Source organism: Lithobates pipiens, unplaced genomic scaffold (genome assembly GCF_037356315.1).
Source record: "Lithobates pipiens isolate NorthernLeopardFrog02 unplaced genomic scaffold, aLitPip1_a1.2 Scaffold_28, whole genome shotgun sequence".
Lineage (NCBI taxonomy): Eukaryota > Metazoa > Chordata > Amphibia > Anura > Ranidae > Lithobates > Lithobates pipiens.
Window position 1 is genome coordinate 81582100 of NW_027507789.1, and position 142352 is coordinate 81724451.

Sequence of the window (142352 nt, forward strand, 5' to 3'; positions counted from 1 at the left end):
CTGTTTTTCTTTCGCTTGTTTCCCAAGGTGACCATTTTAGCATCAGTCAAGAGTTTTGAGTATGTCCCAAAGCGTTCGCCTGAGGTCACATCACCCTGAAAGCGCCCGATCTCAGAGGCTAAGCAGGGTCTGGGTCAGATGGGAGACCGCCAGGGTCTATGTTGTTGGCGTTGACCTTTTTTTTTCACTTGTTTCCCAAGATAACCATCTTGGTATTTGTCAAGAGGGTTGAGAGTGTCTAAATAGAACACCTATGGCCACATCACCCTGAAAGTGCACAATCTCATCTGATCTCGGAGGCCTAGCAGTGTACGGCCTGGTTAATACCTGTATGGGAGACCATCTGTGAATCCCAGGTGCCGTAGGCTTCTTTTTATGTTGTTGGCATTTACCTGTTTATTTTCGCTTGTTTCCCAAGGTGACCATCTTGGTGTTTAACAAGAGGGTTGAGAGTGCCCAAAGAGATCACCTACGGCCCCATCACCCTGAAAGCGCCCAATCTCATCTGATCTCAGAGGCTAAACAGTGTCGGGCCTGGTTAGTACCTGAATGGGAGACCGCCTGGAAATACCAGGTGCCATAGACTTCTTTTTTTGTTGTTGGCTTTGAACTGTTTTTTTCGCTTGTTTCTCAAGGCGACCATCTTGGCGTTTGTCAAGAGGGTTGGCCGTGTCTTGAAGAGAACGCTTACGGCCACATCACACTGAAAGCACCCGATCTCGTCTGATTTCAGAGGCTTAGCAGCATCAGGCCTGGTTAGTACCTGGATGGGAGACTGCCTGGGAAGACCAGGTTACATAGAAGGATCTGGTCTGGTAGAGTCTTGATTGGGAGATCGCTTGGGAATACCGGATGCCGTAGGATTCTTTTTATGTTGTTGGCTTTGACCTGTTTTTTTTCCCTTTTTTCCCAAGGTGACCATCTTGGCATTTGTCAAGAGGGTTAAGAGTGCACAAAGAAATTGCCTACGGGCACAACACCCTGAAAGCGCCCAATCTCGTTTGGTCTCAGAGGCTAAGCAGGGTTGGGCCTGGTTTGTACCTGGATGGGAGACCGCCTGGGTTTTCCAAATGCTGCAGGCTTCTTTTTATGTTGTTGGCATTGACTTGTTTTTTTTTGTTTGTTTCCCAAGGTGACCATCTTGGCGTTTGTCAAGAGGGTTGAGCGTGCATTTGATCTCAGAGGCTAAGCAGGGTTGGGACCTGGTTAGTACCGGGATGGGAGACCGCCTGGGATTTCTCGATGCCATAGGCTTTTTTTTTAAGTTGTTGGCATTGACTTATTTTTTTTTTTTGTTTTATTCTTTTATTAAGTATAAGTAGAACAATATAAATATAACAGTCAACCATACAGCATGACCCAGGGTCACAATTACATGCTAACAAAAAATAGGCAGCCAAATAACTCTGGGTTCTCAGAGGGGAGTCCTACAGTTTCATGCAGAAAATAGAGAAACCCCACCTCCGACATGTAGTACAGTATAACTAGTGCAGCTCAGTTCGGACAAATGTAATCATGGAGAACAACTGGGACCACAGCGAGCCAGCTTATCATGACCTACGTGAACCAGAGCAAAATATGAGCCGGTCATGTCCAGAACCCTGGGGTTCTTCTGGGTCCCGAAGGCTAGTAAGGAGACAAGGCATAGTCAAAAGGGAGGACGGGGGAAGAAGAGAGTGCAAAGACGGAGAGAGAGGAGGTGGGGGGATGGCGACGGGGAAAAAAAGAAAAATAAAGACAAAAAGGAGGGGGGGAATGCCACCCAGGGCAGACATGGCCTACGTAGGTAAACGTTAGATGTTCAGTCGTTTTCTGGGACGGAGGCACTGCTCACCTCCCGAATGTAGTCTCGAGTACCAGTAAAATACGTCCAGGGCCTCCATGTAACACTAAATGCCTCTTCAGTGTTGTGAAGGGTGGCGGTCAATTCTTCCATCCGGAGAATATGATTGACTTTGGAATACCACAGCACCTTGGATGGGGGCTGAGGCTGCCTCCACAGTGCGGGAATGCAGGCCCGGGCGGCATTCAGGAGTTGCATCGTGAGGGTTTTTTTGTATTTTCAAACAGGCTGTTCGGTCAAGTGTAGAAGGCACGCTACTGGGAACCCAAAAGTTCCTCAAGGTCGGGCATGCCCAGAAAAGGTGTCCCATGGTCCCCATATCTGAATTTCACCTCCAACAAACATCCGGGATCGATCTATCCATTTTATTCAGAAGGTATGGGACTCTATACCAGCGTGAGACTATCTTGTATCTTGATATTGGTTTGCGATGGAAGCTTTATGTACTAAGGTCAGGATCTTCCCTATCTGTTGTGGGGTAAATGTGATGCCTAAGTCCCTCTCCCATTTGTGGATAAATGGTGGGGGTCGACTCCTCCTCCTGACTACTCAATAGGTTGTACAGGAGGGAGAGGGTGTGTCGCACAGGTTCCCTTTTGTGACAGATGGATTTATAGGGTGTCAGGTCTCTAGGAGTGTAGGGGGCCCTTTGTATGGCCAGAAGAAAGTGACGAAGTTGATAAGCACTAAACAAGTCAAGCGGAGGGTCAGAAAGCTCGGCGACAGTTTACGTGGTCGGGAGCCCTCCCGTGGGCCACACCTCTCCCAGACGCTGTTTCCCCACCACTGTCAACTGTCGCAGTTTCTTGTTGGTAAATCCCGATGGGAAGTCTGGATTACCTATAACCGGAGTCATTGGTGATGGCAGGGGAGCAATGTGTGTGCAGCGGAACAACCTCTGCACAACAGCCAACGTAGCTCCCACTACGGGGTGACCTCTGAGGTCTTTTGGTAGGGAGGACAGGAGCCACGGGGAGGTCAATAGGGGAATGGATCCATCCTCAATCTCCATCTCCACCCACTGCTTGTGTGGGCCATTACAATGCCAATCAACGACTCTCGCTAGCAGAGTCACTCTGTAGTATTGTCTGAGATCTGGGAGACCCAGACCCCCCTTATCCTTTGGTCTGGCAAGCAATTGCAAACGGGCTCTGGGCGGTTTGCGCGCCCAAATAAAGTCCCGGAGCAGCACCTGCAGTTGTCTGAAAAAAATTGGGGGTAACCGGATCGGTAATGTCTGGAACATGTATAAGATCCGAGGGAGGGCCATCATTTTGAATGCATTACAGCGCCCGAACCAGGTCAGTGTTAAAGCATTCCAGTTTCCCAAATCAGATTTCAGTCTATCCAGGAGAGGGACAAAATTAAGCAGGTACAATTGCGCTAAATCCGCTGCGATGTCAACGCCCAGTTAACGTATAGATTTTTCAGCCCAGTAGAATGGAAAAGAGGAGCGGAGCCTCTTGGCCTCACCATCCAGAACCGATATATTCAATACATATAGGCTGCCGTGTCGCTGTAGAGATGCAAGTATTTTGGGAAGCAAAATGTGTGGATTGGAGACGGAAAAAATTAGATCGTCAGCGTACGCCGCAATTTTGTGGTGTGCCGAGGGTTTGGATATGCCAGTAATATTCTGGTCATTCCGAACGTGACACATAAGTGGTTCCAGTGTCAGAATTAAAATGAGGGGAGACAGAGGGCACCCCTGCCTCGTCCCATTAGTGATGGGGAAAGAGTCCGAGCACCACTCGGTCACCCGTACCGCTGCCGATGGCGTGGAGTAAAGCGACATTACCTAGCTCATCATGTTGGGGCCAAGACCTATATGTTCCAGGGTGGCCTGCATAAAGTGCCAGGCCACCCTGTCAAAGGCCTTCTCCGTGTCCGTTGACAACATAAGCAAGGGCCTTCCCTGTACATGCGCCGCATGGATTAAATTGAGGACTCGGGCCGTATTGTCTCTAGCTTCCGACTTATTTTTATTTTTTTGCTTGTTTCCCAAGGTGACCATCTTGGCGTTTGTCAAGAGGGTTGAAAGTGCCTGAAGAGATTGCCTACGGGCACATCACCCTGAAAGCACCCGATCTCGTTTGATGTTGGAGGCTAATAGAGTCGGGCCTTGTTAGTACCTGGATGGGAGACCGCCTGGGAATACCAGGTGTCGTAGACTTCTTTTTATGTTGTTGGCGTTGACCTGTTTTTTTTTCGCTTATTTCCCAAAGTGACCATCTTGGTGTTTGTCAAGAGGGTTGAGAGTGCCTGAAGAGATTGCCTATGGCCACATCACTCTGAAAGCACCCAATCTCGTCTGATCTTGGAGGCTAAGAAGAGTCGGGCCTGGTTAGTACCTGGATGGGAGACCACCTGGGATTACCAGTTATTGTAGGCTTCTTTTTATGTTGTTGGCGTTGATTCGTTTTTTTTTTTTTGCTTGTTTCCCAAGGTGACCATCTTGGCATTTGTCAAGAGGGTTGAGAGTGCCCAAAGAGATCGCTTACAGCAGCATCACCCTGAAAGAGCCCTATCTCTTCTCTTTTCTGAGGCTAAGAAGGGTTGGGCCTTGTTAGTACCTGGATGGGAGATGGCGTTGGAATACCAGGTGCCGTATTCTTCTTTTTATGTTGTTGACATTGACCTGTTTTTTTTTCACTTGTTTCCCAAGGTGACCATCTTGGCATTTGTCAAGAGGGTTGAGAGTGCCCGAAGAGATCACCTACGGCCCCATCACCCTGAAAGCGCCCAATCTCGTCTGATCTCGGATGCTAAACAGTGTCGGGCCTGGTTAGTACCTGGATGGGAGACCGCCTGGGAATACCAGGTGCCATAGGCTTCTGTTTTTTTTGTTTTTTTATTTAGTAGTATGCGACATACAATGCAAAGGCAACTTCACAGAATGTGTGATACAAATAGTTACAAACGATCATATTGCATGGATATCAGAGCCAATGGTAAGAAGTCTGAGGAGAATAGCACGTGTACAGCTTTACGGTCATATCAAGATGAGATTAAAGCTCCATCTCGTTGGGATCCTCTACCACTTAAAATATTATTGATACTAGCCCTGCTACCCTCGAAGAGTTTAGATATCCATAGATAGGGGAAGAGTATTGTGTAGTAGTCAAATGGGGTCGGAACATACCATTTTCTTTTCCCTTTTTTGAGTTAAGAAGGGAAATAGTAGAACTGAAAGGAGGGAGAAGGGGAAAGAGAAGATTGGGGAAGGGAATGGCAGAAAAGGAAAAGAAGGGGTAAGGGGGTGTCGTGGGTAGAGTGGATAGCGTGGGGTCCCCTCCCAGGGAGCAAGAGACGCCCTCGGCTCACCAGCTCATCAGCTGTCCAACGTTTGGAACAGCGATCTCCAACGATCACCATGAGCTTACTATGTCTCGCGGAGGTATTCTTACGAAAAGCGAAACTGGGTCCAGTAGAACCATCTGTTCCCATGCTCCTCCGTTTTATCCCTCATTGTGGCAGTCAGGTCTTCCATTCGTTCAATATCATTTACCCTTGCGAACCACTGGGTCACCATTGGAGCAGATTGCTCTTTCCACTGACTTGGGATGCAGGCCCTAGCTGCATTGAGGAGATGTTTAAGTAAGGACTTATGATAACGCTTTCTCGACATAGGAGTTAGATTGAGAAGAACTGCTGCGGGATCATTGGCTAAGGAAATGTCTGTGAACTTGTGGATGAGTCTCAGGACAGGCTGCCAGAATGTTTGTAATTTAGGGCATTCCCAGAAAATGTGGAGAATGGTGCCAGTCTGTTGCCCACAGTGACAGCAGCGGTCAGATTGACCGGGGAATATTTTGGCCAACACCACCGGTGTACGATACCAGCGTGTGATCAGCTTATATGAGATCTCCTGATATTTACTGCAGAGTGACGACTTATGGGCGAAAAAGAGTATTCTGTCCTTCTGTGGTTTGGAGAATGTAGTTTGTAAGTCCCTTTTCCATTTAGCTAGGAAGGGTGGATCCGTTGAGGATTGTGCGTCTGTCAGGATTTGGTAGGACCTAGAGAGGGAAGCACGAATTGGGCCATCATCCAGGCAAAGTTCCTCGAAGGGGTGGAATTGTCTAGAGAAGAACGAATGGTTAGGTAGTGATCCGAGGAAATGGATTAGCTGTCTAGCACTCCAGCTATCCAATGCAACAGGTACTTGCTCTAGCAGTATGGTCCCCACGGGAATCAAGCCCGTGGGTCCAAGAAATAGGGCTGCTCTCAGAAGCCCTTTCGAGTCTTGCCTGGTAAAGGCCTGGTCAGACAGGCCCGGAGGGAATCTAGGATGTCCAATAATTGGGGTCATAGGAGAAGGGAAGTTAGTCAGGTGGGAAAGGTGAAAAAAACTATCCATCTCGGCGAGCGAGGGGCCAATTAACGGGTGAGTAGTCACACAGGGCTCCAATGGCCTCCCCGCCCAAGGCAGACCAGCCAGTGGAACCCGCGCCATCTCCTGCTCTAGCTTGACCCATAGCTTCAGTTCCCCATGCCGGTGTCTTATCACATATGGTCCCCCATCGGATAGTGTCCGCTGTGTACTGCGCATGCGCAGTACACAGCAACACAGATTCCGAAAATTGCGGAGCATGAACGGCGCCTGCGCACTGAGTCCAGGTTCTATCCCCACTATCCAAGTGGACATAGAGTAAGAATATAAAAGAGGCGAGCGCAGCGAGACCGAGCCCGAAGCGTGGCGAGCAAAGCTCGCCTGCGAGGGACCCTCTAATATTCACAACCCTATGTCCGCTTGGATGGTGGGGCTACCACCTCCACTCACCGCGCAGGCGCCGTTCAGCTTCGGAGATTTTCCGAAGCTTCGTCTGCTCCGTACTGCGTATGCGCAGTACTGCGCGGACACTATATCATGGCCGGACAGTATATGGCAGAACACCGGCACCAGTCAACCACCGGTGTCATGTGCGTCGCTGTGTAATATAGAGCAGGGTCCGGGAAGCCATTACCTCCCCGCAATTTCGGTCGCAATAGCATTGTCCTACCAATACGCTTATGTTTTCCGCGCCAGAGGAACTTGATAAAGATTGAGCGAACCGCATGAAAGAAAGTCTGGGGTATTTTGATAGGTAAGGCTTGTAGTAGATACAGAAGTCGTGGCATCGCGTTCATCTTCAACACATTACAGCGTCCGAACCATGACAGAGCTAGTGGGTCCCATCTTTTAAGGTCCGCTGTAAGCCCATAGGCTTCTTTTTATGTTGTTTTTTGCTTGTTTCTCAAGGCGACCATCTTGGCGTTTGTCAAGAGGGTTGGGCGTGTCTTGAAGAGAACGCTTACGGCCACATCAACCTGAAAGCACCCGATGTCGTCTGATTTCAGAGGCTAAGCAGCGTCAGGCCTGGTTAGTACCTGGATGGGAGACTCCCTGGGAAGACCAGGTGCCATAGAAGGATCTGGTCTGGTCTGGTTAGTGTCTTTTTTTTTTTTTTATTCTTTATTTACGGATTGCAGGTAATACAGAGACAAACTTTAAAAGACATAGATCCCTCAGTTTTCCAGGTTAACAAAAATACATAGTTAATACTTCGTGGGGGACCGGGGGAAACCTAACAACTTATGTCAGCAGCAGCCCCAGCCGTGGCTAGGCCACCACATTATCCCACTCTAATGATCTGGCACCCCAGTGTCTACTTATAAACCAGGGCAGTCCGCGGGGCGATCCCCCTCAAGGCCCAGATTGAGGGGCCTCTAACATCGGTCACCTTCATTCTATTGGTCAAAGAGCTCAGCCGGGACCACCCCGAGGGCCGCCAACCCCTGGCTGGGAAATCGAGGGAACAAAACGAAAAGATCCTTGCAATCACCATGTATTTTAATTATACTTGGGAGTTAGGGGGTAGGGAAAGAGGGGGGAGCAAATGGGCAGGAGAAGGGGATGGGGGGCTCCAAGACAACCAACGACAACCAACGAGCAGTGTGCTCTTCCTCCCTGTCGCCTAACGCTGATGTGAGCTGTTCCATACGGTAGATGTCGCAAACTCTTGCAAACCAGTGAGACACCAGTGGAGCGGCCTGCTGTTTCCACATGCTAGGTATACATGCCCTGGCCCCACTCAGAAGATGTTTTAAGAGAGATTTATGGTACTTCTTGCTCGAGAGTGGGGTCAGATTGAGGAAGATTGCAGCTGGGTTGTTCTGGAGATCAATAGCCGTGAGGTCATAAATGATATTGAGAACCTGTCTCCAGAAATGGGCCAGTTGAGGGCATTCCCAGAAGATATGTAGTAACGTGCCGGCTTGTTCACCGCATCTCCAGCACAAAGGGCTGTGACCGGGAAACATAGCCGCCAGGACAGTGGGGGTCCTGTACCATCGGGTCAAAATTTTATAAGCTATTTCCTGGTATTTACTACATAGGGATGACTTGTGCGCAAAAAGAAGCGCGCGGTTCTTCTGGTCTGGCGAGAGCCGGATATGCAGGTCTCGCTCCCATTTTTCCACGAACACCAGGTTACCCTGGGAGAGTTGGTCAAGTAGGATGCGATATGACAGGGAAAGAGACCCTCGGGTCGGTCCCTCTCCTGAGCATACCTCCTCAAACGATGTTAGGGGTCTGCGGAATTCGCCACTGTTTGGCAAAGATTTCAAGAAGTGGGAGAGTTGGGCAAGCTTCCACTGTCCCAGGGCAGTGGTTGCTAACGCCTCGTACATAGTGGAGACCGCTGTCCACGTCCTAGGGCCAAGAAAAGAAGAGGCCCGCACAAGGTCCCGGTCAGGGTCGAGGCGGAAAGACTTTTCCGTCATGCCGGGTTCAAAGCGTGGGTGTCCAATAATAGGAGTCATGGGCGAAGGGAAACTGGGCACGCCCATCAGGGTAAAATATCTGTCTAGCTCTTGTAACATTGGCTCAATGAGTGGGTGTGCCTGCGTCGCTCCCGACCAGCCCGGTCCACTCCAGGGCAAACCTGGAAATGGTACGGATTCACGCTCCAGACGAACCCACAGCTTATCCTTCAGGTGTCTGCACCAGTCAACTACTCTGTTCATGTGCACCGCCGTATAGTACCATGCCGGATCTGGGAGGCCAATCCCTCCCTTGTCTTTTGATCTGAGCAGTAATGTTCGGCTGAGTCTTGGAGGCCTGCCCTGCCATACGTATCGAATAAAGATGGAGCGCATGGCTTTAAAAAATGATTGGGGGATTTTTATCGGTAAGGCTTGTAATAGGTACAAGAGTCTGGGCATTACATTCATTTTGAGCATATTGCATCTCCCAAACCAAGAGGTCGCCAACTTTGACCACCTCTCTAGATCTACGGCAAAATTTTTTAGAAGCGGCTGGAAATTCAATTGGAAAATCAGATGTGGGTCCGGGGGAACCTTGGTACCCAGATATTGTATAGCCCCAGTTGCCCAACGAAAGGGAAAATTAGTGCTTAGACTCGTCTGGGCGTTGGTAGACAGGGAGACGTTGAGTGCTTCCGATTTCTGTAAGTTAATTTTAAAATTTGACAGGGTGCCATATCGTCTTATTTCCGCTAAGAGATTCGGCAATGTAATGTGAGGCTCCGAGACATAGAACAAGAGGTCATCTGCAAAGGCTGCGACCTTATGGTGGTGTGAGGGGGTGTCCAGTCCCTTGATGTCTATGTTCTGCCTGATGTGGTGCAGCAAGGGTTCAAGCGATAGGACAAACAAAAGGGGGGACAACGGGCATCCCTGCCTCGTTCCATTGCCAATAGTGAAACGCGACGAGGCAAACCCATTGACCCTAACCATCGCCGTCGGTGACGAGTAAAGAGCTGTAACCCATGAAAGCATGGGGGGGTACACCCAAGCTTCGCAGGGTGGCTAGCAAAAAAGGCCAGCTCACCCTGTCAAACGCTTTTTCTGCGTCCACAGAGAGCAACATAATCGGTAGTTTAAGGCGTCTGACGCGTTCTATAACATTGATTGTCCTGGTAGTGTTGTCTCGGGCTTCCCTGTTACGAATAAACCCCACCTGATCCAGAGGTATCAGGCGTTGGAGAATGGGTGCCAACCGCTCCGCCAGTATCTTAGTGAAGAGCTTAAGGTCGCTGTTTAATAAGGAGATGGGCCTGTAGTTCGCACAGAGAAGTGGATCCTTCTCCGGCTTGAGTATGACCGAGATGCTTGCCTGCAACAGCTCCGGTGGAAAGGTCTGGCCCTCCAATAGGGCGTTAAAAGCTGACACAAACGGCGTGGACAACAGGGAGAGGAAGGCCTTATAATAAGGGACCGTAAACCCATCTGGGCCTAGTGCCTTGCCCTTGGGTGAGTCTCTTAACGCTGCCGACAATTCCTCCGGGGAGATAGGTTGCGAGAGAAGCTCTATCTCTTCCTGTGTCAGCGACGGGAGGTTTGCCGAAGCTAGGTACTCGTCAATGGCCGCTGTGCCGGCCTGGAGGGCGTCTCCTGAGTCCCGGGGGTGCAAGTTATAAAGGGCTTCATAGAAAGATCAGAAACACTCCGCTATCTCCCGTGAATCATGAAGCTTGGCACCCGAAGGGGAGGTTATGGTTGGAATGAAGGACGCGTTGCGTTGGGCACGCAGGGAGTTCGCTAGGGACCTACTACACCTGTCTCCATATTCATAATACGTCCTGCGAACCCACATGAGTCTGGTTCTAGCCTGAAAGAGAGAGAAATCTCTGATTTGTTCTCTAAGATCTCTCACCTCCAGCGCAGCAGTCGGCTGGGATTTGTGTCGTTGTTCACACGCATGCAACTTGGCAATAAGTTTGGAGAGAGCCTCAGTTTTGGCCACTTTGAGTCTATGACCATGTTTAATAAGAATGCCCCTAATGTAGCATTTATGAGCCGCCCATAACATGAGGGGGTTGGAAACAGAATCACGGTTATGATCAAAGTAACTTTCTAATTCCCTAAGCAGGTCTGCGTGGGTCTCAGGGTCCTTCAGGAGAGACTCGTTCAGTCTCCACCAGGACTGACCACGCGACTCCTGTTGTAGCTTCAGCATCAAAGAAATCGGGGCATGGTCAGACAGGGCTATGTGGCCTATCTGAGCGTCTGTGACCGCCGGGATAGCATTGTGGGTGACTAAAAACATATCTATACGTGAGTAAGAACCATGAGCGGTGAAAAAGAATGTATAGTCCCTATCCTGTGGGTGAAGCGTACGCCACACATCGATCAGTCGGTGGGAGTGTAGCAGGTCTCTTATGTGTGAACGCGTTCTCGCAGAAATCGCAGAGGTGCCCGATGATGAGTCTCTGCGGGGGTCCAAGGTGAGGTTAAAGTCCCCCCCAACGATCAAAGTACCCTCCGAGAATGCAGCCAGGGCATCCAAGCATGCTTCTAAGGCCGGCAGCTAGTCCACATTCGGCATGTATAGGTTGGCAAGAGTAAAAGTTTGCGAGTGGAGAGTTCCCTTAATGAAGAGATATCTCCCTTCACTATCGGCTTGGACAGCTAACAGGCGCCACGGCAAGTTTTTAGCAAGAAGAACACACACTCCTCTCGATTTGGAAGTAGGGGACGTGCTGTGGTGGGCCAGGGGGAAGTGCTTACTATAAAGCCGTGGTATTTGGTCTGTCCTGAAATGGGTCTCCTGGAGGAAAACTATTTGGGGCTTCATCCGCCACAATTCTGTTAGGCAGCTGGACCTTTTTTCAGGTACATTCAGCCCTTTCACATTCCAGGAAACCAGCTTCAGGGCCATGGCGGCAGTGGTACCCGGCCGGCGGTCTCCACCAGAGTCAGTAGTAGATATAGAGTTCAAGCACAGAGGAAGAGGAGGAGAAAAAGGAAAAGCAGTAACGAAGCGGAGAAGGTCCGGAGTTAGTAGGGAGGAGGAGGGTAGGAGGGGTGGGGATAGATCGGGGAATTGCTAAAGCTCCTATCAGAGAGAACCTGCCGGTTAGGGCAGAGGGGCCTAGTGGGGGAAGAGGTAAGGCACTGCAGAGGGAGGAACTCATCGGTGCAGTACCCCTCCAGCATCCCATGGTCCATGCAGTCGCAATCGGGCATGCACGGAGCTTCTTTGGCATCTTAACTACGACATCAAACGCATTATAGAACATCACTGCAGCAGGTATCGGGCAGTTAACAACAGTAGAACAGTGCATAATTAGACCAACATATTAAACTTTTCAACACAGAGTATAGATAACTTTATACCACCCAGGCACCCGCCCCTCCCCCCCCCCCCCAAAAAAAAAATGGAAAAAAGGGGGGGGGGGGAGGAGAGGGGGAGGGAGCGGGAACGCCGCCCAGGGGCACCCGGGGGGCACCACCAGGTAGTCCAAAAACACAAAGAGCGCCGAGACTAGGGCAAGTGTAGATAAACAGTAACGAGAATGGTGAACAGTACCGCCAATAACTCAGGGCTTCGTCCAGGAAGTGCAGTGTCCAACTCTGTTCTTCCAATGTCCTTCCTCTCCCCTAGCGGGGGCGCTGGGAACAATGGCCCGTGGCATGGTAAACAACACAAAGCTGGATACTCCAGCCGTCTATGTTGGTAGAGAAAAAGAAAACAAAAAAAAAAAGGGTATAACACAGGAATAACGGAAAATTACTGTACTCTCTCAGGGTTCACGATCTTGAGGGGCCTGCGATCTCTGACGTTGGGATCGATGGTGGCGTCTCACTCTCTGTGGCCTGGTTGAGGGGTTGTTCGTCGGGGCCACTGCTCCCTGGGGGACAACAGGAGCCAACCAGTCGGGGACCTGAACCGAGGGCAGGCCCAAAGCCTCCAGAAAGGACGGGACCTCCGAAGGGTGTCGTAGCGCAAGGGGCCTCCCATTTTTGCGCACTATAAGGTGAAACGGATGGCCCCACTTGTATGGAATCCTCCGTTCAGTTAGGTGTTCCAGAAGGGGTCGCAGACAGCGTCTCATCTGGAAGGTCTTGCGGGATACATCTGGCAGAAGGGTGACTTGGGCCCCGTCAAAATCAATGCTGCCTTTGCGCCACGACGCTTGCAGGACATCCTCCCTAACTGAGTAATTGTGGAGACAGCATAAAACGTCACGTGGCCGGTTCTCTGTGGGGCTCCTGGGGCCCAGGGTCCTGTGGACTCTATCAATGGCTATTACTGTGTCAGCAGCGCGGTCCAGACAGGCGTTAAATATAGCTGTAACTGTGGCTTTGAGGTCTGCCTGGCCAGTGGCTTCGGGCAAGTCTCTGATCCTGATGTTGCGTCTGCGGTTGCGATTCTCAAGGTCATCCACTAGAAGTTGCAACTGTGCCACTCTGTCAGCAAGGGTATCATGTGCGGCTTGCAGGCCAGAAACATCAGTGGTCAGGGAGGTCACATCCGATGCCAGGGTGGTCACCCGCTCGTTCGTAGCCGACACGTCACGTTTGACCCCTGCGATTTCATGTCGCAAGGTCGTTTCAATCCTGGCTGCCATACAGCTAAAGTCTGCTTTAGTGGGAAGGTTTTGGAGTAAAGCTAGGATGGCCTTGTCCCCCAATAATGCCGGTGCTGGTGGCAGCGGTGGGTCCCCCTGTGTGTCTGAGGCGAGAGCAGCCTGGCCATTCGGTCCTGGGATGAGGCTTCCACTGCGGGAGGGTCTCTGGGACAGTTGGGAGTTGTGAGGGAACCAGGGTGGCAGGCCGCTATGGTCCGGGCTGTCAAGCGAGGCCATGGACAGTGAGCGTGGGAGACACGGGGACAAGTCACTAGGCGGGGAGAACGGGGGCATGTCGTGTCCCTGCATAGCAGTCTGCTCACCTTCCCTCTGTGCCTGGAGCGCCGGAGGCCGCGGGCGCCATCTTGGCTGGATCCGGCGTGGAGGCCGGAGGCTGCAGCGGGACCAAGTACCTGTCCATGGCAGCAGCGGCGGACCCCGCTCGGCTGGCTGTGTTCCGCCGAAGCGCGGGGATGTCGGCGATGCCGAAATATGCAACCAGACTGTGGTAAAGGGGTGCGGAGGGGTCACGGACCGGGAGCTCCAGAAAAGAGCGTCCTCACTCCTTCATGCCTAGGCCACGCCCCCCCTGGTTAGTGTCTTGATTGGGAGATCGCCTGGGAATACTGGATGCCGTAGGCTTCTTTTTATGTTGTTGGCTTTGACCTGTTTTTTTTAGCTTGTTTCCCAAGGTGACCATCTTGGCCTTTGTCAAGAGGCTTCAGAGTGCCCGAAGAGAGTGCCTACGGCCAAATCACCTATATAGTATCTTATATATAATAACTAAAAATATTATTTATTATTATAGATATAGATATATAGTATAGTGATTTGGTCGTAGGCACTCTCTTTGGGCACTCTGAAGCCTCTTGACAAAGGCCAAGATGGTCACCTTGGGAAGCAAGCTAAAAAAAACAGGTCAAAGCCAACAACTTAAAAAGAAGCCTACGGCATCCAGTATTCCCAGGCGATCTCCCAATCAAGACACTAACCAGACCAGATCCTTCTATGGCACCTGGTCTTCCCAGGGAGTCTCCCATCCAGGTACTAACCAGGCCTGACGCTGCTTAGCCTCTGAAATCAGACGAGATCGGGTGCTTTCAGGTTGATGTGGCCGTAAGCGTTCTCCTCAAGACACGCCCAACCCTCTTGACAAACGCCAAGATGCTCACCTTGAGAAACAATCAAAAAAAAAACAGGTCAAAGCCAACAACATAAAAAGAAGCCTATGGGCTTACAGCGGACCTTAAAAGATGGGACCCACTAGCTCTGTCATGGTTCGGACGCTGTAATGTGTTGAAGATGAACGCGATTCCACGACTTCTGTATCTACTACAAGCCTTACCTATCAAAATACCCCAGACTTTCTTTCATGCGGTTCGCTCAATCTTTATCAAGTTCCTCTGGCGCGGAAAACATATGCGTATTGGTAGGGCAATGCTATTGCGACCGAAATTGCGGGGAGGTATTGGCTTCCCGGACCCTGCTCTATATTACACAGCGACGCACATGACACCGGTGGTTGACTGGTGCCGGTGTTCTGCCATATACTGTCCGGCCATGATATAGTGTCCGCGCCGTACTGCGCATGCGCAGTACGGAGCAGACGAAGCTTCGGAAAATCTCCGAAGCTGAACGGTGCCTGCGCGGTGAGTGGAGGTGGTAGCCCCACCATCCAAGCGGACATAGGGTTGTGAATATTAGAGGGCCCCTCGCAGGTGAGCTTCGCTCGCCACGCTTCGGGCTCGGCCTCGCTGCGCTCGGCTCTTTTATATTCTTACTCTATGTCCACTTGGATAGTGGGGATAGAACCTGGACTCAGTGCGCAGGCGCCGTTCATGCTCGGCAATTTTCGGAATCTGTGTTGCTGTGTACTGCGCATGCGCAGTACACAGCGGACACTATCCGATGGGGGACCATATGTGATAAGACACCGGCATGGGGAACTGAAGCTATGGGTCAAGCTAGAGCAGGAGATGGCACGGGTTCCACTGGCTGGTCTGCCTTGGGCGGGGAGGCCATTGGAGCCCTGTGTGACTACTCACCCGTTAATTGGCCCCTCGCTCGCCGAGATGGATAGTTTTTTTCACCTTTCCCACCTGACTAACTTCCCTTCTCCTATGACCCCAATTATTGGACATCCTAGATTCCCTCCGGGCCTGTCTGACCAGGCCTTTACCAGGCAAGCCCCGAAAGGGCTTCTGAGAGCAGCCCTATTTCTTGGACCCACGGGCTTGATTCCCACGGGGACCATACTGCTAGAGCAAGTACCTGTTGCATTGGATAGCTGGAGAGCTAGACAGCTAATCCATTTCCTCAGATCACTACCTAACCATTCGTTCTTCTCTAGACAATTCCACCCCTTCAAGGAACTTTGCCTGGATGATGGCCCAATTCGTGGTTCCCTCTCTAGGTCCTACCAAATCCTGACAGACGCACAATCCGCCACGGATCCACCCTTCCTAGCTAAATGGAAAAGGGACTTACAAACTACATTCTCCAAACCACAGAAGGACAGAATACTCTTTTTCGCCCATAAGTCGTCACTCTGCAGTAAATATCAGGAGATCTCATATAAGCTGATCACACGCTGGTATCGTACACCGGTGGTGTTGGCCAAAATATTCCCCGTTCAATCTGACCTCTGCTGTCACTGTGGGCAACAGACTGGCACCATTCTCCACATTTTCTGGGAATGCCCTAAATTACAAACATTCTGGCAGCCTGTCCTGAGACTCATCCACAAGTTCACAGACATTTCCTTAGCCAATGATCCCGCAGCAGTTCTTCTCAATCTAACTCCTATGTCGAGAAAGCGTTATCATAAGCGTTATCATAAACATCTCCTCAATGCAGCTAGGGCCTGCATCCCAAGTCGTGGAAAGAGCGATCTGCTCCAATGGTGACCCAGTGGTTCGCAAGGGTAAATGATATTGAACGAATGGAAGACCTGACTGCCACAATGAGGGATAAAACGGAGGAGCATGGGAACAGATGGTTCTACTGGACCCAGTTTCGCTTTTCGGAGGAATACCTCCGCGAGACATAGTAAGCTCATGGTGATCGTTGGAGATCGCTGTTCCAAACGTTGGACAGCTGATGAGCTGGTGAGCCGAGGGCGTCTCTTGCTCCCTGGGAGGGGACCCTACCCAGCCGAGGGCGTCTCTTGCTCCCTGGGAGGGGACCCCACCCTATCCACTCTACCCCCTTACCCCTTCTTTTCCTTTTCTGCCATTTCCTTCCCCAATCTTCTCTTTCCCCTTCTCCCTCCTTTCAGTTCTACTATTTCCCTTCTTAACTCAAAAAAGGGAAAAGAAAATGGTATGTTCCGACCCCATTTGACTACTACACAATACTCTTCCCCTATCTATGGATATCTAAACTCTTCGAGGGTAGCAGGGCTAGTATCAATAATATTTTAAGTGGTAGAGGATCCCAACGAGATGGAGCTTTAATCTCATCTTGATATGACCGCAAAGCTGTACACGTGCTATTCTCCTCAGACTTCTTACCATTGGCTCTGATATCCATGCAATATGATCATTTGTTTGTAACTATTTGTATCACACATTCTGTGAAGTTGCCTTTGCATTGTATGTCGCATACTACTAAATAAAAAAAAAAAAAAACAGAAGCCTATGGCACCTGGTATTCCCAGGCGGTCGCCCATCCAGGTACTAACCAGGCCCGACACTGTTTAGCATCCGAGATCAGACGAGATTGGGCGTTTTCAGGGTGATGGGGCCATAGGTGATCTCTTTGGGCACTCTCAACCCTCTTGACAAATGCCAAGATGGTCACCTTGGGAAACAAGTGAAAAAAAAAACAGGTCAATGTCAACAACATAAAAAGAAGAATACGGCACCTGGTATTCCAACGCCATCTCCCATCCAGGTACTAACTAGGCCCAACCCTTCTTAGCCTCAGAGAAGAGAAGAGATAGGGCTCTTTCAGGGTGATGCTGCTGTAAGCGATCACTTTGGGCACTCTCAACCCTCTTGACAAATGCCAAGATGGTCACCTTGGGAAACAAGCAAAAAAAGAAAACGAATCAACGCCAACAACATAAAAAGAAGCCTACAATAACTGGTAATCCCAGGTGGTCTCCCATCCAGGTACTAACCAGGCCCGACTCTTCTTAGCCTCCAAGATCAGACGAGATTGGGTGCTTTCAGAGTGATGTGGCCATAGGCAATCTCTTCAGGCACTCTCAACCCTCTTGACAAACACCAAGATGGTCACTTTGGGAAATAAGCGAAAAAAAAACAGGTCAACGCCAACAACATAAAAAGAAGTCTACGACACCTGGTATTCCCAGGCGGTCTCCCATCCAGGTACTAACAAGGCCCGACTCTATTAGCCTCCAACATCAAACGAGATCGGGTGCTTTCAGGGTGATGTGCCCGCAGGCAATCTCTTCAGGCACTTTCAACCCTCTTGACAAACGCCAAGATGGTCACCTTGGGAAACAAGCAAAAAAATATAAATAAGTCGGAAGCTAGAGACAATACGGCCCGAGTCCTCAATTTAATCCATGCGGCGCATGTACAGGGAAGGCCCTTGCTTATGTTGTCAACGGACGCGGAGAAGGCCTTTGACAGGGTGGCCTGGCACTTTATGCAGGCCACCCTGGAACATATAGGTCTTAGCCCCAACATGATGAGCTGGGTAATGTCGCTTTACTCCACGCCGTCGGTAGCGGTACGGGTGACCGAGGGGTGCTCGGACTCTTTCCCCATCACTAATGGGACAAGGCAGGGGTGCCCTCTGTCTCCCCTAATTTTAATTCTGACACTGGAACCACTTATGTGTCACGTTCGGAATGACCCGAATATTACTGGCATATCCAAACCCTCGGCACACCACAAAATTGCGGCGTACGCTGACGATCTAATTTTTTCCGTCTCCAATCCACACATTTTGCTTCCCAAAATACTTGCGTCTCTACAGCGACACGGCAGCCTATCAAACTATAAAAACAATTGCGCCAAGTCGGCTGTATTGAATATATCGGTCCCGGATGGTGAGGCCAAGAGGCTCCGGTCCGCTTTTCCATTCTACTGGGCTGAAAAATCTATACGTTAACTGGGCGTTGACATCGCAGCGGATTTAGCGCAATTGTACCTGCTTAATTTTGTCCCTCTCCTGGATAGACTGAAATCTGATTTGGGAAACTGGCATGCTTTAACACTGACCTGGTTCGGGCGCTGTAATGCATTCAAAATGATGGCCCTCCCTCGGATCTTATACATGTTCCAGACATTACCGATCCGGTTACCCCCAATTTTTTTCAGACAACTGCAGGTGCTGCTCCGGGACTTTATTTGGGCGCGCAAACCGCCCAGAGCCCATTTGCAATTGCTTGCCAGACCAAAGGACAAGGGGGGTCTGGGTCTCCCAGATCTCAGACAATACTACAGAGTGACTCTGCTAGCGAGAGTCGTTGATTGGCATTGTAATGACCCACACAAGCAGTGGGTGGAGATGGAGATTGAGGATGGTTCCATTCTCCTATTGACCTCCCCGTGGCTCCTGTCCTCCCTACCAAAAGACCTCAGAGGTCACCCCGTAGTGGGAGCTACGTTGGCTGTTGTGCGGAGGTTGTTCCGCTGCACACACATTGCTCCCCTGCCATCACCAATGACTCCGGTTATAGGTAATCCAGACTTCCCATCGGGATTTACCAACAAGAAACTGCGACAGTTGACAGTGGTGGGGAAACAGCGTCTGGGAGAGGTGTGGCCCACGGGAGGGCTCCCGACCACGCAAACTGTCGCCGAGCTTTCTGACCCTCCGCTTGACTTGTTTAGTCCTTATCAACTTCGTCACTTTCTTCTGGCCATACAAAGGGCCCCCTACACTCCTAGAGACCTGACACCCTATAAATCCATCTGTCACAAAAGGGAACCTGTGCGACACACCCTCTCCCTCCTGTACAACCTATTGAGTAGTCAGGAGGAGGAGTCGACCCCACCATTTATCCACAAATGGGAGAGGGACTTAGGCATCACATTTACCCCACAACAGATAGGGAAGATCCTGACCTTAGTACATAAAGCTTCCATCGCAAACCAATATCAAGATACAAGATAGTCTCACGCTGGTATAGAGTCCCATACCTTCTGAATAAAATGGATAGATCGATCCCGGATGTTTGTTGGAGGTGAAATTCAGATATGGGGACCATGGGACACCTTTTCTGGGCATCCCCGACCTTGAGGAACTTTTGGGTTCCCAGTAGCGTGCCTTCTACACTTGACCGAACAGCCTGTTCGAAAATACAAAAAAAAACCTCACGATGCAACTCCTGAATGCCGCCCGGGCCTGCATTCCCGCACTGTGGAGGCAGCCTCAGCCCCCATCCAAGGTGCTGTGGTATTCCAAAGTCAATCATATTCTCCGGATGGAAGAATTGACCGCCACCCCTCACAACACTGAAGAGGCATTTAGTGTTACATGGAGGCCCTGGAGGTATTTTACTGGTACTCGAGACTACATTCGGGAGGTGAGCAGTGCCCCCGTCCCAGAAAACGACTGAACATCTAACGTTTACCTACGTAGGCCATGTCTGCCCTGGGTGGCATTCCCCCCTCCCTTTTTGTCTTTATTTTTCTTTTTTTCCCCGCCGCCATCCCCCCACCTCCTCTCTCTCCGTCTTTGCACTCTCTTCTTCCCCCGTCCTCCCTTTAACTATGCCTTGTCTCCTTACTAGCCTTCAGGACCCAGAAGAACCCCAGGGTTCTGGACATGACCGGCTCATATTTTACTCTGGTTCACGTAGGTCATGATAAGCTGGCTCGCTGTGGTCCCAGTTGTTCTCCATGATTACATTTGTCCGAACGGAGCTGCACTAGTTATACTGTACTACATGTCGGAGGTGGGGTTTCTCTATTTTCTGCATGAAACTGTAGGACTCCCCTCTGAGAACCCAGAGTTATTTGGCTGCCTATTTTTTGTTAGCATGTAATTGTGACCCTGGGTCATGCTGTATGGTTGACTGTTATATTTATGTTGTTCTACTTAATAAAAGAATAATAAAAATAAAAAAAATAAGTCAATGCCAACAGCTTAAAACTAAAGCCTATGGCATTGAGAAATCCCAGGCGGTCTCCCATACAGGTACTAACCATGTCCCAACCCTGCTTAGCCTCTGAGATCAAATGCACGCTCAACCCTCTTGACAAACGCCAAGATGGTCACCTTGGGAAACAAACAAAAAAAACAAGTCAACGCCAACAACATAAAAAGAAGCCTGCGGCATCTGGAAAACCCAGGCGGTCTCCCATCCAGGTACAAACCAGGCCCAACCCTGCTTAGCCTCTGAGACCAAACGAGATTGGGCGCTTTCAGGGTGTTGTGCCCATAGGCAATTTCTTTGTGCACTCTCAACCCTCTTGACAAATGCCAAGATGGTCACCTTGGGAAACAAGGGAAAAAAAACAGGTCAAAGCCAACAACAAAAAAAGAAGCCTATGGCACCTGGTATTTCCAGGCGGTCTCCCATCCAGGTACTAACCAGGCCCGACACTGTTTAGCCTCTGAGATCAGATGAGATTGGGCGCTTTCAGGGTGATGGGGCCGTAGGTGATCTCTTTGGGCACTCTCAACCCTCTTGTTAAGCGCCAAGATGGTCACCTTGGGAAACAAGCGAAAATAAACAGGTAAACGCCAACAACATAAAAAGAAGCCTACGGCACCTGGTATTCAAAGATGGTCTCCCATACAGGTATTAACCAGGCCGTACACTGCTAGGCCTCCGAGATCAATGAGATTGTGCGCTTTCAGGGTGATGTGGCCATATGTGTTCTATTTAGACACTCTCAACCCTCTTGACAAATACCAAGATGGTTATCTTGGGAAACAAGTGAAAAAAAAAAGGTCAACGCCAACAACATAGACCCTGCCGGTCTCCCATCTGACCCAGACCCTGCTTAGCCTCTGAGATTGGGCGCTTTCAGGGTGCTGTGACCTCAGGCGAACGCTTTGGGACATACTCAAAACTCTTGACTGATGCTAAAATGGTCACCTTGGGAAACAAGCGAAAGAAAAACAGGTCAAAGCCATTAATATAAAAAGATTCCTACGGCACCTTTAATTAGGTACTATCCAGGCCGGACCCTGCTTAGCCTCTGAGATCAGATGAGATCGGGCGCTTTCAGGGGGATGTGGCCGTAGGAGATCTCTTTGGGCTCTCTCAGCCCTCTTGACAAATGCCAAGATGATCACCTTGGGAAACAAGCGGAAAAAATAAACCATGTCAACGCCAACAACATAAAAAGAATCCTACGGCACCTGGTATTCCCAGTTGGTCTCCCATCCAGTTACTAATCAGGCCCGACAATGCTTAGCCTCCGAGATCAGACAAGATCAGGCACTTTCAACGTGATGGGGCCATAGGCGATCTCTTCGGGCACTCTCAACCATCTTGACAAACGCCAACATGGTCATCTTGGGAAACAAGCGAAAAAAACCAAGTCATTGCCAACATTGGAGGCTAAGCAGGGTTGAGCAATCAGTTTCCTTGCCTGAAATAGGCATCTCAGAACTGCCATCTGGCTACTTCCCGGGTTTCCAACTCCTTCAACTAATCCCAGGAGACAATACTTCGCCTCCATCCTGGTGGAGGTTCCAACCACCCGATCAATGGTTCCTGTCACCTCTGTCCAGTAACGGATCAACTTCGGGCATCTCCAAAACATGTGCATCATGTCTCCCCCCATGTTCCCACACCGGGGGCAACTTGCGTCCGGCCGTTCGGCCAAACTGAAAAAGTTTACGAGGAGCATAATAGGTTCTATATAATAAGAACAGATGTGACATCCTCTGTGAAGAGAGCCACAATTCACCACAGGCAGGATTCCTGTGGCCAATTATAGCTCAGGGGGGTTTAGTACACACCCCACACTATATAAGGCCGCCACAGAGAGTCTAGTGGGTACAGAAGACAGGCTGGTGTATTCTAGCTAGTTTTTACAGTCTAGTGTATACAGAAGACAGGCTGTGGTATACAGAGAGTTTAGTGTATTCAGAGAGTCTAGTGTATACAGTCGGCGAGTGTATACATAAGACTGGCTAGTTTACACAGTGTTTACAGAGATGCAAGAGTGTACAGAGAAGCTGGTATATATAGAAGACTACAGCATACAGAAGAAAGGCTAGTTAATACACAATACAGAAGACTCGTGTATGTAGATAGGCTTGAGTATACAGAGATGCTAGAGTAAACAGTGAGGCTGGGGTACACAGAGAGGCTAATTTAAAGAGAGGCTAGTATATACAAAGATGTTAGTGTATATAGAGAGGTTAATGTATAGAGAGGGTCGAGAGTATACAGAAAGGACAGTGCATATAGAGAAACTAGTGTATACAGAAGACAGGCTTGGGTATACATCAAAGCTGACAGTGTATACAGAAGACTGAGTAGTGCATACAGAGAGTCTATTGGGTAAAGAAGACAGGCTGGTGTATTCTAGCTAGTTTTTACAGTCTAATGTATACAGAAGACAGGCTGTGGTATACTGAGGGTTTAGTGTATTCAGAGAGTCTAGTGTACAGAGATGCAAGGGTGTACAGAGAAGCGAGAAGCTAGTATATATAAGGCTAGTGAATACAGGCTAGTGAATACAGAATACAGACTCGTGTAAGCAGATAGGCTTGAGTATACAGAGATGCTAGAGTAAACAATGAGGCTGGGGTACACAGAGAGGCTAATTTAAAGAGAGGCTAGTATATACAAAGATGTTAGTGTATATAGAGAGGTTAGTGTATAGAGAGAGTCGAGTGTATACAGATAGGACCGTGCATCTAGAGAGACTAGTGTATACAGAAGACAGGCTTGGGTATACATCCAAGCTGACAGTGTATACAGAAGACTGGGTAGTGTATACAGAGATTCTAGTGGGTACAGAAGACAGGCTGGTGTATTCTAGCTAGTGTTTACAGTCTAGTGTATACAGAAGACAGGCTGTGGTATACAGAGGGTTTAGTGTATTACAGAGATGCAAGGGTGTACAGAGAAGCTAGTATATATAGAAGACTACAGCATACAGAAGAAAGGCTAGTGAATACAGAATAAAGGCTGGCTTCTACGGAGAGGCTACCACTACGGAGATGCAGAACACTATCTAGGGTATATAGAGAGGCTAGATTATACAGAGAGGCTAGTGCATAGAGTGAAGCTATTGTATATAGAAGCCTGGTTAGTGTATACAGAGAAGCTAGTGTGTACAGAAGAAAGGCTAGGCAGGCTATAAAGAGAGACACGTTTTTACAGAAGACAGTTTGGGGTATACAGAGATGCTAGTTTATACAGAGAGACTAATGTATACAGAAGACAGGCTAGGGCATACAGAAGACAGAAGACGGGCTAGTGTATTCAGAACATAGGCTAGTGTATATCGAAGACAGGCTATTGTATGCAGAAGACCGGCTAGTGTAAACATACTGGTGTATATAGAGAGGCTAGTGAATTTAGAGGGTAGGCTAAGTGATAACAGAAGACAATCTGGGCTATACAGAGACATCTCATTATTTCATCTAACTCACATCTCTAATGGAGTTTGTCTCATTGCCAGGTTATGCCTTTTCATTCTTATGCTAAATATAGATCACTACACGATTTTAATCATTCACATCAAGCATGCAATAAAACTATCATACATCAAAATAAACCATGTACTCTTTTGCTCTATTTTGCATATTTGTACCGGAACTGTGAGTATGTGACAGTCCTGACACACCATCCTGACTTATTTTTCTTTATTTCTTATTAGAAATGGAGAGTACTATCTCAAAATCCGCTTAAATCTATTCACTTCCATGAGTTCTACCGCTAATTGTACCTTAATGCAAAATGTTCACAAAACCATCCATTTGCTACCAGACATGCTGCACATACTAAGAGTAATGTAACTATCGCTCTCTAACGATGTAAACAGTTTTATTGCTTTTCTGACATTGACCGAGTATCTCTGACATTAACTGAGTATCTCTCTGCACTATGATCTTATTAATAATAATAATAATAATAATAATAATAATAATAATAGGATTGTGTAATGCAAAGATCAACTAGTCTAATATAAGCTTTCTCATTGGTACCGGCATATCCTTTAAATTTAGACTAACGCAACTATTTCTCGGCCATTTTCAAGCTAAGCTTTCAATCTCTTACCTTTGACCTGCGATACTTCCTCCCTACAATATTAAGCCATTTAAATGTCCTATTGGTCGCCTATATTATACAACTCTCTGAAAAGCCTATATGTAGAGAATAAAACTAGTCTTACATCTTAATAAAACAGTTTTATTACTCAACCAGTATCAGCTGTCATGTACTGTATTACTTCTTTTTCTCCACCTTATCTGTCACAGTTAAAACACAGTGACAAAACATTTCTTTTTACCGCAGCAAAATGTGAGAAAAGCAGTGTAAGCCGTCTTTCTGCCATATGCAACCATCTCTCGCTACCTCTATGCAATAGGATTCTCTTTCCAGTGGAAACGGAAAACAGTCAGTGTAAGCCGTCTTCGTGCGTAACAAAATTAATGGAACGATTTACACGTTAGAATTTGCAAGCTACGTCAATTTACTATTAAATAGAGTACCTTTGCATTTATCCCTTGACTTTGCAACTATCCCTTGATCCCTTTTGTGTATTCACTTTATCTCGACCTATCTATGCTGCCTCAATATTTTTCCTAATTTGTTTTGCTATACTTATTATTATTATATTATAGAGATTACTAACTCTAAATCTTTGTAAACCTAACCATATTTATAATGTCTACAGCTAATTTTACGTTAAAGCAAAATTCACACAAAACCATCTTTTTAAAACCTTTTACACACTGAACATTAAGATTAATGCAACCATCTCTCGCTACCTCTATGCAATAGGATTCTCTTTCCAGTGGAAACGGAAAACAGTCAGTGTAAGCCGTCTTCGTGCGCAGCAAAATTAATGGAACGATTTACACGTTGAAATTTGCAAGCTACGTCAATTTACTGTTAAATAGAGTACCTTTGCATTTATCCCTTGACTTTGCTACTATCCCTTGATCCCTTTTGTGTATTCACTATATCTCGACCTATACATACTGCCTCAAAATTTTCCTAATTTGTTTTGCTATACTTATTATTATTATTTTATAGAGATTACTATCTCTAAATCATTGTAACAAGTTATAATGTCTACAGCTAATTTTACGTTAAAGCAAAAGTCACACAAAACCATCTTTTTAAAACCTTTTACACACTGCACATTAAGATTAATGCAACCATCTCTCGCTACCTCTATGCAATAGGATTCTCTTTCTGACTCTATTTTGTGTATTACTTCTTCTCCACATTAACTGTCACACTGATAACCATTTGTAACACATAACACTTGCAACACATTTTTTAACAGCGGCAAGAAGTGGTTGCAGTAGCAAAGCAAAGCAATACAGTTTGGTTACATTAATAACACATAATGCAACTATTTTACATTCATTTTACATTGACATCATGCATACATCCTAATGTAAGCTGTCTATCACTATTAATGTTCATGGTTACTGATACATTATGCCGATGACCAGTGGAAACGGAAAACAGTCAGTGTAAGCCGTCTTCGTGCGTAGCATAATTAATGGAACGATTTACACGTTGGAATTTTCAAGCTACGTCAATTTACTCTTAAATACCCTTTAGCTGCTTAGCTCACACTTTGCTGTATGTAGCCGCGTTTACATGCAATTTGTCTCTTTGCCATGTCATACTTTGCCAGTTATTATACTTTCTCATCCGATAGAAACCTAGTCGTTGCTGATATTTCATGATTACAGCAATCATCTCATCTAATTGCTATTCCGACATTTTGCCTTGGTATTAATTTGCAACGCTCTATTGAACAATGTAAAGGTAAGCTAGATATTTTGTGTATTTCCACTTAAACTCTACCTGTATATACTGTCTCAATATTATCCTTTCTAATTTTGCTAAATTAGATTATAGAGTTTGCTATGTCTAAATCCAGGTTACCTACTCACCTTTATTACGTATACTGCTAATTTTAGGATAATACAAAACCATCTTATTGCTTCTTTACACGCTGCACATGTTAAGAGTAATGCAATGCTACCGTGAACAGTTTAATTACTCGTCTCACAGTAACTGGTATCTCTCTGCTATAGGAAACTGAATTTGTACTAGAACGATCACTCATCTAATATCAGTCCACTCAGTGCTACCGGGATAACTTTTAAATTTAGAGTAATGAAATGATTTCTCAGTCATTTTGGAGCTACTGCAACTAACGCTTCCGATCTCATTTCGACTGCAATACTTAATCTCTGCTATTGCAGAATATTTTGCTGCTGACACGTAATTAACTTGATTGATAAAAACCTACACACGTTGTTGCTGTTATTTCGTGTATTTCCACTTAAACCCGTTATAGTTATTTTGCTATATTTATTACTAGTATAAACAGATTACTATCTCTAAATCCTGGTAAACCAGCTCACACTAAACCATCTAATTTCTACCTTACACGCAGCACATATTAACATATTAACATTTAGCCGGTATAGTGAAATAGTAAACGAAATGTGTAGATCACTCATCTAATATCGTCTTTTCAGTGCTACCGGAACAACTTTTAAATTTAGAGTAATGCAACGATATCTCAGTTTTATGAAGCTACTGCAACTAACGCTTTGGATCTCTTTCCTGATAAATTACGCTCTGCAATATTAAGCCATGTAAATTGTCCTATTGGTCTGCTAACAATGCTATGTATAATAATACAAATCTTTTAAAAGCAATATCGTCTCACTGCAATACTTACACTCTGCATAATATATATGAATAATGCGAATAATGCTAATAATAAAGTCGTCTAAAACTCGGCTATAAGTAGAGAATAAAACTATCTTACATCAAAATAAACCATGTACTGCCAAACCAATAACGGCCAATTACTTAACGTCTATCAGTCAATGACTTAACAAAATAAACTTAGCACTCTTTTGCTCTATTTTGAATAGTTGTAGTTCTCCACATTAACTGTCACATTGATATCACCACTGACAACACACCACTTTTTAACAGCACCAAAATATGAAAAAAGCACTTTATATGTTTCAAAAGTAGTTGCATTAGCAAAAAATAAAGTCCTGTCTTCTTTACACGCTAGCTTTTCTGTATACATTAATCTCTCTGTGTACACCAGCCACTCAATATAGACTAGCCTCTCTGTCTTCTGTATACAGGTGCCCGTAATCTATATACACTAGCCTGCCTTCTTTTTACAATAGTCTCGGTGTCCCAGCCTCTCTGCATACACTAGCCTCACTGAATTCCCCAGACTGTCTTCTGTATACACAAGCCTATCTGTAAAAAAAAATAGCCGGTCTTCTGCATACTCTAGCCTCTCTGTGTAACACAGTCTCTCTCTGGATTCCCTAGCCTACATCTCTGCATACCCAGGACCTTCCTCTGTATAATCTAGCCTATCTGTATACACTAGCCTGTCTTTTGCACAAATTAGCTTCTCTGTAGCCGGTCTTCTGTATACACGAGCCTCACTGTCTACTCTTGGTTGTCTTTTGTATACACTAGCATCTCTTTATACATGAGCTCTCTGTATACCCAAGCCTCTCTGTATACACTAGTCCACCGGTATACATTAGCAAGTCTGCATACACTAGCCTCTCTTTGTAACTCAACTTCTCTCTCTGTATACCTTAGCCTCCATCTCTGCATACCCAGGACGTTCTTCTCTATAATCTAGCCTATGTGTATACACTAGCCGGTCTTCTGTAGACATTAGCCTCTCTGTATAAACTAACCGGTCTTCTGTATACACTAGTCCGCCTGTATACACTAGCAAGTATGCATACTCTAGCCTCTCTCTCTGTATACCCTAGCCTCCATCTCTGCATACCCAGGACGTTCTTCTGTATAATCTAGCCTATCTGTATACACTAGCCTGTCTTTTGTACACATTAGCCTCTCTGTGTAAACTAGCCCGGTCTACTGTATACACTAGTCCATCAGTATACACTAGCAAGTCTGCATACTCCTGCCTCTCTGTGTAACCCAGCCTCGCTCTCCCTCTCTGTATACCCTAGCCTCCATCTCTGCATACCCAGGACGTTCTTCTGTATAATCTAGCCTATCTGTATAAACTATCCTGTCTTTTTTACACATCAACCTCTCTGTATAAACTAGCCGGTCCTCTGTATACACTAGTCCGTCGGTATACACTAGCATCTCTTTATACATTAGCTCTCTGTATACCCAAGCCTCTCTGTATACACTAGTCCACCGGTATACACTAGCAAGTCTGCATACACTAGCCTCTCTTTGTAACCCAACTTCTCTCTCTGCATACCCAGGACGTTCTTCTCTATAATATAGCCTATTTGTATACACTAGCCTGTCTTTTGTACACATTAGCCTCTCTGTATAAACTAGCCGGTCCTCTGTATACACTAGTCCATCTGTATACACTAGCAAGTATGCGTACTCTAGCCTCTCTCTCTGTATACCTTAGCCTCCATCTCTGCATACCCAGGACGTTCTTCTGTATAATCTAGCCTATCTGTATAATCTAGCCTATCTGTATACACTAGCCATCCATCTCTGCATACCCAGGACGTTCTTCTCTATAATCTAGCCTATTTGTATACACTAGCCTGTCTTTTGTACACATTTGCCTCTCTGTATAAACTAACCGGTCTTCTGTATACACTAGTCCACCTGTATACACTAGCAAGTATGCATACTCTAGCCTCGCTCTCTGTATACCCTAGCAAGTCTGCATACTCCTGCCTCTCTGTGTAACCCAGCCTCACTCTCTCTCTGTATACCCTAGCCTCCATCTCTGCATACCCAGGACGTTCTTCTGTATAATCTAGCCTGTGTTTTGTACACTTTAGCCTCTCTGTATAAACTAGCCGGTCTTCTGCATACACGAGTCTCTCTGTATACCCTTGGATGTCTTTTGTATACACTAGCTGCTCTTTATACATTAGCTCTCTGTATACCCAAGCCTCTCTGTATACACTAGTCCGTCTGTATACACTAGCAAGTCTGCATACAGCAGCCTCTCTGTGTAACCCAGCCGCTCTCTCTGCATACCCAAGATGTTCTTCTCTATAATCTAGCCTATTTGTATACACTAGCCTGTCTTTTGCACACATTAGCCTCCCTATATAAACTAGCCGGTCTTCTGTATACACTAGTCCGTCTGTATACACTAGCAAGTATGCATACTCTAGCCTCTCTCTCTGTATACCCTAGCCTCCATCTCTGCATACCCAGGACGTTCTTCTGTATAATCTAGCCTATCTATATACACTAGTGTATATATGACAGACTAGTGTATACAGAGGACCGACTAATGTGTACAGATAGGCTAGATTATACAGAAGAACGTCCTGGGTATGCAGAGCGCTCAGCTTTGAGGTATGGCCAACGTGAGTAATATGAGGGACACTCCTCACCCCCGCCCCCACCTACCAGATATGACTTTCATCCCCTTGCCCTCTCTGCCCCGGTCATCTGGTGGCAGTTTTATGCACTCCCTGGCCCCCACCCATTCATAATCCTTACCGACCTTTCTTTCCGCTGCTCACAGAAACACACTGGATGACTTGTCTAATTAACCAACTTGTACAAGACACCGCTATCCTCCTGTCTGACACCGGTCCCCCTTGGAGGCTTTACCCCTCACTGTTTGGGTGGTCCCTGCCTCTCCCTGGATGCTCCACATATACCACAACGACATTGTCAGAGGGGCACCACTTGACAGGACACGGGGCTGTCATGCCGGTGGCATCTCCCATTGGAGGAAGGGATGATGGCCCCAACCCCTTGGCAGCAGGTTCTTTCATGTACAGACCAGGGCGGCTCATCTTCCCTTCTGGAGTCTTGACCTTAGATGGGGGATTTGCACTTTGGGGGGTCTGAGTGATACCTAATGCGCTGTACTGGAAGGGCTTGACATTCCCGCATATGTGTCCCCTCCCCCTGGTTGCACCCCTCGTCCCCCCCTCTGGCTCCCATCTACTCTTTGCCGACATTGCCTTCTGCAGCTTTCGGGGACCCTGGATGACTTATTTATTGAGCCTATTGGTACGAGACACTGCTTCCCTCCAGGGTGACTCTGGACCCCCCTGGAGGATTTACCCCTTACTGTTTGGGCGGTCCCAGCCTCCCTCTGGATGCTTTACACAGCCCCCGATGGCGATGCAGGAGAGACACTAATTGGCGGGCCCCAGGACTGCTCCCGCTGGATGACTTGTCTAATTAACCAACTTGTACAAGACACCGCTATCCTCCTGTCTGACACCGGTCCCCCTTGGAGGCTTTACCCCTCACTGTGTCTGACACCGGTCTCCCGTTGGATGGAGGGATGGTGGCCCCAGCCCCTTGCCTGCCGGATTTTCCATGCACCGATCAGGGCTGCTCCTCTTTCATCTTGATGTGGTGACCATGGAGGGGAGGAGTTGAAATTTATGGGGTCCGGGTGTTTGCTGGTGGGAGTGCGCTAAAGGACTTGACATGTCCGCATGTTTGTCCCCTCTCCCCTTTTTCCCCCCTCCCTTCCCCCCCTTCCCTTCCCTCCTTTCCCTCCCCCTTTCCCCCCTTCCACTCCCCCTTTCCCCCCTTCCTGCCCCTTTTCCCCCCGGGGCGTTGACAGGGGAGAGGGGGTAAGGAGAGGACAATCTGCCAAAGGGAGAAATGCATTTGTTCGGGGACTGCATGTACTTTAGGGGTATGGGACGGGGGGTGGTGGATCCCATTCTGTGATGCCTTTTCTGTTGTGACGGGCTCCCTCGTGCATGCCTACGTTTAGGGCGAGCCGAGGAGACCCCTCAGTGCTAACAGTTATATGCTCTACCTCTGTTTTGGTTATACTATTGTTTTTTGTTTCTTTGATGTTACTGATTGTCTTTTATTTGCATACCGGTATCAGACGTGACATTTACCACTGCCGGGGCTGGGGGGACTAGGATTCGGGGGCTCCCTCTCCAACCTCTCTACCCAATTACCCAAGTAGGACAGCGCGTTAAACCCAGTGTACATCTGGTAAGCGCTATAGCATAATTGTGCTGTTTTAGTATACCCTTCCTGTACTGTTGAGTGCGGACAACCCTTAATTTCCCTCTCCCCCTGGGGTTGAGGTGCCCGGCCTCTTTTTCCCTTTACCTTTCCTTCCATTTGCCCTTCCTTTCTCCCCCTTAGTTCCCGCCATGCATTACCTACCCAAAACCTACCTTGGTTCAACTTTCTTTGCTTTTCTCTGATGTCCCCCTCCCCCTCCCCGAGGAGCGATGGCAGACTCAGTCAAGGTCACCTCTCTAAACGTTAAGGGACTGAACTCCCCTGAAAAATGGTGGATCCTCCTTTGAGAACTGAACACATCCTGTACTGATGTGGCCTTTATACAAGAAACACATTTTAAAAATACTAGCCTCCCCTTTCTATGGTCGAGATCCTTCCCTAAGGTCTACCACTCTACTAACCCCTCCTCTCCATTCTGATCTCTAGCAGGCTCCCCTGGGTTCTCCAGGTTTCTCTGGTGGACCCTGGGGGCCAATATCTTTTTCTTAGGGGCCACATTGGAGAGCGCCTTTTTACATTTGCCACTGTGTACGCTCCCAATGATCACCAAGACACGTTCCTCAGAACTACCCTGCACAGATTATGTGACTTTCGGGAGGGCCAATTGATATTAGGTGGGGACTTTAATGTCCCCTTTCGCCATCGGTTGACACTTCTGCCTCTTGCTCCTCGCTCCCTACCCCTCACCTAGGTCTCTATTCTGGCACCTTAATGAGAGCCTGCTCCAGATACCGGAAGTTTTAGCAGATGTGACCAGGGAATTGGACCTTTATTTCCAAGAAAACTAAAGCAGGACTGTGATCCGGGGATAATTTGGGAGGCTCACAAGTCAGTACTCCGCAGGGTACTTATCAGGCACGGGGCGCGCATCAAACGAACACGGAAGGAACAGCTTGCTAATCTGTTTCGTGAACTTGCCTCTGTGGAAGCGAAACATAAACATACCCCCTTACGGACCTTAGAGATTGAATTGGGGACACTCCATACCCATATTGCTGTCCTACTCCATTATAAAGCGAAAGCGGCACTCCAGTTTTGTCGTAAACTGACGTAGGAGTCAGAGGACAAATGCAGAAAAATCTTAGCCAGGTCGGTAAAGGAGTTGAAATCTGGCTCTTACATACCACAGTTGATAGATGAGAATGGCCAGAGGGCTCTACCCCAACCCAAATAGTCGAAGTCTTTGAAAAATGTTACTCTGTTTTCTACAACCTGCCCGATTCAGGGTCTGGACAGGACAATATAGACAGATATGTAACCGGTTCTGGTCTACCAACCCTCTCATCGGAATCACGGGAGTACTTGGAGGACCCGATCACACTGGAAGAAGTCCAGACGGCCGTGGGACCTCCGAAGGTGGGTAAGGCTCCGGGCCCTGACGGATATACCGCACAATACTTTAAGACCTTCCTCCCTATTCTCGGCCCGCGCTTGGTGAATTTATTTAATACTCTGAGCTCGAATGGGGATTTTCCTGAGGATACCCTTAGAGCCCACATCTCGTTGATACCTAAGGAGGGCAAAGACCCAGGCCTATGTGGGAGCTACAGACCCATTTCCCTCCAAAATTCGGTCCTAAAACTATTCTCTAACTCCTCGCCACGTGATTGGCACATCACTTGTAGTCCCTTATACATATTGACCAGTTAGGTTTTATTCCCACCAGGGAAGATAGGGACAACACCACTAAGGTGCTTACCCTGATCCGTAAAGCAAAGTCATCTGGGACCCCTTGTCTTTTCATGAGTACTGATATTGACCAGTTAGGTTTTATTCCCACCAGGGAAGATAGGGACAACACCACTAAGGTGCTTACCCTGATCCGTAAAGCAAAGTCATCTGGGACCCCTTGTCTTTTCATGAGTACTGATGCCGAGAAGGCTTTTGATCGGGTCAAATGGACATTAATGTTCTCGGTCCTTCGCCATATAGGTCTGAGTGAACGGATGCTGGCATGGATAAGTAAGATATACTCACGTACTTACATTCCACCGGACATCGCGCGTACGTTTATGTTGAACTTCCCCCCACCCCTTGTCACTAAGATCCGCAGTTTGCTTCACGGGTGGCATTCTGGCCTCCATTCCTGGTTCAGCAGATGAAATCTCATTAAAATGAACATACTCCCTAAATTTACTTATCTTTTCCAAGCTCTCCCGATCCAGATTCCAGTCCTGTTTTTTAAGCAAGCTCAATCCTTGCTCACTCAATTTAACTGGGCCCACAAAAATCCCAGACTTAAGCGGTCACAGCTGACATTGTCTAAACAACAGGGAGGGTTGGTTCTCCCTAACTTGCGACGCTACTACCTGGCCTCCCATCTGGGGCGTGTATTGGACTGGAATCGAAACAAATTTTCTAAGCTCACTCCCGAATCCCGCTAAGAAGCGCCATGTGGTGCTATAAGTATTTACCCACAGAATTTATGTCACATCCCACTATAGGGGCTTAGTTGAAAGTCAGTCACCTGATTGCTACCCAAAACACACTCACGTCTTTGACTTCCCCCCTATTCCCTATACGTGGCCATCCAACCTTTGAACTGGGGACCCACTTAGAAATTCCAACCTAGACAATGCGTCTAAATTCGTCATTGATGGAAAATGGCCTTCTTTCTCAACCCTAACAGATCCGACAGGGCTTTTCCAACTGCCTTTTTGGAGAGCGGCGCAACGACATCATTTTCTCCATTCCATCCCCAATCCTCAAACGTTCGCCCGCCCTCAGACGGAGTTTGAGACTCTATGCAGGAGCGAAGGCCCTTTGGCCCACATTCTCTCTCAAACAGATTACCCACACTTAACCTGTCTGGCCAACTGGGAAAAGGACCTTAATTGCTAATTTTCCCCAGCACAGAGACAACGCATTATCACTTTGGCTCTCAAAATGTCGCTGTGCACGAAGATACAGGAGACGAATTTTAAACTTCTCACCAGGTGGTATTTGACACCATCAAAGCTGCAGAAATGTTTCCCCTCTTCCTCGAACATATGCTGGAGGTGTGGAGAAGAAGAGGGCACGTTGCTGCACATTTTTTGGTCCTGCCTCAGCTTGGTGGACTTCTGGACAGAGATCCGATGCATGACACAAAAATTCACAGACTTCTCCATCCAGGAAGAGGCTGCATTCTTTCTCTTGTACCATTCACAGATTCCCATTAAGAAGTACAAAAAAATCTATTTTACGGCATGTGATTAATGCGGCGAAATCCTGCATCCCTCTCTATTGGAAAAAATGTTCCCCCCCTTTCATTACTCACTGGCTTAGGAAAATAGAGGACATTAAAAAAAATGGAGGACTTGATCCTCACATCACAAGGTAAACAAGAATTTTTTAAACAAACCTGAGACATCTGGAATACCTTTATATTCTCGCTAGAAGGATGTCGCCTGCTATCGCCTTAGTGCTCTGAGCTTTCCTTGACTGGCCCCTTGGACAGTGGCTGCCATCGTGTCTCGTCCCCTCTTCTCCTTTTCTGATCTTTCAACCCTTCTCTTTTCGGCCTTCCTCCCCTATCTCTCACCCCCTCCACCCCCTCTCTCTTTTGGAAAGAGTGGAAAATTGGGAATGACGGCCCCACACCCCCCTCTGGATGGATTATGCCGGAGGGACCTGGGGTTTGTGTGACCCTGGATCTTGGTACAGTACTTTATCCGTGCCTCGAATCATTGTGATTGATGGAAGGCAGACTCACAGTTGCGAATATACCTGTATCAAGTATTGTTCAGCTGCTTTTTGCTCTGTATTTCTCTGTTGCATTATGTACTTGGGGGACCGTCTTCCCCTATTTGGAGAAAAAATTATATTTGAAAAAAAAAGAAGCCTACGACACCTGGTATTCCCAGGCGGTCTCCCATCCAGGCATTAACCAGGCCAGACCCTGCTTAGCCTCCAAGATCAGATGAGATGGAACAGATTCAGTGTGATGTGGCCGTAGCCAATATCTTCAGGCACTCTCAACTCTCTTGACAAACACCAAGATGGTCACCTTGGAAACAAGCGGAAAAAAATAGGTCAATGGCCACAACATAAAAAGAAGCCTACGGCATCTGGAAATCCCAGGCGGTCTCCCATCCAGGTACTAAACTGGTCCCAACCCTGCTTAGCCTCTGAGATCAGATAAGATTGGGCTCTTTCAGGGTGGTGTGGCCGTAGGAGATTTCTTCAGGCACTCTCAACCTTGACTAACGCCAATATGGTCACCTTGGGAAACAAACAAAAAAATCAAGTCAACGCCAACAACATGAGAAGAAGTCTACAGCACCTAGTATTCCCAGGTGGTCTCCCATCCAGGTATTAACAAGGCCCGACCCTGTTTAGTCTCTGAGAACAGACGAGATCTGGTGCTTTCAGGGTTATGTGGCCATAGGCGAGCTCTTCAAGCACTCTCAACCCTCTTGACAGACACCAAGATGGTCACCTTGGTAAACAAAAAAACAAAAAAACAAGTCAACGCCAACAACATAAAAATAAGCCTCCAGCACCTAGTATTCCCAGGTGGTCTCCAATCCAGGTACTAGCAAGGCCCGACCCTGTTTAGCCTCTGAGATCAGAGGAGATCGGGCGCTTTCAGGCTTATGTGCCCATAGGCAATCTCTTTGGGCACTCTCAACCCTCTTGACAAATGCCAAGATAGTCACCTTGGGAAACAAGCGAAAAAAAAACAGGTCAATGTCAACAACATAAAAAGAAGACTACGGCACCTGGTATTCCAAAGCCATCTCCCATCCAGGGACTAACTAGGCCCAACCCTTCTTAGCCTCAGAGATGAGAAGAGATAGGGCTCTTTCAGGGTGATGCTGCTGTAAGCGAACTCTTTGGGCACTCTCAACCCTCTTGACAAATGCCAAGATGGTCACCTTGGGAAACAAGTGAAAAAAAAAAAAAAAACGAATCAAGGCCAACAACATAAAAAGAAGCCTACAATAACTGGTATTCCCAGGTGGTCTCCCATCCAGGTACTAACCAGGCCTGACTCTTCTTAGCCTCCAAGATCAGACGAGATTGGGTGCTTTCAGAGTGCTCGGACTCTTTCCCCATCACTAATGGGATGAGGCAGGGGTGCCCTCTGTCTCCCCTAATTTTTATTCTGACACTGGAACCACTTATGTGTCACGTTCGGAATGACCCGAATATTACTGGCATATCCAAACCCTCGGCACACCACAAAATTGCGGCGTACGCTAACGATCTAATTTCTTTTGTCTCCAATCCACACATTTCGCTTCCCAATATACTCGCGGCTCTCCGGCGATACGGCAGCCTATCAAACTATAAAATCAATTGCACCTTTGGCTGTATTGAATATATCGGTCCCGGATGGTGAGGCCAAGAGGCTACGCTCCGCTTTTCCATTCTACTGAGCTGAAAAATCTATACGTTACCTGGGCGTTGACATCGCAGCGGATTTGGCGCAATTGTACCCCGCTTAATTTTGTCCCTCTCCTGAATAGACTGAAATCTGATTTGGGAAACTGGCATGCTTTAACACTGACCTGGTTCAGGCGCTGTAATGCATTCAAAATGACGGCCCTCCCGCGGATTTTATACTTGTTCCAGACATTACCGATCCGGTTACCCCCAATTTTTTTCAGACAACTGCAGGTGCTGCTCCGGGACTTTATTTGGCCGCGCAAACCGCCCAGAGCCCGTTTGCAATTGCTTGCCAGACCAAAGGACAAGGGGGGTCTGGGTCTCCCAGATCTGAGACAATACTACAGAGTGACTCTGCTAGCGAGAGTCGTTGATTGGCATTGTAATGGCCCACACAAGCAGTGGGTGGAGATGGAGATTGAGGATGGATCCATTCCCCTATTGACCTCCCCGTGGCTCCTGTCCTCCCTACCAAAAGACCTCAGAGATCACGCCGTAGTGGGAGCTACGTTGGCTGTTGTGCGGAGGTTGTTCTGCTGCACACACATTGCTCCCCTGCCGTCACCAATGACTCCGGTTATAGGTAATCCAGACTTCCCACCGGGATTTACCAACAAGAAACTGCGACAGTTGACAGTGGTGGGGAAACAGCGTCTGGGAGAGGTGTGGCCCTCGGGAGGGCTCCCGACCACGCAAACTGTCGCCAAGCTTTCTGACCCTCCGCTTGACTTGTTTAGTGCTTATCAACTTCATCACTTTCTTCTGGCCATACAAAGGGCCCCCTACACTCCTAGAGACCTGACACCCTATGAATCCATCTGTCACAAAAAGGAACCTGTGCGACACACCCTCTCCCTCCTGTACAACCTATTAAGTAGTCAGGAGGAGGAGTCGACCCCACCATTTATCCACAAATGGGAGAGGGACTTTGGCATCACATTTACCCCACAACAGATAGGCAAGATCCTGACATTAGTACATAAAGCTTCCATCGCAAACCAATATCAAGAATCAGGATACAAGATAGTCTCACGCTGGTATAGAGTCCCATACCTTCTGAATAAAATGAATAGATCGATCCCGGATGTTTGTTGGAGGTGCAATTCAGATACGGGGACCATGGGACACATTTTCTGGGCATGCCTGGCCTTGAGGAACTTTTGGGTGGAGGTGACCGAGACGATAAAAACTCTCAGAAATGTAGATATCGCAGACAACCCAGCAGCGTGCCTTCTACACTTGACCGAACAGCCTGTTCGAAAATACAAAAAAACCCTCCCGATGCAACTCCTGAACGCCGCCCGGGCCTGCATTCCCACACTGTGGAGGCAGCCTCAGCCCCCCATCCAAAGTGCTGTGGTATTCCAAAGTCAATCATATTCTCCGGATGGAAGAATTGACCGCCACCCTTCACAACACTGAAGAGGCATTTAGTGTTACATGGAGGCCCTGGAGGTATTTTTCTGGTACTTGAGACTACATTCGGGAGGTGAGCAGCGCCCCTGTCCCAGAAAAAGACTGAACATCTAACGTTTACCTACGTAGGCCATGTCTGCCCTCGGTGGCATCCCCCCCCCCTCCCTTTTCGTCTTTATTTTTCTATTTTTCCCCGCCGCCATCCCCCCCCCTCCTCTCTCTCCGTCTTTGCACTCTCTTCTTCCCCCGTCCTCCCTTTTGACTATGCCTTGTCTCCTTACTAGCCTTTGGGACCCAGAAGAGCCCCAGGGTTCTGGACACGACCGGCTCATATTTTACTCTGGTTCACATAGGTCATGATAAGCTGGCTCGCTGTGGTCCCAGTTGCTCTCCATGATTACATTTGTCCGAACAGGGCTGCATTAGTTATACTGTACTACATGTCCGAGGTGGGGTTTCTCTCATTTCTGCATGAAACTCTAGGACTCCCCTCTGAGAACCCAGAGTTATTTGGCTGCCTATTTTTTGTTACCATGTAATTGTGACCCTGGGTCATGCTGTATGGTTGACTGTTATATTTATGTTGTTCTACTTATACTTAATAAAAGAATAAAACAAAAAAAAAAAAAATAAGTCAATGCCAACAACTTAAAAAAAGCCTATGGCATCGAGAAATCCCAGGCGTTCTCCCATCCAGGTACTAACCAGGTCCCAACCCTGCTTAGCCTCTGAGATCAAATGAGGTTTGGCTCTTTCAGGATGATGCAGCCATAGTAGATTTTTTCAGGCACGCTCAACCCTCTTGACAAACGCCAAGATGGTCACCTTGGGAAACAAACAAAAAAAAACAAGTCAACGCCAACAACATAAAAAGAAGCCTAGTATTTCCAGACGGTCTCCCATCCAGGTATTAACAAGGCGCGACCCTTTCTAGCCTCTGAGATCAGCGGAGATTGGGCACTTTCAGGGTGATGTGCCCATAGGCAATCTCTTTGAGCACTCTCATCCCTCTTGAAAAATGCCAAGATAGTCACCCTGGGAAACAAGCGAAAAAAAACAGGTCAACGCCAACAACATAAAAAGAAGACTACGGCACCTAGTGCCGTCTCCCATTCAAGTACTAACTAGGCCCAACCCTTCTTAGCCTCTGAGATCAGAAGAGATAGGGTGCTTTCAGGGTGATGCGGCTGTAAGCGATCTCTTTAGGCACTCTCAACCCTCTTGACAAATGCCAAGATGATCACTTTGGGAAACAAGCGAAAAAAACAGGTCAATACCAACAACATAAAAATAAGCCTGCGGCATCTGGAAAACCCAGGCGGTCTCCCATCCAGGTACAAACCAGGCCCAACCCTGCTTAGCTTCTGAGACCAAACGAGATTGGGCGCTTTCAGGGTGTTGTGCTCATAGGCAATTTCTTTGTGCACTCTCAACCCTCTTGACACATGCCAAGATGGTCACCTTGGGAAACAAGGGAAAATAAAACAGGTCAACGCCGACAACATAATGAGAAGCCTACGGCACCTGGTATTCCCAAGCTGTCTCCCATCCAGGTACTAACCAGGCCCATTGCTGCTTAGCCTCCGAGATCAGATGAGATTGGGCTCTTTCAGGGTGATTTGGCCGTAGGCACTCTCTTTGGGCACTCTGAAGCCTCTTGACAAAGGCCAAGATGGCACTTTGGGAAACAAGCTAAAAAAAACAGGTCAAAGCCAACAACATAAAAAGAAGCCTACGGCATCCAGTATTCCCAGGCGATCTCCCAATCAAGACACTAACCAGACCAGATCCTTCTATGGCACCTGGTCTTCCCAGGCAGTCTCCCATCCAGGTACAAACCAGGCCTGACGCTGCTTAGCCTCTGAAATCAGACGAGATCGGGTGCTTTCAGGTTGATGTGGCCGTAAGCATTCTCTTCAAGACACACCCAACCCTCTTGACAAACGCCAAGATGGTCGCCTTGAGAAACAAGCAAAAAAAACAGGTCAAAGCCAACAACATAAAAAGAAGCCTATGGGCTTACAGCGGACCCTAAGAGATGGGACCCACTAGCTCTGTCATGGTTCGGACGCTGTAATATGAACGCAATGCCACGACTTCTGTATCTACTACAAGCCTTACCTATCAAAATACCCCAGACTTTCTTTCATGCGGTTCGCTCAACCTTTATCAAGTTCCTCTGGCACGGAAAACATATGCGTATTGGTAGGGCAATGCTGTTGCGACCGAAATTGCGGGGAGGTATTGGCTTCCCGGACCCTGCTCTATATTACACAGCGACGCACATGACACCGGTGGTTGACTGGGGCTGGTGTTCTGCCATATACTGTCCGGCCATGATAAAGTGTCTGCGCCGTACTGCGCATGCGCAGTACGGAGCAGACGAAGCTTCGGAAAATCTCCGAAGCCGAACGGCGCCTGCGCGGTGAGTGGAGGTGGTAGCCCCACCATCCAAGCGGACATAGGGTTGTGAATATTAGAGGGCCCCTCGCAGGCGAGCTTAGCTCGCCACGCTTCGGGCTCGGCTCTTTTATATTCTTACTCTATCTCCACTTGGATAGTGGGGATAGAAACTGGACTCAGTGCGCAGGCGCCGTTCATGCTCGGCAATTTTCGGAATCTGTGTTGCTGTGTACTGCGCATGCGCAGCACACAGCGGACACTATCCGATGGGGGACCATATGTGATAGGACACCGGCATGGGGAACTGAAGCTATGGGTCAAGCTAGAGCAGGAGATGGTGCGGGTTCCACTGACTGGTCTGCCTTGGGCGGGGAGGCCATTGGAGCCCTGTGTGACTACTCACCCGTTAATTGGCCCCTCGCTCGCCGAGATGGATAGTTTTTTTCACCTTTCCCACCTGACTAACTTCCCTTCTCCTATGACCCCAATTATTGGACATCCTAGATTCCCTCCGGGCCTGTCTGACCAGGCCTTTACCAGGCAAGCCCCGAAAGGGCTTCTGAGAGCAGCCCTATTTCTTGGACCCACGGGCTTGATTCCCATGGGGACCATACTGCTAGAGCAAGTACCTGTTGCATTGGATAGCTGGAGAGCTAGACAGCTAATCCATTTCCTCTGATCACTACCTAACAATTCGTTCTTCTCTAGACAATTCCACCCCTTCGAGGAACTTTGCCTGGATGATGGCCCAGTTCGTGGTTTCCTCTCTAGGTCCTACCAAATCCTGACAGACGCACAATCCTCCACGGATCCACCCTTCCTAGCTAAATGGAAAAGGGACTTACAAACTACATTCTCCAAACCACAGAAGGACAGAATACTCTTTTTCGCCCATAAGTCTTCACTCTGCAGTAAATATCAGGAGATCTCATATAAGCTGATCACACGCTGGTATCGTACACCGGTGGTGTTGGCCAAAATATTCCCCGGTCAATCTGACCGCTGCTGTCGCTGCGGGCAACAGGCTGGCACCATTCTCCACATTTTCTGGGAATGCCCTAAATTACAAACATTCTGGCAGCCTGTCCTGAGACTCATCCACAAGTTCACAGACATTTCCTTAGCCAATGATCCCACAGCAGTTCTTCTCAATCTAACTCCTATGTCGAGAAAGCGTTATCATAAGTCCTTACTTAAACATCTCCTCAATGCAGCTAGGGCCTGTATCCCAAGTCAGTGGAAAGAGCAATCTGCTCCAATGGTGACCCAGTGGTTCGCAAGGGTAAATGATATTGAACGAATGGAAGACCTGACTGCCACAATGAGGGATAAAACGGAGGAGCGTGGGAACAGATGGTTCTACTGGACCCAGTTTCGCTTTTCGGAAGAATACCTCCGCGAGACATAGTAAGCTCATGGTGATCGTTGGAGATCGCTGTTCCAAACGTTGGACAGCTGATGAGCTGGTGAGCCGAGGGCGTCTCTTGCTCCCTGGGAGGGGACCCCATCCTATCCACTCTACCCACGACACCCCCTTACCCCTTCTTTTCCTTTTCTGCCATTTCCTTCCCCAATCTTCTCTTTCCCCTTCTCCCTCCTTTCAGTTCTACTATTTCCCTTCTTAACTCAAAAAAGGGAAAAGAAAATGGTATGTTCCGACCCCATTTGACTACTACACAATACTCTTCCCCTATCTATGGATATCTAAACTCTTCGAGGACAGCAGGGCTAGTATCAATAATATTTTAAGTGGTAGAGGATCCCAACGAGATGGAGCTTTAATCTCATCTTGATATGACCGCAAAGCTGTACACATGCTATTCTCCTCGGACTTCTTACCATTGGCTCTGATATCCATACAATATGATCGTTTGTTTGTAACTATTTGTATCACACATTCTGTGAAGTTGCCTTTGCATTGTATGTTGCATACTACTAAATAAAAAAAAATTAAAAAAAGAAGCCTATGGCACCTGGTATTCCCAGGCGGTCTCCCATCCAGGTACTAACCAGGCCCGACACTGTTTAGCATCCGAGATCAGACGAGATTGGGTGCTTTCAGGGTGATGGGGCCATAGGTAATCTCTTCAGGCACTCTCAACCCTCTTGACATACGCCAAGATGGTCACCTTGGGAAACAAGTGAAAAAAAAAACAGGTCAAGGCCAACAACATAAAAAGAAGCCTACAGCACCTAGTATTCCCAGGTGGTCTCCAATCCAGGTACTAGCAAGGCCCAACCCTGTTTAGCTTCTGAGATCAGAGGAGATCGGGTGCTTTCAGGGTTATGTGCCCATAGGCAATCTCTTTGGGCATTCTCAACCCTCTTGACAAATGCCAAGATAGTCACCTTGAGATACAAGTGATAAAAAACAGGTCAATGTCAACAACATAAAAAGAAGAATACGGCACCTGGTATTCCAACGCCATCTCCCATCCAGGTACTAACTAGGCCCAACCCTTCTTAGCCTCAGAAAAGAGAAGAGATAGGGCTCTTTCAGGGTGATGCTGCTGTAAGCGATCTCTTTGGGCACTCTCAACCCTCTTGACAAATGCCAAGATGGTCATCTTGGGAAACAAGCAAAAAAAAGAAAACGAATCAACGCCAACAACATAAAAAGAAGCCTACAATAACTGGTAATCCCAGGTGGTCTCCCATTCAGGTACTAACCAGGCCCGACTCTTCTTAGCCTCCAAGATCAGATGAGATTGGGTGCTTTCAGAGTGATGTGGCCATAGGCAATCTCTTCAGGCACTCTCAACCCTCTTGACAAACACCAAGATGGTCACTTTGGGAAATAAGCGAAAAAAAAACAGGTCAACGCCAACAACATAAAAAGAAGTCTACGACACCTGGTTTTCCCAGGCGGTCTCCCATCCAGGTACTAACAAGGCCCGACTCTATTAGCCTCCAACATCAAACGAGATCGGGTGCTTTCAGGGTGATGTGCCCGTAGGCAATCTCTTCAGGCACTTTCAACCCTCTTGACAAACGCCAAGATGGTCACCTTGGGAAACAAGCAAAAAAATAAAAATAAGTCGGAAGCTAGAGACAATACGGCCCGAGTCCTCAATTTAATCCATGCGGCGCATGTACAGGGAAGGCCCTTGCTTATGTTGTCAACGGATGCGGAGAAGGCCTTTGACAAGGTGGCCTGGCACTTTATGCAGGCCACCCTGGAACATATAGGTCTTGGCCCCAACATGATGAGCAGGGTAATGTCGCTTTACTCCACGCCATCGGCAGCGGTACGGGTGACCGAGTGGTGCTCGGACTCTTTCCCCATCACTAATGGGACGAGGCAGGGGTGCTCTCTGTCTCCCCTAATTTTAATTCTGACACTGGAACCACTTATGTGTCACGTTCGGAATGACCCGAATATTACTGGCATATCCAAACCCTCGGCACACCACAAAATTGCGGCGTACGCTGACGATCTAATTTTTTCCGTCTCCAATCCACACATTTTGCTTCCCAAAATACTTGCGTCTCTACAGCGACACGGCAGCCTATCAAACTATAAAAACAATTGCGCCAAGTCGGCTGTATTGAATATATCGGTCCCGGATGGTGAGGCCAGAGGCTCCGCTCCTCTTTTCCATTCTACTGGGCTGAAAAATCTATACGTTAACTGGGCGTTGACATCGCAGCGGATTTAGCGCAATTGTACCTGCTTAATTTTGTCCCTCTCCTGGATAGACTGAAATCTGATTTGGGAAACTGGCATGCTTTAACACTGACCTGGTTCGGGCGCTGTAATGCATTCAAAATGATGGCCCTCCCTCGGATCTTATACATGTTCCAGACATTACCGATCCGGTTACCCCCAATTGTTTTTCAGACAACTGCAGGTGCTGCTCCGGGACTTTATTTGGGTGCGTGAAGGGTGGCGGTCAATTCTTCCATCCGGAGAATATGATTGACTTTGGAATACCACAGCACCTTGGATGGGGGCTGAGGCTGCCTCCACAGTGCGGGAATGCAGGCCCGGGCGGCATTCAGGAGTTGCATCGTGAGGGTTTTTTTGTATTTTCGAACAGGCTGTTCGGTCAAGTGTAGAAGGCACGCTACTGGAAACCCAAAAGTTCCTCAAGGTCGGGCATGCCCAGAAAAGGTGTCCCATGGTCCCCATATCTGAATTTCACCTCCAACAAACATCCGGGATCGATCTATCCATTTTATTCAGAAGGTATGGGACTCTATACCAGCGTGAGACTATCTTGTATCTTGATATTGGTTTGCGATGGAAGCTTTATGTACTAAGGTCAGGATCTTCCCTATCTGTTGTGGGGTAAATGTGATGCCTAAGTCCCTCTCCCATTTGTGGATAAATGGTGGGGGTCGACTCCTCCTCCTGACTACTCAATAGGTTGTACAGGAGGGAGAGGGTTTGTCGCACAGGTTCCCTTTTGTGACAGATGGATTCATAGAGTGTCAGGTCTCTAGGAGTGTAGGGGGCCCTTTGTATGGCCAGAAGAAAGTGACAAAGTTGATAAGCACTAAACAAGTCAAGCGGAGGGTCAGAAAGCTCGGCGACAGTTTGCGTGGTCGGGAGCCCTCCCGTGGGCCACACCTCTCCCAGACGCTGTTTCCCCACCACTGTCAACTGTCGCAGTTTCTTGTTGGTAAATCCCGGTGGGAAGTCTGGATTAGCTATAACCGGAGTCATTGGTGATGGCAGGGGAGCAATGTGTGTGCAGCGGAACAACCTCCGCACAACAGCCAACGTAGCTCCCACTACGGGGTGACCTCTGAGGTCTTTTGGTAGGGAGGACAGGAGCCACGGGGAGGTCAATAGGGGAATGGATCCATCCTCAATCTCCATCTCCACCCACTGCTTGTGTGGGCCATTACAATGCCAATCAACGACTCTCGCTAGCACAGTCACTCTGTAGTATTGTCTGAGATCTGGGAGACCCAGACCCCCCTTGTCCTTTGGTCTGGCAAGCAATTGCAAACGGGCTTTGGGCAGTTTGCGCGCCCAAATAAAGTCCCGGAGCAGCACCTGCAGTTGTCTGAAAAAAATTGGGGGTAACTGGATCGGTAATGTCTGGAACATGTATAAGATCCGAGGGAGGGCCATCATTTTGAATGCATTACAGCGCCCAAACCAGGTCAGTGTTAAAGCATGCCAGTTTCCCAAATTAGATTTCAGTCTATCCAGGAGAGGGACAAAATTAAGCAGGTACAATTGCGATAAATCGGCTGCGATGTCAACGCCCAGTTAACGTATAGATTTTTCAGCCCAGTAGAATGGAAAAGAGGAGCGGAGCCTCTTGGCCTCACCATCCGGGACCGATATATTCAATACAGCCGACTTGGCGCAATTGTTTTTATAGTTTGATAGGCTGCCGTGTCGCTGTAGAGACGCAAGTATTTTGGGAAGCAAAATGTGTGGATTGGAGACGGAAAAAATTAGATCGTCAGCGTACGCCGCAATTTTGTGGTGTGCCGAGGGTTTGGATATGCCAGTAATATTCGGGTCATTCCGAACGTGACACATAAGTGGTTCCAGTGTCAGAATTAAAATTAGGGGAGACAGAGAGCACCCCTGCCTCGTCCCATTAGTGATGGGGAAAGAGTCCGAGCACCACTCGGTCTCCCGTACCGCTGCCGATGGCGTGGAGTAAAGCGACATTACCCAGCTCATCATGTTGGGGCCAAGACCTATATGTTCCAGGGTGGCCTGCATAAAGTGCCAGGCCACCTTGTCAAAGGCCTTCTCCGCATCCGTTGACAACATAAGCAAGGGCCTTCCCTGTACATGTGCCGCATGGATTAAATGGAGAACTCGGGCCGTATTGTCTCTAGCTTCCGACTTATTTTTATTTTTTTGCTTGTTTCCCAAGGTGACCATCTTGGCGTTTGTCAAGAGGGTTGAAAGTGCCTGAAGAGATTGCCTAAGGGCACATCACCCTGAAAGCACCCGATCTCGTTTGATGTTGGAGGCTAATAGAGTCGGGCCTTGTTAGTACCTGGATGGGAGACCGCCTGGGAATACCAGGTGTCGTAGACTTTTTTTTATGTTGTTGACGTTGACCTGTTTTTTTTTTCGCTTATTTCCCAAAGTGACCATCTTGGTGTTTGTCAAGAGGGTTGAGAGTGCCTGAAGAGATTGCCTATGGCCACATCACTCTGAAAGCACCCAATCTCGTCTGATCTTGGAGGCTAAGAAGAGTCGGGCCTGGTTAGTACCTGGATGGGAGACCACCTGGGATTACCAGTTATTGTAGGCTTCTTTTTATGTTGTTGGCGTTGATTCGTTTTCTTTTTTTTTGCTTGTTTCCCAAGGTGACCATCTTGGCATTTGTCAAGAGGGTTGAGAGTGCCCAAAGAGATCACTTACAGCAGCATCACCCTGAAAGAGCCCTATCTATTCTCTTTTCTGAGGCTAAGAAGGGTTGGGCCTAGTTAGTACCTGGATGGGAGATGGCGTTGGAATACCAGGTGCCGTATTCTTCTTTTTATGTTGTTGACATTGACCTGTTTTTTATCGCTTGTATCTCAAGGTGACTATCTTGGCATTTGTCAAGAGGGTTGAGAATGCCCAAAGAGATTGCCTATGGGCACATAACCCTGAAAGCACCCGATCTCCTCTGATCTCAGAAGCTAAACAGGGTTGGGCCTTGCTAGTACCTGGATTGGAGACCACCTGGGAATACTAGGTGCTGTAGGCTTCTTTTTATGTTGTTGGCCTTGACCTGTTTTTTTTTTTCACTTGTTTCCCAAGGTGACCATCTTGGCGTATGTCAAGAGGGTTGAGAGTGCCCGAAGAGATTACCTACGGCCCCATCACCCTGAAAGCACCCAATCTCGTCTGATCTCGGATGCTAAACAGTGTCGGGCCTGGTTAGTACCTGGATGGGAGACCGCCTGGGAATACCAGGTGCCATAGGCTTCTTTTTTTTATTTTATTTTATTTAGTAGTATGCAACATACAATGCAAAGGCAACTTCACAGAATGTGTGATACAAATAGTTACAAACAAACGATCATATTGCATGGATATCAGAGCCAATGGTAAGAAGTCCGAGGAGAATAGCATGTGTACAGCTTTGCGGTCATATCAAGATGAGATTAAAGCTCCATCTCGTTGGGATCCTCTACCACGTAAAATATTATTGATACTAGCCCTGCTATCCTCGAAGAGTTTAGATATCCATAGATAGGGGAAGAGTATTGTGTAGTAGTCAAATGGGGTCGGAACATACCATTTTCTTTTCCCTTTTTTGAGTTAAGAAGGGAAATAGTAGAACTGAAAGGAGGGAGAAGGGGAAAGAGAAGATTGGGGAAGGAAATGGCAGAAAAGGAAAAGAAGGGGTAAGGGGGTGTCGTGGGTAGAGTGGATAGGATGGGGTCCCCTCCCAGGGAGCAAGAGACGCCCTCGGCTCACCAGCTCATCAGCTGTCCAACGTTTGGAACAGCGATCTCCAACGATCACCATGAGCTTACTATGTCTCGCGGAGGTATTCTTCCGAAAAGCGAAACTGGGTCCAGTAGAACCATCTGTTCCCATGCTCCTCCGTTTTATCCCTCATTGTGGCAGTCAGGTCTTCCATTCGTTCAATATCATTTACCCTTGCGAACCACTGGGTCACCATTGGAGCAGATTGCTCTTTCCACTGACTTGGGATACAGGCCCTAGCTGCATTGAGGAGATGTTTAAGTAAGGACTTATGATAACGCTTTCTCGACATAGGAGTTAGATTGAGAAGAACTGCTGTGGGATCATTGGCTAAGGAAATGTCTGTGAACTTGTGGATGAGTCTCAGGACAGGCTGCCAGAATGTTTGTAATTTAGGGCATTCCCAGAAAATGTGGAGAATGGTGCCAGCCTGTTGCCCGCAGCGACAGCAGCGGTCAGATTGACCGGGGAATATTTTGGCCAACACCACCGGTGTACGATACCAGCGTGTGATCATCTTATATGAGATCTCCTGATATTTACTGCAGAGTGACGACTTATGGGCGAAAAAGAGTATTCTGTCCTTCTGTGGTTTGGAGAATGTAGTTTGTAAGTCCCTTTTCCATTTAGCTAGGAAGGGTGGATCCGTGGAGGATTGTGCGTCTGTCAGGATTTGGTAGGACCTAGAGAGGAAACCACGAACTGGGCCATCATCCAGGCAAAGTTCCTCGAAGGGGTGGAATTGTCTAGAGAAGAACGAATGGTTAGGTAGTGATCAGAGGAAATGGATTAGCTGTCTAGCTCTCCAGCTATCCAATGCAACAGGTACTTGCTCTAGCAGTATGGTCCCCATGGGAATCAAGCCCGTGGGTCCAAGAAATAGGGCTGCTCTCAGAAGCCCTTTCGGGGCTTGCCTGGTAAAGGCCTGGTCAGACAGGCCCGGAGGGAATCTAGGATGTCCAATAATTGGGGTCATAGGAGAAGGGAAGTTAGTCAGGTGGGAAAGGTGAAAAAAACTATCCATCTCGGCGAGCGAGAGGCCAATTAACGGGTGAGTAGTCACACAGGGCTCCAATGGCCTCCCCGCCCAAGGCAGACCAGTCAGTGGAACCCGCACCATCTCGTGCTCTAGCTTGACCCATAGCTTCAGTTCCCCATGCCGGTGTCCTATCACATATGGTCCCCCATCGGATAGTGTCCGCTGTGTGCTGCGCATGCGCAGTACACAGCAACACAGATTCCGAAAATTGCCGAGCATGAACGGCGCCTGCGCACTGAGTCCAGTTTCTATCCCCACTATCCAAGTGGACATAGAGTAAGAATATAAAAGAGCCGAGCGCAGCGAGGCCGAGCCCGAAGCGTGGCGAGCTAAGCTCGCCTGCGAGGGGCCCTCTAATATTCACAACCCTATGTCCGCTTGGATGGTGGGGCTACCACCTCCACTCACCGCGCAGGCGCCGTTCGGCTTCGGAGATTTTCCGAAGCTTCGTCTGCTCCGTACTGCGCATGCGCAGTACGGCGCAGACACTTTATCATGGCCGGACAGTATATGGCAGAACACCAGCACCAGTCAACCACCGGTGTCATGTGCGTCGCTGTGTAATATAGAGCAGGGTCCGGGAAGCCAATACCTCCCCGCAATTTCGGTCGCAACAGCATTGCCCTACCAATACGCATATGTTTTCCGCGCCAGAGGAACTTGATAAAGGTTGAGCGAACCGCATGAAAGAAAGTCTGGGGTATTTTGATAGGTAAGGCTTGTAGTAGATACAGAAGTCGTGGCATTGCGTTCATATTACAGCGTCCGAACCATGACAGAGCTAGTGGGTCCCATCTCTTAGGGTCCGCTGTAAGCCCATAGGCTTCTTTTTATGTTGTTGGCTTTGACCTGTTTTTTTTGCTTGTTTCTCAAGGCGACCATCTTGGCGTTTGTCAAGAGGGTTGGGTGTGTCTTGAAGAGAATGCTTACGGCCACATCAACCTGAAAGCACCCGATCTCGTCTGATTTCAGAGGCTAAGCAGCGTCAGGCCTGGTTTGTACCTGGATGGGAGACTGCCTGGGAAGACCAGGTGCCATAGAAGGATCTGGTCTGGTTAGTGTCTTGATTGGGAGATCGCCTGGGAATACTGGATGCCGTAGGCTTCTTTTTATGTTGTTGGCTTTGACCTGTTTTTTTTAGCTTGTTTCCCAAGGTGACCATCTTGGCCTTTGTCAAGAGGCTTCAGAGTGCCCAAAGAGAGTGCCTACGGCCAAATCACCCTGAAAGAGCCCAATCTCATCTGATCTCGGAGGCTAAGCAGCAATGGGCCTGGTTAGTACCTGGATGGGAGACAGCTTGGGAATACCAGGTGCCGTAGGCTTCTCATTATGTTGTCGGCGTTGACCTGTTTTATTTTCCCTTGTTTCCCAAGGTGACCATCTTGGCATGTGTCAAGAGGGTTGAGAGTGCACAAAGAAATTGCCTACGAGCACAACACCCTGAAAGCGCCCAATCTCGTTTGGTCTCAGAAGCTAAGCAGGGTTGGGCCTGGTTTGTACCTGGATGGGAGACCGCCTGGGTTTTCCAGATGCCGCAGGCTTATTTTTATGTTGTTGGTGTTGACCTGTTTTTTTCGCTTGTTTCCCAAAGTGATCATCTTGGCATTTGTCAAGAGGGTTGAGAGTGCCTAAAGAGATCGCTTACAGCCGCATCACCCTGAAAGCACCCTATCTCTTCTGATCTCAGAGGCTAAGAAGGGTTGGGCCTAGTTAGTACTTGAATGGGAGATGGCACTAGGTGCCGTAGTCTTCTTTTTATGTTGTTGGCGTTGACCTGTTTTTTTTCGCTTGTTTCCCAGGGTGACTATCTTGGCATTTTTCAAGAGGGATGAGAGTGCTCAAAGAGATTGCCTATGGGCACATCACCCTGAAAGCGCCCAATCTCCGCTGATCTCAGAGGCTAGAAAGGGTCGCGCCTTGTTAATACCTGGATGGGAGACCGTCTGGAAATACTAGGTGCGGTAGGCTTCTTTTTATGTTGTTGGCGTTGACTTGTTTTTTTTTGTTTGTTTCCCAAGGTGACCATCTTGGCGTTTGTCAAGAGGGTTGAGCGTGCCTGAAAAAATCTACTATGGCTGCATCATCCTGAAAGAGCCAAATCTCATTTGATCTCAGAGGCTAAGCAGGGTTGGGACCTGGTTAGTACCTGGATGGGAGAACGCCTGGGATTTCTCGATGCCATAGGCTTTTTTTAAGTTGTTGGCATTGACTTATTTTTATTTTTTTTGTTTTATTCTTTTATTAAGTATAAGTAGAACAACATAAATATAACAGTCAACCATACAGCATGACCCAGGGTCACAATTACATGGTAACAAAAAATAGGCAGCCAAATAACTCTGGGTTCTCAGAGGGGAGTCCTAGAGTTTCATGCAGAAATGAGAGAAACCCCACCTCGGACATGTAGTACAGTATAACTAATGCAGCCCTGTTCGGACAAATGTAATCATGGAGAGCAACTGGGACCACAGCGAGCCAGCTTATCATGACCTATGTGAACCAGAGTAAAATATGAGCCGGTCGTGTCCAGAACCCTGGGGCTCTTCTGGGTCCCAAAGGCTAGTAAGGAGACAAGGCATAGTCAAAATGGAGGACGGGGGAAGAAGAGAGTGCAAAGACGGAGAGAGAGGAGGGGGGGGATGGCGGCGGGGAAAAATAGAAAAATAAAGACGAAAAGGGAGGGGGGGGGGATGCCACCGAGGGCAGACATGGCCTACGTAGGTAAACGTTAGATGTTCAGTCTTTTTCTGGGACAGGGGCGCTGCTCACCTCCCGAATGTAGTCTCAAGTACCAGAAAAATACCTCCAGGGCCTCCATGTAACACTAAATGCCTCTTCAGTGTTGTGAAGGGTGGCGGTCAATTCTTCCATCCGGAGAATATGATTGACTTTGGAATACCACAGCACTTTGGATGGGGGGCTGAGGCTGCCTCCACAGTGTGGGAATGCAGGCCCGGGCGGCGTTCAGGAGTTGCATCGGGAGGGTTTTTTTGTATTTTCGAACAGGCTGTTCGGTCAAGTGTAGAAGGCACGCTGCTGGGTTGTCTGCGATATCTACATTTCTGAGAGTTTTTATCGTCTCGGTCACCTCCACCCAAAAGTTCCTCAAGGCCAGGCATGCCCAGAAAATGTGTCCCATGGTCCCCGTATCTGAATTGCACCTCCAACAAACATCCGGGATCGATCTATTCATTTTATTCAGAAGGTATGGGACTCTATACCAGCGTGAGACTATCTTGTATCCTGATTCTTGATATTGGTTTGCGATGGAAGCTTTATGTACTAATGTCAGGATCTTGCCTATCTGTTGTGGGGTAAATGTGATGCCAAAGTCCCTCTCCCATTTGTGGATAAATGGTGGGGTCGACTCCTCCTCCTGACTACTTAATAGGTTGTACAGGAGGGAGAGGGTGTGTCGCACAGGTTCCTTTTTGTGACAGATGGATTCATAGGGTGTCAGGTCTCTAGGAGTGTAGGGGGCCCTTTGTATGGCCAGAAGAAAGTGATGAAGTTGATAAGCACTAAACAAGTCAAGCGGAGGGTCAGAAAGCTTGGCGACAGTTTGCGTGGTCGGGAGCCCTCCCGAGGGCCACACCTCTCCCAGACGCTGTTTCCCCACCACTGTCAACTGTCGCAGTTTCTTGTTGGTAAATCCCGGTGGGAAGTCTGGATTACCTATAACCGGAGTCATTGGTGACGGCAGGGGAGCAATGTGTGTGCAGCGGAACAACCTCCGCACAACAGCCAACGTAGCTCCCACTACGGGGTGATCTCTGAGGTCTTTTGGTAGGGAGGACAGGAGCCACGGGGAGGTCAATAGGGGAATGGATCCATCCTCAATCTCCATCTCCACCCACTGCTTGTGTGGGCCATTACAATGCCAATCAACGACTCTCGCTAGCAGAGTCACTCTGTAGTATTGTCTCAGATCTGGGAGACCCAGACCCCCCTTGTCCTTTGGTCTAGCAAGCAATTGCAAACGGGCTCTGGGCGGTTTGCGCGCCCAAATAAAGTCCCGGAGCAGCACCTGCAGTTGTCTGAAAAAAATTGGGGGTAACCGGATCGGTAATGTCTGGAACAAGTATAAAATCCGCGGGAGGGCCGTCATTTTGAATGCATTACAGCGCCTGAACCAGGTCAGTGTTAAAGCATGCCAGTTTCCCAAATCAGATTTCAGTCTATTCAGGAGAGGGACAAAATTAAGCGGGTACAATTGCGCCAAATCCGCTGCGATGTCAACGCCCAGGTAACGTATAGATTTTTCAGCTCAGTAGAATGGAAAAGCGGAGCGTAGCCTCTTGGCCTCACCATCCGGGACCGATATATTCAATACAGCCAAAGGTGCAATTGATTTTATAGTTTGATAGGCTGCCGTATCGCCGGAGAGCCGCGAGTATATTGGGAAGCGAAATGTGCGGATTGGAGACAAAAGAAATTAGATCGTTAGCGTACGCCGCAATTTTGTGGTGTGCCGAGGGTTTGGATATGCCAGTAATATTCGGGTCATTCCGAACGTGACACATAAGTGGTTCCAGTGTCAGAATAAAAATTAGGGGAGACAGAGGGCACCCCTGCCTCATCCCATTAGTGATGGGGAAAGAGTCCGAGCACTCTGAAAGCACCCAATCTCGTCTGATCTTGGAGGCTAAGAAGAGTCAGGCCTGGTTAGTACCTGGATGGGAGACCACCTGGGAATACCAGTTATTGTAGGCTTCTTTTTATGTTGTTGGCCTTGATTCGTTTTTTTTTTTTTTTCGCTTGTTTCCCAAGGTGACCATCTTGGCATTTGTCAAGAGGGTTGAGAGTGCCCAAAGAGTTCGCTTACAGCAGCATCACCCTGAAAGAGCCCTATCTCTTCTCATCTCTGAGGCTAAGAAGGGTTGGGCCTAGTTAGTCCCTGGATGGGAGATGGCTTTGGAATACCAGGTGCCGTAGTCTTCTTTTTATGTTGTTGACATTGACCTGTTTTTTTTTCGCTTGTTTCCCAAGGTGACTATCTTGGCATTTGTCAAGAGGGTTGAGAGTGCCCAAAGAGATTGCCTATGGGCACATAAGCCTGAAAGCGCCCGATCTCCTCTGATCTCAGAGGCTAAACAGGGTCGGGCCTTGCTAGTACCTGGATTGGAGACCACCTGGGAATACTAGGTGCTGGAGGCTTATTTTTATGTTGTTGGCGTTGACTTGTTTTTTTGTTTTTTTGTTTACCAAGGTGACCATCTTGGTGTTTGTCAAGAGGGTTGAGAGTGCTTGAAGAGCTCGCCTATGGCCACATAACCCTGAAAGCACCAGATCTCGTCTGTTCTCAGAGACTAAACAGGGTCGGGCCTTGTTAATACCTGGATGGGACACCACCTGGGAATACTAGGTGCTGTAGACTTCTTCTCATGTTGTTGGCATTGACTTGATTTTTTTGTTTGTTTCCCAAGGTGACCATATTGGCGTTAGTCAAGGTTGAGAGTGCCTGAAGAAATCTCCTACGGCCACACCACCCTGAAAGAGCCCAATCTTATCTGATCTCAGAGGCTAAGCAGGGTTGGGACCAGTTTAGTACCTGGATGGGAGACCGCCTGGGATTTCCAGATGCCGTAGGCTTCTTTTTATGTTGTGGCCATTGACCTATTTTTTTCCGCTTGTTTCCAAGGTGACCATCTTGGTGTTTGTCAAGAGAGTTGAGAGTGCCTGAAGATATTGGCTACGGCCACATCACACTGAATCTGTTCCATCTCATCTGATCTTGGAGGCTAAGCAGGGTCCGGCCTGGTTAATGCCTGGATGGGAGACCGCCTGGGAATACCAGGTGTCGTAGGCTTCTTTTTTTTTCAAATATAATTTTTTCTCCAAATAGGGGAAGACGGTCCCCCAAGTACATAATGCAACAGAGAAATACAGAGCAAAAAGCAGCTGAACAATACTTGATACAGGTATATTCGCAACTGTGAGTCTGCCTTCCATCAATCACAATGATTCGAGGCACGGATAAAGTACTGTACCAAGATCCAGGGTCACACAAACCCCAGGTCCCTCCGGCATAATCCATCCAGAGGGGGGTGTGGGGCCGTCATTCCCAATTTTCCACTCTTTCCAAAAGAGAGAGGGGGTGGAGGGGGTGAGAGATAGGGGAGGAAGGCCGAAAAGAGAAGGGTTGAAAGATCAGAAAAGGAGAAGAGGGGACGAGACACGATGGCAGCCACTGTCCAAGGGGCCAGTCAAGGAAAGCTCAGAGCACTAAGGCGATAGCAGGCGACATCCTTCTAGCGAGAATATAAAGGTATTCCAGATGTCTCAGGTTTGTTTAAAAAATTCTTGTTTACCTTGTGATGTGAGGATCAAGTCCTCCATTTTTTTTAATGTCCTCTATTTTCCTAAGCCAGTGAGTAATGAAAGGGGGGGAACATTTTTTCCAATAGAGAGGGATGCAGGATTTCGCCGCATTAATCACATGCCGTAAAATAGATTTTTTTGTACTTCTTAATGGGAATCTGTGAATGGTACAAGAGAAAGAATGCAGCCTCTTCCTGGATGGAGAAGTCTGTGAATTTTTGTGTCATGCATCGGATCTCTGTCCAGAAGTCCACCAAGCTGAGGCAGGACCAAAAAATGTGCAGCAACGTGCCCTCTTCTTCTCCACACCTCCAGCATATGTTCGAGGAAGAGGGGAAACATTTCTGCAGCTTTGATGGTGTCAAATACCACCTGGTGAGAAGTTTAAAATTCGTCTCCTGTATCTTCGTGCACAGCGACATTTTGAGAGCCAAAGTGATAATGCGTTGTCTCTGTGCTGGGGAAAATTAGCAATTATGGTCCTTTTCCCAGTTGGCCAGACAGGTTAAGTGTGGGTAATCTGTTTGAGAGAGAATGTGGGCCAAAGGGCCTTCGCTCCTGCATAGAGTCTCAAACTCCGTCTGAGGGCGGGCGAACGTTTGAGGATTGGGGATGGAATGGAGAAAATGATGTCGTTGCGCCGCTCTCCAAAAAGGCAGTTGGAAAAGCCCTGTCGGATCTGTTAGGGTTGAGAAAGAAGGCCATTTTCCATCAATGACGAATTTAGACGCATTGTCTAGGTTGGAATTTCTAAGTGGGTCCCCAGTTCAAAGGTTGGATGGCCACGTATAGGGAATAGGGGGGAAGTCAAAGACGTGAGTGTGTTTTGGGTAGCGATCAGGTGACTGACTTTCAACTAAGCCCCTATAGTGGGATGTGACATAAATTCTGTGGGTAAATACTTATAGCACCACATGGCGCTTCTTAGCGGGATTCGGGAGTGAGCTTAGAAAATTTGTTTCGATTCCAGTCCAATACACGCCCCAGATGGGAGGCCAGGTAGTAGCGTCGCAAGTTAGGGAGAACCAACCCTCCCTGTTGTTTAGACAATGTCAGCTGTGACCGCTTAAGTCTGGGATTTTTGTGGGCCCAGTTAAATTGAGTGAGCAAGGATTGAGCTTGCTTAAAAAACAGGACTGGAATCTGGATCGGGAGAGCTTGGAAAAGATAAGTAAATTTAGGGAGTATGTTCATTTTAATGAGATTGCATCTGCTGAACCAGGAATGGAGGCCAGAATGCCACCCGTGAAGCAAACTGCGGATCTTAGTGACAAGGGGTGGGGGGAAGTTCAACATAAACGTACGCGCGATGTCCGGTGGAATGTAAGTACGTGAGTATATCTTACTTATCCATGCCAGCATCCGTTCACTCAGACCTATATGGCGAAGGACCGAGAACATTAATGTCCATTTGACCCGATCAAAAGCCTTCTCGGCATCAGTACTCATGAAAAGACAAGGGGTCCCAGATGACTTTGCTTTACGGATCAGGGTAAGCACCTTAGTGGTGTTGTCCCTATCTTCCCTGGTGGGAATAAAACCTAACTGGTCAATATCAGTACTCATGAAAAGACAAGGGGTCCCAGATGACTTTGCTTTACGGATCAGGGTAAGCACCTTAGTGGTGTTGTCCCTATCTTCCCTGGTGGGAATAAAACCTAACTGGTCAATATGTATAAGGGACTACAAGTGATGTGCCAATCACGTGGCGAGGAGTTAGAGAATAGTTTTAGGACCGAATTTTGGAGGGAAATGGGTCTGTAGCTCCCACATAGGCCCGGGTCTTTGCCCTCCTTAGGTATCAACGAGATGTGGGCTCTAAGGGTATCCTCAGGAAAATCCCCATTCGAGCTCAGAGTATTAAATAAATTCACCAAGCGCGGGCCGAGAATAGGGAGGAAGGTCTTAAAGTATTGTGCGGTATATCCGTCAGGGCCCGGAGCCTTACCCACCTTCGGAGGTCCCACGGCCGTCTGGACTTCTTCCAGTGTGATCGGGTCCTCCAAGTACTCCCGTGATTCCGATGAGAGGGTTGGTAGACCAGAACCGGTTACATATCTGTCTATATTGTCCTGTCCAGACCCTGAATCGGGCAGGTTGTAGAGATCAGAGTAACATTTTTCAAAGACTTCGACTATTTGGGTTGGGGTAGAGGCCCTCTGGCCATTCTCATCTATCAACTGTGGTATGTAAGAGCCAGATTTCAACTCCTTTACCGACCTGGCTAAGATTTTTCTGCATTTGTCCTCTGACTCCTACGTCAGTTTACGACAAAACTGGAGTGCCGCTTTCGCTTTATAATGGAGTAGGACAGCAATATGGGTATGGAGTGTCCCCAATTCAATCTCTAAGGTCCGTAAGGGGGTATGTTTATGTTTCGCTTCCACAGAGGCAAGTTCACGAAACAGATTAGCAAGCTGTTCCTTCCGTGTTCGTTTGATGCGCGCCCCGTGCCTGATAAGTACCCTGCGGAGTACTGACTTGTGAGCCTCCCAAATTATCCCCGGGTCACAGTCCTGCTTTAGTTTTCTTGGAAATAAAGGTCCAATTCCCTGGTCACATCTGCTAAAACTTCCGGTATCTGGAGCAGGCTCTCATTAAGGTGCCAGAATAGAGACCTAGGTGAGGGGTAGGGAGCGAGGAGCAAGAGGCAGAAGTGTCAACCGATGGCGAAAGGGGACATTAAAGTCCCCACCTAATATCAATTGGCCCTCCCAAAAGTCACATCATCTGTGCAGGGTAGTTCTGAGGAACGTGTCTTGGTGATCATTGGGAGCGTACACAGTGGCAAATGTAAAAAGGCGCTCTCCAATGTGGCCCCTAAGAAAAAGATATTGGCCCCCAGGGTCCACCAGAGAATCCTGGAGAACCCAGGGGAGCCTGCTAGAGATCAGAATGGAGAGGAGGGGTTAGTAGAGTGGTAGACCTTAGGGAAGGATCTCGACCATAGAAAGGGGAGGCTAGTATTTTTAAAATGTGTTTCTTGTATAAAGGCCACATCAGTACAGGATGTGTTCAGTTCTCACAGGAGGATCCACCGTTTTTCAGGGGAGTTCAGTCCCTTAACGTTTAGAGAGGTGACCTTGACTGAGTCTGCCATCGCTCCTCGGGGAGGGGGGGGGGGACATCAGAGAAAAGCAAAGAAAGTTGAACCAAGGTAGGTTTTGGGTAGGTAATGCATGGTGGGAACTAAGGGGGAGAAAGGAAGGGCAAATGCAAGGAAAGGTAAAGGGAAAAAGAGGCCGGGCACCTCAACCCCAGGGGGAGAGGGAAGTTAAGGGTTGTCCGCACTCAACAGTACAGGAAGGGTATACTAAAACAGCACAATTATGCTATAGCGCTTACCAGATGTACACTGGGTTTAACGCGCTGTCCTACTTGGGTAATTGGGTAGACAGGTTGGAGAGGGAGCCCCCGAATCCTAGTCCCCCCAGCCCCGGCAGTGGTAAATGTCACGTCTGATACCGGTATGCAAATAAAAGACAATCAGTAACATCAAAGAAACAAAAAACAATAGTATAACCAAAACAGAGGTAGAGCATATAACTGTTAGCACTGAGGGGTCTCCTCGGCTCGCCCTAAACGTAGGCATGCACGAGGGAGCCCGTCACAACAGAAAAGGCATCACAGAATGGGATCCACCACCCCCCGTCCCATACCCCTAAAGTACATGCAGTCCCCAAACAAATGCCTTTCTCCCTTTGGCAGATTGTCCTCTCCTTACCCCCGCTCCCCCGTCCACGCCCCGGGGGGAAAAGGGGCAGGGAAGGGGGGAAAGGGGGAGTGTAAGGGGGGAAAGGGGGAGTGGAAGGGGGAAAGGGGGAGGGAAAGGAGGGAAGGGAAGGGTGGGAAGGGGGGGAAGGGAGGGGGGAAACAGGGGAGAGGGGACAAACATGCAGAAATGTCAAGTCCTTTAGCGCACTCCCACCAGCAAACACCCGGACCCCATAAATTTCAACTCCTCCCCTCCATGGTCACCACATCAAGATGAAAGAGAAGCAGCCCTGGTCGGTGCATGGAAAACCCGGCAGGCAAGGGGCTGGGGCCACCATCCCTCCATCCAATGGGAGACTTCACCCGAGCAGCAGTCCTGGGGCCCGCCAATTAGTGTCTCTCCTGCATCTCCAGAGGGAGGCTGGGACTGCCCAAACAGTAAGGGGTAAATCCTCCAGGGGGGTCCAGAGTCACCCTGGAGGGAAGCAGTGTCTCGTACCAATAGGCTCAATAAATAAGTCATCCAGGGTCCCCGAAAGCTGCAGAAGGCAATGTCGGCAAAGAGTAGGTGGGAGCCAGAGGGGGGGACAAGGGGCACATCCAGGGGGAGGGGACACATATGCGGGAATGTCAAGCACTTCCAGTACAGCGCATTAGGTATCACTCAGACCCCCCAAAGTGCAAATCCCCCATCTAAGGTCAAGACTCCAGAAGGGAAGATGAGCCGCCCTGGTCTGTACATGAAAGAACCTGCTGCCAAGGGGTTGGGGCCATCATCCCTTCCTCCAATGGGAGATGCCACCGGCATGACAGCCCCGTGTCCTGTCAAGTGGTGCCCCTCTGACAATGTCGTTGTGGTATATGTGGAGCATCCAGGGAGAGGCAGGGACCCCCGAAACAGTGAGGGGTAAAGCCTCCAAGGGGGACCGTTGTCAGACAGGAGGATAGCGGTGTCTTGTACAAGTTGGTTAATTAGACAAGTCATCCAGTGTGTTTCTGTGAGCAGCGGAAAGAAAGGTCGGTAAGGATTATGAATGGGTGGGGGCCAGGGAGTGCATAAAACTGCCACCAGATGACCGGGGCAGAGAGGGCAAGGGGATGAAAGTCAGATCTGGTAGGTGGGGGCGGGGGTGAGGAGTGTCCCTCATATTACTCACATTGGCCATACCTTGAAGCTGAGCGCTCTGCATACCCAGGACGTTCTTCTGTATAATCTAGCCTATCTGTACACATTAGTCGGTCCTCTGTATACACTAGTCTGTCTGTATACACTAGTGTATACAGATAGGCTAGATTATACAGAAGAACGTCCTGGGTATGCAGAGATGGAGGCTAGGGTATACAGAGAGAGAGGCTAGAGTATGCATACTTGCTAGTGTATACAGACGGACTAGTGTATACAGAAGACCGGCTAGTTTATATAGGGAGGCTAATGTGTGCAAAAGACAGGCTAGTGTATACAAATAGGCTAGATTATAGAGAAGAACATCTTGGGTATGCAGAGAGAGCGGCTGGGTTACACAGAGAGGCTGCTGTATGCAGACTTGCTAGTGTATACAGACGGACTAGTGTATACAGAGAGGCTTGGGTATACAGAGAGCTAATGTATAAAGAGCAGCTAGTGTATACAAAAGACATCCAAGGGTATACAGAGAGACTCGTGTATGCAGAAGACCGGCTAGTTTATACAGAGAGGCTAAAGTGTACAAAACACAGGCTAGATTATACAGAAGAACGTCCTGGGTATGCAGAGATGGAGGCTAGGGTATACAGAGAGAGAGTGAGGCTGGGTTACACAGAGAGGCAGGAGTATGCAGACTTGCTAGGGTATACAGAGAGCGAGGCTAGAGTATGCATACTTGCTAGTGTATACAGGTGGACTAGTGTATACAGAAGACCGGTTAGTTCATGGTCACCACATCAAGATGAAAGAGGAGCAGCCCTGGTCGGTGCATGGAAAATCCGGCAGGCAAGGGGCTGGTGCCACCATCCCTCCATCCAATGGGAGGCTTCACCCGAGCAGCAGTCCTGGGGCCCGCCAATTAGTGTCTCTCCTGCATCGCCATCGGGGGCTGTGTAGAGAATCCAGAGGGAGGCTGGGACCGCCCAAACAGTAAGGGGTAAATCCTCCAGGGGGGTCCAGAGTCACCCTGGAGGGAAGCAGTGTCTCATACCAATAGGCTCAATAAATAAGTCATCCAGGGTCCCCGAAAGCTGCAGAAGGCAATGTCGGCAAAGAGTAGGTGGGAGGCAGAGGGGGGGACAAGGGGCGCATCCAGGGGGAGGGGACACATATGCGGGAATGTCAAGCCCTTCCAGTACAGCGCATTAGGTATCACTCAGACCCCCCAAAGTGCAACTCCCCCATCTAAGGTGAAGACTCCAGAAGGGAAGATGAGCCGCCCTGGTCTGTACATGAAAGAACCTGCTGCCAAGGGGTTGGGGCCATCATCCCTTCCTCCAATGGGAGATGCCACCGGAATGAAAGCCCCGTGTCCTGTCAAGTGGTGCCCCTCTGACAATGTCGTTGTGGTATACTGTATGTGGAGCATCCAGGGAGAGGCAGGGACCACCCAAACAGTGAGGGGTAAAGCCTCCAAGGGGGACCAGTGTCAGACAGGAGGATAGCTGTGTCTTGTACAAGTTGGTTAATTAGACAAGTCATCCAGTGTGTTTCTGTGAGCAGCGGAAAGAAAGGTCGGTAAGGATTATGAATGGGTGGGGGCCAGGGAGTGCATAAAACTGCCACCAGATGACCGGGGCAGAGAGGGCAAGGGGATGAAAGTCAGATCTGGTAGGTGGGGGCGGGGGTGAGGAGTGTCCCTCATATTACTCACATTGGCCATACCTTGAAGCTGAGCGCTCTGCATACCCAGGACGTTCTTCTGTATAATCTAGCCTATCTGTACACATTAGTCGGTCCTCTGTATACACTAGTCTGTCTGTATACACTAGTGTATACAGATAGGCTAGATTATACAGAAGAACGTCCTGGGTATGCAGAGATGGAGGCTAGGGTATACAGAGAGAGAGGCTAGAGTATGCATACTTGCTAGTGTATACAGACGGACTAGTGTATACAGAAGACCGGCTAGTTTATATAGGGAGGCTAATGTGTGCAAAAGACAGGCTAGTGTATACAAATAGGCTAGATTATAGAGAAGAACATCTTGGGTATGCAGAGAGAGCGGCTGGGTTACACAGAGAGGCTGCTGTATGCAGACTTGCTAGTGTATACAGACGGACTAGTGTATACAGAGAGGCTTGGGTATACAGAGAGCTAATGTATAAAGAGCAGCTAGTGTATACAAAAGACATCCAAGGGTATACAGAGAGACTCGTGTATGCAGAAGACCGGCTAGTTTATACAGAGAGGCTAAAGTGTACAAAACACAGGCTAGATTATACAGAAGAACGTCCTGGGTATGCAGAGATGGAGGCTAGGGTATACAGAGAGAGAGTGAGGCTGGGTTACACAGAGAGGCAGGAGTATGCAGACTTGCTAGGGTATACAGAGAGCGAGGCTAGAGTATGCATACTTGCTAGTGTATACAGGTGGACTAGTGTATACAGAAGACCGGTTAGTTTATACAGAGAGGCAAATGTGTACAAAAGACAGGCTAGTGTATACAAATAGGCTAGATTATAGAGAAGAACGTCCTGGGTATGCAGAGATGGATGGCTAGTGTATACAGATAGGCTAGATTATACAGATAGGCTAGATTATACAGAAGAACGTCCTGGGTATGCAGAGATGGAGGCTAAGGTATACAGAGAGAGAGGCTAGAGTACGCATACTTGCTAGTGTATACAGATGGACTAGTGTATACAGAGGACCGGCTAGTTTATACAGAGAGGCTAATGTGTACAAAAGACAGGCTAGTGTATACAAATAGGCTATATTATAGAGAAGAACGTCCTGGGTATGCAGAGAGAGAAGTTGGGTTACAAAGAGAGGCTAGTGTATGCAGACTTGCTAGTGTATACCGGTGGACTAGTGTATACAGAGAGGCTTGGGTATACAGAGAGCTAATGTATAAAGAGATGCTAGTGTATACCGACGGACTAGTGTATACAGAGGACCGGCTAGTTTATACAGAGAGGTTGATGTGTAAAAAAGACAGGATAGTTTATACAGATAGGCTAGATTATACAGAAGAACGTCCTGGGTATGCAGAGATGGAGGCTAGGGTATACAGAGAGAGAGAGCGAGGCTGGGTTACACAGAGAGGCAGGAGTATGCAGACTTGCTAGTGTATACAGATGGACTAGTGTATACAGTAGACCGGCTAGTTTACACAGAGAGGCTAATGTGTACAAAAGACAGGCTAGTGTATACAGATAGGCTAGATTATACAGAAGAACGTCCTGGGTATGCAGAGATGGAGGCTAGGGTATACAGAGAGAGAGGCTAGAGTATGCATACTTGCTAGTGTATACAGGCGAACTAGTGTATACAGAAGACCGGTTAGTTTATACAGAGAGGCTAATGTCTACAGAAGACCGGCTAGTGTATACACATAGGCTAGATTATAGAGAAGAACGTCCTGGGTATGCAGAGATGGAGGCTAAGGTATACAGAGAGAGAAGTTGAGTTACAAAGAGAGGCTAGTGTATGCAGACTTGCTAATGTATACCGGTGGACTAGTGTATACAGAGAGGCTTGGGTATACAGAGAGCTCATGTATAAAGAGATGCTAGTGTATACAAAAGACAACCAAGAGTAGACAGTGAGGCTCATGTATACAGAAGACCGGCTACAGAGAAGCTAATTTGTACAAAAGACAGGCTAGTGTATACAGATAGGCTAGATTATACAGAGGAAGGTCCTGGGTATGCAGAGATGTAGGCTAGGGAATCCAGAGAGAGACTGTGTTACACAGAGAGGCTAGAGTATGCAGAAGACCGGCTATTTTTTTTTTTACAGATAGGCTTGTGTATACAGAAGACAGTCTGGGGAATTCAGTGAGGCTAGTGTATGCAGAGAGGCTGAGACACCGAGACTATTGTAAAAAGAAGGCAGGCTAGTGTATATAGATTACGGGCACCTGTATACAGAAGACAGAGAGGCTAGTCTATATTGAGTGGCTGGTGTACACAGAGAGATTAATGTATACAGAAAAGCTAGCGTGTAAAGAAGACAGGACTTTATTTTTTGCTAATGCAACTACTTTTGAAACATATAAAGTGCTTTTTTCATATTTTGGTGCTGTTAAAAAGTGGTGTGTTGTCAGTGGTGATATCAATGTGACAGTTAATGTGGAGAACTACAACTATTCAAAATAGAGCAAAAGAGTGCTAAGTTTATTTTGTTAAGTCATTGACTGATAGACGTTAAGTAATTGGCCGTTATTGGTTTGGCAGTACATGGTTTATTTTGATGTAAGATAGTTTTATTCTCTACTTATAGCCGAGTTTTAGACGACTTTATTATTAGCATTATTCGCATTATTCATATATATTATGCAGAGTGTAAGTATTGCAGTGAGACGATATTGCTTTTAAAAGATTTGTATTATTATACATAGCATTGTTAGCAGACCAATAGGACAATTTACATGGCCTAATATTGCAGAGCGTAATTTATCAGGAAAGAGATCCAAAGCGTTAGTTGCAGTAGCTTCATAAAACTGAGATATCGTTGCATTACTCTAAATTTAAAAGTTGTTCCGGTAGCACTGAAAAGACGATATTAGATGAGTGATCTACACATTTCGTTTACTATTTCACTATACCGGCTAAATGTTAATATGTTAATATGTGCTGCGTGTAAGGTAGAAATTAGATGGTTTAGTGTGAGCTGGTTTACCAGGATTTAGAGATAGTAATCTGTTTATACTAGTAATAAATATAGCAAAATAACTATAACGGGTTTAAGTGGAAATACACGAAATAACAGCAACAACGTGTGTAGGTTTTTATCAATCAAGTTAATTACGTGTCAGCAGCTAAATATTCTGCAATAGCAGAGATTAAGTATTGCAGTCGAAATGAGATCGGAAGCGTTAGTTGCAGTAGCTCCAAAATGACTGAGAAATAATTTCATTACTCTAAATTTAAAAGTTATCCCGGTAGCACTGAGTGGACTGATATTAGATGAGTGATCGTTCTAGTACAAATTCAGTTTCCTATAGCAGAGAGATACCAGTTACTGTGAGACGAGTAATTAAACTGTTCACGGTAGCATTGCATTACTCTTAACATGTGCAGCGTGTAAAGAAGCAATAAGATGGTTTTGTATTATCCTAAAATTAGCAGTATACGTAATAAAGGTGAGTAGGTAACCTGGATTTAGACATAGCAAACTCTATAATCTAATTTAGCAAAATTAGAAAGGATAATATTGAGACAGTATATATACAGGTAGAGTTTAAGTGGAAATACACAAAATATCTAGCTTACCTTTACATTGTTCAATAGAGCGTTGCAAAGTAATACCAAGGCAAAATGTCGGAATAGCAATTAGATGAGATGATTGCTGTAATCGTGAAATATCAGCAACGACTAGGTTTTTATCGGATGAGAAAGTATAATAACTGGCAAAGTATGACATGGCAAAGAGAAAAATTGCATTAGAGATGTGAGATGGACATGAAATGTCAATCCCCATTGGTTACTTACATGTAAACGCGGCTACATACAGCAAAGTGTGAGCTAAGCAGCTAAAGGGTATTTAAGAGTAAATTGACGTAGCTTGAAAATTCCAACGTGTAAATCGTTCCATTAATTATGCTACGCACGAAGACGGCTTACACTGACTGTTTTCCGTTTCCACTGGTCATCGGCATAATGTAACAGTAACCATGAACATTAATAGTGATAGACAGCTTACATTAGGATGTATGCATGATGTGAATGTAAAATGAATGTAAAATAGTTGCATTATGTGTTATTAATGTAACCAAACTGTATTGCTTTGCTTTGCTACTGCAACCACTTCTTGCCGCTGTTAAAAAATGTGTTGCAAGTGTTATGTGTTACAAATGGTTATCAGTGTGACAGTTAATGTGGAGAAGAAGTAATACACAAAATAGAGTCAGAAAGAGAATCCTATTGCATAGAGGTAGCGAGAGATGGTTGCATTAATCTTAATGTGCAGTGTGTAAAAGGTTTTAAAAAGATGGTTTTGTGTGACTTTTGCTTTAACGTAAAATTAGCTGTAGACATTATAACTTGTTACAATGATTTAGAGATAGTAATCTCTATAAAATAATAATAATAAGTATAGCAAAACAAATTAGGAAAATTTTGAGGCAGTATGTATAGGTCGAGATATAGTGAATACACAAAAGGGATCAAGGGATAGTAGCAAAGTCAAGGGATAAATGCAAAGGTACTCTATTTAACAGTAAATTGACGTAGCTTGCAAATTTCAACGTGTAAATCGTTCCATTAATTTTGCTGCGCACGAAGACGGCTTACACTGACTGTTTTCCGTTTCCACTGGAAAGAGAATCCTATTGCATAGAGGTAGCGAGAGATGGTTGCATATGGCAGAAAGACGGCTTACACTGCTTTTCTCACATTTTGCTGCGGTAAAAAGAAATGTTTTGTCACTGTGTTTTAACTGTGACAGATAAGGTGGAGAAAAAGAAGTAATACAGTACATGACAGCTGATACTGGTTGAGTAATAAAACTGTTTTATTAAGATGTAAGACTAGTTTTATTCTCTACATATAGGCTTTTCAGAGAGTTGTATAATATAGGCGACCAATAGGACATTTAAATGGCTTAATATTGTAGGGAGGAAGTATCGCAGTTCAAAGGTAAGAGATTGAAAGCTTAGCTTGAAAATGGCCGAGAAATAGTTGCGTTAGTCTAAATTTAAAGGATATGCCGGTACCAATGAGAAAGCTTATATTAGACTAGTTGATCTTTGCATTACACAATCCTATTATTATTATTATTATTATTATTATTATTAATAAGATCATAGTGCAGAGAGATACTCAGTTAATGTCAGAGATACTCGGTCAATGTCAGAAAAGCAATAAAACTGTTTACATCGTTAGAGAGCGATAGTTACATTACTCTTAGTATGTGCAGCATGTCTGGTAGCAAATGGATGGTTTTGTGAACATTTTGCATTAAGGTACAATTAGCGGTAGAACTCATGGAAGTGAATAGATTTAAGCGGATTTTGAGATAGTACTCTCCATTTCTAATAAGAAATAAAGAAAAATAAGTCAGGATGGTGTGTCAGGACTGTCACATACTCACAGTTCCGGTACAAATATGCAAAATAGAGCAAAAGAGTACATGGTTTATTTTGATGTATGATAGATTTATTGCATGCTTGATGTGGATGATTAAAATCGTGTAGTGATCTATATTTAGCATAAGAATGAAAAGGCATAACCTGGCAATGAGACAAACTCCATTAGAGATGTGAGCTAGATGAAATAATGAGATGTCTCTGTATAGCCCAGATTGTCTTCTGTTATCACTTAGCCTACCCTCTAAATTCACTAGCCTCTTTATATACACCAGTATGTTTACACTAGCCGGTCTTCTGCATACAATAGCCTGTCTTCGATATACACTAGCCTATGTTCTGAATACACTAGCCCGTCTTCTGTCTTCTGTATGCCCTAGCCTGTCTTCTGTATACATTAGTCTCTCTGTATAAACTAGCATCTCTGTATACCCCAAACTGTCTTCTGTAAAAACGTGTCTCTCTTTATAGCCTGTCTAGCCTTTCTTCTGTACACACTAGCTTCTCTGTATACACTAACCAGGCTTCTATATACAATAGCTTCACTCTATGCACTAGCCTCTCTGTATAATCTAGCCTCTCTATATACCCTAGATAGTGTTCTGCATCTCCGTAGTGGTAGCCTCTCCGTAGAAGCCAGCCTTTATTCTGTATTCACTAGCCTTTCTTCTGTATGCTGTAGTCTTCTATATATACTAGCTTCTCTGTACACCCTTGCATCTCTGTAATACACTAAACCCTCTGTATACCACAGCCTGTCTTCTGTATACACTAGACTGTAAACACTAGCTAGAATACACCAGCCTGTCTTCTGTACCCACTAGATTCTCTGTATACACTACCCAGTCTTCTGTATACACTGTCAGCTTGGATGTATACCCAAGCCTGTCTTCTGTATACACTAGTCTCTCTAGATGCACGGTCCTATCTGTATACACTCGACTCTCTCTATACACTAACCTCTCTATATACACTAACATCTTTGTATATACTAGCCTCTCTTTAAATTAGCCTCTCTGTGTACCCCAGCCTCATTGTTTACTCTAGCATCTCTGTATACTCAAGCCTATCTGCTTACACGAGTCTGTATTCTGTATTCACTAGCCTGTATTCACTAGCCTTATATATACTAGCTTCTCGCTTCTCTGTACACCCTTGCATCTCTGTACACTAGACTCTCTGAATACACTAAACCCTCAGTATACCACAGCCTGTCTTCTGTATACATTAGACTGTAAAAACTAGCTAGAATACACCAGCCTGTCTTCTTTACCCAATAGACTCTCTGTATGCACTACTCAGTCTTCTGTATACACTGTCAGCTTTGATGTATACCCAAGCCTGTCTTCTGTATACACTAGTTTCTCTATATGCACTGTCCTTTCTGTATACTCTCGACCCTCTCTATACATTAACCTCTCTATATACACTAACATCTTTGTATATACTAGCCTCTCTTTAAATTAGCCTCTCTGTGTACCCCAGCCTCACTGTTTACTCTAGCATCTCTGTATACTCAAGCCTATCTACATACACGAGTCTTCTGTATTGTGTATTAACTAGCCTTTCTTCTGTATGCTGTAGTCTTCTATATATACCAGCTTCTCTGTACACTCTTGCATCTCTGTAAACACTGTGTAAACTAGCCAGTCTTATGTATACACTCGCCGACTGTATACACTAGACTCTCTGAATACACTAAACTCTCTGTATACCACAGCCTGTCTTCTGTATACACTAGACTGTAAAAACTAGCTAGAATACACCAGCCTGTCTTCTGTACCCACTAGACTCTCTGTATACACTACCCAGTCTTCTGTATAGAATGTCAGCTTTCATGTATACCCTTTCTGTATACACTAGCTTCTCTATATGCACTGTCCTTTCTGTATACACTCGACTCTCTCTATACACTAACCTCTCTATATACACTAACATCTTTGTATTTGTCTTTAAACTAGCCTCTCTGTGTACCCCAGCCTCACTGTTTACTCTAGCATCTCTGTATACTCAAGCCTATCTACATACACGAAACCTGTATTCTGTATTCACTAGCCTTTCTTCTGTATGCTGTAGTCTTCTATATATACCAGCTTCTCTGTACACCCTAGCACTGTAACAGTACTAGGTTCCTGTATTACAGAAACAGAACACCAGCAATAAGGTGTATACTGTGCAGGAGGCACACAACACCGACTCTAACTTCTGCACTGCAGATGCATGTATTGCAGAAATTGAACACCAGTAATAATATGTGTACTGTGCAGGAGGCACATAACACCCACTGTAACAGTGCTAGGTTCCCAAGCAGTAAAGGCACTGTCCCTGCCTATAGTCCTCTTTCCCTGACCACCGCAACACACTATACAAGGCCGCCGCGCTGGCGGCCTTATATAGTGTGGGGTGTGTACTAAACCCCCCTGAGCTATAATTGGCCACAGGAATCCTGCCTGTGGTGAATTGTGGCTCTCTTCACAGAGGATGTCACATCTGTTCTTATTATATAGAACCTATTATGCTCCTCGTAAACTTTTTCAGTTTGGCCGAACGGCCGGACGCAAGTTGCCCCCGGTGCGGGAACATGGGGGGAGACATGATGCACATGTTTTGGAGATGCCCGAAGTTGATCCGCTACTGGACAGAGGTGACAGGAACCATTGATCGGGTGGTTGGAACCTCCACCAGGATGGAGGCGAAGTATTGTCTCCTGGGATTAGTTGAAGGAGTTGGAAACCCGGGAAGTAGCCAGATGGCAGTTCTGAGATGCCTATTTCAGGCAAGGAAACTGATTGCTCAACCCTGCTTAGCCTCCAATGTTGGCAATGACTTGGTTTTTTTCGCTTGTTTCCCAAGATGACCATGTTGGCGTTTGTCAAGATGGTTGAGAGTGCCCGAAGAGATCGCCTATGGCCCCATCACGTTGAAAGTGCCTGATCTTGTCTGATCTCGGAGGCTAAGCATTGTCGGGCCTGATTAGTAACTGGATGGGAGACCAACTGGGAATACCAGGTGCCGTAGGATTCTTTTTATGTTGTTGGCGTTGACATGGTTTATTTTTTCCGCTTGTTTCCCAAGGTGATCATCTTGGCATTTGTCAAGAGGGCTGAGAGAGCCCAAAGAAATCTCCTACGGCCACATCCCCCTGAAAGCGCCCGATCTCATCTGATCTCAGAGGCTAAGCAGGGTCCGGCCTGGATAGTACCTAATTAAAGGTGCCGTAGGAATCTTTTTATATTAATGGCTTTGACCTGTTTTTCTTTCGCTTGTTTCCCAAGGTGACCATTTTAGCATCAGTCAAGAGTTTTGAGTATGTCCCAAAGCGTTCGCCTGAGGTCACATCACCCTGAAAGCGCCCAATCTCAGAGGCTAAGCAGGGTCTGGGTCAGATGGGAGACCGGCAAGGTCTATGTTGTTGGCGTTGACCTTTTTTTTTTCACTTGTTTCCCAAGATAACCATCTTGGTATTTGTCAAGAGGGTTGAGAGTGTCTAAATAGAACACATATGGCCACATCACCCTGAAAGCGCACAATCTCATTGATCTCGGAGGCCTAGCAGTGTACGGCCTGGTTAATACCTGTATGGGAGACCATCTGTAAATACCAGGTGCCGTAGGCTTCTTTTTATGTTGTTGGCGTTTACCTGTTTATTTTCGCTTGTTTCCCAAGGTGACCATCTTGGCGCTTAACAAGAGGGTTGAGAGTGCCCAAAGAGATCACCTACGGCCCCATCACCCTGAAAGCGCCCAATCTCATCTGATCTCAGAGGCTAAACAGTGTCGGGCCTGGTTAGTACCTGGATGGGAGACCGCCTGGAAATACCAGGTGCCATAGGCTTCTTTTTTTGTTGTTGGCTTTGACCTGTTTTTTTTCCCTTGTTTCCCAAGGTGACCATCTTGGCATTTGTCAAGAGGGTTGAGAGTGCACAAAGAAATTGCCTATGGGCACAACACCCTGAAAGCGCCCAATCTCGTTTGGTCTCAGAGGCTAAGCAGGGTTGGGCCTGGTTTGTACCTGGATGGGAGACCGCCTGGGTTTTCCAGATGCCGCAGGCTTCTTTTTATGTTGTTGGCGTTGACTTGTTTTTTTTGTTTGTTTCCCAAGGTGACCATCTTGGCGTTTGTCAAGAGGGTTGAGCGTGCATTTGATCTCAGAGGCTAAGCAGGGTTGGGACATGCTTAGTACCTGTATGGGAGACCGCCTGGGATTTCTCAATGCCATAGGCTTTAGTTTTAAGCTGTTGGCATTGACTTATTTTTTTTATTTTTATTATTCTTTTATTAAGTAGAACAACATAAATATAACAGTCAACCATACAGCATGACCCAGGGTCACAATTACATGCTAACAAAAAATAGGCAGCCAAATAACTCTGGGTTCTCAGAGGGGAGTCCTACAGTTTCATGCAGAAAATAGAGAAACCCCACCTCCGACATGTAGTACAGTATAACTAGTGCAGCTCCGTTCGGACAAATGTAATCATGGAGAACAACTGGGACCACAGCGAGCCAGCTTATCATGACCTACGTGAACCAGAGTAAAATATGAGCCGGTCATGTCCAGAACCCTGGGGTTCTTCTGGGTCCTGAAGGCTAGTAAGGAGACAAGGCATAGTTAAAGGGAGGACGGGGGAAGAAGAGAGTGCAAAGACGGAGAGAGAGGAGGTGGGGGGATGGCGGCGGGGAAAAAAAGAAAAATAAAGACAAAAAGGGAGGGGGGAATGCCACCCAGGGCAGACATGGCCTACGTAGGTAAACGTTAGATGTTCAGTCGTTTTCTGGGACGGGGGCACTGCTCACCTCCCGAATGTAGTCTCGAGTACCAGTAAAATACCTCCAGGGCCTCCATGTAACACTAAATGCCTCTTCAGTGTTGTGAAGGGTGGCGGTCAATTCTTCCATCCGGAGAATATGATTGACTTTGGAATACCACAGCACCTTGGATGGGGGCTGAGGCTGCCTCCACAGTGCGGGAATGCAGGCCCGGGCGGCATTCAGGAGTTGCATCGTGAGGTTTTTTTTGTATTTTCGAACAGGCTGTTCGGTCAAGTGTAGAAGGCACGCTACTGGGAACCCAAAAGTTCCTCAAGGTCGGGCATGCCCAGAAAAGGTGTCCCATGGTCCCCATATCTGAATTTCACCTCCAACAAACATCCGGGATCGATCTATCCATTTTATTCAGAAGGTATGGGACTCTATACCAGCGTGAGACTATCTTGTATCTTGATATTGGTTTGCGATGGAAGCTTTATGTACTAAGGTCAGGATCTTCCCTATCTGTTGTGGGGTAAATGTGATGCCTAAGTCCCTCTCCCATTTGTGGATAAATGGTGGGGTCGACTCCTCCTCCTGACTACTCAATAGGTTGTACAGGAGGGAGAGGGTGTGTCGCACAGGTTCCCTTTTGTGACAGATGGATTTATAGGGTGTCAGGTCTCTAGGAGTGTAGGGGGCCCTTTGTATGGCCAGAAGAAAGTGACGAAGTTGATAAGGACTAAACAAGTCAAGCGGAGGGTCAGAAAGCTCGGCGACAGTTTGTGTGGTCGGGAGCCCTCCCGTGAGCCACACCTCTCCCAGACGCTGTTTCCCCACCACTGTCAACTGTCGCAGTTTCTTGTTGGTAAATCCCGGTGGGAAGTCTGGATTACCTATAACCGGAGTCATTGGTGATGGCAGGGGAGCAATGTGTGTGCAGCGGAACAACCTCCGCACAACAGCCAACGTAGCTCCCACTACGGGGTGACCTCTGAGGTCTTTTGGTAGGGAGGACAGGAGCCACGGGGAGGTCAATAGGAGAATGGAACCATCCTCAATCTCCATCTCCACCCACTGCTTGTGTGGGCCATTACAATGCCAATCAACGACTCTCGCTAGCAGAGTCACTCTGTAGTATTGTCTGAGATCTGGGAGACCCAGACCCCCCTTGTCCTTTGGTCTGGCAAGCAATTGCAAACGGGCTCTGGGCAGTTTGCGCGCCCAAATAAAGTCCCGGAGCAGCACCTGCAGTTGTCTGAAAAAAATTGGGGGTAACCGGATCGGTAATGTCTGGAACATGTATAAGATCCGAGGGAGGGCCATCATTTTGAATGCATTACAGCGCCCGAACCAGGTCAGTGTTAAAGCATGCCAGTTTCCCAAATCAGATTTCAGTCTATCCAGGAGAGGGACAAAATTAAGCAGGTACAATTGCGCTAAATCCGCTGCGATGTCAACGCCCAGTTAACGTATAGATTTTTCAGCCCAGTAGAATGGAAAAGCGGACCGGAGCCTCTTGGCCTCACCATCCGGGACCGATATATTCAATACAGCCGACTTGGCGCAATTGTTTTTATAGTTTGATAGGCTGCCGTGTCGCTGTAGAGACGCAAGTATTTTGGGAAGCAAAATGTGTGGATTGGAGACGGAAAAAATTAGATCGTCAGCGTACGCCGCAATTTTGTGGTGTGCCGAGGGTTTGGATATGCCAGTAATATTCGGGTCATTCCGAACGTGACACATAAGTGGTTCCAGTGTCAGAATTAAAATTAGGGGAGACAGAGGGCACCCCTGCCTTGTCCCATTAGTGATGGGGAAAGAGTCCGAGCACCCCTCGGTCACCCGTACCGCTGCCGACGGCGTGGAGTAAAGCGACATTACCCAGCTCATCATGTTGGGGCTAAGACCTATATGTTCCAGGGTGGCCTGCATAAAGTGCCAGGCCACCCTGTCAAAGGCCTTCTCCGCGTCCGTTGACAACATAAGCAAGGGCCTTCCCTGTACATGCGCCGCATGGATTAAATTGAGGACTCGGGCCGTATTGTCTCTAGCTTCCGACTTATTTATATTTTTTTGCTTGTTTCCCAAGGTGACCATCTTGGCGTTTGTCAAGAGGGTTGAAAGTGCCTGAAGAGATTGCCTGCGGGCACATCACCCTGAAAGCACCCAATCTCGTTTGATGTTGGAGGCTAATAGAGTCGGGCCTTGTTAGTACCTGGATGGGAGACCGCCTGGGAATACCAGGTGTCGTAGACTTCTTTTTATGTTGTTGGCGTTGACCTGTTTTTTTCTCGCTTATTTCCCAAAGTGACCATCTTGGTGTTTGTCAAGAGGGTTGAGAGTGCCTGAAGAGATTGCCTATGGCCACATCACTCTGAAAGCACCCAATCTCGTCTGATCTTGGAGGCTAAGAAGAGTCGGGCCTGGTTAGTACCTGGATGGGAGACCACCTGGGATTACCAGTTATTGTAGGCTTCTTTTTATGTTGTTGGCGTTGATTCGTTTTCTTTTTTTTGCTTGTTTCCCAAGGTGACCATCTTGGCATTTGTCAAGAGGGTTGAGAGTGCCCAAAGTGATCGCTTACAGCAGCATCACCCTGAAAGAGCCCTATCTCTTCTCTTCTCTGAGGCTAAGAAGGGTTGGGCCTAGTTAGTACCTGGATGGGAGATGGCGTTGGAATACCAGGTGCCGTATTCTTCTTTTTATGTTGTTGACATTGACCTGTTTTTTTTTCACTTGTTTCCCAAGGTGACCATCTTGGCATTTGTCAAGAGGGTTGAGAGTGCCCGAAGAGATCACCTATGGCCCCATCACCCTGAAAACGCCCAATCTCGTCTGATCTCGGATGCTAAACAGTGTCGGGCCTGGTTAGTACCTGGATGGGCGACCGCCTGGGAATACCAGGTGCCATAGGCTTCTGTTTTTTTTATTTTTTATTTAGTAGTATGCGACATACAATGCAAAGGCAACTTCACAGAATGTGTGATACAAATAGTTACAAACAAATGATCATATTGCATGGATATCAGAGACAATGGTAAGAAGTCTGAGGAGAATAGCACGTGTACAGCTTTGCGGTCATATCAAGATGAGATTAAAGCTCCATCTCGTTGGGATCCTCTACCACTTAAATTATTATTGATACTAGCCCTGCTACCCTCGAAGAGTTTAGATATCCATAGATAGGGGAAGAGTATTGTGTAGTAGTCAAATGGGGTCGGAACATACCATTTTCTTTTCCCTTTTTTGAGTTAAGAAGGGAAATAGTAGAACTGAAAGGAGGGAGAAGGGGAAAGAGAAGATTGGGGAAGGAAATGGCAGAAAAGGAAAAGAAGGGGTAAGGGGGTGTCGTGGGTAGAGTGGATAGGGTGGGGTCCCCTCCCAGGGAGCAAGAGACGCCCTCGGCTGGGTAGGGTCCCCTCCCAGGGAGCAAGAGACGCCCTCGGCTCACCAGCTCATCAGCTGTCCAACGTTTGGAACAGCGATCTCCAACGATCACCATGAGCTTACTATGTCTCGCGGAGGTATTCCTCCGAAAAGCGAAACTGGGTCCAGTAGAACCATCTGTTCCCATGCTCCTCCGTTTTATCCCTCATTGTGGCAGTCAGGTCTTCCATTCGTTCAATATAATTTACCCTTGCGAACCACTGGGTCACCATTGGAGCAGATTGCTCTTTCCACGACTTGGGATGCAGGCCCTAGCTGCCTTGAGGAGATGTTTATGATAACGCTTATGATAACGCTTTCTCGACATAGGAGTTAGATTGAGAAGAACTGCTGCGGGATCATTGGCTAAGGAAATGTCTGTGAACTTGTGGATGAGTCTCAGGACAGGCTGCCAGAATGTTTGTAATTTAGGGCATTCCCAGAAAATGTGGAGAATGGTGCCAGTCTGTTGCCCACAGTGACAGCAGAGGTCAGATTGACCGGGGAATATTTTGGCCAACACCACCGGTGTACGATACCAGCGTGTGATCAGCTTATATGAGATCTCCTGATATTTACTGCAGAGTGACGACTTATGGGCGAAAAAGAGTATTCTGTCCTTCTGTGGTTTGGAGAATGTAGTTTGTAAGTCCCTTTTCCATTTAGCTAGGAAGGGTGGATCCGTGGAGGATTGTGCGTCTGTCAGGATTTGGTAGGACCTAGAGAGGGAACCACGAATTGGGCCATCATCCAGGCAAAGTTCCTCGAAGGGGTGGAATTGTCTAGAGAAGAACGAATGGTTAGGTAGTGATCCGAGGAAATGGATTAGCTGTCTAGCTCTCCAGCTATCCAATGCAACAGGTACTTGCTCTAGCAGTATGGTCCCCGTGGGAATCAAGCCCGTGGGTCCAAGAAATAGGGCTGCTCTCAGAAGCCCTTTCGGGGCTTGCCTGGTAAAGGCCTGGTCAGACAGGCCCGGAGGGAATCTAGGATGTCCAATAATTGGGGTCATAGGAGAAGGGAAGTTAGTCAGGTGGGAAAGGTGAAAAAAACTATCCATCTCGGCGAGCGAGGGGCCAATTAACGGGTGAGTAGTCACACAGGGCTCCAATGGCCTCCCCGCCCAAGGAAGACCAGCCAGTGGAACCCGTGCCATCTCCTGCTCTAGCTTGACCCATAGCTTCAGTTCCCCATGCCGGTGTCTTATCACATATGGTCCCCCATCGGATAGTGTCCGCTGTGTACTGCGCATGCGCAGTACACAGCAACACAGATTCCGAAAATTGCCGAGCATGAACGGCGCCTGCGCACTGAGTCCAGGTTCTATCCCCACTATCCAAGTGGACATAGAGTAAGAATATAAAAGAGCCGAGCGCAGCGAGGCCGAGCCCGAAGCGTGGCGAGCGAAGCTCACCTGCGAGGGGCCCTCTAATATTCACAACCCTATGTCCGCTTGGATGGTGGGGCTACCACCTCCACTCACCGCGCAGGCACCGTTCAGCTTCGGAGATTTTCCGAAGCTTCGTCTGCTCCGTCCGGGAAGCCAATACCTCCCCGCAATTTCGGTCGCAATAGCATTGCCCTACCAATACGCATATGTTTTCCGCGCTAGAGGAACTTGATAAAGATTGAGCGAACCGCATGAAAGAAAGTCTGGGGTATTTTGATAGGTAAGGCTTGTAGTAGATACAGAAGTCGTGGAATCGCGTTCATCTTCAACACATTACAGCGTCCGAACCATGACAGAGCTAGTGGGTCCCATCTTTTAAGGTCCGCTGTAAGCCCATAGGCTTCTTTTTATGTTGTTGGCTTTGACCTGTTTTTTTTTTGATTGTTTCTCAAGGTGAGCATCTTGGCGTTTGTCAAGAGGGTTGGGCGTGTCTTGAGGAGAACGCTTACGGCCACATCAACCTAAAAGCACCCGATCTCGTCTGTTTTCAGAGGCTAAGCAGCGTCAGGCCTGGTTAGTACCTGGATGGGAGACTCCCTGGGAAGACCAGGTGCCATAGAAGGATCTGGTCTGGTTAGTGTCTTGATTGGGAGATTGCCTGGGAATACTGGATGCCGTAGGCTTCTTTTTATGTTGTTGGCTTTGACCTGTTTTTTTTAGCTTGCTTCCCAAGGTGACCATCTTGGCCTTTGTCAAGAGGCTTCAGAGTGCCCAAAGAGAGTGCCTACGACCAAATCACTATACTATATATCTATATCTATAATAATAAATAATATTTTTAGTTATTATATATAAGATACTATATAGGTGATTTGGCCGTAGGCACTCTCTTCGGGCACTCTGAAGCCTCTTGACAAAGGCCAAGATGGTCACCTTGGGAAACAAGCTAAAAAAAACAGGTCAAAGCCAACAACATAAAAAGAAGCCTACGGCATCCAGTATTCCCAGGCGATCTCCCAATCAAGACACTAACCAGGGGGGGCGTGGCCTAGGCATGAAGGAGTGAGGACGCTCTTTTCTGGAGCTCCCGGTCCGTGACCCCTCCGCACCCCTTTACCACAGTCTGGTTGCATATTTCGGCATCGCCGACATCCCCGCGCTTCGGCGGAACACAGCCAGCCGAGCGGGGTCCGCCGCTGCTGCCATGGACAGGTACTTGGTCCCGCTGCAGCCTCCGGCCTCCACGCCGGATCCAGCCAAGATGGCGCCCGCGGCCTCCGGCGCTCCAGGCACAGAGGGAAGGTGAGCAGACTGCTATGCAGGGACACGACATGCCCCCGTTCTCCCCGCCTAGTGACTTGTCCCCGTGTCTCCCACGCTCACTGTCCATGGCCTCGCTTGACAGCCCGGACCATAGCGGCCTGCCACCCTGGTTCCCTCACAACTCCCAACTGTCCCAGAGACCCTCCCGCAGTGGAAGCCTCATCCCAGGACCGAATGGCCAGGCTGCTCTCGCCTCAGACACACAGGGGGACCCACCGCTGCCACCAGCACCGGCATTATTGGGGGACAAGGCCATCCTAGCTTTACTCCAAAACCTTCCCACTAAAGCAGACTTTAGCTGTATGGCAGCCAGGATTGAAACGACCTTGCGACATGAAATCGCAGGGGTCAAACGTGACGTGTCGGCTACGAACGAGCGGGTGACCACCCTGGCATCGGATGTGACCTCCCTGACCACTGATGTTTCTGGCCTGCAAGCCGCACATGATACCCTTGCTGACAGAGTGGCACAGTTGCAACTCCTAGTGGATGACCTTGAGAATCGCAACCGCAGACGCAACATCAGGATCAGAGACTTGCCCGAAGCCACTGGCCAGGCAGACCTCAAAGCCACAGTTACAGCTATATTTAACGCCTGTCTGGACCGCGCTGCTGACACAGTAATAGCCATTGATAGAGTCCACAGGACCCTGGGCCCCAGGAGCCCCACAGAGAACCGGCCACGTGACGTTTTATGCTGTCTCCACAATTACTCAGTTAGGGAGGATGTCCTGCAAGCGTCGTGGCGCAAAGGCAGCATTGATTTTGACGGGGCCCAAGTCACCCTTCTGCCAGATGTATCCCGCAAGACCTTCCAGATGAGACGCTGTCTGCGACCCCTTCTGGAACACCTAACTGAACGGAGGATTCCATACAAGTGGGGCCATCCGTTTCACCTTATAGTGCGCAAAAATGGGAGGCCCCTTGCGCTACGACACCCTTCGGAGGTCCCGTCCTTTCTGGAGGCTTTGGGCCTGCCCTCGGTTCAGGTCCCCGACTGGTTGGCTCCTGTTGTCCCCCAGGGAGCAGTGGCCCCGACGAACAACCCCTCAACCAGGCCACAGAGAGTGAGACGCCACCGTCGATCCCAACGTCAGAGATCGCAGGCCCCTCAAGATCGTGAACCCTGAGAGAGTACAGTAATTTTCCGTTATTCCTGTGTTATACCCTTTTTTTTTTTGTTTTCTTTTTCTCTACCAACATAGACGGCTGGAGTATCCAGCTTTGTGTTGTTTACCATGCCACGGGCCATTGTTCCCAGCGCCCCCGCTAGGGGAGAGGAAGGACATTGGAAGAACAGAGTTGGACACTGCACTTCCTGGACGAAGCCCTGAGTTATTGGCGGTACTGTTCACCATTCTCGTTACTGTTTATCTACACTTGCCCTAGTCTCGGCGCTCTTTGTGTTTTTGGACTGCCTGGTGGTGCCCCCCGGGTGCCCCTGGGCGGCGTTCCCGCTCCCTCCCCCTCTCCTCCCCCCCTTTTTTCCATTTTTTTTTTGGGGGGGGGGGAGGGGCGGGTGCCTGGGTGGTATAAAGTTATCTATACTCTGTGTTGAAAAGTTTAATATGTTGGTCTAATTATGCACTGTTCTACTGTTGTTAACTGCCCGATACCTGCTGCAGTGATGTTCTATAATGCGTTTGATGTCGTAGTTAAGATGCCAAAGAAGCTCCGTGCATGCCCGATTGCGACTGCATGGACCATGGGATGCTGGAGGGGTACTGCACCGATGAGTTCCTCCCTCTGCAGTGCCTTACCTCTTCCCCCACTAGGCCCCTCTGCCCTAACCGGCAGGTTCTCTCTGATAGGAGCTTTAGCAATTCCCCGATCTATCCCCACCCCTCCTACCCTCCTCCTCCCTACTAACTCCGGACCTTCTCCGCTTCGTTACTGCTTTTCCTTTTTCTCCTCCTCTTCCTCTGTGCTTGAACTCTATATCTACTACTGACTCTGGTGGAGACCGCCGGCCGGGTACCACTGCCGTCATGGCCCTGAAGCTGGTTTCCTGGAATGTGAAAGGGCTGAATGTACCTGAAAAAAGGTCCAGCTGCCTAACAGAATTGTGGCGGATGAAGCCCCAAATAGTTTTCCTCCAGGAGACCCATTTCAGGACAGACCAAATACCACGGCTTTATAGTAAGCACTTCCCCCTGGCCCACCACAGCACGTCCCCTACTTCCAAATCGAGAGGAGTGTGTGTTCTTCTTGCTAAAAACTTGCCGTGGCGCCTGTTAGCTGTCCAAGCCGATAGTGAAGGGAGATATCTCTTCATTAAGGGAACTCTCCACTCGCAAACTTTTACTCTTGCCAACCTATACATGCCAAATGTGGACTAGCTGCCGGCCTTAGAAGCATGCTTGGATGCCCTGGCTGCATTCTCGGAGGGTACTTTGATCGTTGGGGGGGACTTTAACCTCACCTTGGACCCCCGCAGAGACTCATCATCGGGCACCTCTGCGATTTCTGCGAGAACGCGTTCACACATAAGAGACCTGCTACACTCCCACCGACTGATCGATGTGTGGCGTACGCTTCACCCACAGGATAGGGACTATACATTCTTTTTCACCGCTCATGGTTCTTACTCACGTATAGATATGTTTTTAGTCACCCACAATGCTATCCCGGCGGTCACAGACGCTCAGATAGGCCACATAGCCCTGTCTGACCATGCCCCGATTTCTTTGATGCTGAAGCTACAACAAGAGTCGCGTGGGCAGTCCTGGTGGAGACTGAACGAGTCTCTCCTGAAGGACCCTGAGACCCACGCAGACCTGCTTAGGGAATTAGAAAGTTACTTTGATCATAACCGTGATTCTGTTTCCAACCCCCTCATGTTATGGGCGGCTCATAAATGCTACATTAGGGGCATTCTTATTAAACATGGTCATAGACTCAAAGTGGCCAAAACTGAGGCTCTCTCCAAACTTATTGCCAAGTTGCATGCGTGTGAACAACGACACAAATCCCAGCCGACTGCTGCGCTGGAGGTGGAGGTGAGAGATCTTAGAGAACAAATCAGAGATTTCTCTCTCTTTCAGGCTAGAACCAGACTCATGTGGGTTCGCAGGACGTATTATGAATATGGAGACAGGTGTAGTAGGTCCCTAGCGAACTCCCTGCGTGCCCAACGCAACGCGTCCTTCATTCCAACCATAACCTCCCCTTCGGGTGCCAAGCTTCATGATTCACGGGAGATAGCGGAGTGTTTCCGATCTTTCTATGAAGCCCTTTATAACTTGCACCCCCGGGACTCAGGAGACGCCCTCCAGGCCGGCACAGCGGCCATTGACGAGTACCTAGCTTCGGCAAACCTCCCGTCGCTGACACAGGAAGAGATAGAGCTTCTCTCGCAACCTATCTCCCCGGAGGAATTGTCGGCAGCGTTAAGAGACTCACCCAAGGGCAAGGCACCAGGCCCAGATGGGTTTACGGTCCCTTATTATAAGGCCTTCCTCTCCCTGTTGTCCACGCCGTTTGTGTCAGCTTTTAACGCCCTATTGGAGGGCCAGACCTTTCCACCGGAGCTGTTGCAGGCAAGCATCTCGGTCATACTCAAGCCGGAGAAGGATCCGCTTCTCTGTGCGAACTACAGGCCCATCTCCTTATTAAACAGCGACCTTAAGCTCTTCACTAAGATACTGGCGGAGCGGTTGGCGCCCATTCTCCAACGCCTGATACCTCTGGATCAGGTGGGGTTTATTCGTAACAGGGAAGCCCGAGACAACACTACCAGGACAATCAATGTTATAGAACGCGTCAGACGCCTTAAACTACCGATTATGTTGCTCTCTGTGGACGCAGAAAAAACATTTGACAGGGTGAGCTGGCCTTTTTTGCTAGCCACCCTGCGAAGCTTGGGTGTACCCCCCCATGCTTTCATGGGTTACAGCTCTTTACTCGTCACCGACGGCGATGGTTAGGGTCAATGGGTTTGCCTCGTCGCGTTTCACTATTGGCAATGGAACGAGGCAGGGATGCCCGTTGTCCCCCCTTTTGTTTGTCCTATCGCTTGAACCCTTGCTGCACCACATCAGGCAGAACATAGACATCAAGGGACTGGACACCCCCTCACACCACCATAAGGTCGCAGCCTTTGCAGATGACCTCTTGTTCTATGTCTCGGAGCCTCACATTACATTGCCGAATCTCTTAGCGGAAATAAGACGATATGGCACCCTGTCAAATTTTAAAATTAACTTACAGAAATCGGAAGCACTCAACGTCTCCCTGTCTACCAACGCCCAGACGAGTCTAAGCACTAATTTTCCCTTTCGTTGGGCAACTGGGGCTATACAATATCTGGGTACCAAGGTTCCCCCGGACCCACATCTGATTTTCCAATTGAATTTCCAGCCGCTTCTAAAAATTTTTGCCGTAGATCTAGAGAGGTGGTCAAAGTTGGCGACCTCTTGGTTTGGGAGATGCAATGTGCTCAAAATGAATGTAATGCCCAGACTCTTGTACCTATTACAAGCCTTACCGATAAAAATCCCCCAATCATTTTTTAAAGCCATGCGCTCCATCTTTATTCGATACGTATGGCAGGGCAGGCCTCCAAGACTCAGCCGAACATTACTGCTCAGATCAAAAGACAAGGGAGGGATTGGCCTCCCAGATCCGGCATGGTACTATACGGCGGTGCACATGAACAGAGTAGTTGACTGGTGCAGACACCTGAAGGATAAGCTGTGGGTTCGTCTGGAGCGTGAATCCGTACCATTTCCAGGTTTGCCCTGGAGTGGACCGGGCTGGTCGGGAGCGACGCAGGCACACCCACTCATTGAGCCAATGTTACAAGAGCTAGACAGATATTTTACCCTGATGGGCGTGCCCAGTTTCCCTTCGCCCATGACTCCTATTATTGGACACCCACGCTTTGAACCCGGCATGACGGAAAAGTCTTTCCGCCTCGACCCTGACCGGGACCTTGTGCGGGCCTCTTCTTTTCTTGGCCCTAGGACGTGGACAGCGGTCTCCACTATGTACGAGGCGTTAGCAACCACTGCCCTGGGACAGTGGAAGCTTGCCCAACTCTCCCACTTCTTGAAATCTTTGCCAAACAGTGGCGAATTCCGCAGACCCCTAACATCGTTTGAGGAGGTATGCTCAGGAGAGGGACCGACCCGAGGGTCTCTTTCCCTGTCATATCGCATCCTACTTGACCAACTCTCCCAGGGTAACCTGGTGTTCGTGGAAAAATGGGAGCAAGACCTGCATATCCGGCTCTCGCCAGACCAGAAGAACCGCGCGCTTCTTTTTGCGCACAAGTCATCCCTATGCAGTAAATACCAGGAAATAGCTTATAAAATTTTGACCCGATGGTACAGGACCCCCACTGTCCTGGCGGCTATGTTTCCCGGTCACAGCCCTTTGTGCTGGAGATGCGGTGAACAAGCCGGCACGTTACTACATATCTTCTGGGAATGCCCTCAACTGGCCCATTTCTGGAGACAGGTTCTCAATATCATTTATGACCTCACGGCTTTTGATCTCCAGAACAACCCAGCTGCGATCTTCCTCAATCTGACCCCACTCTCGAGCAAGAAGTACCATAAATCTCTCTTAAAACATCTTCTGAGTGGGGCCAGGGCATGTATACCTAGCATGTGGAAACAGCAGGCCGCTCCACTGGTGTCTCACTGGTTTGCAAGAGTTTGCGACATCTACCGTATGGAACAGCTCACATCAGCGTTAGGCGACAGGGAGGAAGAGCACACTGCTCGTTGGTTGTCGTTGGTTGTCTTGGAGCCCCCCATCCCCTTCTCCTGCCCATTTGCTCCCCCCTCTTTCCCTACCCCCTAACTCCCAAGTATAATTAAAATACATGGTGATTGCAAGGATCTTTTCGTTTTGTTCCCTCGATTTCCCAGCCAGGGGTTGGCGGCCCTCGGGGTGGTCCCGGCTGAGCTCTTTGACCAATAGAATGAAGGTGACCGATGTTAGAGGCCCCTCAATCTGGGCCTTGAGGGGGATCGCCCCGCGGACTGCCCTGGTTTATAAGTAGACACTGGGGTGCCAGATCATTAGAGTGGGATAATGTGGTGGCCTAGCCACGGCTGGGGCTGCTGCTGACATAAGTTGTTAGGTTTCCCCCGGTCCCCCACGAAGTATTAACTATGTATTTTTGTTAACCTGGAAAACTGAGGGATCTATGTCTTTTACAGTTTGTCTCTGTATTACCTGCAATCCGTAAATAAAGAATAAAAAAAAAAAAAAGACACTAACCAGACCAGACCAGATCCTTCTATGGCACCTGGTCTTCCCAGGGAGTCTCCCATCCAGGTACTAACCAGGCCTGACGCTGCTTAGCCTCTGAAATCAGATGACATCGGGTGCTTTCAGGTTGATGTGGCCGTAAGCGTTCTCTTCAAGACACGCCCAACCCTCTTGACAAACGCCAAGATGGTCGCCTTGAGAAACAAGCAAAAAACAACATAAAAAGAAGCCTATGGGCTTACAGCGGACCTTAAAAGATGGGACCCACTAGCTCTGTCATGGTTCGGACGCTGTAATGTGTTGAAGATGAACGCGATGCCACGACTTCTGTATCTACTACAAGCCTTACCTATCAAAATACCCCAGACTTTCTTTCATGCGGTTCGCTCAATCTTTATCAAGTTCCTCTGGCGCGGAAAACATAAGCGTATTGGTAGGACAATGCTATTGCGACCGAAATTGCGGGGAGGAAATGGCTTCCCGGACCCTGCTCTATATTACACAGCGACGCACATGACACCGGTGGTTGACTGGTGCCGGTGTTCTGCCATATACTGTCCGGCCATGATATAGTGTCCGCGCCGTACTGCGCATACGCAGTACGGAGCAGACGAAGCTTCGGAAAATCTCCGAAGCTGAACGGCGCCTGCGCGGTGAGTGGAGGTGGTAGCCCCACCATCCAAGCGGACACAGGGTTGTGAATATTAGAGGGTCCCTCGCAGGCGAGCTTTGCTCGCCACGCTTCGGGCTCGGCCTCGCTGCGCTCGCCTCTTTTATATTCTTACTCTATGTCCACTTGGATAGTGGGGATAGAACCTGGACTCAGTGCGCAGGCGCCGTTCATGCTCCGCAATTTTCGGAATCTGTGTTGCTGTGTACTGCGCATGCGCAGTACACAGCGGACACTATCCGATGGGGGACCATATGTGATAAGACACCGGCATGGGGAACTGAAGCTATGGGTCAAGCTAGAGCAGGAGATGGCGCGGGTTCCACTGGCTGGTCTGCCTTGGGCGGGGAGGCCATTGGAGCCCTGTGTGACTACTCACCCGTTAATTGGCCCCTCGCTCGCCGAGATGGATAGTTTTTTTCACCTTTCCCACCTGACTAACTTCCCTTCTCCTATGACCCCAATTATTGGACATCCTAGATTCCCTCCGGGCCTGTCTGACCAGGCCTTTACCAGGCAAGCCTCGAAAGGGCTTCTGAGAGCAGCCCTATTTTTGGACCCACGGGCTTGATTCCCGTGGGGACCATACTGCTAGAGCAAGTACCTGTTGCATTAGATAGCTGGAGAGCTAGACAGCTAATCCATTTCCTCGGATCACTACCTAACCATTCGTTCTTCTCTAGACAATTCCACCCCTTCGAGGAACTTTGCCTGGATGATGGCCCAATTCGTGGTTCCCTCTCTAGGTCCTACCAAATCCTGACAGACGCACAATCCTCAACGGATCCACCCTTCCTAGCTAAATGGAAAAGGGACTTACAAACTACATTCTCCAAACCACAGAAGGACAGAATACTCTTTTTCGCCCATAAGTCGTCACTCTGCAGTAAATATCAGGAGATCTCATATAAGCTGATCACACGCTGGTATCGTACACCGGTGGTGTTGGCCAAAATACTCCCCGGTCAATCTGACCGCTGCTGTCACTGTGGGCAACAGACTGGCACCATTCTCCACATTTTCTGGGAATGCCCTCAATTACAAACATTCTTGCAGCCTGTCCTGAGACTCATCCACAAGTTCACAGACATTTCCTTAGCCAATGATCCCGCAGCAGTTCTTCTCAATCTAACTCCTATGTCGAGAAAGCGTTATCATAAGTCCTTACTTAAACATCTCCTCAATGCAGCTAGGGCCTGCATCCCAAGTCAGTGGAAAGAGCAATCTGCTCCAATGGTGACCCAGTGGTTCGCAAGGGTAAATGATATTGAACGAATGGAAGACCTGACTGCCACAATGAGGGATAAAACGGAGGAGCATGGGAACAGATGGTTCTACTGGACCCAGTTTCGCTTTTCGTAAGAATACCTCCGCGAGACATAGTAAGCTCATGGTGATCGTTGGAGATCGCTGTTCCAAACGTTGGACAGCTGATGAACTGGTGAGCCGAGGGCGTCTCTTGCTCCCTGGGAGGGGACCCCACACTATCCACTCTACCCACGACACCCCCTTACCCCTTCTTTTCCCTTTCTGCCATTTCCTTCCCCAATCTTCTCTTTCCCCTTCTCCCTCCTTTCAGTTCTACTATTTCCCTTCTTAACTCAAAAAAGGGAAAAGAAAATGGTATGTTCCGACCCCATTTGACTACTACACAATACTCTTCCCCTATCTATGGATATCTAAACTCTTCGAGGGTAGCAGGGCTAGTATCAATAATATTTTAAGTGGTAGAGGATCCCAACGAGATGGAGCTTTAATCTCATCTTGATATGACCGTAAAGCTGTACACGTGCTATTCTCCTCAGACTTCTTACCATTGGCTCTGATATCCATGCAATATGATCGTTTGTTTGTAACTATTTGTATCACACATTCTGTGAAGTTGCCTTTGCATTGTATGTCGCATACTACTAAATAAAAAAACAAAAAAAACAGAAGCCTATGGCACCTGGTATTCCCAGGCGGTCTCCCATCCAGGTACTAACCAGGCCCGACACTGTTTAGCATCCGAGATCAGACGAGATTGGGCGCTTTCAGGGTGATGGGGTCGTAGGTGATCTCTTCGGGCACTCTCAACCCTCTTGACAAATGCCAAGATGGTCACCTTGGGAAACAAGTGAAAAAAAAACAGGTCAATGTCAACAACATAAAAAGAAGAATACGGCACCTGGTATTCCAACGCCATCTCCCATCCAGGTACTAACAAGGCCCAACCCTTCTTAGCCTCAGAAAAGAGAAGAGATAGGGCTCTTTCAGGGTGATGCTGCTGTAAGCGATCTCTTTGGGCACTCTCAACCCTCTTGACAAATGCCAAGATGGTCACCTTGGGAAACAAGCAAAAAAAAAAAAACGAATCAACGCCAACAACATAAAAAGAAGCCTACAATAACTGGTAATCCCAGGTGGTCTCCCATCCAGGTACTAACCAGGCCCGACTCTTCTTAGCCTCCAAGATCAGACGAGATTGGGTGCTTTCAGAGTGATGTGGCCATAGGCAATCTCTTCAGGCACTCTCAACCCTCTTGACAAACACCAAGATGGTCACTTTGGGAAATAAGCGAAAAAAAAACAGGTCAACGCCAACAACATAAAAAGAAGTCTACGACACCTGGTATTCCCAGGCGGTCTCCCATCCAGGTACTAACAAGGCCCGACTCTATTAGCCTCCAACATCAAACGAGATCGGGTGCTTTCAGGGTGATGTGCCCGTAGGCAATCTCTTCAGGCACTTTCAACCCTCTTGACAAACGCCAAGATAGTCACCTTGGGAAACAAGCAAAAAAATAAAAATAAGTCGGAAGCTAGAGACAATACGGCCCGAGTCCTCAATTTAATCCATGCGGCGCATGTACAGGGAAGGCCCTTGCTTATGTTGTCAACGGACACGGAGAAGGCCTTTGACAGGGTGGCCTGGCACTTTATGCAGGCCACCCTGGAACATATAGGTCTTGGCCCCAACATGATGAGCTGGGTAATGTCGCTTTACTCCACGCCATCAGCAGCGGTACGGGTGACCGAGTGGTGCTCGGACTCTTTCCCCATCACTAATGGGACGAGGCAGGGGTGCCCTCTGTCTCCCCTAATTTTAATTCTGACACTGGAACCACTTATGTGTCACGTTCGGAATGACCCGAATATTACTGGCATATCCAAACCCTCGGCACACCACAAAATTGCGGCGTACGCTGACGATCTAATTTTTTCCGTCTCCAATCCACACATTTTGCTTCCCAAAATACTTGCGTCTCTACAGCGACACGACAGCCTATATGTATTGAATATATCGGTTCCCGATGGTGAGGCCAAGAGGCTCCGCTCCTCTTTTCCATTCTACTGGGCTGAAAAATCTATACGTTAACTGGGCGTTGACATCGCAGCGGATTTAGCGCAATTGTACCTGCTTAATTTTGTCCCTCTCCTGGATAGACTGAAATCTGATTTGGGAAACTGGAATGCTTTAACACTGACCTGGTTCGGGCGCTGTAATGCATTCAAAATGATGGCCCTCCCTCGGATCTTATACATGTTCCAGACATTACCGATCCGGTTACCCCCAATTTTTTTCAGACAACTGCAGGTGCTGCTCCGGGACTTTATTTGGGCGCGCAAACCGCCCAGAGCCCGTTTGCAATTGCTTGCCAGACCAAAGGACAAGGGGGGTCTGGGTCTCCCAGATCTCAGACAATACTACAGAGTGACTCTGCTAGCGAGAGTCGTTGATTGGCATTGTAATGGCCCACACAAGCAGTGGGTGGAGATGGAGATTGAGGATGGATCCATTCCCCTATTGACCTCCCCATGGCTCCTGTCCTCCCTACCAAAAGACCTCAGACGTCACCCCGTAGTGGGAGCTACGTTGGCTGTTGTGCGGAGGTTGTTCCGCTGCACACACATTGCTCCCCTGCCATCACCAATGACTCCGGTTATAGGTAATCCAGACTTCCCATCGGGATTTACCAACAAGAAACTGCGACAGTTGACAGTGGTGGGGAAACAGCGTCTGGGAGAGGTGTGGCCCACGGGAGGGCTCCCGACCACGTAAACTGTCGCCGAGCTTTCTGACCCTCCGCTTGACTTGTTTAGTGCTTATCAACTTCGTCACTTTCTTCTGGCCATACAAAGGGCCCCCTACACTCCTAGAGACCTGACACCCTATAAATCCATCTGTCACAAAAGGGAACCTGTGCGACACACCCTCTCCCTCCTGTACAACCTATTGAGTAGTCAGGAGGAGGAGTCGACCCCCACCATTTATCCACAAATGGGAGAGGGACTTAGGCATCACATTTACCCCACAACAGATAGGGAAGATCCTGACCTTAGTACATAAAGCTTCCATCGCAAACCAATATCAAGATACAAGATAGTCTCACGCTGGTATAGAGTCCCATACCTTCTGAATAAAATGGATAGATCGATCCCGGATGTTTGTTGGAGGTGAAATTCAGATATGGGGACCATGGGACACCTTTTCTGGGCATGCCCGACCTTGAGGAACTTTTGGGTTCCCAGTAGCGTGCCTTCTACACTTGACCGAACAGCCTGTTCGAAAATACAAAAAAACCCTCACGATGCAACTCCTGAATGCCGCCCGGGCCTGCATTCCCGCACTGTGGAGGCAGCCTCAGCCCCCATCCAAGGTGCTGTGGTATTCCAAAGTCAATCATATTCTCCGGATGGAAGAATTGACCGCCACCCTTCACAACACTGAAGAGGCATTTAGTGTTACATGGAGGCCCTGGACGTATTTTACTGGTACTCGAGACTACATTCGGGAGGTGAGCAGTGCCTCCGTCCCAGAAAACGACTGAACATCTAATGTTTACCTACGTAGGCCATGTCTGCCCTGGGTGGCATTCCCCCCCTCCTTTTTGTCTTTATTTTTCTTTTTTTCCCCGTCGCCATCCCCCCACCTCCTCTCTCTCCGTCTTTGCACTCTCTTCTTCCCCCGTCCTCCCTTTTGACTATGCCTTGTCTCCTTACTAGCCTTCGGGACCCAGAAGAACCCCAGGGTTCTGGACATGACCGGCTCATATTTTGCTCTGGTTCACGTAGGTCATGATAAGCTGGCTCGCTGTGGTCCCAGTTGTTCTCCATGATTACATTTGTCCGAACGGAGTTGCACTAGTTATACTGTACTACATGTCGGAGGTGGGGTTTCTCTATTTTCTGCATGAAACTGTAGGACTCCCCTTTGAGAACCCAGAGTTATTTGGCTGCCTATTTTTTGTTAGCATGTAATTGTGACCCTGGGTCATGCTGTATGGTTGACTGTTATATTTATATTGTTCTACTTATACTTAATAAAAGAATAAAACAAAAAAAAAAAATAAGTCAATGCCAACAACTTAAAAAAAAAGCCTATGGCATCGAGAAATCCCAGGCGGTCTCCCATCCCGGTACTAACCAGGTCCCAACCCTGCTTAGCCTCTGAGATCAAATGCACGCTCAACCCTCTTGACAAACGCCAAGATGGTCACCTTGGGAAACAAACAAAAAAAAACAAGTCAATGCCAACAACATAAAAAGAAGCCTGCAGCATTTGGAAAACCCAGGCGGTCTCCCATCCAGGTACAAACCAGGCCCAACCCTGCTTAGCCTCTGAGACCAACCGAGATTGGGCGCTTTCAGGGTGTTGTGCCCGTAGGCAATTTCTTTGTGCACTCTTAACCCTCTTGACAAATGCCAAGATGGTCACCTTGGGAAAAAAGGGAAAAAAAACAGGTCAAAGCCAACAACATAAAAAGAATCCTACAGCATCCGGTATTCCCAGGCGATCTCCCAATCAAGACACTACCAGACCAGATCCTTCTATGTAACCTGGTCTTCCCAGGCAGTCTCCCATCCAGGTACTAACCAGGCCTGATGCTGCTAAGCCTCTGAAATCAGACGAGATCAGGTGCTTTCAGTGTGATGTGGCCGTAAGCGTTCTCTTCAAGACACGGCCAACCCTCTTGACAAACGCCAAGATGGTCGCCTTGAGAAACAAGCGAAAAAAACAGTTCAAAGCCAACAACAAAAAAAGAAGTCTATGGCACCTGGTATTTCCAGGCGGTCTCCCATTCAGGTACTAACCAGGCCCGACACTGTTTAGCCTCTGAGATCAGATGAGATTGGGCGCTTTCAGGGTGATGGGGCCGTAGGTGATCTCTTTGGGCACTCTCAACCCTCTTGTTAAACACCAAGATGGTCACCTTGGGAAACAAGTGAAAATAAACAGGTAAATGCCAACAACATAAAAAGAAGCCTACGGCACCTGGTATTCACAGATGGTCTCCCATACAGGTATTAACCAGGCCGTACACTGCTAGGCCTCCGAGATCAGATGAGATTGTGCACTTTCAGGGTGATGTGGCCATAGGTGTTCTATTTAGACACTCTCAACCCTCTTGACAAATACCAAGATGGTTATCTTGGGAAACAAGTGAAAAAAAAAAGGTCAACGCCAACAACATAGACCCTGGCGGTCTCCCATCTGACCCAGACCCTGCTTAGCCTCTGAGATCGGGCGCTTTCAGGGTGATGTGACCTCAGGCGAACGCTTTGGGACATACTCAAAACTCTTGACTGATGCTAAAATGGTCACCTTGGGAAACAAGCGAAAGAAAAACAGGTCAAAGTACTATCCAGGCCGGACCCTGCTTAGCCTCTGAGATCAGATGAGATCGGGCGCTTTCAGGGGGATGTGGCCGTAGGAGATTTCTTTGGGCTCTCTCAGCCCTCTTGACAAATGCCAAGATGATCACCTTGGGAAACAAGCGGAAAAAAAAAAGCATGTCAACGCCAACAACATAAAAAGAATGCTACGGCACCTGGTATTCCCAGTTGGTAATCAGGCCCGACAATGCTTAGCCTCCGAGATCAGACAAGATCAGGCACTTTCAAGGTGATGGGGCCATAGGCGATCTCTTCGGGCACTCTCAACCATCTTGACAAACGCCAACATGGTCATCTTGGGAAACAAGCGAAAAAAACCAAGTCATTGCCAACATTGGAGGCTAAGCAGGGTTGGGCAATCAGTTTCCTTGCCTGAAATAGGCATCTCAGAACTGCCATCTGGCTACTTCCCGGGTTTCCAACTCCTTCAACTAATCCCAGGAGACAATACTTTGCCTCCATCATGGTGGAGGTTCCAACCACCCGATCAATGGTTCCTGTCACCTCTGTCCAGTAGCGGATCAACTTCGGGCATCTCCAAAACATGTGCATCATGTCTCCCCCCATGTTCCCGCACCGGGGGCAACTTGCGTCCGGCCGTTTGGCCAAACTGAAAAAGTTTACGAGGAGCATAATAGGTTCTATATAATAAGAACAGATGTGACATCCTGTGTGAGGAGAGCCACAATTCACCACAGGCAGGATTCCTGCGGCCAATTATAGCTCAGGGGGGTTTAGTACACACCCCACACTATATAAGGCCGCCAGCATGGCGGCCTTGTATAGTGTGTTGCGGTGGTCAGGGAAAGAGGACGATAGGCAGGGACAGTGTCTTTACTGCTTGGGAACCTAGCACTGTTACAATGGGTGTTATGTGCCTCCTGCACAGTACACACCTGAAGCTACCCTTTATTACTGGTGTTCAATTTCTGCAATACATGCATCTGCAGTGCAGAAGTTAGAGTCGGTGTTGTGTGCCTCCTGCACAGTATACACCTTATTGCTGGTGTTCTGTTTCTGTAATACAGGAACCTAGTACTGTTACAGTGCTAGGGTGTACAGAGAAGCTGGTATATATAGAAGACTACAGCATACAGAAGAAAGGCTAGTGAATACAGAATACAGGTTTCGTGTATGTAGATAGGCTTGAGTATACAGAGATGCTAGAGTAAACAGTGAGGCTGGGGTACACAGAGAGGCTAGTTTAAAGACAAATACAAAGATGTTAGTGTATATAGAGAGGTTAGTGTATAGAGAGAGTCGAGTGTATACAGAAAGGACAGTGCATATAGAGAAGCTAGTGTATACAGAAAGGGTATACATGAAAGCTGACATTCTATACAGAAGACTGGGTAGTGTATACAGAGAGTCTAGTGGGTACAGAAGACAGGCTGGTGTATTCTAGCTAGTTTTTACAGTCTAGTGTATACAGAAGACAGGCTGTGGTATACAGAGAGTTTAGTGTATTCAGAGAGTCTAGTGTATACAGTCGGCGAGTGTATACATAAGACTGGCTAGTTTACACAGTGTTTACAGAGATGCAAGGGTGTACAGAGAAGCTGGTATATATAGAAGACTACAGCATACAGAAGAAAGGCTAGTTAATACACAATACAGAAGACTCGTGTATGTAGATAGGCTTGAGTATACAGAGATGCTAGAGTAAACAGTGAGGCTAATTTAAAGAGAGGCTAGTATATACAAAGATGTTAGTGTATATAGAGTGTATAAAGGAGAGGGTATAAAGGAGAGGGTCGAGAGTATACAGAAAGGACAGTGCATATAGAGAAACTAGTGTATACAGAAGACAGGCTTGGGTATACATCAAAGCTGACAGTGTATACAGAAGACTGGGTAGTGCATACAGAGAGTCTATTGGGTAAAGAAGACAGGCTGGTGTATTCTAGCTAGTTTTTACAGTCTAATGTATACAGAAGACAGGCTGTGGTATACTGAGGGTTTAGTGTATTCAGAGAGTCTAGTGTACAGAGATGCAAGGGTGTACAGAGAAGCAGGAAGCTAGTATATATAAGGCTAGTGAATACAGGCTAGTGAATGCAGATAGGCTTGAGTATACAGAGATGCTAGAGTAAACAATGAGGCTGGGGTACACAGAGAGGCTAATTTAAAGAGAGGCTAGTATATACAAAGATGTTAGTGTATATAGAGAGGTTAGTGTATAGAGAGAGTCGAGTGTATACAGATAGGACAGTGCATATAGAGAGACTAGTGTATACAGAAGACAGGCTTGGGTATACATCCAAGCTGACAGTGTATACAGAAGACTGGGTAGTGTATACAGAGATTCTAGTGGGTACAGAAGACAGGCTGGTGTATTCTAGCTAGTGTTTACAGTCTAGTGTATACAGAAGACAGGCTGTGGTATACAGAGGGTTTCGTGTATTACAGAGATGCAAGGGTGTACAGAGAAGCTAGTATATATAAAAGACTACAGCATACAGAAGAAAGGCTAGTGAATACAGAATAAAGGCTGGCTTCTACGGAGAGGCTACCACTACGGAGATGCAGAACACTATATATAGAGAGAGGGTATATAGAGAGGCTAGATTATACAGAGAGGCTAGTGCATAGAGTGAAGCTATTGTATATAGAAGCCTGGTTAGTGTATACAGAGAAGCTAGTGTGTACAGAAGAAAGGCTAGACAGGCTATAAAGAGAGACAAGTTTTTACAGAAGACAGTTTGGGGTATACAGAGATGCTAGTTTATACAGAGAGACTAATGTATACAGAAGACAGGCTAGGGCATACAGAAGACGGGCTAGTGTATTCAGAACATAGGCTAGTGTATATCGAAGACAGGCTATTGTATGCAGAAGACCGGCTAGTGTAAACATGCTGGTGTATATAGAGAGGCTAGTGAATTTAGAGGGTAGGCTAAGTGATAACAGAAGACAATCTGGGCTATACAGAGACATTTCATCATTTCATCTAGCTCACATCTCTAATGGAGTTTGTCTCATTGCCATGTTATGCCTTTTCATTCTTATGCTAAATATAGATCACTACACGATTTTAATCATCCACATCAAGCATGCAATAAAACTATCATACATCAAAATAAACCATGTACTCTTTTGCTCTATTTTTCATATTTGTACCGGGACCTTGAGTATGTGACAGTCCTGACACACCATCCTGACTTATTTTTCTTTATTTCTTATTAGAAATGGAGAGTACTATCTCAAAATCCGCTTAAATCTATTCACTTCTACCGCTTTTTGCTACCAGACATGCTGCACATACTAAGAGTAATGTAACCATCGCTCTCTAACGATGTAAACAGTTTTATTGCTTTTCTGACATTGACCGAGTATCTCTGACATTAACTGAGTATCTCTCTGCACTATGATCTTAATAATAATAATAATAATAATAATAGGATTGTGTAATGCAAAGATCAACTAGTCAATCAATAAGCTTTCTCATTGGTACCGGCATATCCTTTAAATTTAGACTAACGCAACTATTTCTCGGCCATTTTCAAGCTAAGCTTTCAATCTCTTACCTTTGAACAGCGATACTTCCTCCCTACAATATTAAGCCATTTAAATGTCCTATTGGTCGCCTATATTATACAACTCGGTTAAAAGCCTACATGTAGAGAATAAAACTAGTCTTACATCTTAATAAAACAGTTTTATTGCTCAACCAGTATCAGCTGTCATGACAAATAAACGTTTCCACGTTTTGACTCTATTTTCTGTATTACTTCTTTTTCTCCACCTTATCTGTCACAGTTAAAACACAGTGACAAAACATTTCTTTTTACCGCAGCAAAATGTGAGAAAAGCAGTGTAAGCCGTCTTTCTGCCATATGCAACCATCTCTCGCTACCTCTATGCAATAGGATTCTCTTTCCATTGGAAACGGAAAACAGTCAGTGTAAGCCGTCTTCGTGCGTAACAAAATTAATGGAACGATTTACACGTTAGAATTTGCAAGCTACGTCAATTTACTATTAAATAGAGTACCTTTGCATTTATCCCTTGACTTTGCAACTATCCCTTGATCCCTTTTGTGTATTCACTTTATCTCGACCTATATATACTGCCTCAATATTTTCCTAATTTGTTTTGCTATACTTATTATTATTATATCATAGAGATTACTAACTCTAAATCATTGTAAACCTAACCATAGTTATAATGTCCACAGCTAATTTTACGTTAAAGCAAAATTCACACAAAACCATCTTTTTAAAACCTTTACACATTAAGAGTAATGCAACCATCTCTCGCTACCTCTATGCAATAGGATTCTCTTTCCAGTGGAAACGGAAAACAGTCAGTGTAAGCCGTCTTCTTGAGCAGCAAAATGAATGGAACGATTTACACGTTGGAATTTGCAAGCTACGTCAATTTACTGTTAAATAGAGTACCTTTGCATTTATCCCTTGACTTTGATCCCTTGATCCCTTTTGTGTATTCACTATATCTCGACCTATACATACTGCCTCAGAATTTTCCTAATTTGTTTTGCTATACTTATTATTATTATTTTATAGAGATTACTATCTCTAAATCATTGTAACAAGTTATAATGTCTACAGCTAATTTTACGTTAAAGCAAAAGTCACACAAAACCATCTTTTTAAAACCTTTTACACACTGCACATTAAGATTAATGCAACCATATCTCGCTACCTCTATGCAATAGGATTCTCTTTCTGACTCTATTTTGTGTATTACTTCTTCTCCACATTAACTGTCACACTGATAACCATTTGTAACACATAACACTTGCAACACATTTTTTAACAGCGGCAAAATGTGAGAAAAGCAGTGGGACGGTTTACTTGATTGAGAAGTGGTTGCAGTAGCAAAGCATAGCAATACATTAATAACACATAATGCAACTATTTTACATTCATTTTACATTCACATCATGCATACATCCTAATGTAAGCTGTCTATCATTATTAATGTTCATGGTTACTGATACATTATGCCGATGACCAGTGGAAACGGAAAACAGTCAGTGTAAGCCGTCTTCGTGCGTAACATAATTAATGGAACGATTTACACGTTGGAATTTTCAAGCTACGTCAATTTACTCTTAAATACCCTTTAGCTGCTTAGCTCACACTTTGCTGTATGTAGCCGCGTTTACATGTAAGTAACCAATGGGGATTGACATTTCATGTCCATCTCACATCTCTAATGCAATTTGTCTCTTTGCCATGTCATACTTTGCCAGTTATTATACTTTCTCATCCGATATTAACCTAGGCGTTGCTGATATTTCATGATTACAGCAATCATCTCATCTAATTGCTATTCCGACATTCTGCCTTGGTATTTCTTTGCAACGCTCTATTGAACAATGTAAAGGTAAGCTAGATATTTTGTGTATTTCCACTTAAACTCGACCTGTATATACTCTCTCAATATTATCTTTTCTAATTTTGCTAAATTAGATTATAGAGTTTGCTATGTCTAAATCCAGGTTACCTACTCACTTTTATTACGTATACTGCTAATTTTAGGATAATACAAAACCATCTTATTGCTTCTTTACACGCTGCACATATTAAGAGTAATGCAATGCTACCGTGAACAGTTTAATTGCTCGTCTCACATTTAGCTGGTATCTCTCTGCTATAGGAAACTGAATTTGTACTACAACGATCACTCATCTAATATCAGTCCACTCAGTGCTACCGGGATAACTTTTACATTTAGAGTAATGAAATGATTTCTCAGTCATTTTGGAGCTACTACAACTAACGCTTCCGATCTCATTTCGACTGCAATACTTAATCTCTGCTATTGCAGAATATTTAGCTGCTTAGCTCACACTTTGCTGTACGTAGCCGTGGCGATTGGCATTTCAACTCTAATTCATATTCACATTTCTAATGCAGTTTGTCTTTTTGCCATGTCACCCTCTGTTAGTTATTATGCTTTCTCATCCTTGTGCTCCAATATTGGGGTATATTCACTACATGATTAAAGACACGTAATGAACTTGATTGATAAAAACCTACACACGTTGTTGCTGTTATTTCGTGTATTTCCACTTAAACCCGTTATAGTTATTTTGCTATATTTATTACTAGTATAAACAGATTACTATCTCTAAATCCTGGTAAACCAGCTCACACTAAACCATCAAATTTCTACCTTACACGCAGCACATATTAACATTTAGCCGGTATAGTGAAATAGTAAACGAAATGTGTAGATCACTCATCTAATATCGTCTTTTCAGTGCTGCCGGAACATATTTTAAATTTAGAGTAATGCAACGATTTCTCAGTTTTATGAAGCTACTGCAACTAACGCTTTGAATCTCTTTCCTGATAAATTACGCTCTGCAATATTAAGCCATGTAAATTGTCCTATTGGTCTGCTAACAATGCTATGTATAATAATACAAATCTTTTAAAAGCAATATCGTCTCACTGCAATACTTACACTCTGCATAATATATATATGAATAATGCGAATAATGCTAATAATAAAGTCGTCTAAAACTCGGCTATAAGTAGAGAATAAAACTATCTTACATCAAAATAAACCATGTACTGCCAAACCAATAACGGCCAATTACTTAACGTCTATCAGTCAATGACTTAACAAAATAAACTTAGCACTCTTTTGCTCTATTTTGAATAGTTGTAGTTCTCCACATTAACTGTCACATTGATATCACCACTGACAATACACCACTTTTTAACAGCACCAAAATATGAAAAAAGCACTTTATATGTTTCAAAAGTTGTTGCATTAGCAAAAAATAAAGTCCTGTCTTCTTTACACGCTAGCTTTTCTGTATACATTAATCTCTCTGTGTACACCAGCCACTCAATATAGACTAGCCTCTCTGTCTTCTGTATACAGGTGCCCGTAATCTATATACACTAGCCTGCCTTCTTTTTACAATAGTCTTGGTGTCCCAGCCTCTCTGCATACACTAGCCTCACTGAATTCCCCAGACTGTCTTCTGTATACACAAGCCTATCTGTAAAAAAAAAATAGCCGTTCTTATGCATACTCTAGCCTCTCTGTGTAACACAGTCTCTCTCTGGATTCCCTAGCCTACATCTCTGCATACCCAGGACCTTCCTCTGTATAATCTAGCCTATCTGTATACACTAGCCTGTCTTTTGTACAAATTAGCTTCTCTGTAGCCGGTCTTCTGTATACACGATCCTCACTGTCTACTCTTGGTTGTCTTTTGTATACACTAGCATCTCTTTATACATATACATATACAGCTCTCTGTATACCCAAGCCTCTCTGTATACACTAGTCCACCGGTATACACTAGCAAGTCTGCCTACACTATCCTCTCTTTGTAACTCAACTTCTCTCTCTGTATACCTTAGCTTCCATCTCTGCATACCCAGGACGTTCTTCTCTATAATCTAGCCTATGTGTATACACTAGCCGGTCTTCTGTAGACATTAGCCTCCCTGTATAAACTAGCTGGTCTACTGTATACACTAGTCCGTCTGTATACACTAGCAAGCTTGCATACACTAGCCTCTCTGTGTAACCCAGCCTCCATCTCTGCATACCCAGGACGTTCTTCTCTATAATCTAGCCTATTTGTATACACTAGCCTGTCTTTTGTACACATTAGCCTCTCTGTATAAACTAGCCGGTCCTCTGTATACACTAGTCCATCTGTATACACTAGCAAGTATGCGTACTCTAGCCTCTCTCTCTGTATAACTTAGCCTCCATCTCTGCATACCCAGGACGTTCTTCTGTATAATCTAGCCTATCTGTATAATCTAGCCTATCTGTATACACTAGCCATCCATCTCTGCATACCCAGGACGTTCTTCTGTATAATCTAGCCTATCTGTATAAACTAGCCTGTCTTTTGTACACATTAACCTCTCTGTATAAACTAGCCGGTCCTCTGTCTACACTAGTCCGTCTGTATACACTAGCAAGTCTGTGTAACCAAGCCTCTCTCTCTGCATACCCTAGCCTCCATCTCTTGCATAAACCAGGACCTTCTTCTGTATAATCTAGCCTATCTGTATACACTAGCCTGTCTTTTGTACACATTAGCCTCTCTGTATAAACTAGCCGGTCTACTGTATACACTAGTCCATCTGTATACACTAGCAAGTCTGCATACTCCTGCCTCTCTGTGTAACCCAGCCTCGCTCTCTCTCTCTGTATACCCTAGCCTCCATCTCTGCATACCAAGGACGTTCTTCTGTATAATCTAGCCTATCTGTATAAACTAGCCTGTCTTTTGTACACATTAACCTCTCTGTATAAACTAGCCGGTCCTCTGTATACACTAGTCCGTCGGTATACACTAGCATCTCTTTATACATTAGCTCTCTGTATACCCAAGCCTCTCTGTATACACTAGTGCACCGGTATACACTAGCAAGTCTGCATACACTAGCCTCTCTTTGTAACCCAACTGCTCTCTCTGCATACCCAGGACGTTCTTCTCTATAATCTAGCCTATCTGTATAATCTAGCCTATCTGTATACACTAGCCATCCATCTCTGCATACCCAGGACGTTCTTCTCTATAATCTAGCCTATTTGTATACACTAGCCTGTCTTTTGTGCACATTTGCCTCTCTGTATACACTAGCAAGTATGCATACTCTAGCCTCTCTCTCTGTATACCCTAGCAAGTCTGCATACTCCTGCCTCTCTGTGTAACCCAGCCTCACTCTCTCTCTGTATACCCTAGCCTCCATCTCTGCATACCCAGGACGTTCGTTTGTATAATCTAGCCTATCTGTATAAACTAGCCTGTCTTTTGTACACATTAGCCTCTCTATATAAACTAGCCGGTCCTCTGTATACACTAGTCCGTCTGTATACATTAGCAAGTCTGTGTAACCAAGCCTCTCTCTCTGCATACCCTAGCCTTCATCTCTTGCATAACCAGGACCTTCTTATGTATAATCTAGCCTATCTGTATACACTAGCCTGTCTTTTGTACACATTAGCCTCTCTGTATAAACTAGCCGGTCTACTGTATACACTAGTCCATCTGTATACACTAGCAAGTCTGCATACTCCTGCCTCTCTGTGTAACACAGTCTCTCTCTCTGTATACCCTAGCCTCCATCTCTGCATAACCATGACGTTCTTCTGTATAATCTAGCCTGTGTTTTGTACACTTTAGCCTCTCTGTATAAACTAGCCGGTCTTCTGCATACACGAGTCTCTCTTTATACCCTTGGATGTCTTTTGTATACACTAGCTGCTCTTTATACATTAGCTCTCTGTATACCCAAGCCTCTCTATACACTAGTCCGTCTGTATACACTAGCAAGTCTGCATACACCAGCCTCTCTGTGTAACCCAGCCTCTCTCTCTGCATACCCAAGATGTTCTTCTCTATAATCTAGCCTATTTGTATACACTAGCCTGTCTTTTGCACACATTAGCCTCCCTATATAAACTAGCCGGTCTTCTGTATACACTAGTCCGTCTGTATACACTAGCAAGTATGCATACTCTAGCCTCTCTCTCTGTATACCCTAGCCTCCATCTCTGCATACCCAGGACGTTCTTCTGTATAATCTAGTTTATCTGTATACACTAGTGTATACAGACAGACTAGTGTATACAGAGGACCGACTAATGTGTACAAAAGACAGGCTAATGTATACAGATAGGCTAGATTATACAGAAGAACGTCCTGGGTATGCAGAGCGCTCAGCTTCAAGGTATGGCCAACGTGAGTAATATGAGGGACACTCCTCACCCCCGCCCCCACCTACCAGATCTGAGTTTCATCCCCTTGCCCTCTCTGCCCCGGTCATCTGGTGGCAGTTTTATGCACTCCCTGGCCCCCACCCATTCATAATCCTTACCGACCTTTCTTTCCGCTGCTCACAGGAACACACTGGATGACTTGTCTAATTAACCAACTTGTACAAGACACAGCTATCCTCCTGTCCGACACCGGTCCCCCTTGGAGGCTTTACCCCTCACTGTTTGGGTGGTCCTTGCCTCTCCCTGGATGCTCCACATATACCACAACGACATTGTCAGAGGGGCACCACTTGACAGGACACAGGGCTTTCATTCCGGTGGCATCTCCCATTGGAGGAAGGGATGATGGCCCCAACCCCTTGGCAGCAGGTTCTTTCATGTACAGACCAGGGCGGCTCATCTTCCCTTCTGGAGTCTTGACCTTAGATGGGGGAGTTGCACTTTGGGGGGTCTGAGTGATACCTAATGCGCTGTACTGGAAGGGCTTGACATTCCCGCATATGTGTCCCCTCCCCCTGGATGCGCCCCTTGTCCCCCCCTCTGGCTCCCACCTACTCTTTGCTGACATTGCCTTCTGCAGCTTTCGGGGACCCTGGATGACTTATTTATTGAGCCTATTGGTACGAGACACTGCTTCCCTCCAGGGTGACTCTGGACCCCCCTGGAGGATTTACCCCTTACTGTTTGGGCGGTCCCAGCCTCCCTCTGGATGCTCTACACAGCCCCCGATGGCGATGCAGGAGAGACACTAATTGGCGGGCCCTAGGACTGCTGCTTGGGTGAAGTCTCCCATTGGATGGAGGGATGGTGGCCCCAGCCCCTTGCCTGCCGGATTTTCCATGCACCGACCAGGGCTGCTCCTCTTTCATCTTGATGTGGTGACCATGGAGGGGAGGAGTTGAAATTTATGGGGTCCGGGTGTTTGCTGGTGGGAGTGCGCTAAAGGACTTGACATTTCTGCATGTTTGTCCCCTCTCCCCTGTTTCCCCCCTCCCTTCCCCCCCTTCCCACCCTTCCCTTCCCTCCTTTCCCTCCCCCTTTCCCCCTTCCACTCCCCCTTTCCCCCCTTCCACTCCTCCTTTCCCCCCTTCCCTGCCCCTTTTCCCCCCGGGGCGTGGACAGGGGAGAGGGGGTAAGGAGAGGACAATCTGCCAAAGGGAGAAATGCATTTGTTCGGGGACTGCATGTACTTTAGGGGTATGGGATGGGGGGTGGTGGATCCCATTCTGTGATGCCTTTTCTGTTGTGACGGGCTCCCTCGTGCATGCCTATGTTTAGGGCGAGCCGAGGAGACCCCTCAGTGCTGACAGTTATATGCTCTACCTCTGTTTTGGTTATACTATTGTTTTTTGTTTCTTTGATGTTACTGATTGTCTTTTATTTGCATAGCGGTATCAGACGTGACATTTACCACTGCCGGGACTGGGGGGACTAGGATTCGGGGGCTCCCTCTCCGACCTGTCTACCCAATAACCCAAGTAGGACAGCGCTTTAAACCCAGTGTACATCTGGTAAGCGCTATAGCATAATTGTGCTGTTTTAGTATACCCTTCCTGTACTGTTGAGTGCGGACAACCCTTAATTTCCCTCTCCCCCTGGGGTTGGGGTGCACGGCCTCTTTTTCCCTTTACCTTTCCTTCCATTTGCCCTTCCTTTCTCCCCCTTAGTTCCCGCCATGCATTACCTACCCAAAACCTACCTTGGTTCAACTTTCTTTGCTTTTCTCTGACGTCCCCCTCCCCCTCCCCGAGGAGCGATGGGAGACTCAGTCAAGGTCACCTCTCTAAACGTTAAGGGACTGAACTCCCCTGAAAAACGGTGGATCCTCCTGGGAAAACTGAACACATCCTGTACTGATGTGGCCTTTATACAAGAAACACATTTTAAAAATACTAGCCTCCCCTTTCTATGGTCGAGATCCTTCCCTAAGGTCTACCACTCTACTAACCCCTCCTCTCCATTCTGATCTCTAGCAGGCTCCCCTGGGTTCTCCAGGATTCTCTGGTGGACCCTGGGGGCCAATATCTTTTTCTTAGGGGCCACATTGGAGAGCGCCTTTTTACATTTGCCACTGTGTACGCTCCCAATGATCACCAAGACACGTTCCTCAGAACTACCCTGCACAGATTATGTGACTTTCGGGAGGGCCAATTGATATTAGGTGGGGACTTTAATGTCCCCTTTCGCCATCGGTTGACACTTCTGCCTCTTGCTCCTCGCTCCCTACCCCTCACCTAGGTCTCTATTCTGGCACCTTAATGAGAGCCTCATCCAGATACCGGAAGTTTTAGCAGATGTGACCAGGGAATTGGACCTTTATTTCCAAGAAAACTAAAGCAGGACTGTGACCCGGGGATAATTTGGGAGGCTCACAAGTCAGTACTCCGCAGGGTACTTATCAGGAACAGCTTGCTAATCTGTTTCGTGAACTTGCCTCTGTGGAAGCGAAACATAAACATACCCCCTTACGGACCTTAGAGATTGAATTGGGGACACTCCATACCCATATTGCTGTCCTTCTCCATTATAAAGCGAAAGCGGCACTCCAGTTCTGTCGTAAACTGACGTAGGAGTCAGAGGACAAATGCAGAAAAATCTTAGCCAGGTCGGTAAAGGAGTTGAAATCTGGCTCTTACATACCACAGTTGATAGATGAGAATGGCCAGAGGGCCTCTACCCCAACCCAAATAGTTGAAGTCTTTGAAAAATGTTACTCTGATCTCTACAACCTGCCCGATTCAGGGTCTGGACAGGACAATATAGACAGATATGTAACCGGTTCTGGTCTACCAACCCTCTCATCGGAATCACGGGAGTACTTGGAGGACCCGATCAGACTGGAAGAAGTCCAGACGGCCGTGGGACCTCCGAAGGTGGGTAAGGCTCCGGGCCCTGACGGATATACCGCACAATACTTTAAGACCTTCCTCCCTATTCTCGGCCCGCGCTTGGTGAATTTATTTAATACTCTGAGCTCGAATGGGGATTTTCCTGAGGATACCCTTAGAGCCCACATCTCGTTGATACCTAAGGAGGGCAAAGACCCGGGCCTATGTGGAAGCTACAGACCCATTTCCCTCCAAAATTCGGTCCTAAAACTATTCTCTAACTCCTCGCCACGTGATTGGCACATCACTTGTAGTCCCTTATACATATTGACCAGTTAGGTTTTATTCCCACCAGGGAAGATAAGGACAACACCACTAAGGTGCTTACCCTGATCCGTAAAGCAAAGTCATCTGGGACCCCTTGTCTTTTCATGAGTACTGATGCCGAGAAGGCTTTTGATCGGGTCAAATGGACATTAATGTTCTCGGTCCTTTGCCATATAGGTCTGAGTGAACGGATGCTGGCATGGATAAGTAAGATATACTCACGTACTTACATTCCACCGGACATCGCGCGTACGTTTATGTTGAACTTCCCCCCACCCCTTGTCACTAAGATCCGCAGTTTGCTTCACGGGTGGCATTCTGGCCTCCATTCCTGGTTCAGCAGATGCAATCTCATTAAAATGAACATACTCCCTAAATTTACTTATCTTTTCCAAGCTCTCCCGATCCAGATTCCAGTCCTGTTTTTTAAGCAAGCTCAATCCTTGCTCACTCAATTTAACTGGGCCCACAAAAATCCCAGACTTAAGCGGTCACAGCTGACATTGTCTAAACAACAGGGAGGGTTGGTTCTCCCTAACTTGCGACGCTACTACCTGGCCTCCCATCTGGGCCGTGTATTGGACTGGAATCGAAACAAACTTTCTAAGCTCACTCCCGAATTCCGCTAAGAAGCGCCATGTAGTGCTATAAGTATTTACCCACAGAATTTATGTCACATCCCACTATAGGGGCTTAGTTGAAAGTCAGTCACCTGATCGCTACCCAAAACACACTCACGTCTTTGACTTCCCCCCTATTCCCTATACGTGGCCATCCAACCTTTGAACTGGGGACCCACTTAGAAATTCCAACCTAGACAATGCGTCTAAATTCGTCATTGATGGAAAATGGCCTTCTTTCTCAACCCTAACAGATCCGACAGGGCTTTTCCAACTGCCTTTTTGGAGAGCGGCGCAACGACATCATTTTCTCCATTCCATCCCCAATCCTCAAACGTTCGCCCGCCCTCAGACGGAGTTTGAGACTCTATGCAGGAGCGAAGGCCCTTTGGCCCACATTCTCTCTCAAACAGATTACCCACACTTAACCTGTCTGTCCAACTGGGAAAAGGACCTTAATTGCTAATTTTCCCCAGCACAGAGACAACGCATTATCACTTTGGCTCTCAAAATGTCGCTGTGCACGAAGATACAGGAGACGAATTTTAAACTTCTCACCAGGTGGTATTTGACACCATCAAAGCTGCAGAAATGTTTCTCCTCTTCCTCGAACATATGCTGGAGGTGTGGAGAAGAAGAGGGCACGTTGCTGCACATTTTTTGGTCCTGCCTCAGCTTGGTGGACTTCTGGACAGAGATCCGATGCATAACACAAAAATTCACAGACTTCTCCATCCAGGAAGAGGCTGCATTCTTTCTCTTGCACCATTCACAGATTCCCATTAAGAAGTACAAAAAAAATCTATTTTACGTCATGTGATAAATGCGGCGAAATCCTGCATCCCTCTCTATTGGAAAAAATGTTCCCCCCCTTTCATTACTCACTGGCTTAAGAAAATAGAGGACATTAAAAAAAATGGAGGACTTGATCCTCACATCACAAGGTATACAAGAATTTTTTAAACAAACCTGAGACATCTGGAATACCTTTATATTCTCACTGGAAGGATGTCGCCTGCTATCGCCTTAGTGCTCTGAGCTTTCCTTGACTGGCCCCTTGGACAGTGGCTGCCATCGTGTCTCGTCCCCTCTTCTCCTTTTCTGATCTTTCAACCCTTCTCTTTTCTGCCTTCCTCCCCTATCTCTCACCCCCTCCACCCCCTCTCTCTTTTGGAAAGAGTGGAAAATTGGGAATGACGGCCCCACACCCCCCTCTGGATGGATTATGCCGGAGGGACCTGGGGGTTTGTGTGACCCTGGATCTTGGTACAGTACTTTATCCGTGCCTCGAATCATTGTGATTGATGGAAGGCAGACTCACAGTTGCGAATATACCTGTATCAAGTATTGTTCAGCTGCTTTTTGCTCTGTATTTCTCTGTTGCATTATGTACTCGGGGGACCGTCTTCCCCTATTTGGAGAAAAAATTATATTTGAAAAAAAAAAGAAGCCTACGACACCTGGTATTCCCAGGCGGTTTCCCATCCAGGCATTAACCAGGCCTGACCCTGCTTAGCCTCCAAGATCAGACGAGATGGAACAGATTCAGGGCGATGTGGCCGTAGCCGATATCTTCAGGCACTCTCAACTCTCTTGACAAACACCAAGATGGTCACCTTGGAAACAAGCGGAAAAAAATAGGTCAACGGCCACAACATAAAAAGAAGCCCACGGCATCTGGAAATCCCAGGCGGTCTCCCATCCAGGTACTAAACTGGTCCCAACCCTGCTTAGCCTCTGAGATCAGATGAGATTGGGCTCTTTTAGGGTGGTGTGGCCGTAGGAGATTTCTTCAGGCACTCTCAACCTTGACTAACGCCAATATGGTCACCTTGGGAAACAAACAAAAAAATCAAGTCAACGCCAACAACATGAGAAGAAGTCTACAGCACCTAGTATTCCCAGGTGGTCTCCCATCCAGGTATTAACAAGGCCCGACCCTGTTTAGTCTCTGAGATCAGACGAGATCTGGTGCTTTCAGGGTTATGTGGCCATAGGCGAGCTCTTCAAGCACTCTCAACCCTCTTGACAAACACCAAGATGGTCACCTTGGTAAACAAACAAAAAAAAAAAAACAAGTCAACGCCAACAACATAAAAATAAGCCTTCAGCACCTAGTATTCCCAGGTGGTCTCCAATCCAGGTACTAGCAAGGCCCGACCCTGTTTAGCCTCTGAGATCAGAGGAGATCTGGCGCTTTCAGGCTTATGTGCCCATAGGCAATCTCTTTGGGCACTCTCAACCCTCTTGACAAATGCCAAGATAGTCACCTTGGGAAACAAGCGAAAAAAAAACAAAACGAATCAAGGCCAACAACATAAAAAGAAGCCTACAATAACTGGTATTCCCAGGTGGTCTCCCATCCAGGTACTAACCAGGCCTGACTCTTCTTAGCCTCCAAGATCAGACGAGATTGGGTGCTTTCAGAGTGCTCGGACTCTTTCCCCATCACTAATGGGACGAGGCAGGGGTGCCCTCTGTCTGCCCTAATTTTTATTCTGACACTGGAACCACTTATGTGTCACGTTCGGAATGACCCGAATATTACTGGCATATCCAAACCCTCGGCACACCACAAAATTGCGGCGTACGCTGACGATCTAATTTTTTTCCTCTCCAATCCACACATTTCGCTTCCCAATATACTCGTGGCTCTCCGGCGATACGGCAGCCTATCAAACTATAAAATCAATTGCACCATCGGCTGTATTGAATATATCGGTCCCGGATGGTGAGGCCAAGAGGCTATGCTCAGCTTTTCCATTCTACTGAGCTGAAAAATCTATACGTTACCTGGGCGTTGACATCGCAGCGGATTTGGTGCAATTGTACCCGCTTAATTTTCTTCCTCTCCTGAATAGACTGAAATCTGATTTGGGAAACTGGCATGATTTAACACTGACCTGGTTCGGGCGCTGTAATGCATTCAAAATGACGGCCCTCCCGCGGATCTTATACTTGTTCCAGACATTATCGATCCGGTTACCCCCAATCTTTTTCAGACATCTGCAGGTGCTGCTCCGGGACTTTATTTGGGTGCGCAAACCGCCCAGAGCCCGTTTGCAATTGCTTGCCAGACCAAAGGACAAGGGGGGTCTGGGTCTCCCAGATCTGAGACAATACAACAGAGCGACTCTGCTAGCGAGAGTCGTTGATTGGCATTGTAATGGCCCACACAAGCAGTGGGTGGAGATGGAGATTGAGGATGGATCCATTCCCCTATTGACCTCCCCGTGGCTCCTGTCCTCCCTACCAAAAGACCTCAGAGATCACCCCGTAGTGGGAGCTACGTTGGCTGTTGTGCGGAGGTTGTTCCGCTGCACACACATTGCTCCCCTGCCGTCACCAATGACTCCGGTTATAGGTAATCCAGACTTCCCACCGGGATTTACCAACAAGAAACTGCGACAGTTGACAGTGGTGGGGAAACAGCGTCTGGGAGAGGTGTGGTCCTCGGGAGGGCTCCCGACCACGCAAACTGTCGCCGAGCTTTCTGACCCTCCGCTTGACTTGTTTAATGCTTATCAACTTCGTCACTTTCTTCTGGCCATACAAAGGGCCCCCTACACTCCTAGAGACCTGACGCCCTATGAATCCATCTGTCACAAAAAGGAACCTGTGCAACACACCCTCTCCCTCCTGTACAACCTATTAAGTAGTCAGGAGGAGGAGTCGACCCCACCATTTATCCACAAATGGGAGATTGCATTTGGCATCACATTTACCCCACAACAGATAGGGAATATCCTGACATTAGTACATAAAGCTTCCATCGCAAACCAATATCAAGAATCAGGATACAAGATAGTCTCACGCTGGTATAGAGTCCCATACCTTCTGAATAAAATGAATAGATCGATTCCGGATGTTTGTTGGAGGTGCAATTCAGATACGGGGACCATGGGACACATTTTCTGGGCATGCCCGGCCTTGAGGAACTTTTGGGTGGAGGTGACCGGGACAATAAAAACAGCCTGTTCGAAAATACAAAAAAACCCTCACGATGCAACTCCTGAACGCCGCCCGGGCCTGCATTCCCACACTGTGGAGGCAGCCTCAGCCCCCATCCAAGGTGCTGTGGTATTCCAAAGTCAATCATATTCTCCGGATGGAAGAATTGACCGCCACCCTTCACAACACTGAAGAGGCATTTAGTGTTACATGGAGGCCCTGGAGGTATTTTACTGGTACTTGAGACTACATTTGGGAGGTGAGCAGCGCCCCTGTCCCAGAAAACGACTGAACATCTAACGTTTACCTACGTAGGCCAAGTCTGCCCTGGGTGGCATTCCCCCCCTTCCCTTTTTGTCTTTATTTTTCTTTTTTTCCCTGCCGCCCTCCCCCCCCTCTTCTCTCTCCGTCTTTGCACTCTCTTCTTCCCCCGTCCTCCCTTTTGACTATGCCTTGTCTCCTTACTAGCCTTTGGGACCCAGAAGAACCCCAGGGTTCTGGACATGACCGGCTCATATTTTACTCTGGTTCACGTAGGTCATGATAAGCTGGCTCGCTGTGGTCCCAGTTGTTCTCCATGATTACATTTGTCCGAACGGAGCTGCATTAGTTATACTGTACTACATGTCGGAGGTGGGGTTTCTCTCTTTTCTGCATGAAACTCTAGGACTCCCCTCTGAGAACCCAGAGTTATTTGGCTGCCTATTTTTTGTTACCATGTAATTGTGACCCTGGGTCATGCTGTATGGTTGACTGTTATATTTATGTTGTTCTACTTATACTTAATAAAAGAATAAAACAAAAAAAAAAAATTAAGTCAATGCCAACAACTTAAAAAAAAAGCCTATGGCATCGAGAAATCCCAGGCGGTCTCCCATCCCGGTACTAACCAGGTCCCAACCCTGCTTAGCCTCTGAGACAGGGCTGGTGCAAGGATCGTTGACACCCTAGGCGAAAACCTAATTTTGCCACCCCCCCCCGGCTGCGCCCATGACTCCACCTGCCCTTGCTACACATGACCTATCTGACCCCTACACTGACCCCCTGACACATAAACTAATCCACCTGACTCCTACTTCCTGCACTACTCACATCACATTGACCCCTACACTGACCCACCTGATAATTACACCGACCCACCTGGCACCTACACCAACCCACCTGGCACCTACACTGCCAATTACACTGACCATCGCGCTGACACCTACACTGACCATCACGCTGACACCTACACTGACCATCACGCTGACACCTACCCTGAAAACACATACCCTGAAAACACATACCCTGAAAACACATACCCTGACACATAAAATGGCACTGACGCATACACTGACGCATACACTGACATGACACATACACTGACACGACACATACACTGACACATTACACTGACACGACACATACACTGACACGACACATCACACTGGCATGACACATACAGTGGCATGACACATACACTGACACATCACACTGGCATGACACATACACAGACACATCACACTGGCATGACACATACACAGACACATCACACTGACATGACACATACACTGACATGACACATACACAGACACATCACACTGACATGACACATACACTGACACATCACACTGACATGACACATACACTGACACATTACACTGACATGACACATACACTGACACGACACATACACTGACACATCACACTGGCATGACACATACACAGACACATCACAATGACATGACACATACACAGACACATCACACTGACATGACACATACACAGACACATCACACTGACATGACACATACACAGACACATTACACTGACATGACACATACACTGACACATTACACTGACATGACACATACACTGACACGACACATACACTGACACATCACACTGGCATGACACATACACTGACACATTACACTGACATGACACATACACTGACACATTACACTGACATGACACATACACAGACACATCACACTGACATGACACATACACAGACACATCACACTGACATGACACATACACAGACACATCACACTGACATGACACATACACAAACACATCACACTGGCATGACACATACACAGACACATCACACTGACATGACACATACACAGACACACCACACTGGCATGACACTGACACACATCACACTGACCTACCTGACTCCTACTTCCTGCATTACTCACACACAAACCCCCTCCATACAGCTCAATGGATCCATCCTCCTCCTTACCTCTGCTCTTTGATGCTGCCTTCAGCGACCATCATCCCACCGGGCCTCTCCGACTCCTCCGCACTGCCAGCGCCGTCCACCCGCTCCGCCGGGGCCACGCCAGCGCCATCCATCCGCTCCGCCGGGGCCACACCAGCGCCGTCCACCCGCTCCGCCGGGGCCACACCAGCGCCATCCATCCGCTCCGCCTCCATCATATCCCCGCTGGGACCAGGCCAGCGCCGTCAACCCCGCTCCATGATGTCCCCGCCGGGCAGGAGGTCAGCTGACCGACCTCTCGAAGCTCCCATCTCCGCCGAGCCCCGCCCCTCCGCTGCACTCACACAGACACACAGCGCAGCTCCAGAGGGACAGGCTGGAGCAAAGGAGTCCCGGAGCGGCGCTGTGAGATGAGTACGGTGGGGCGCTCAGCGGGAAACATGGGGGATTGGTGGCGCCGGTGGAACACCACAGGGGGGGCGAGAGAGCAGAAGAGGAGCTCACACTGGGCAGAGGCCGTAGTTGCGCCCTAGGTGGTAGTGCGCCCTAGGCGGCTGCCTACTTCGCCTAGTGGTAGCGCCGGCCCTGCTCTGAGATCAAATGAGATTTGGCTCTTTCAGGGTGATGCAGCCATAGTAGATTTTTTCAGGCACGCTCAACCCTCTTGACAAATGCCAAGATGGTCACCTTAGGAAACAAACAAAAAAAACAAGTCAACACCAACAACATAAAAAGAAGCCTACCACACCTAGTATTTCCAGGCGGTCTCCCATCCAGGTATTAACAAGGCGCGACCCTTTCTAGCCTCTGAGATCAGCAGAGATTGGGCGCTTTCAGGGGGATGTGCCCATAGGCAATCTCTTTGGGCACTCTCATCCCTCTTGAAAAATGCCAAGATAGTCACCCTGGGAAACAAGCGAAAAAAAACAGGTCAACGCCAACAACATAAAAAGAAGAATACGGCACCTGGTATTCCAAGGCCGTCTCCCATTCAAGTACTAACTAGGCCCAACCCTTCTTAGCCTCTGAGATCAGAAGAGATAGGGTGCTTTCAGGGTGATGTGGCTGTAAGCGATCTCTTTAGGCACTCTCAACCCTCTTGACAAATGCCAAGATGATCCCTTTGGGAAACAAGCGAAAAAAACAGGTCAACACCAACAACATAAAAAGAAGCCTGCGGCATCTGGAAAACCCAGGCGGTCTCCCATCCAGGTACAAACCAGGCCCAACCCTGCTTAGCCTCTGAGACCAAACGAGATTGGGCGCTTTCAGGGTGTTGTGCCCATAGGCAATTTCTTTGTGCACTCTCAACCCTCTTGACACATGCCAAGATGGTCACCTTGGGAAACAAGGGAAAAAAAACAGGTCAACGCGACAACATAATGAGAAGCCTACGGCACCTGGTATTCCCAAGCTTTCTCCCATCCAGGTACTAACCAGGCCCATCGCTGCTTAGCCTCCGAGATCAGATGAGATTAGGCTCTTTCAGGGTGATTTGGCTGTAGGCACTCTCTTTGGGCACTCTGAAGCCTCTTGACAAAGGCCAAGATGGTCACCTTGGGAAACAAGCTAAAAAAAACAGGTCAAAGCCAACAACATAAAAAGAAGCCTACGGCATCCAGTATTCCCAGGCGATCTCCCAATCAAGACACTAACCAGACCAGATCCTTCTATGGCACCTGGTCTTCCCAGGCAGTCTCCCATCCAGGTACTAACCAGGCCTGACGCTGCTTAGCCTCTGAAATCAGACGAGATCGGGTGCTTTCAGGTTGATGTGGCCGTAAGCGTTCTCTTCAAGACACGCCTAACCCTCTTGACAAACGCCAAATGGTCGCCTTGAGAACAACAGACAAAGCCAACAACATAAAAGGAAGCCTATGGGCTTACAGCGGACCTTAAAAGATGGGACCCACTAGCTCTGTCATGGTTCGGACGCTGTAATGTGTTGAAGATGAACGTGTTGCCACGACTTCTGTATCTACTACAAGCCTTACCTATCAAAATACCCCAGACTTTCTTTCATTCGGTTCGCTCAATCTTTATCAAGTTCCTCTGGCGCGGAAAACATATGCGTATTGGTAGGGCAATGCTATTGCGACCGAAATTGCGGGGAGGTATTGGCTTCCCGGACCCTGCTCTATATTACACAGCGAGGCACATGACACCGGTGGTTGACTGGTGCCGGTGTTCTGCCATATACTGTCCGGCCATGATATAGTGTCCGCTGTGTACTCCGAAGCTGAACGGCTCCTGCGCGGTGAGTGGAGGTGGTAGCCCCACCATCCAAGCGGACATAGGGTTGTGAATATTAGCCACTTCCCGACCAGCGCACGACGATGTACGTCGACAGCATGGCACGGGCAGGCATATTGGCGTACATGTTCGTCCAATATTCGTTGCCGCCGTGCCATCGGGAGCGCGCCGGCGGCGGCGCGCTCCCGCGCTGGTCGGGACCCCCGTGAGTCCGGTCGCGGGACCCGCGGACTCGATCGCCGCGGGCATCCCCGCGATCGTCTCACGGAGCGGCGGAAGTGAGGAAATGCTGTATAAACAACATTTTCTCATTCTGCCTAGCAACTAGTGACGCTGATCTCTGCTCCATGTGATTGGAGCAGAGATCAGTGTACACTAAATGAAAGCCCAACCCCCCCACAGTTAGTAACACTCCCCTAGGAACACTTAACCCCTACACTGCCACTCACTGGTTAACCCTTTCACTGCCAGTGTCATTTACACAGGAATCACTGCATTTATATAGCAGTGATTACTGTATAAATGACAATGGTCCCAAAAATGTGTCAAAAATGTCCGATGGGTCCCCGACAATGTCGCAGTCACAATAAAAATCGCAGATCGCCGCCATTACTAGTAAAAATAAAATAATAAAAAAATATTAATAAAAATGCTATAAAACTATCCCTATTTTGTAAACGCTATAACTTTTGCGCAAACCAATCAATAATCGCTTATTGCGATTTTTTTTACCAAAAATATGTAGACGAATACGTATTGGCCTAAATTGAGGGAAAAAAATGTTTTTTTATATATTTTTGGGGGATATTTATTATAACAAAAAGTAAAAAATAATGCGTTTTTTTCAAAATTGTCGCTCTATTTTTGTTTATAGCGCAAAAAATAAAAACCGCAGGGGTGATCAAATACCACCAAAAGAAAGCTCTATTTGTGGGAAAAAAAGGACGTTAATTTTGTTTGAGAGCCACGTCGCATGACCGCGCAATTGTCAGTTAAAGCGACGCAGTGCCGAATCGCAAAAAGTGGTCTGGTCTTTGACCAGCAAATTGGTCCGGTCTGAAAGTGGTTAGAGGGCCCCTCGCAGGCGAGCTTCGCTCGCCACGCTTCGGGCTTGGCTTCGCTGCGCTCGGCTCTTTTATATTCTTACTCTATGTCCACTTGGATAGTGGGGATAGAACCTGTACTCAGTGCGCAGGTGCCGTTCATGCTCGCAATTTTTGAAATCTGTGTTGCTGTGTACTGCGCATGCGCAGTACACAGCGGACACTATCCGATGGGGGACCATATGTGATAAGACACCGGCATGGGGAACTGAAGCTATGGGTCAAGCTAGAGCAGGAGATGGCGCGGGTTCCACTGGCTGGTCTGCCTTGGGCGGGGAGGCCATTGGAGCCCTGTGTGACTACTCACCCATTAATTGGCCCCTCGCTCGCCGAGATGGATAGTTTTTTTTACCTTTCCCACCTGACTAACTTCCCTTCTCCTATGACCCCAATTATTGGACATCCTAGATTCCCTCCGGGCCTGTCTGACCAGGCCTTTACCAGGCAAGCCCCGAAAGGGCTTCTGAGAGCAGCCCTATTTCTTGGACCCACAGGCTTGATTCCCATGGGAACCATACTGCTAGAGCAAGTACCTGTTGCATTGGATAGCTGGAGAGCTAGACAGCTAATCCATTTCCTCGGATCACTACCTAACCATTCGTTCTTCTCTAGACAATTCCACCCCTTCAAGGAACTTTGCCTGGATGATGGCCCAATTCATGGTTCCCTCTCTAGGTCCTACCTAATCCTGACAGATGCACAATCCTCCACGGATCCACCCTTCCTAGCTAAATGGAAAAGGGACTTACAAACTACATTCTCCAAACCACAGAAGGACAGAATACTCTTTTTCGCCCATAAGTCGTCACTCTGCAGTAAATATCAGGAGATCTCATATAAGCTGATCACATGCTGGTATCGTACACCGGTGGTGTTGGCCAAAATATTCCCCGGTCAATCTGACCGCTGCTGTCGCTGTGGGCAACAGGCTGGCACCATTCTCCACATTTTCTGGGAATGCCCTAAATTACAAACATTCGGGCAGCCTGTCCTGAGACTCATCCACAAGTTCACAGACATTTCCTTAGCCAATGATCCCGCAGCAGTTCTTCTCAATCTAACTCCTATGTCGATAAAGCGTTATCATAAGTCCTTACTTAAACATCTCCTCAAGGCAGCTAGGGCCTGCATCCCAAGTCAGTGGAAAGAGCAATCTGCTCCAATGGTGACCCAGTGGTTCGCAAGGGTTAATGATATTGAACGAATGGAAGACCTGACTGCCACAATGAGGGATAAAACGGAGGAGCATGGGAACAGATGGTTCTACTGGACCCAGTTTCGCTTTTCGGAAGAATACCTCCGCGAGACATAGTAAGCTCATGGTGATCGTTGGAGATCGCTGTTCCAAACGTTGGACAGCTGATGAGCTGGTGAGCCGAGGGCGTCTCTTGCTCCCTGGGAGGGGACCCCATCCTATCCACTCTACCCACGACACCCCCTTACCCCTTCTTTTCCTTTTCTGCCATTTCCTTCCCCAATCTTCTCTTTCCCCTTCTCCCTCCTTTCAGTTCTACTATTTCCCTTCTTAACTCAAAAAAGGGAAAAGAAAATGGTATGTTCCGACCCCATTTGACTACTACACAATACTCTTCCTCTATCTATGGATATCTAAACTCTTCGAAGGTAGCAGGGCTAGTATCAATAATATTTTAAGTGGTAGAGGATCCCAACGAGATGGAGCTTTAATCTCATCTTGATATGACCGCAAAGCTGTACACGTGCTATTCTCCTTGGACTTCTTACCATTGGCTCTGATATCCATGCAATATGATCGTTTGTTTGTAACTATTTGTATCACACATTCTGTGAAGTTGCCTTTGCATTGTATGTCGCATACTACTAAATAAAAAAAAAAAAAAAAAAAAAAAGCCTATGGCATCTGGTATTTCCAGGCGGTCTCCCATCCAGGTACTAACCAGGCCCGACACTGTTTAGCATCCGAGATCAGACGAGATTGGGCGCTTTCAGGGTGATGGGGCCGTAGGTGATCTCTTTGGGCACTCTCAACCCTCTTGACAAACGCCAAGATGGTCACCTTGGGAAACAAGTGAAAAAAAAACCAGGTCAAGGCCAACAACATAAAAAGAAGCCTACAGCACCTAGTATTCCCAGGTGGTCTCCAATCCAGGTACTAGCAAGGCCCAACCCTGTTTAGCTTCTGAGATCAGAGGAGATCGGGCGCTTTCAGGGTTATGTGCCCATAGGCAATCTCTTTGGGCATTCTCAACCCTCTTGACAAATGCCAAGATAGTCACCTTGAGATACAAGCGAAAAAAAACAGGTCAATGTCAACAACATAAAAAGAAGAATACGGCACCTGGTATTCCAACGCCATCTCCCATCCAGGTACTAACTAGGCCCAACCCTTCTTAGCCTCAGAGAAGAGAAGAGATAGGGCTCTTTCAGGGTGATGCTGCTGTAAGCGATCTCTTTGGGCACTCTCATCCCTCTTGACAAATGCCAAGATGGTCACCTTGGGAAACAAGCGAAAAAAGAAAACGAATCAACGCCAACAACATAAAAAGAAGCCTACAATAACTGGTATTCCCAGGTGGTCTCCCATCCAGGTACTAACCAGGCCCGACTCTTCTTAGCCTCCAAGGTCAGACGAGATTGGGTGCTTTCAGAGTGATGTGGCCATAGGCAATCTCTTCAGGCACTCTCAACCCTCTTGACAAACACCAAGATGGTCACTTTGGGAAACAAGCGGAAAAAAAACAGGTCAACGCCAACAACATAAAAAGAAGTCTACGACACCTGGTATTCCCAGGCGGTCTCCCCTCCAGGTACTAACAAGGCCTGACTCTTCTTAGCTTCCAACATCAAACGTGATCGGGTGCTTTCAGGGTGATGTGCCTGTAGGCAATCTCTTCAGGCACTTTCAACCCTCTTGACAAACGCCAAGATGGTCACCTTGGGAAACAAGCAAAAAAATAAAAATAAGTCAGAAGCTAGAGACAATACGGCCCGAGTCCTCAATTTAATCCATGCGGCGCATGTACAGGGAAGGCCCTTGCTTATGTTGTCAACGGACGTGGAGAAGGCCTTTGACAGGGTGGCCTGGCACTTTATGCAGGCCACCCTGAAACATATAGGTCCAATATATATATATATATATCCAATGCAACAGGTACTTGCTCTAGCAGTATGGTCCCCATGGGAATCAAGCCCGTGGGTCCAAGAAATAGGGCTTCTCTCAGAAGCCCTTTCGGGGCTTGCCTGGTAAAGGCCTGGTCAGACAGGCCCGGAGGGAATCTAGGATGTCCAATAATTGGGGTCATAGGAGAAGGGAAGTTAGTCAGGTGGGAAAGGTGAAAAAAACTATCCATCTCGGCGAGCGAGGGGCCAATTAACGGGTGAGTAGTCACACAGGGCTCCAATGGCCTCCCCGCCCAAGGCAGACCAGCCAGTGGAACCCGCACCATCTCCTGCTCTAGCTTGACCCATAGCTTCAGTTCCCCATGCCGGTGTCTTATCACATATGGTCCCCCATCGGATAGTGTCCGCTGTGTACTGCGCATGCGCAGCGAGGCCAAGCCCGAAGCGTGGCGAGCGAAGCTCGCCTGCGAGGGGCCCTCTAATATTCACAACCCTATGTCCACTTGGATGGTGGGGCTACCACCTCCACTCACCGCGCATGAAAATCTCCAAAGCTTCGTCTGCTCCGTACTGCGCATGCGCAGTACGGCGCAGACACTATATCATGGCCGGACAGTATATGGCAGAACACCGGCACCAGTCAACACCGGTGTCATGTGCGTCGCTGTGTAATATAGAGCAGGGTCCGGGAAGCCAATACCTCCCCGCAATTTCGGTCGCAATAGCATTGCCCTACCAATACGCATATGTTTTCCACGCCAGAGGAACTTGATAAAGATTGAGCGAACCGCATGAAAGAAAGTCTGGGGTATTTTGATAGGTAAGGCTTGTAGTAGATACAGAAGTCGTGGCAACGCGTTCATCTTCAACACATTACAGCGTCCGAACCATGACAGAGCTAGTGGGTCCCATCTTTTAGGGTCCACTGTAAGCCCATAGGCTTCTTTTTATGTTGTTGGCTTTGACCTGTTTTTTTTGCTTGTTTCTCAAGGCGACCATCTTGCCGTTTGTCAAGAGGGTTGGGCGTGTCTTGAAGAGAACGCTTACGGCCACATCAACCTGAAAGCACCCGATCTTGTCTGATTTCAGAGGCTAAGCAGCGTCAGGCCTGGTTAGTACCTGGATGGGAGTCTGCCTGGGAAGACCAGGTGCCATAGAAGGATCTGGTCTGGTTAGTGTCTTGATTGGGAGATCGCCTGGGAATACTGGATGCCGTAGGCTTCTTTTTATGTTGTTGGCTTTGACCTGTTTTTTTTAGCTTGTTTCCCAAGGTGACCATCTTGGCCTTTGTCAAGAGGCTTCAGAGTACCCAAAGAGAGTGCCTATGGCCAAATCACCCTGAAAGAGCCCAATCTCATCTGATCTCGAAGGCTAAGCAGCGATGGGCCTGGTTAGTTCCTGGATGGGAGACAGCTTGGGAATACCAGGTGCCATAGGCTTCTCATTATGTTGTCGGCGTTGACCTGTTTTATTTTCCCTTGTTTCCCAAGGTGACCATCTTGGCATGTGTCAAGAGGGTTGAGAGTGCACAAAGAAATTGCCTACGAGCACAACAACCTGAAAGCGCCCAATCTCGCTTGGTCTCAGAGGCTAAGCAGGGTTGGGCCTGGTTTGTACCTGGATGGGAGACCGCCTGGGTTTTCCAGATGCCGCAGGCTTCTTTTTATGTTGTTGGTGTTGACCTGTTTTTTTCGCTTGTTTCCCAAAGTGATCATCTTGGCATTTGTCAAGAGGGTTGAGAGTGCCTAAAGAGATCGCTTACAGCCACATCACCCTGAAAGCACCCTATCTCTTCTGATCTCAGAGGCTAAGAAGGGTTGGGCCTAGTTAGTACTTGAATGGGAGACGGCCTTGGAATACCAGGTGCCGTATTCTTCTTTTTATGTTGTTGGCGTTGACCTGTTTTTTTTCGCTTGTTTCCCAGGGTTTTGGCATTTTTCAAGAGGGATGAGAGTGCCCAAAGAGATTGCCTATGGACACATCACCCTGAAAGCGCCCAATCTCCGCTGATCTCAGAGGCTAGAAAGGGACGCGCCTTGTTAATACCTGGATGGGAGACCGCGTGGAAATACTAGGTGCGGTAGGCTTCTTTTTATGTTGTTGGCATTGACTTGTTTTTTTTGTTTGTTTCCCAAGGTGACCATCTTGGCGTTTGTCAAGAGGGTTGAGCGTGCCTGAAAAAATCTACTATGGCTGCATCACCCTGAAAGAGCCAAATCTCATTTGATCTCAGAGGCTAAGCAGGTTTGGGACCTGGTTAGTACGTGGATGGGAGACCGCCTGGGATTTCTCGATGCCATAGGCTTTTTTTTTAAGTTGTTGGCATTGACTTATTTTTTATTTTTTGTTTTATTCTTTTACTAAGTATAAGTAGAACAACACAAATGTAACAGTCAACCATACAGCATGACCCAGGGTCACAATTACATGGTAACAAAAAATAGGCAGCCAAATAACTCTGGGTTCTCAGAGGGGAGTCCTAGAGTTTCATGCAGAAAAGAGAGAAACCCCACCTCCGACATGTAGTACAGTATAACTAATGCAGCTCCGTTCGGACAAATTTAATCATGGAGAACAACTGGGACCACAGCGAGCCAGCTTATCATGACCTACGTGAACCAGAGTAAAATATGAGCCGGTCGTGTCCAGAACCCTGGGGTTCTTCTGGGTCCCAAAGGCTAGTAAGGAGACAAGGCATAGTCAAAAGGGAGGACGGGGGAAGAAGAGAGTGCAAAGACGGAGAGAGAGGAGGGGGGGGATGGCGGCGGGGAAAAATAGAAAAATAAAGACAAAAAGGGAGGGGGGGGAATGCCACCCAGGGCAGACATGGCCTACGTAGGTAAACGTTAAATGTTCAGTCGTTTTCTGGGACAGGGGCGCTGCTCACCTCCCGAATGTAGTCTCAAGTACCAGTAAAATACCTCCAGGGCCTCCATGTAACACTAAATGCCTCTTCAGTGTTGTGAAGGGTGGCGGTCAATTCTTTCATCCGGAGAATATGATTGACTTTGGAATACCACAGCACCTTGGATGGGGGCTGAGGCTGCCTCCACAGTGTGGGAATGCAGACCCGGGCGGCGTTCAGGAGTTGCATCGTGAGGGTTTTTTTGTATTTTCGAACAGGCTGTTCGGTCAAGTGTAGAAGGCACGCTGCTGGGTTGTCTGCGATATCTACATTTCTGAGAGTTTTTATCGTCCCGGTCACCTCCACCCAAAAGTTCCTCAAGGCCGGGCATGCCCAGAAAATGTGTCCCATGGTCCCCGTATCTGAATTGCACCTCCAACAAACATCTGGGATCGATCTATTCATTTTATTCAGAAGGTATGGGACTCTATACCAGCGTGAGACTATCTTGTATCCTGATTCTTGATATTGGTTTGCGATGGAAGCTTTATGTACTAATGTCAGGATCTTCCCTATCTGTTGTGGGGTAAATGTGTTGCCAAATGCAATCTCCCATTTGTGGATAAATGGTGGGGTCGACTCTTCCTCCTGACTACTTAATATGTTGTACAGGAGGGAGAGGGTGTGTCGCACAGGTTCCTTTTTGTGACAGATGACTCATAGGGCGTCAGGTCTCTAGGAGTGTAGGGGGCCCTTTGTATGGCCAGAAGAAAGTGACGAAGTTGATAAGCATTAAACAATTCAAGCGGAGGGTCAGAAAGCTCGGCGATAGTTTGCGTGGTCGGGAGCCCTCCCGAGGGCCACACCTCTCCCAGACGCTGTTTCCCCACCACTGTCAACTGTCGCAGTTTATTGTTGGTAAATCCCGGTGGGAAGTCTGGATTACCTATAACCGGAGTCATTGGTGACGGCAGGGGAGCAATGTGTGTGCAGCGGAACAACCTCCGCACAACAGCCAACGTAGCTCCCACTACGGGGTGATCTCTGAGGTCTTTTGGTAGGGAGGACAGGAGCCACGGGGAGCTCAATAGGGGAATGGATCCATCCTCAATCTCCATCTCCACCCACTGCTTGTGTGGGCCATTACAATGCCAATCAACGACTCTCGCTAGCAGAGTCGCTCTGTTGTATTGTCTCAGATCTGGGAGACCCAGACCCCCCCTGTCCTTTGGTCTGGCAAGCAATTGCAAACGGGCTCTGGGCGGTTTGCGTGCCCAAATAAAGTCCCGGAGCAGCAGCTGCAGTTGTCTGAAAAAAATTGGGGGTAACCGGATCGGTAATGTCTGGAACAAGTATAAGATCCGCGGGAGGGCCGTCATTTTGAATGCATTACAGCGCCCGAACCGGGTCAGTGTTAAAGCATGCCAGTTTCCCAAATCAGATTTCAGTCTATTCAGGAGAGGGACAAAATTAAGCGGGTACAATTGCGCCAAATCCGCTGCGATGTCAACGCCCAGGTAACGTATAGATTTTTCAGCTCAGTAGAATGGAAAAGCGGAGCGTAGCCTCCTGGCCTCACCATCCGGGACCGATATATTCAATACAGCCGACGGTGCAATTGATTTTATAGTTTGATAGGCTGCCGTATCGCCGGAGAGCCGCGAGTATATTGGGAAGTGAAATGTGTGGATTGGAGACGAAAAAAATTAGATCGTCAGCGCATGCCGCAATTTTGTGGTGTGCCGAGGGTTTGGATATGCCAGTAATATTCGGGTCATTCCGAACGTGACACATAAGTGGTTCCAGTGTCAGAATAAAAATTAGGGGAGACAGAGTACACCCCTGCCTCGTCCCATTAGTGATGGGGAAAGAGTCCGAGCACTCTGAAAGCACCCAATCTCATCTGATCTTGGAGGCTAAGAAGAGTCAGGCCTGGTTAGTACCTGGATGGGAGACCACCTGGGAATACCAGTTATTGTAGGCTTCTTTTTATGTTGTTGGCCTTGATTCGTTTTGTTTTGTTTTCGCTTGTTTCCCAAGGTGACCATCTTGGCATTTGTCAAGAGGGTTGAGAGTGCCCAAAGAGTTCGCTTACAGCAGCATCACCCTGAAAGAGCCCTATCTCTTCGCATCTCTGAGGCTAAGAAGGGTTGGGCCTAGTTAGTCCCTGGATGGGAGATGGCTTTGGAATACCAGGTGCCGTAGTCTTCTTTTTATGTTGTTGACATTGACCTGTTTTTTTTTCGCTTGTTTCCCAAGGTGACTATCTTGGCATTTGTCAAGAGGGTTGAGAGTGCCCAAAGAGATTGTCTATGGGCACATAAGCCTGAAAGCGCCCGATCTCCTCTGATCTCAGAGGCTAAACAGGGTCGGGCCTTGCTAGTACCTGGATTGGAGACCACCTGGGAATACTAGGTGCTGAAGGCTTATTTTTATGTTGTTGGCGTTGACTTGTTTTTTTTTTTTTTTTGTTTACCAAGGTGACCATCTTGGTGTTTGTCAAGAGGGTTGAGAGTGCTTGAAGAGCTCGCCTATGGCCACATAACCCTGAAAGCAACAGATCTCGTCTGATCTCAGAGACTAAACAGGGTCGGGCCTTGTTAATACCTGGATGGGAGACCACCTGGGAATACTAGGTGCTGTAGACTTCTTCTCATGTTGTTGGCGTTGACTTGATTTTTTTGTTTGTTTCCCAAGGTGACCATATTGGCGTTAGTCAAGGTTGAGAGTGCCTGAAGAAATCTCCTACGGCCACACCACCCTAAAAGAGCCCAATCTCATCTGATCTCAGAGGCTAAGCAGGGTTGGGACCAGTTTAGTACCTGGATGGGAGACCGCCTGGGATTTCCAGATGCCGTAGGCATCTTTTTATGTTGTGGCCATTGACCTATTTTTTTCCGCTTGTTTCCAAGGTGACCATCTTGGTGTTTGTCAAGAGAGTTGAGAGTGCCTGAAGATATCGGCTACGGCCACATCACCCTGAATCTGTTCCATCTCGTCTGATCTTGGAGGCTAAGCAGACCAGCAGGCCTGGTTAATGCCTGTATGGGAAACCGCCTGGGAATACCAGGTGTCGTAGGCTTCTTTTTTTTTTTCAAATATAATTTTTTCTCCAAATAGGGGAAGACGGTCCCCCGAGTACATAATGCAACAGAGAAATACAGAGCAAAAAGCAGCTGAACAATACTTGATACAGGTATATTCGCAACTGTGAGTCTGCCTTCCATCAATCACAATGATTCGAGGCACGGATAAAGTACTGTACCAAGATCCAGGGTCACACAAACCCCCAGGTCCCTCCGGCATAATCCATCCAGAGGGGGGTGTGGGGCCGTCATTCCCAATTTTCCACTCTTTCCAAAAGAGAGAGGGGGTGGAGGGGGTGAGAGATAGGGGAGGTAGGCAGAAAAGAGAAGGGTTGAAAGATCAGAAAAGGAGAAGAGGGGACGAGACACGATGGCAGCCACTGTCCAAGGGGCCAGTCAAGGAAAGCTCAGAGCACTAAGGCGATAGCAGGCGACATCCTTCCAGCGAGAATATAAAGGTATTCCAGATGTCTCAGGTTTGTTTAAAAAATTCTTGTATACCTTGTGATGTGAGGATCAAGTCCTCCATTTTTTTTAATGTCCTCTATTTTCCTAAGCCAGTGGGTAATGAAAGGGGGGGAACATTTTTTCCAATAGAGAGGGATGCAGGATTTCGCCGCATTTATCACATGCCGTAAAATAGATTTTTTTGTACTTCTTAAAGGGGAGGGCCACCCTGAAAAACAAAAAAATGTTAAAAATTACAAAAAATCTAAAAAAAAAAAAAATGAAAAAATTTTTTTTTTTTTACTTACCAGAAATGCCTGTTGCTAGGCACTTTCTCCTAATCTTCCTCTTCCTCCTCCGCGGAGATCTTCTGTCTTCTGTCTTCGTCGCGGCGTCTTCTGGGTAATGAGTCGCGCTGTGTTCTGGGAACTGTGTGTTCCAGAACACAGCGCGTCCCATTCAGAAAGCGCTGCGGGACTCGCGCATGCGCAGTAGCTGCGGGGCTCGCGCATGCGCAGTAGGAAACGGGCAGTGAAGCCATAAGGCTCCGCTGCCTGTTTCCCTTACAAGGGATGGCGGCGCCGGGACCCGAGAGCCGAGGGACGGGTCGGCCTCGGGCGGCCGACATCGCGGGCGCCCTGGACAGGTGAGTGTGTTTATTAAGTCAGCAGCTGCAGTGTTTGCAGCTGCTGACTTTTTTTTTTTTTTTTTTTTTTTTTTATAACCGGCCCTCCACTTTAATGGGAATCTGTGAATGGTGCAAGAGAAAGAATGCAGCCTCTTCCTGGATGGAGAAGTCTGTGAATTTTTGTGTTATGCATCGGATCTCTGTCCAGAAGTCCACCAAGCTGAGGCAGGACCAAAAAATGTGCAGCAACGTGCCCTCTTCTTCTCCACACCTCCAGCATATGTTCGAAACATTTCTGCAGCTTTGATGGTGTCAAATACCACCTGGTGAGAAGTTTAAAATTCGTCTCCTGTATCTTCGTGCACAGCGACATTTTGAGAGCCAAAGTGATAATGCGTTGTCTCTGTGCTGGGGAAAATTAGCAATTAAGGTCCTTTTCCCAGTTGGACAGACAGGTTAAGTGTGGGTAATCTGTTTGAGAGAGAATGTGGGCCAAAGGGCCTTCGCTCCTGCATAGAGTCTCAAACTCCGACTGAGGGCGGGCGAACGTTTGAGGATTGGGGATGGAATGGAGAAAATGATGTAGTTGCGCCGCTCTCCAAAAAGGCAGTTGGAAAAGCCCTGTCGGATCTGTTAGGGTTGAGAAAGGAGGCCATTTTCCATCAATGACGAATTTAGACGCATTGTCTAGGTTGGAATTTCTAAGTGGGTCCCCAGTTCAAAGGTTGGATGGCCACGTATAGGGAATAGGGGGGAAGTCAAAGACGTGAGTGTGTTTTGGGTAGCGATCAGGTGACTGACTTTCAACTAAGCCCCTATAGTGGGATGTGACATAAATTCTGTGGGGGAATACTTATAGCACCACATGGCGCTTCTTAGCGGAATTCGGGAGTGAGCTTAGAAAGTTTGTTTCGATTCCAGTCCAATACATGCCCCAGATGGGAGGCCAGGTAGTAGCGTCGCAAGTTAGGGAGAACAAACCCTCCCTGTTGTTTAGACAATGTCAGCTGTGACCGCTTAAGTCTGGGATTTTTGTGGGCCCAGTTAAAATGAGTGAGCAAGGATTGAGCTTGCTTAAAAAACAGGACTGGAATCTGGATCGGGAGAGCTTGGAAAAGATAAGTAAATTTAGGGAGTATGTTCATTTTAATGAGATTGCATCTGCTGAACCAGGAATGGAGGCCAGAATGCCACCCGTGAAGCAAACTGCGGATCTTAGTGACAAGGGGTGGGGGGAAGTTCAACATAAACGTACGCGCGATGTCCGGTGGAATGTAAGTACGTGAGTATATCTTACTTATCCATGCCAGCATCCGTTCACTCAGACCCATATGGCGAAGGACCGAGAACATTAATGTCCATTTGACCCGATCAAAAGCCTTCTCGGCATCAGTACTCATGAAAAGACAAGGGGTCCCAGATGACTTTGCTTTACGGATCAGGGTAAGCACCTTAGTGGTGTTGTCCCTATCTTCCCTGGTGGGAATAAAACCTAACTGGTCAATATGTATAAGGGACTACAAGTAATGTGCCAATCACGTGGCGAGGAGTTAGAGAATAGTTTTAGGACCGAATTTTGGAGGGAAATGGGTCTGTAGCTCCCACATAGGCCTGGGTCCTTGCCCTCCTTAGTTATCAACGAGATGTGGGCTCTAAGGGTATCCTCAGGAAAATAAATTCACCAAGCGCAGGCCGAGAATAGGGAGGAAGGTCTTAAAGTATTGTGCGGTATATCCGTCAGGGCCCGGAGCCTTACCCACCTTCGGAGGTCCCACGGCCGTCTGGACTTCTTCCAGTGTGATCGGGTCCTCCAAGTACTCCCGTGATTCCGATGAGAGGGTTGGTAGACCAGAACCGGTTACATATCTGTCTATATTGTCCTGTCCAGACCCTGAATCGGGCAGGTTGTAGAGATCAGAGTAACATTTTTCAAAGACTTCGACTATTTGGGTTGGGGTAGAGGCCCTCTGGCCATTCTCATCTATCAACTGTGGTATGTAAGAGCCAAATTTCAACTCCTTTACCGACCTGGCTAAGATTTTTCTGCATGTGTCCTCTGATTCCTACGTCAGTTTACGACAAAACTGGAGTGCCGCTTTCGCTTTATAATGGAGTAGGACAGCAATATGGGTATGGAGTGTCCCCAATTCAATCTCTAAGGTCCGTAAGGGGGTATGTTTATGTTTCGCTTACACAGAGGCAAGTTCACGAAACAGATTAGCAAGCTGTTCCTTCCGTGTTCGTTTGATGCGCGCCCCGTGCCTGATAAGTACCCTGCGGAGTACTGACTTGTGAGCCTCCCAAATTATCCCCGGGTCACAGTCCTGCTTTAGTTTTCTTGGAAATAAAGGTCCAATTCCCTGGTCACATCTGCTAAAACTTACGGTATCTGGAGGAGGCTCTCATTAAGGTGCCAGAATAGAGACCTAGGTGAGGGGTAGGGAGCGAGGAGCAAGAGGCAGAAGTGTCAACCGATGGCGAAAGGGGACATTAAAGTCCCCACCTAATATCAATTGGCCCTCCCGAAAGTCACATAATCTGTGCAGGGTAGTTCTGAGGAACGTGTCTTGGTGATCATTGGGAGCGTACACAGTGGCAAATGTAAAAAGGCGCTCTCCAATGTGGCCCCTAAGAAAAAGATATTGGCCCCCAGGGTCCACCAGAGAATCCTGGAGAACCCAGGGGAGCCTGCTAGAGATCAGAATGGAGAGGAGGGGTTAGTAGAGTGGTAGACCTTAGGGAAGGATCTCGACCATAGAAAGGGGAGGCTAGTATTTTTAAAATGTGTTTCTTGTATAAAGGCCACATCAGTACAGGATGTGTTCAGTTCTCAAAGGAGGATCCACCATTTTTCAGGGGAGTTCAGTCCCTTAACGTTTAGAGAGGTGACCTTGACTGAGTCTGCCATCGCTCCTCGGGGAGGGGGAGGGGGACATCAGAGAAAAGCAAAGAAAGTTGAACCAAGGTAGGTTTTGGGTAGGTAATGCATGGCGGGAACTAAGGGGGAGAAAGGAAGGGCAAATGGAAGGAAAGGTAAAGGGAAAAAGAGGCCGGGCACCTCAACCCCAGGGGGAGAGGGAAATTAAGGGTTGTCCGCACTCAACAGTACAGGAAGGGTATACTAAAACAGCACAATTATGCTATAGCGCTTACCAGATGTACACTGGGTTTAAAGCGCTGTCCTACTTGGGTTATTGGGTAGACAGGTCGGAGAGGGAGCCCCCGAATCCTAGTCCCCCCAGTCCCGGCAGTGGTAAATGTCACGTCTGATACCGGTATGCAAATAAAAGACAATCAGTAACATCAAAGAAACAAAAAACAATAGTATAACCAAAACAGAGGTAGAGCATATAACTGTCAGCACTGAGGGGTCTCCTCGGCTCGCCCTAAACATAGGCATGCACGAGGGAGCCCGTCACAACAGAAAAGGCATCACAGAATGGGATCCACCACCCCCCGTCCCATACCCCTAAAGTACATGCAGTCCCCGGACAAATGCATTTCTCCCTTTGGCAGATTGTCCTCTCCTTACCCCCCTCTCCCCCGTCCACGCCCCGGGGGGAAAAGGGGCAGGGAAGGGGGGAAAGGGGGAGTGGAAGGGGGGAAAGGGGGAGTGGAAGGGGGAAAGGGGGAGGGAAAGGAGGGAAGGGAAGGGTGGGAAGGGGGGAGGGAGGGGGGAAACAGGGGAGAGGGGACAAACATGCAGAAATGTCAAGTCCTTTAGCGCACTCCCACCAGCAAACACCCGGACCCCATAAATTTCAACTCCTCCCCTCCATGGTCACCACATCAAGATGAAAGAGGAGCAGCCCTGGTCGGTGCATGGAAAATCCAGCAGGCAAGGGGCTGGGGCCACCATCCCTCCATCCAACGGGAGACTTCACCCGAGCAGCAGTCCTGGGGCCCGCCAATTAGTGTCTCTCCTGCATCGCCATCGGGGGCTGTGTAGAGCATCCAGAGGGAGGCTGGGACCGCCCAAACAGTAAGGGGTAAATCCTCCAGGGGGGTCCAGAGTCACCCTGGAGGGAAGCAGTGTCTCGTACCAATAGGCTCAATAAATAAGTCATCCAGGGTCCCCGAAAGCTCCAATGGGAGATGGCACCGGAATGAAAGCCCCGTGTCCTGTCAAGTGGTGCCCCTCTGACAATGTCGTTGTGGTATATGTGGAGCATCCAGGGAGAGGCAGGGACCACCCAAAAAGTGAGGGGTAAAGCCTCCAAGGGGGACCGGTGTCAGACAGGAGGATAGCGGTGTCTTGTACAAGTTGGTTAATTAGACAAGTCATTCAGTGTGTTCCTGTGAGCAGCGGAAAGAAAGGTCGGTAAGGATTATGAATGGGTGGGGGCCAGGGAGTGCATAAAACTGCCACCAGATGACCGGGGCAGAGAGGGCAAGGGGATGAAACTCAGATCTGGTAGGTGGGGGCGGGGGTGAGGAGTGTCCCTCATATTACTCACGTTGGCCATACCTTGAAGCTGAGCGCTCTGCATACCCAGGACGTTCTTCTGTATAATCTAGCCTATCTGTATACATTAGCCTGTCTTTTGTACACATTAGTCGGTCCTCTGTATACACTAGTCTGTCTGTATACACTAGTGTATACAGATAAGCTAGATTATACAGAAGAACGTCCTGGGTATGCAGAGATGGAGGCTAGAGTGTATACAGACGGACTAGTGTATACAGAAGACCGGCTAGTTTATATAGGGAGGCTAATGTGTGCAAAAGACAGGCTAGTGTATACAAATAGGCTAGATTATAGAGAAGAACATCTTGGGTATGCAGAGAGAGAGGCTGGGTTACAAAGAGAGGCTGGTGTATGCAGACTTGCTAGTGTATACAGACGGACTAGTGTATAGAGAGGCTTGGGTATACAGAGAGCTAATGTATAAAGAGCAGCTAGTGTATACAAAAGACATCCAATGGTATACAGAGAGACTCGTGTATGCCGAAGACCGGCTAGTTTATACAGAGAGGCTAAAGTGTACAAAACACAGGCTAGATTATACAGAAGAACGTCCTGGGTATGCAGAGATGGAGGCTAGGGTATACAGAGAGAGAGACTGGGTTACACAGAGAGGCAGGAGTATGCAGACTTGCTAGTGTATACAGATGGACTAGTGTATACAGTAGACCGGCTAGTTTACACAGAGAGGCTAATCTGTACAAAAGACAGGCTAGTGTATACAGATAGGCTAGATTATACAGAAGAAGGTCCTGGTTTATGCAAGAGATGGAGGCTAGGGTATGCAGAGAGAGAGGCTTGGTTACACAGACTTGCTAGTGTATACAGACGGACTAGTGTATACAGAGGACCGGCTAGTTTATACAGAGAGTCTAATGTGTACAAAAGACAGGCAATTGTATACAGATAGGCTAGATTATACAGAAGAACGTCCTGGGTATGCAGAGATGGAGGCTAAGGTATACAGAGAGAGAGAGGCTAGAGTACGCATACTTGCTAGTGTATACAGATGGACTAGTGTATACAGAGGACCGGCTAGTTTATACAGAGAGGCTAATGTGTACAAAAGACAGGCTAGTGTATACAAATAGGCTAGATTATAGAGAAGAACGTCTTGGGTATGCAGAGATGGAGGCTGGGTTACACAGAGAGGCTAGTGTATGCAAGCTTGCTAGTGTATACAGACGGACTAGTGTATACAGTAGACCAGCTAGTTTATACAGGGAGGCTAATGTCTACAGAAGACCGGCTAGTGTATACACATAGGCTAGATTATAGAGAAGAACGTCCTGGGTATGCAGAGATGGAGGCTAAGGTATACAGAGAGAGAAGTTGAGTTACAAAGAGAGGCTAGACCGGCTACAGAGAAGCTAATTTGTACAAAAGACAGGCTAGTGTATACAGATAGGCTAGATTATACAGAGGAAGGTCCTGGGTATGCAGAGATGTAGGCTAGGGAATCCAGAGAGAGACTGTGTTACACAGAGAGGCTAGAGTATGCAGAAGACCGGCTATTTTTTTTACAGATAGACTTGTGTATACAGAAGACAGTCTGGGGAATTCAGTGAGGCTAGTGTATGCAGAGAGGCTGGGACACCGAGACTATTGTAAAAAGAAGGCAGGCTAGTGTATATAGATTACGGGCACCTGTATACAGAAGACAGAGAGGCTAGTCTATATTGAGTGGCTAGTGTACACAGAGAGATTCATGTATACAGAAAAGCTAGCGTGTAAAGAAAACAGGACTTTATTTTTTGCTAATGCAACTACTTCTGAAACATGTAAAATGCTTTTTTCATATTTTGGTGCTGTTACAAAGTGGTGTGTTGTCAGTGGTGATATCAATGTGACAGTTAATGTGGAGAACTACAACTATTCAAAATAGAGCAAAAGAGTGCTAAAGTTTATTTTGTTAAGTCATTGACTGATAGACGTTGAGTAATTGGCCATTATTGGTTTGGCAGTACATGGTTTATTTTGATGTAAGATAGTTTTATTCTCTACTTATAGCCGAGTTTTACACGACTTTATTATTAGCATTATTCGCATTATTCATATATATTATGCAGAGTGTAAGTATTGCAGTGAGACGATATTGCTTTTAAAAGATTTGTATTATTATACATAGCATTGTTAGCAGACCAATAGGACAATTTACATGGCTTAATATTGCAGAGCGTAATTTATCAGGAAAGAGATCCAAAGCGTTAGTTGCAGTAGTTTCATAAAACTGAGAAATCGTTGCATTACTCTAAATTTAAAAGTTGTTCCGGTAGCACTGAAAAGACGATATTAGATGAGTGATCTACACATTTCGTTTACTATTTCACTATACCTGCTAAATGTTAATATGTTAATATGTGCTGCGTGTAAGGTAGAAATTAGATGGTTTAGTGTGAGCTGGTTTACCAGGATTTAGAGATAGTAATCTGTTTATACTAGTAATAAATATAGCAAAATAACTATAACGAGTTTAAGTGGAAATACGTGAAATAACAGCAACAACGTGTGTAGGTTTTTATCAATCAAGTTAATTACGTGTCAGCAGCTAAATATTCTGCAATAGCAGAGATTAAGTATTGCAGTCGAAATGAGATCGGAAGCGATAGTTGCAGTAGCTCCAAAAAAACTGAGAAATCATTTCATTACTCTAAATGTAAAAGTTATCCCGAGCAATTAAACTGTTCACGGTAGCATTGCATTACTCTTAATATGTGCAGCGTGTAAAGAAGCAATAAGATGGTTTTGTATTATCCTAAAATTAGCAGTATACGTAATAAAGGTGAGTAGGTAACCTGGATTTAGACATAGCAAACTCTATAATCTAATTTAGCAAAATTAGAAAGGATAATATTGAGACAGTATATACAGGTCGAGTTTAACTGGAAATACACAAAATATCTAGCTTACCTTTACATTGTTCAATAGAGCATTGCAAAGTAATACCAAGGCAGAATGTCGGAATAGCAATTAGATGAGATGATTGCTGTAATCATGAAATATCAGCAACGCCTAGGTTTCTATCGGATGAGAAAGTATAATAACTGGCAAAGTATGACATGGCAAAGAGACAAATTGCATTAGAGATGTGAGATGGACATGAAATGTCAATCCCCATTGGTTACTTACATGTAAACGCGGCTACATACAGCAAAGTGTGAGCTAAGCAGCTAAAGGGTATTTAAGAGTAAATTGACGTAGCTTGAAAATTCCAACGTGTAAATCGTTCCATTAATTATGTTACGCACGAAGACGGCTTACACTGACTGTTTTCCGTTTCCACTGGTCATCGGCATAATGTTTCAGTAACCATGAACATTAATAGTGATAGACAGCTTACATTAGGATGTATGCATGATGTGAATGTAAAATGAATGTAAAATAGTTGCATTATGTGTTATTAATGTAATCAAACTGTATTCCTATGCTTTGCTACTGCAACCACTTCTCAATCAAGTAAACCGTCCCACTGCTTTTCTCACATTTTGCCGCGGTTAAAAAATGTGTTGCAAGTGTTATGTGTTACAAATGGTTATCAGTGTGACAGTTAATGTGGAGAAGAAGTAATACACAAAATAGAGTCAGAAAGAGAATCCTATTGCATAGAGGTAGCGAGAGATGGTTGCATTAATCTTAATGTGCAGTGTGTAAAAGGTTTTAAAAAGATGGTTTTGTGTGACTTTTGCTTTAACGTAAAATTAGCTGTAGACATTATAACTTGTTACAATGATTTAGAGATAGTAATCTCTATAAAATAATAATAATAAGTATAGCAAAACAAATTACGAAAATTTTGAGGCAGTATGTATAGGTCGAGATATAGTGAATACACAAAAGGGATCAAGGGATAGTAGCAAAGTCAAGGGATAAATGCAAAGGTACTCTATTTAACAGTAAATTGACGTAGCTTGCAAATTCCAACGTATAAAACGGGATCAAGGGATAGTAGCAAAGTCAAGGGATAAATGCAAAGGTACTCTATTTAACAGTAAATTGACGTAGCTTGCAAATACCAACGTGTAAATCGTTCCATTAATTTTGATGCTCAAGAAGACGGCTTACACTGACTGTTTTCCGTTTCCACTGGAAAGAGAATCCTATTGCATAGAGGTAGCGAAAAAGAAGTAATACAGAAAATAGAGTCAAACAGTGGAAACTTTATTTGTCATGACAGCTGATACTTGGTTGAGCAATAAAACTGTTTTATTTAGATGTAAGACTAGTTTTATTCTCTACATATAGGGTTTTCAGAGAGTTGTATAATATAGGCGACCAATAGGACATTTAAATGGCTTAATATTGTAGGGAATCCTATTGCATAGAGGTAGCGAGAGATGGTTGCATTACTCTTAATGTGTAAAGGTTTTAAAAAGATGGTTTTGTGTGAATTTTGCTTTAACGTAAAATTAGCTGTAGACATTATAACTATGGTTAGGTTTACAATGATTTAGAGTTAGTAATCTCTATAATATAATAATAAGTATAGCAAAACAAATTAGGAAAATATTGAGGCATTATATATAGGTCGAGATAAAGTGAATACACAAAAGGGATCAAGGGATAGTTGCAAAGTCAAGGGATAAATGCAAAGGTACTCTATTTAACAGTAAATTGACGTAGCTTGCAAATTCCAACGTGTAAATCGTTCCACTAATTTTGTTACGCACGAAGACGGCTTACACTGACTGTTTTCTGACTGTTTTCCGTTTCCACTGGAAAGAGAATCCTATTGCATAGAGGTAGCGAGAGATGGTTGCATATGGCAGAAAGACGGCTTATACTGCTTTTCTCACATTTTGCTGCGGTAAAAAGAAATGTTTTGTCACTGTGTTTTAACTGTGACAGATAAGGTGGAGAAAAAGAAGTAATACAGAAAATAGAGTCAAACAGTGGAAACGTTTATTTGTCATGACAGCTGAGCAATAAAACTGTTTTATTAAGATGTAAGACTAGTTTTATTCTCTACATATAGGCTTTTCAAAGAGTTGTATAATATAGGCGACCAATAGGACATTTAAATGGCTTAATATTGTAGGGAGGAAGTATCGCTGTTCAAAGGTAAGAGATTGAAAGCTTAGCTTGAAAATGGCCGAGAAATAGTTGCGTTAGTCTAAATTTAAAGGATATGCCGGTACCAATGAGAAAGCTTATATTAGACTAGTTGATCTTTGCATTACACAATCCTATTATTATTATTATTATTATTAAGATCATAGTGCAGAGAGATACTCAGTTAATGTCAGAGATACTCGGTCAATGTCAGAAAAGCAATAAAACTGTTTACATCGTTAGAGAGCTATAGTTACATTGCTCTTAGTATGTGCAGCATGTCTGGTAGCAAATGGATGGTTTTGTGAACATTTTGCATTAAGGTACAATTAGAGGTAGAACTCATGGAAGTGAATAGATTTAAGCGGATTTTGAGATAGTACTCTCCATTTCTAATAAGAAATAAAGAAAAATAAGTCAGGATGGTGTGTCAGGACTGTCACATAATCACAGTCCCGGTACAAATATGCAAAATAGAGCAAAAGAGTACATGGTTTATTTTGATGTATGATAGTTTTATTGCATGCTTGATGTGGATGATTAAAATCGTGTAGTGATCTATATTTAGCATAAGAATGAAAAGGCATAACATGGCAATGAGACAAACTCCATTAGAGATGTGAGCTAGATGAAATGATGAAATGTCTCTGTATAGCCCAGATTGTCTTCTGTTATCACTTAGCCTACCCTCTAAATTCTCTAGCCTCTCTATATACACCAGCATGTTTACACTAGCCGGTCTTCTGCATACAATAGCCTGTCTTCGATATACACTAGCCTATGTTCTGAATACACTAGCCCGTCTTCTGTCTTCTGTATGCCCTAGCCTGTCTTCTGTATACATTAGTCTCTCTGTATAAACTAGCATCTCTGTATACCCCAAACTGTCTTCTATAAAAACTTGTCTCTCTTTATAGCCTGTCTAGCCTTTCTTCTGTACACACTAGCTTCTCTGTATACACTAACCAGGCTTCTATATACAATAGCTTCACTCTATGCACTAGCCTCTCTGTATAATCTAGCCTCTCTATATACCCTAGGTAGTGTTCTGCATCTCCGTAGTGGTAGCCTCTCCGTAGAAGCCAGCCTTTATTCTGTATTCACTAGCCTTTCTTCTGTATGCTGTAGTCTTCTATATATACTAGCTTCTCTGTACACCCTTGCATCTCTGTAATACACTAAACCCTCTGTATACCACAGTTTGTCTTCTGTATACACTATACTGTAAACACTAGATAGAATACACCAGCCTGTCTTCTGTACCCACTTGAATCTCTGTATACACTACCCAGTCTTCTGTATACACTGTCAGCTTGGATGTATACCCAAGCCTGTCTTCTGTATAAACTAGTTTCTCTATATGCACTGTCCTTTCTGTATACTCTCGACCCTCTCTATACATTAACCTCTCTATATACACTAACATCTTTGTATATACTAGCCTCTCTTTAAATTAGCCTCTCTGTGTACCCCAGCCTCACTGTTTACTCTAGCATCTCTGTATACTCAAGCCTACACGAGTCTTCTGTATTCTGTATTAACTAGCCTTTCTTCTGTATGCTGTAGTCTTCTATATATACCAGCTTCTCTGTACACCCTTGCATCTCTGTAAACACTGTGTAAACTAGCCAGTCTTATGTATACACTCGCCGACTGTATACACTAGACTCTCTGAATACACTAAGCTCTATGTCTTCTGTATACACTAGACTGTAAAAACTAGCTAGAATACACCAGCCTGTCTTCTGTACCCACTAGACTCTCTGTATACACTACCCAGTCTTCTGTATAGAATGTCAGCCTTCATGTATACCCTTTCTGTATACACTATCTTCTCTATATGCACTGTCCTTTCTGTATACACTCGACTCTCTCTATACACTAACCTCTCTATATACACTAACATCTTTGTATTTGTCTTTAAACTAGCCTCTCTGTGTACCCCAGCCTCACTGTTTACTCTAGCATCTCTGTATACTCAAGCCTATCTACATACACGAAACCTGTATTCTGTATTCACTAGCCTTTCTTCTGTATGCTGTAGTCTTCTATATATACCAGCTTCTCTGTACACCCTAGCACTGTAACAGTATTACAGAAACAGAACACCAGCAATAAGGTGTATACTGTGCAGGAGGCACACAACACCGACTCTAACTTCTGCACTGCAGATGCATGTATTGCAGAAATTGAACACCAGTAATAAAGGGTAGCTTCAGGTGTGTACTGTGCAGGAGGCACATAACACCCACTGTAACAGTGCTAGGTTCCCAAGCAGTAAAGACACTGTCCCTGCCTATCGTCCTCTTTCCCTGACCACCGCAATACACTATACAAGGCCGCCGTGCTGGCGGCCTTATATAGTGTGGGGTGTGTACTAAACCCCCCGAGCTATAATTGGCCACAGGAATCCTGCCTGTGGTGAATTGTGGCTCTCCTCACACAGGATGTCACATCTGTTCTTATTATATAGAACCTATTATGCTCCTCGTAAACTTTTTCAGTTTGGCCGAACGGCCGGACGCAAGTTGCCCCCGGTGCGGGAACATGGGGGGAGACATGATGCACATGTTTTGGAGAGGCCCAAAATTGATCCGCTACTGGACAGAGGTGACAGGAACCATTGATCGGGTGGTTGGAACTTCCACCAGGATGGAGGCGAAGTATTGTCTCCTGGGATTAGTTGAAGGAGTTGGAAACCCGGGAAGTAGCCAGATGGCAGTTCTGAGATGCCTATTTCAGGCAAGGAAACTGATTGCCCAACCCTGCTTAGCCTCCAATGTTGGCAATGACTTGGTTTTTTTCGCTTGTTTCCCAAGATGACCATGTTGGCGTTTGTCAAGATGGTTGAGAGTGCCCGAAGAGATCGCCTATGGCCCCATCACCTTGAAAGTGCCTGATCTTGTCTGATCTCGGAGGCTAAGCATTGTCGGGCCTGATTAGTAACTGGATGGGAGACCAACTGGGAATACCAGGTGCCGTAGGATTCTTTTTATGTTGTTGGCGTTGACATGTTTTTTTTTTTCCGCTTGTTTCCCAAGGTGATCATCTTGGCATTTGTCAAGAGGGCTGAGAGTGCCCAAAGAAATCTCCTACGGCCACATTCCCCTGAAAGCGCCCGATCTCATCTGATCTCAGAGGCTAAGCAGGGTCCGTAGGAATCTTTTTATATTGTTGGCTTTGACCTGTTTTTCTTTCGCTTGTTTCCCAAGGTGACCATTTTAGCATCAGTCAAGAGTTTTGAGTATGTCCCAAAGCGTTCGCCTGAGGTCACATCACCCTGAAAGCGCCCGATCTCAGAGGCTAAGCAGGGTCTGGGTCAGATGGGAGACCGCCAGGGTCTATGTTGTTGGCGTTGACCTTTTTTTTTTCACTTGTTTCCCAAGATAACCATCTTGGTATTTGTCAAGAGGGTTGAGAGTGTCTAAATAGAACACCTATGGCCACATCACCCTGAAAGCGCACAATCTCATCTGATCTCGGAGGCCTAGCAGTGTACGGCCTGGTTAATACCTGTATGGGAGACCATCTGTGAATACCAGGTGCCGTAGGCTTCTTTTTATGTTGTTGGCGTTTACCTGTTTATTTTCGCTTGTTTCCCAAGGTGACCATCTTGGCGTTTAACAAGAGGGTTGAAAGTGCCCAAAGAGATCATCTACGGCCCCATCACCCTGAAAGCGCCCAATCTCATCTGATCTCAGAGGCTAAACAGTGTCGGGCCTGGTTAGTACCTGGATGGGAGACCGCCTGGAAATACCAGGTGCCATAGGCTACTTTTTTTGTTGTTGGCTTTGAACTGTTTTTTTCGCTTGTTTCTCAAGGCGACCATCTTGGCGTTTGTCAAGAGGGTTGGGCGTGTCTTGAAGAGAACGCTTACGGCCACATCACCCTGAAAGCACCCGATCTCGTCTGATTTCAGAGGCTTAGCAGCATCAGGCCTGGTTAGTACCTGAATGGGAGACTGCCTGGGAAGACCAGGTGACATAGAAGGATCTGGCCTGGTTAGTGTCTTGATTGGGAGATCGCCTGGGAATTCCGGATGCCGTAGGCTTCTTTTTATGTTGTTGGCTTTGACCTGTTTTTTTTCCCTTGTTTCCCAAGGTGACCATCTTGGCATTTGTCAAGAGGGTTGAGAGTGCACAAAGAAATTGCCTACGGGCACAACACCCTGAAAGCGCCCAATCTCGTTTGGTCTCAGAGGCTAAGCAGGGTTGGGCCTGGTTTGTACCTGGATGGGAGACCGCCTGGGTTTTCCAGATGCCGCAGGCTTCTTTTTATGTTGTTGGCGTTGACTTGTTTTTTTTGTTTGTTTCCCAAGGTGACCATCTTGGCGTTTGTCAAGAGGGTTGAGCGTGCATTTGATCTCAGAGGCTAAGCAGGGTTGGGACATGGTTAGTACATGGATGGGAGACCGCCTGGGATTTCTCGATGCCATAGGCTTTAGTTTTAAGTTGTTGACATTGACTTATTTTTTTAATTTTTATTATTCTTTTATTAAGTAGAACAACATAAATATAACAGTCAACCATACAGCATGAGCCAGGGTCACAATTACATGCTAACAAAAAATAGGCAGCCAAATAACTCTGGGTTCTCAGAGGGGAGTCCTACAGTTTCATGCAAAAAATAGAGAAACCCCACCTCCGACATGTAGTACAGTATAACTAGTGCAACTCCGTTCGGACAAATGTAATCATGGAGAACAACTGGGACCACAGCGAGCCAGCTTATCATGACCTACGTGAACCAGAGTAAAATATGAGCCGGTCATGTCCAGAACCCTGGGGTTCTTCTGGGTCCCGAAGGCTAGTAAGGAGACAAGGCATAGTCAAAAGGGAGGACGGGGGAAGAAGAGAGTGCAAAGACGGAGAGAGAGGAGGTGGGGGGATGGCGGCGGGGAAAAAAAAGAAAAATAAAGACAAAAAGGGAGGGGGGGAATGCCACCCAGGGCAGACATGGCCTACGTAGGTAAACGTTAGATGTTCAGTCGTTTTCTGGGACGGAGGCACTGCTCACCTCCTGAATGTAGTCTCGCGTAACAGTAAAATACCTCCAGGGCCTCCATGTAACACTAAATGCCTCTTCAGTGTTGTGAAGGGTGGCGGTCAATTCTTCCATCCGGAGAATATGATTGACTTTGGAATACCACAGCACCTTGGATGGGGGCTGAGGCTGCCTCCACAGTGCGGGAATGCAGGCCCGGGCGGCATTCAGGAGGTGCATCGTGAGGGTTTTTTTGTATTTTCGAACAGGCTGTTCGGTCAAGTGTAGAAGGCACACTACTGGGAACCCAAAAGTTCCTCAAGGTCGGGCATGCCCAGAAAAGGTGTCCCATGGTCCCCATATCTGAATTTCACCTCCAACAAACATCCGGGATCGATCTATCCATTTTATTCAGAAGGTATGGGACTCTATACCAGCGTGAGACTATCTTGTATCGTGATATTGGTTTGCGATGGAAGCTTTATGTACTAAGGTCAGGATCTTCCCTATCTGTTGTGGGGTAAATGTGATGCCAAAATCCCTCTCCCATTTGTGGATAAATGGTGGGGGTTGACTCCTCCTCCTGACTACTCAATAGGTTGTACAGGAGGGAGAGGGTGTGTCGCACAGGTTCCCTTTTGTGACAGATGGATTCATAGGGTGTCAGGTCTCTAGGAGTGTAGGGGGCCCTTTGTATGGCCAGAAGAAAGTGACGAAGTTGATAAGCACTAAACAAGTCAAGCGGAGGGTCAGAAAGCTCGGCGACAGTTTGCGTGGTCGGGAGCCCTCCCGTGGGCCACATCTCTCCCAGACGCTGTTTCCCCACCACTGTCAACTGTCGCAGTTTCTTGTTGGTAAATCCCGGTGGGAAGTCTGGATTACCTATAACCGGAGTCATTGGTGATGGCAGGGGAGCAATGTGTGTGCAGCGGAACAACCTCCGCACAACAGCCAACGTAGCTCCCACTACGGGGTGACCTCTGAGGTCTTTTGGTAGGGAGGACAGGAGCCACGGGGAGGTCAATAGGGGAATGGATCCATCCTCAATCTCCATCTCCACCCCCTGCTTGTGTGGGCCATTACAATGCCAATCAACGACTCTCGCTAGCAGAGTCACTCTGTAGTATTGTCTGAGATCTGGGAGACCCAGACCCCCCTTGTCCTTTGGTCTGGCAAGCAATTGCAAATGGGCTTTGGGCAGTTTGCGCGCCCAAATAAAGTCCCGGAGCAGCAGCTGCAGTTGTCTGAAAAAAATTGGGGGTAACCGGATCGGTAATGTCTGGAACATGTATAAGATCCGAGGGAGGGCCATCATTTTGAATGCATTACAGCGCCCGAACCAGGTCAGTGTTAAAGCATGCCAGTTTCCCAAATCAGATTTCAGTCTATCCAGGAGAGGGACAAAATTAAGCAGGTACAATTGCGCTAAATCCGCTGCGATGTCAACGCCCAGTTAACGTATAGATTTTTCAGCCCAGTAGAATGGAAAAGAGGAGCGGAGCCTCTTGGCCTCACCATCCGGAACCGATATATTCAATACATATAGGCTGCCGTGTCGCTGTAGAGACGCAAGTATTTTGGGAAGCAAAATGTGTGGATTGGAGACGGAAAAAATTAGATCGTCAGCGTACGCCGCAATTTTGTGGTGTGCCGAGGGTTTGGATATGCCAGTAATATTCGGGTCATTCCAAACGTGACACATAAGTGGTTCCAGTGTCAGAATTAAAATTAGGGGAGACAGAGGGCACCCCTGCCTCGTCCCATTAGTGATGGGGAAAGAGTCCGAGCACCACTCGGTCACCCGTACCGCTGCCGATGGCGTGGAGTAAAGCGACATTTCCCAGCTCATCATGTTGGGGCCAAGACCTATATGTTCCAGGGTGGCCTGCATAAAGTGCCAGGCCACCCTGTCAAAGGCCTTCTCCGCGTCCGTTGACAACATAAGCAAGGGCCTTCCCTGTACATGCGCTGCATGGATTAAATTGAGGACTCGGGCCGTATTGTCTCTAGCTTCCGACTTATTTTTATTTTTTTGCTTGTTTCCCAAGGTGACCATCTTGGCGTTTGTCAAGAGGGTTGAAAGTGCCTGAAGAGATTGCCTACGGGCACATCACCCTGAAAGCACCCGATCTCGTTTGATGTTGGAGGCTAATAGAGTCGGGCCTTGTTAGTACCTGGATTGGAGAACGCCTGGGAATACCAGGTGTCGTAGACTTCTTTTTATGTTGTTGGCGTTGACCTGTTTTTTTTTCGCTTATTTCCCAAAGTGACCATCTTGGTGTTTGTCAAGAGGGTTGAGAGTGCCTGAAGAGATTGCCTATGGCCACATCACTCTGAAAGCACCCAATCTCGTCTGATCTTGGAGGCTAAGAAGAGTCGGGCCTGGTTAGTACCTGGATGGGAGACCACCTGGGATTACCAGTTATTGTAGGCTTCTTTTTATGTTGTTGGCGTTGATTCGTTTTCTTTTTTTTGCTTGTTTCCCAAGGTGACCATCTTGGCATTTGTCAAGAGGGTTGAGAGTGCCCAAAGAGATCGCTTACAGCAGCATCACCCTGAAAGAGCCCTATCTCTTCTCTTTTCTGAGGCTAAGAAGGGTTGGGCCTAGTTAGTACCTGGATGGGAGATGGCGTTGGAATACCAGGTGCCGTATTCTTCTTTTTATGTTGTTGACATTGACCTGTTTTTTTTTCACTTGTTTCCCAAGGTGACCATCTTGGCATTTGTCAAGAGGGTTGAGAGTGCCCGAAGAGATCACCTACGGCCCCATCACCCTGAAAGCGCCCAATCTCGTCTGATCTCGGATGCTAAACAGTGTCGGGCCTGGTTAGTACCTGGATGGGAGACCGCCTGGGAATACCAGGTGCCATAGGCTTCTGTTTTTTTTTTTTTTTATTTAGTAGTATGCGACATACAATGCAAAGGCAACTTCACAGAATGTGTGATACAAATAGTTACAAACAAACAATCATATTGCATGGATATCAGAGCCAATGGTAAGAAGTCTGAGGAGAATAGCACGTGTACAGCTTTGCGGTCATATCAAGATGAGATTAAAGCTCCATCTCGTTGGGATC

At 47.2% G+C, this 142352-nt stretch overlaps 39 pseudogenes; 20 read left to right on the forward strand and 19 right to left on the reverse strand.

The window, feature by feature from the left end:
• The first annotated feature begins 467 nt into the window (after window positions 1–467).
• Window positions 468–586, forward strand: LOC143937019 (5S ribosomal RNA; annotated as a pseudogene).
• A 3530-nt stretch (window positions 587–4116) lies between these two features.
• On the forward strand, window positions 4117–4235 carry LOC143937477 (5S ribosomal RNA; annotated as a pseudogene).
• A 322-nt stretch (window positions 4236–4557) lies between these two features.
• On the forward strand, window positions 4558–4676 carry LOC143937298 (5S ribosomal RNA; annotated as a pseudogene).
• A 12157-nt stretch (window positions 4677–16833) lies between these two features.
• On the reverse strand, window positions 16834–16952 carry LOC143937203 (5S ribosomal RNA; annotated as a pseudogene).
• Window positions 16953–17274: 322 nt separating this feature from the next.
• On the reverse strand, window positions 17275–17393 carry LOC143937478 (5S ribosomal RNA; annotated as a pseudogene).
• A 3274-nt stretch (window positions 17394–20667) lies between these two features.
• On the reverse strand, window positions 20668–20786 carry LOC143936425 (5S ribosomal RNA; annotated as a pseudogene).
• A 694-nt stretch (window positions 20787–21480) lies between these two features.
• Window positions 21481–21599, reverse strand: LOC143936677 (5S ribosomal RNA; annotated as a pseudogene).
• A 13756-nt stretch (window positions 21600–35355) lies between these two features.
• LOC143937049 (5S ribosomal RNA) lies at window positions 35356–35475 on the reverse strand (annotated as a pseudogene).
• Window positions 35476–35570: 95 nt separating this feature from the next.
• LOC143936863 (5S ribosomal RNA) lies at window positions 35571–35689 on the reverse strand (annotated as a pseudogene).
• A 3930-nt stretch (window positions 35690–39619) lies between these two features.
• LOC143937687 (5S ribosomal RNA) lies at window positions 39620–39738 on the reverse strand (annotated as a pseudogene).
• A 2733-nt stretch (window positions 39739–42471) lies between these two features.
• Window positions 42472–42590, reverse strand: LOC143937510 (5S ribosomal RNA; annotated as a pseudogene).
• A 101-nt stretch (window positions 42591–42691) lies between these two features.
• Window positions 42692–42810, reverse strand: LOC143937739 (5S ribosomal RNA; annotated as a pseudogene).
• A 321-nt stretch (window positions 42811–43131) lies between these two features.
• On the reverse strand, window positions 43132–43250 carry LOC143937554 (5S ribosomal RNA; annotated as a pseudogene).
• A 3377-nt stretch (window positions 43251–46627) lies between these two features.
• LOC143937479 (5S ribosomal RNA) lies at window positions 46628–46746 on the forward strand (annotated as a pseudogene).
• Window positions 46747–47068: 322 nt separating this feature from the next.
• On the forward strand, window positions 47069–47187 carry LOC143937740 (5S ribosomal RNA; annotated as a pseudogene).
• A 102-nt stretch (window positions 47188–47289) lies between these two features.
• On the forward strand, window positions 47290–47408 carry LOC143936584 (5S ribosomal RNA; annotated as a pseudogene).
• A 2749-nt stretch (window positions 47409–50157) lies between these two features.
• Window positions 50158–50276, forward strand: LOC143937688 (5S ribosomal RNA; annotated as a pseudogene).
• Window positions 50277–54212: 3936 nt separating this feature from the next.
• LOC143937178 (5S ribosomal RNA) lies at window positions 54213–54331 on the forward strand (annotated as a pseudogene).
• A 95-nt stretch (window positions 54332–54426) lies between these two features.
• LOC143937050 (5S ribosomal RNA) lies at window positions 54427–54546 on the forward strand (annotated as a pseudogene).
• Window positions 54547–70107: 15561 nt separating this feature from the next.
• Window positions 70108–70226, forward strand: LOC143936678 (5S ribosomal RNA; annotated as a pseudogene).
• A 694-nt stretch (window positions 70227–70920) lies between these two features.
• Window positions 70921–71039, forward strand: LOC143936426 (5S ribosomal RNA; annotated as a pseudogene).
• Window positions 71040–74312: 3273 nt separating this feature from the next.
• LOC143937480 (5S ribosomal RNA) lies at window positions 74313–74431 on the forward strand (annotated as a pseudogene).
• Window positions 74432–74753: 322 nt separating this feature from the next.
• LOC143937214 (5S ribosomal RNA) lies at window positions 74754–74872 on the forward strand (annotated as a pseudogene).
• A 12051-nt stretch (window positions 74873–86923) lies between these two features.
• LOC143937663 (5S ribosomal RNA) lies at window positions 86924–87042 on the reverse strand (annotated as a pseudogene).
• Window positions 87043–87364: 322 nt separating this feature from the next.
• LOC143937481 (5S ribosomal RNA) lies at window positions 87365–87483 on the reverse strand (annotated as a pseudogene).
• Window positions 87484–91013: 3530 nt separating this feature from the next.
• On the reverse strand, window positions 91014–91132 carry LOC143937020 (5S ribosomal RNA; annotated as a pseudogene).
• Window positions 91133–106819: 15687 nt separating this feature from the next.
• Window positions 106820–106939, reverse strand: LOC143937184 (5S ribosomal RNA; annotated as a pseudogene).
• A 95-nt stretch (window positions 106940–107034) lies between these two features.
• On the reverse strand, window positions 107035–107153 carry LOC143936476 (5S ribosomal RNA; annotated as a pseudogene).
• A 5552-nt stretch (window positions 107154–112705) lies between these two features.
• LOC143937100 (5S ribosomal RNA) lies at window positions 112706–112824 on the reverse strand (annotated as a pseudogene).
• A 3716-nt stretch (window positions 112825–116540) lies between these two features.
• LOC143936651 (5S ribosomal RNA) lies at window positions 116541–116659 on the reverse strand (annotated as a pseudogene).
• A 101-nt stretch (window positions 116660–116760) lies between these two features.
• On the reverse strand, window positions 116761–116879 carry LOC143936357 (5S ribosomal RNA; annotated as a pseudogene).
• Window positions 116880–117199: 320 nt separating this feature from the next.
• On the reverse strand, window positions 117200–117318 carry LOC143936785 (5S ribosomal RNA; annotated as a pseudogene).
• A 1774-nt stretch (window positions 117319–119092) lies between these two features.
• LOC143936702 (5S ribosomal RNA) lies at window positions 119093–119211 on the forward strand (annotated as a pseudogene).
• Window positions 119212–123146: 3935 nt separating this feature from the next.
• Window positions 123147–123265, forward strand: LOC143936936 (5S ribosomal RNA; annotated as a pseudogene).
• Window positions 123266–123360: 95 nt separating this feature from the next.
• LOC143937076 (5S ribosomal RNA) lies at window positions 123361–123480 on the forward strand (annotated as a pseudogene).
• Window positions 123481–137160: 13680 nt separating this feature from the next.
• LOC143936816 (5S ribosomal RNA) lies at window positions 137161–137279 on the forward strand (annotated as a pseudogene).
• A 666-nt stretch (window positions 137280–137945) lies between these two features.
• On the forward strand, window positions 137946–138064 carry LOC143936621 (5S ribosomal RNA; annotated as a pseudogene).
• Window positions 138065–141590: 3526 nt separating this feature from the next.
• Window positions 141591–141709, forward strand: LOC143937482 (5S ribosomal RNA; annotated as a pseudogene).
• Window positions 141710–142031: 322 nt separating this feature from the next.
• LOC143937299 (5S ribosomal RNA) lies at window positions 142032–142150 on the forward strand (annotated as a pseudogene).
• Window positions 142151–142352: the final 202 nt, after the last annotated feature.